Raw genomic sequence first — 144,179 nt, 5'->3', positions numbered from 1 at the left:
TGGGGAACAGTCAAGCAATCAGGAGTGAACAGGGTTAGGCACAGAGTAATATTTTTCTTTATGTTTTGTGTTCTCTTAACAAATACCTTATTTATTCATGTGTTTATTTACTTTATTTTACACTTTATATATAAATAATTTGCATCTCTCCTTTGCACAGTTTGATCGCTTGGAGACTCTTTTAAAAATAAATATGATTAACATTATTTTTTCCTATAATATAAAGATTCTGATTACCTGCAAGAATGGTACAGACCTGCCTTCACTAACTTGGCGCCCCTCAAATATTTTGCCACGCTAGCTAGTGCTTATGGATAATGAGAGCTGGAATCCATGTACAGTAACTGGGGACACCAATCAAGGAAAACACCTAGATTGTGGTTCCCTTCCTCGTGTTGCAATATTAGGCCCTTCATACTCTGCCTAACAACTCACAATAATGTAGAGACTGATTAATTTCTTCTCTGGCCAAAACTGTTCTCTTTTTGAAAATTACTGCTTGCATTTTGAAGAAGCAAAAGCCAGCAGGCAGGGACAGATTGAATTTATCAGGCCATCAGTGATACTGACACTTATCAAGACCACGCCCAGAGGTCCAGTATGTCATTCCTTTTCATCATTGGTTTCAGATCAGACCCAGGAAGGAAATGAAATTTTGCTAGGTGCTGATGTTAGGCTGAGACAAGCCCATCAATGTGACTGAACTAGTTAATTTTGCTTCTTTTACTGGAATGGGGGTGACCTGTATTAATGTTACTACAACTCAAAAAAAGACACAGAAAATTGACCAAACAAAAGGCAAACCCACAACCCCTTTTCCAGCTCTTGTTCGGCCACCATAAAGGAGAGGTTTCTTACTGTGAATACAGTGACAGAATACTATTATTAGAAAAAGAGCAACTGAAAGGATGATGTGTTCTCACAACTAGGTCACTGACAAACCTGTGAATGATTTGCACAATGCACAAAGCTGAGTCAGTTTTACAGTTGCTCTGATTGGTTAATTGGGCGCAATGTATTGTGTGAACCCAGAACATTAATTCAGTAGTTAGATTAAATGTGTTTCGAGTAAGCAGTTGGTAAGTACAAATAGCTGTGCAGCCTATTCTTAAATCACATTGTCAGCTTTTTAAATATCTGGACTACTGTACTGCTTGGGTGGGGGGAGGCTTTGTATAGATTTCATATCAAAGGGACCCTATGGCTCCAGTGCAAGTATCCCTCATCATTAAGCATATTGGCTAGGGCTATTGAGAGGTTTGATTCAGCAATAGTTCGTAGCCATGAGACACCCAATGTTTTGTGCATCTTCTGCTCAGATCGGTTAAATAGGTAGAATGGCAAAAGCTTTGATTAACAATGAAAAAACTGGTACATTTTTAAACAGCCTACATTTTAAACCTTTTCATTGCTGAATCTGTTCTGTGCCATTTGCAAAATCCTCACCCTGTGATTTAAAAAAGGACACTACACAACTATTCATATAAAGTTTAGTGTTATTTGCCCATAAAATATGCAGTCTGCATATTTTAAATGAGCATTTTGTGCTCGCTTGATCCTAACTTATGAATTTTTGTACACATTTTAATCTAAAATGTGCATGCTTATATGTGTTTTTGTGTGTTTTTTGACCTGATATCACAGTGTGAAAACTGAAGGATAAATGCTACATTCTCTGTGCTGGAACAGGAAATAGAAATCAGGTCAGATTGTTTAAGAATGCACACCAAACCAAGTCCTCCCACATCCCAAAACTAAGCTGAAGGAGAAAACCCCTCCCTATCGTGCAAAATGTTATTTTGGAAATTATTGCAATACTGTCCACAGGTCATAAGTGTTACCTAGATTAAATCCTTCCTCAAGAGTCATCCTGGTCTAATCAAATACTTAAACTCCCTATTATTTTTATCCGAATAAAAGTCTTCAGGTACAAAAGCACAAAGAGATTCCTTGTAAAAAGTTGACATTTGAACCTACCTTCTTCATTCTTTTTATTAGCCTGTTTGTCTAGGACTGCCACACCTAATTGATTTAGCCATCTGAAATTTAAAATGGACATATATTTGAATGGAATGTCATGTCTAGTCTGTCTTAGAACAGATGTAAACTAATACGCATTAACTTAAACTGATAACTTACCGAACAGTGTATTAAAGTAAACTGTATCAAATCTACCAAGCAGATATAATCCCTCTTAGAGATCTTCACTCAAATGGAAATAGCAGAAGATATTTATTTGTACTTCCACAGCTGTATATCTTAAAACAAACCTTCAAGTATAGGTTACATTCAATTTCTTATTTGCCGTCATGCACAGATAGCTGTTTTCAGGATATAGCATTCTATCAGGAGGAATCTCTCTGCCAGTTGTATGCTATACAATAGGATAAAGGCAAAGATGGCCTTCAGTCAAGCACAACTCCTGGTGGCTTCAGAGATAGAACTGTGCAGTTTTCTTGACAACAGGTTTCCCACAACTTTCTTTGGGGACATTATTTAAATTCCCAGCCTAGGCTGCAGCCCTGGATTCCCTGGCAGTCTGGAATCCAGATACTATCCAAGCCCCACCCAGCTTTGCACCCAAGCTCTGCTTCCTGACAATGCTGTCCAAGTGCTGCCACCTATGGAAACATATGAAGAAAATTCAGAGGTGAAGGATACTGTATAAATGGAGTAATGCAGTGATAGCCCTTCTAGCCTGCACCTCTGATGCAGTCTAACTGGTCCTAACTCCTCCCTGAAGCCTTGTCTCTTGGGTCAGGGGAGGGGCAAGAAAAGGAGGCCCCACTGGAACATTAAGGAGTGGGTGATAGCTCTCCATCACTAGCCCCATTTCCAAGTATGGTGGGAAAATGGCTCCTTCTTCACAACTCAGATGTTTCCTGAACTGAATGGAAGACTGAAAGGTAAAGTTTAACCTTCCCTGTTTGCAATCTTCCTGCATACATATTACTCAGAAACTGTTGAGCCATAGCAAAGATGGAGTTGAATACATTTGCATGGATCAGTGAATGAGAAAGAGAAGTAATGTCTTTACTGATTTTACATTCAGCCACGAAGATATGTGATCAGGAAGTTATGGAGTGCAATGGCAGAAAAAAGATGGACATCTTTTAGACTAATGTCTTTGGCAACAGTCTACATAGAAATAATAATCAAACAACTGTTCAGTTAATCAGCTGAAAAAGATAGAAGTTGGGCATTTCCTTTTACTTACATATTCATTTCTTCCACATTTTCTGCTGCAAAATAGAATGTCTTGATATATGGATGGGTGATCTTCATAGCACTTCCGAAACAAATAAAAATATATATGGAAAATATTAGACTTTCTAAAAGTGAGGCTGAATGAAAGAATCAAAAGCATTTCAAATGCAGTGAAATATCCCTGAAACCTAGTTCCATATGGTATTCCAGAAGACTATCATGATCATGGGGAAAAAAATAACCAGTTAGTCCAAGGGGGTTAAGAACCAGCTTTCAAGATAACTCAGGCAATCTCAGTCTCATATCTCACCTTAAACCCATACTGTCAAGAGCTGAAAGCAACCACTAAACTAGGAAAAGCTTATGTATAAGCTCTAATAAATGCAGTGAAAGACAAAGCTTTGGGAAGTCTGTCATACTGCAGTATTAAGTGCCATCCTTTTTTTCTGTATGCAAAATAAAGCAATTTCATGGATTTGCAATCCTATTTAAGTAGCGTTTGATCCCAACTTCTGCTTTATACTTCATAATATATTGTATTAGTTTGAAATTTAGCTGTGTTGCAGTCCAGTGGAGGTACAACTGCTGCTTCCATCCCCTGCTGGAGAGTTTTAGAGAAACTTCTTTGGAAATAAGCTGTTTTGTTGGGTAGATGAAGCACTGATGTGATCCAGCAATGCGCTGACTCTGATTGTGAACTGTAACTTCAAAATAATTTGTAACTTTCCCGAAGACTGAGACAGCATAATAGACTTACTGTTTTTTCTTGCATTCTGTTGCTCGATCCACTGTGAAGTTTGGAAGGTTGAGGAATCCTTCTGCTTTCTCTGCCTAGTGGAAGAAACCAACAGAACATTAATGTATGCCATGTTGATCAAAACTGGACATTGGAAATGGATTGAATTTCATGTCACCATTCACATTACAGAAAGGATCATTTTAGCTACTTGAGCTAAATGGTAAACCATAGTATAATGTAAGGAACTATTACTAGCATTGTGTAACAAATAGGGGAAGAAATATTAGGGCCTTTGCTTCCTGCAATCTTACACTCAGATGTTTAGCAGTTATTTCACTGGACCACACAGTGGTTTCTTTTCTCTCACTAGCTCATAGGATTCTGGACAGCTGTAAAATCCAAACTAACAGTGTACTCTGCTTATAGAACTGCAGTAATTCAGATCAATTAATATGTAAGTAAAACAAACATGGACAAGCAAACAAATACTGTATGAAGTCACCATGGTTGTAGATGAGCACATCATTAAATAGCTGAGTTCCTAGATGTAAGACAGTGGAGCCACCCCTACTATCAGAGAGCTGCTGAGTCATCTGCTTCTAAGACATTTCTGGTGACTGTATTATTGGTGATTGATATACCATTGGTTGTGTGTCTTTCTAGTGGAAGGTGCAGGAATAATTCTCATTCCCAAATTTTACATCACAATATCCCATAAAACTCATGCCTCCAGAAATAAAACTAGTGAATTTTTGTACTTAACGAAAGTTACATTTCTCACATAGATGGCACCAAGTAAGAAGCCTGCAAGGTTTTAGAAAGATCAGTTCACTGGTTTTTATTGTCTTCAAATGCAAATGGAGTATGAGTCAGCTGCCCATTCCTTCGCCAAAAGTGTTGGCAAACAAAAGTTAAGAGAAACTGATTCAGGGGCTAATGAACTAAACACAATTTAATGTCTTTTGTGCAGTCTGTTGAACTGTCACTCTGTCACTATTGTCAATTAGGGAAGGAAGGAAGGATGGATATGGAACAAGCACTGGTAGAAACAGAAGAACTCAAACAAGTAGCACTTCTCATAATACAGATTCAATAAAACCTTTTTATTTCCCCACTTTTGTGAGAATTACTAGCAGGAAGCTAATATAACAGGCAATCCCCCAAAGCAGGACTGTTGGAGACTCTTGGTAAACCATTTACTGTGGTTAGAAAGTAGATCCATCAGTAACAAAACTATCTCCCTCCTTGTCTAATTGGGGAGTTTTTGCTGATATAAAGAGCTTTGGAGGAGATGCGCCATTGCAGATACCCTTGCTTTGGTTGCACAATCTGGTTCACCAGATCAGCTAAACGCCTATCAGATGCATAAAATAAAGTGAAAAATAAAAGTTATCCCTATCTCCATTACTTTACAAATTCTAAATCACTAACAACACTTGAGGAGGATTCAGATTCATGTTTGTGGTTTTTTTAAAAGGATCTCTTTAATTTGGGTTTCCCAACTCTCTGGAAAAGGCTCTAATGCTGGGAAAGGTGGAAGGAAAGAAGAAGAGGATGACCAGCAACAAGGTGGATGGACTCAGTTACAGTGACGATGGGTGCCCTGTTCAGAGACTTAAAAGAACAGGCTAGGGATAGATTGTCATGGAGAAAATCTATCTATGTAGTCACTAGGAGTTGAAAACAACTTGATAGCACATAATCAAGCAATCAGTCAATCTTCAAATCTGTCTGAATCTGCACAGTTCATTTCAGGATTCACTGGAATGCAAAGTAGACCCCTACTTGCTAACAAACCTGTGTGGTCCAATGAGAATTGACCCTCATATAATTGGCAAATATGCTTGGAAAGGGCAAAATGTAGGCTGAATTAATTTTAAAGCTTAATTTATATTATCTGGGAGCTTACTGATAGACTGGGAGATACACTGCACCAATCTGCTGTTGCTAAGTTACATTTTCCCAGAATCTCTGGGCAACAAAAGATATTGTTCAAAGATAAACAGCATTCTTCCTTCATAAAAGTGTAACTTCCCATCCCGCAGAAGGATGAAGTATGCATGGCAGGCCAAGCAATGGAAGGATGAACAAAGTTTCTGTGAATAAATATCTGCCTCCACAAACAGATCAGTGCCTAAAATGTCTGTTTATAACTTAAGCCATGCATTTTAATAAGAGAAGTGAGGACAGGACTGCCCTGAGCCCTCCACAAAATGGTGAAGGTCAGCACCACCATGTTCTAAAAACCTCAGAAAATAGTGGGTGCCTGGTTGCAATTACAACTTCTGCTTGCAGAGGAAGCTTTTGATCTTCAGAACTGAAGCTGAGGTCAGTAGGCAGTCATTTCAAGAGGGAGACATAAAAACAGCCTTGTGGTGTTTATATCCAGTGCACTCTTTCCAACAGAAGTTACCTGGAGTTTACAGGAAAGTCCCAAGAAAGATAACCTTGTTTGGTTCAGGGCCAGCAAATGCTGCTCAGATGCATACCCCCATCTGTACACAAAAGTTATATCTGGCCAACATGGCTAGGACACAGTGCCCAGCCTTCCTTAGCCAAGATAGCTTGGGCTCTAGCTGTCACCATCTCTGATAACTAAAAACAATGGAATCTAACACCTCTGCATGGCACTGGGTTCAGGAAAACACTCTCATCAGTGGAGCTATCTTCATTGGTCAAAGACATGTTGGAAGCATTAGAGCATTTCACCTGGCAGTGGTACAAAGGAAGTGAATGCATGCACAGGACTTGTCTTTGCTTGGCAGTTAACTGACTGTTTCCATCTGGAAGTGAAACCTGAATCATAATTTCTGTTCAAAGTACTACAAATATTTTCTTGGTCCTGAGGTATGGGGTCTTCCACTGACAACCAGCCATGGAGAAACACTTTCCTTTGCACAGATAATAAACCTCTCTCCCTTATACATAAGAGATCATCATATGATTGTAAGGTTATTTAACCCTGAGTCCTTATTTTATGCAGGGTTTAGAAAGCCACATGACAGAAGAAATCCACTGTTTTCCACTATGTGGTTGTAAGGTGGGAGAGAAGGGGATTCTGCACATGCAACTTATGGTTAAGCACCTGGAGCACCACATGTTTCAACTTATAAGAGCATTTCTTAACTACGATGGCTGATCTTTCATTTGCACCTTATCCAAAGAAAACTGCTTGTGAAGTAAAAAAGAGCAAGGCTTCAATTGCTGATCTGACCCACTGGAGGATTTCTATTTGCACAGTTCTGCCTAGCCTTCATGATCAGCCAAAATTCAGTTGTCAAGATCTCTCTTTTCTTCCTTCCTAAAAGTATATCAGTAAGGATAAGAGATGATTAAGACTGCCCTTGACTGCAGTTTTAGTCTGGTCATCCACAACACCTCCTGGGGGAAATGTTAAATAATCCATTCTTCGGTTCCAAACTTTCAGAGATTGTAGAGGAGACATAATGGGATAAAAATAAATAAATATAAATATAAATATAAATATAAATATGGCCTTCTGGAGGAATCTGAAGACCTGGCTCTGCCACCTAGCTTGGGTTGGGGAGGGGAGTCATCTTGTTTGGGGATGGTTAGTGCCCTAGAGTGCTCGTCACATACAAGGACTGAGTTACCACCTGCCATCTGGATTCTATTTTTATCTATAATTATTGTTTACTTGTCACTGTCTTTTTAGATACTGTATTTTTAGATATTGTAATTTTATTGTATATTTATTGTTTTATTGATTATTGCTGTAAACCGCCCAGAGTCCCTCTGGTGGGAGGAGATGGGCGGTGACAAATTTGATAAATAAATAAATGTTAGCCAGAAAGAGAACACACAGCTTTCATTTATTTATTGATTTAATCACATTTGTATAGCCGCCCATCCCACATAGTAACTCTGGGCGGTATACATAATAATAAACTGAATATATAAAAACCATTAAAGCAACCGCTTTGAATTTCAAAAAATAAAAAAGATAAAAACAAATAAAAAACAAAATGGTGGCAAAATATCCCGAGAGTGCTTTCCATTAACTGTCATACAGTCATCTAGCAGGTTTCACTCTATCAATGGATCCCCAAGCTAGTTGACAAAACCATGTTTTAAGGGCCTTCCAGAAGGCCACGGGTTGGGACCAGCCTGATAGAGGTGTAGAGAGGGAATAATTAGGCTCTGTAGGTATTCTGATATATTCCAGTCAAAACATCCTCCCTTTCCTACCTCACAAACTGAAAACTGGGAGCATGGATAGGACTGACTGCAAAGAAGTAAGGTGCGAAAGAAATGCATGCTTCTCTTCCTACAAGTCTCAAATTTCTCTCTGGCTGTTGGCTGACAGGAGTTCAGTTTACTTACACATTTTTCATCAGAAACAGAAAACACCACTAACTCTGTCAGAAAACAGTGTCTTTCCCACCATAGTTGAACTGCCTCATACATGACACCCAAATGCACCAGATGTATATGTTGTTGAATTTTAGGCAGGACTTCATCCTAAGGAAGCAAGATTTTTATTTTGATTTATTTATAGAAATGAAGAGATTGACATTCTTACCAGTTGATTGCTGTACCAGTATAAAGATGAAGCCTTCAGGACACACCAAAACTTTTTCCATTTGTTGCCAATAAAGCCTCCTTTTTCCTTTTTTTTATACAGCCAGCCCTGACAATCAGCTAGCCCGAGATCCTTACACGAGATCCTTCGGCGACTCATGGTGTAAAAACCTGTGAAATTAGAAGTAAATGTCACTTTTTAAAAGACAAAAAAGCAGAATACTATTTTTTTCTTTTAAATGTGTCCCAGGATTTTCACAACGTGAATAGTTCACAAAGTTAAATTAGTGAAAGTAAAGCTTTTGCAAAATCCCTCAGAATGAGAAATGCATTTCCAGTGAAAATCAGCTACTAGTTATTACTCTTAGAGATATCTCCAGCAAGCATTAATATGTGGCTAAAATATCCTTCAAAGCTGATTTGACAAAGCCTCAAAATTATTTGTCACAGCAGATAAGCCATTTGTCTTGTGTCCTCTCTCTCTTTCACACACACACCAGCGCACACACATACACCATTATTGACATACCAAAGCAGTTCAGTCCAAATGAAGAGTATGTCATTGTTTTCCACTCTCAGTCAAGGCAGAAATTGAACAGAATAAGATATAGCAGCAGCCACCACCACAAAGCTGAATCTAAAAACCCTCTGTTTCCCACAGGAAAGATATCAATGTAAACAAAAAGAGGAACAAAGCAGACTCGGTACCTTGATTCTTCTTCCTTGTCTTCTGACGCAAAGGAATCTGCAAGGCACGCAGAAAGGAAAGAAAAGAGGAAATTTCAATTTGTGTTGTAACATTTGCAGAAAACAGAGGAGGAGGAGACAGAGGTAGAGCTTGCCATAGAATGCAGTCTTTCAAACAGGCTCGCCATACAGCTAATGGGAAAGCCAGGAGCTGAAGCATAAAATGCTGTAATTAAAATTGATTCATGTGGAGCTCCTGGAGAAAAGTACTGCGCTCTACTGTCTCTTTCAGTACAGCTTCCTGTTTCACACCTGCAGCAAGCTAGTCTGTGTGAGGGTAGCTCGATACAGGAACACAAACCAAAAGCAACCATCCGAAAATGAAGCTTCGCAGCTTTAGATTGGCCCCCTGATATTCAAAGGGTAAAAACAAACACAATGAGAATGCATGTCCAGGACTCAACGGTATGTAAAGGATGAAAACCTGCATACCCCACGTGGCATAACCACCACTGATGTGTGCATCACTCAGCAGCCATCCCCATGGCAGAATCTGCAAACAGCAAAGAATCAGGGGAAGGAGAGACTCAACCTATATTTTTGTCACTACTGTAGTTCATAGCTCAACATAGCCATGTTAATCCTAGTAAAATCAGTGAGACTTAAATATCAAGGTTCAACCAACAAATATCACCCAGTGAGTTCTCCCTTAAGGACTTAAACATATGAATCATCTCAAGTAGAAGTATTGTGGTTATGGTGATGGTGTTTTTGTAGTTCCTGAACTGGAATGATCTTTCACTCATTGGTGTCACACAGCTGGCCATTCACATATTTCATAAAAGTCACCACGCAAGGCTATAAGTTCTTTGTTCAACCCTGGCAATAAAGGGCCATACTTTAGTATCTCAGTTCACCACAGCAAGTTCTCCTTGTCTTAGTTAGGAGTGAACTTTTAAAAGGTCCACACAGATGGGTATTTTTTGCAAGTGATTTCCCCCTATCATAATGCATTTTATATCAGCAATTTCCTGTAATGTATGCACCATGTGTTTTAACTTGAGAAAGACTGGATACAGTATTGGCGCTCCTTGTCTCTGGGTTTAAGGTCCTGCAAATTCAGTAACATTGATAAAAATCCACAAGAACAAACTTATCATCAGTCCTTACATAAAATAATACAGTGTAGGTAAAACGTGGGGAAAGATCATGGAAAAAGTAAGGCAAAACTGTCTTCACAAAGGTAAGGGCTTCAGAAAGGACATCCAGTTGTAGTTCAATTGGGTTTGATATCCAGTGATCTTCCTATCAGAGCAGGAAAAGTGACCTTTATTCTTGGACTGCCTTCCAAAAATAATTTGCTTTCCTCCCCTATTGTCCATTCTGGGTTTCCTCCCACATCATTCATTCATAGCCAGACCACCATTTCCCATTCTTATGTGCGTACTACACCAGTTCTCACTTATATATTAGCCTGACCACAGCTTAAGATATGATGGAGAGGCCATGCTTGGTGGCGTAATTAGTGAGGAAAAGAGAAGGACCTTCTCGTTGGTCATACCTAAACTATGGAGCTTTTGCCTCAGATATAACTGGCACTCTCTCTGGTTATCTGATTTTACTGTCCTGATTAAGCCCTCAAGTATTACAAATTTTACTGGAGTTTTAAAACAGAAAGGCAATATCGACATCTTGCAGAGTTCAATTAGCATGTTTCATAAGTAAGTTAAAAGTTCAGCTGCAGTAAGTGAGACAGAAACATCAGTGGTTTGAGACAGTTCTGCCTGAACGGAAGCCTAAGAGGAAGATTTAGAATCCGTGCAGGTAAATATGTTAAACTTGAATGTATTGTTCTCACTAGCTGGACCCTAACGTACACTTCTGAGACCTTTCTTCACAGCTCCCTACCTAGTGAGGCAAGGTGAGTGGCCACAAGGGAAGAACTTGTTCAGTAGTGATTCCTCCCCACGCCTACCAACCTGTGAACCGGCCTCCCAGAGAGGATTGTTGGACACCTTTCTGATATCAGCTGAAGACCTTTTTAATCTACAAGGCATTTTAAGAAACCTTACTAAGCATAGCAACTATTATTTTCCTGGTAGTTTTATTATTATTTTATCTAATATTGTTATTACTATTGTTTTGTTTTATATTGATTTGTTTTACTTTTCTTTCTTTTCTTCTACATACTTGTATGTTATTCAGGGAACTGTAATCAACCAACCAACAAACAAATAAATAAAAGCTGAGCAGAAACGCGTAGACTTTCTGAAAGTGTAATCTTTCCTCAGAATCAAAGTGCTAGAATAGAGGCAGGAGGTGGTACTGGGCCAGTCCAGAATGGAGGTACAGAGCCAGTCCATGGCATTTCAAATGATGAATGGTCAAAAGATTTGGGCAATCTTTTTGGCCTGGGGTGCACATGGGTGATCAATCTCATGGACAGGGCCAAAATGTTCCAATCCCTTTTTGTATTTGGTGGGGATTTTAAGGGGCAAAATGAGTGTCTTAAAAAAATGTAAGGCATTCATTTTGCTCCTTAAGTGCCCCAAAAGAAGAAAAACTATTTGGAAAGGAGTCAGAGCTTTCAAGGGGTGCCTTATGTGTCAGCGAATCTTAGGTGTCCATTTTGCCCCTTAACCTTCCCACAACTTGGGGAGTTGGAAACACATATAGAGTGCTGGAGGTTGCATAAGGTTCCTGAGCCACAGGTTACTCATTTAACTTTACTGATGGGAGATTAGAAACTAGTCTAAATCAGGGTAAATCAGAATGTTTCAGATGTGGATTGATCTGTCCCCTATCTTAGGGAAATGTCACATCATCTCTGTCTCATCTATGTTGAAAGCACAATGCTCTCATCATCATCTGGCTGATGAGCAACCAACACACAGCATTGTCACAGAAGTAGCATGTATGTCAACAAGGATGAAAATTTGCAACATCATAGCCAGAAATTGTTCTTTCGCACAGTTTTAGTTGCTCCATGCAAATGTATTTGAATTTAGCCCTGACCTATGTGTATGCTTTTTTAAAAACTACATATAGAATGTTGCTTCAGCAAAGGATCGTTCCCTTGTCATGGTGCTGGAGCTTGAGCACCTCAGTGATGCCATGAGCTAAACTATTATTTTCCTGGTAGGCCACCCAAGACAGGAAGGTCATGACAGAGAGGTCAGACTAAACGCGATCCCTGGGGAAGGTAATGGCAACCCACCCCAGTATTCTTGCCGTGAAAACTAAATGGATCAGTACAACCAGAGATATGTCAGTATACCATCGGAAGATGAGACCCCCAGGTCAGAAGATGGTCAAAATGCTACTGGGGAGGAACAGAGGATGAGTTCAACTAGCCCCAGATGTGATGACGCAGCTAGCTCAGAGCCAAAAGGACGGCTAGCGGCCGGCGGTGCTGGTGGTGAACGGCAAATCCGATGTTCTAAGGATCAACACGCCATTGGAACCTGGAATGTAAGATCTATGAGCCAGGGCAAATTGGATGTGGTTATTGGTGAGATGTCAAGATTAAAGATAGACATTTTGGGCGTCAGTGAACTGAAATGGACTGGAATGGGCCACTTCACATCAAATGACCACCAGATCTACTACTGTGGACAAGAGGACCACAGAAGAAATGGAGTAGCCTTCATAATTAATAGTAAAGTGGCTAAAACAGTGCTTGGATACAATCCAAAAAATGACAGAATGATCTCAATTTGAATTCAGGGCAAGCCATCTAACATCACAGTGATCCAAATATACGCCCCAACCACAGATGCTGAAGAAGCTGAAGTAGAGCAGTTCTATGAGGATCTGCAGCACCTACTGGATGACACACCTAAAAGAGATATTATTTTCATCACGGGAGACTGGAATGCTAAGGTGGGCACTCAAATGACACCTGGAATTACAGGTAAGCATGGCCTGGGAGAACAAAACGAAGCAGGACACAGGCTGATAGAATTTTGCCAAGACAACTCACTCTGCATAACAAACACTCTCTTCCAACAACCTAAGAGACGGCTTTATACATGGACTTCACCAGATGGACAACACCGAAATCAGATTGACTACATCCTTTGCAGCCAAAGGTGGGGGACATCTGTACAGTCGGTAAAAACCAGACCTGGAGCTGACTGTAGTTCAGATCACAAACTTCTTCTTGCACAATTTAGGATCAGACTAAAGAGATTAGGGAAGACCCACAGATCAGCTAGATATGAGCTCACTAATATTCCTAAGGAATATGCAGTGGAGGTGAAGAATAGATTTAAGGGATTGGACTTAGTAGATAGGGTCCCGGAAGAACTATGGACAGAAGTCCGCAACATTGTTCAGGAGGCGGCAACAAAATACATCCCAAAGAAAGAGAAAACCAAGAAGGCAAAATGGCTGTCTGCTGAGACACTAGAAGTAGCCCAAGAAAGAAGGAAAGCAAAAGGCAACAGTGATAGGGGGAGATATGCCCAATTAAATGCAAAATTCCAGAGGTTAGCCAGAAGAGATAAGGAATTATTTTTAAACAAGCAATGCGCAGGAGTGGAAGAAGACAATAGAATAGGAAGGACAAGAGACCTCTTCCAGAAAATTAGAAACATCGGAGGTAAATTCCAGGCCAAAATGGGTATGATCAAAAACAAAGATGGCAAGGACCTAACAGAAGAAGAAGAGATCAAGAAAAGGTGGCAAGAATATACAGAAGACCTGTATAGGAAGGATAACAATATCGGGGATAGCTTTGATGGTGTGGTCAGTGAGCTAGAGCCAGACATCCTGAAGAGTGAGGTTGAATGGGCCTTAAGAAGCATTGCTAATAACAAGGCAGCAGGAGATGACGGCATCCCAGCTGAATTGTTCAAAATCTTGCATGATGATGCTGTCAAGGTAATGCATGCTATATGCCAGCAAATTTGGAAAACACAAGAATGGCCATCAAATTGGAAAAAATCAACTTATATCCCCATACCAAAAAAGGGGAACACTAAAGAATGTTCAAACTATCGAACAGTGGCACTCATTTCACATGCCAGTAAGGTAATGCTCAAGATCCTGCAAGGTAGACTTCAGCAATTCATGGAGCGAGAATTGCCAGATGTACAAGCTGGGTTTAGAAAAGGCAGAGGAACTAGGGACCAAATTGCCAATATCCGATGGATAATGGAAAAAGCCAGGGAGTTTCAGAAAAACATCTAGTTCTGTTTTATTGACTATTCTAAAGCCTTTGACTGTGTGGACCATAACAAAGTGTGACAAGTTCTTAGTGGTATGGGGATACCAAGTCATCTTGTATGCCCCCTGAAGAATCTGTATAACGACCAAGTAGCAACAGTAAGAACAGACCACGGAACAACGGACTGGTTTAAGATTGGGAAAGGAGTACGGCAGGGCTGTATACTCTCACCCTACCTATTCAACTTGTACGCAGAACACATCATGCGACATGGGCCTGAGGAATCCAAGGCTGAAGTTAAAATCGCTGGAAGAAACATTAACAATCTCAGATATGCAGATGATACCACTTTGATGGCTGAAAGCGAAGAGGAACTGAGGAGCCTTATGATGAAGGTGAAAGAAGAAAGTGCAAAAGCTGGCTTGCAGCTAAACCTCAAAAAAACCAAGATTATGGCAACCAGCTTGATTGATAACTGGCAAATAGAGGGAGAAAATGTAGAAGCAGTGAAAGACTTTGTATTTCTAGGTGCAAAGATAACTGCAGATGCTGACTGCAGTCAGGAAATCTGAAGACGCTTAATCCTTTGGAGAAGAGCAATGACTAATCTCAATAAAATAGTTAAGAGCAGAGACATCACACTGACGACAAAGGCTCGCATAGTTAAAGCAATGGTGTTCCCCGTAGTAACATATGGCTGTGAGAGCTGGACCATAAGGAAGGCTGAGAGAAGGAAGATCGATGCTTTGGAACTGTGGTGTTGGAGGAAAATTCTGAGAGTGCCTTGGACTGCAAGAAGATCCAACCAGTCCATCCTCCAGGAAATAAAGCCAGACTGCTCACTTGAGGGAATGATATTCAAGGCAAAACTGAAATACTTTGGCCACATAATGAGAGGCCAGGACACCCTGGAGAAGACGCTGATGCTAGGGAGAGTGGAAGGCAAAAGGAAGAGGGGCCGACCAAGGGCAAGGTGGATGGATGATATTCTAGAGGTGACGGACTCGTCCCTGGGGGAGCTGGGGGTGTTGACAACCGACAGGAAGCTCTGGCGTGGGCCGGTCCATGAAGTCATGAAGAGTCGGAAGCGACTGAACGAATAAACAACAACAAAATAGAATGTTGAGGTTACAGTTTCAGTGATTTCTTAAAATCTGCAATATAATTTAAAGCAAACAATTGAATTTACTTAACCTGGGGGAGATTGTTGTTACTGAAATTTATAATATATCAGCAAATAAAAGTGAGTTAGTGCCAAAAAAGTGCATCTGATGCCAACCTCCCCCCCCCCCCCCCCCCGCTTTGTTGATGCCAAATGAACTCCCTTTGGAAGACATTGGCTGCAATCACTGAGAAGATCCTTTTGCTCTTCGCAGAGACAGAATAAAAAGATGAACTTCCCCTGACAATCTCAGTGCACAGAGTTTAGTATTGAAGGAAGGACTCTTTTATACATATGCCTCATTCATTGGCTTTAAAAGTATACAAAGAGACAGCAAATGTAGCTCCTTCAGAAATAATGTAACATGGATTCCTCTAGACAGACCAGGTAAGACTTCAGTATCAGAGTTCTATGCTAGCTGAAGATTCTAGGTCACTTTCAACAAGTAGAATACATTTCAGTAATCCACCCTACAAGAATAATAATCATTACTATAGCCAGGCTATACATAGTCTATAAATGATACAGCAGATGGATTGAACCAAAGTTAATAAAAGTTCATTGAACCTAATGTATGTTGCTGTACTCTCCAATCAATGTATTTCAGTTTGGTATAGATAAAGGATGAAGATGCAGAGGTTTAGCTGAACTTTGCCTCCATCCTTTAACCACACCAGTTGAACTCAGTCTCACAGAAAATATAACGTTCTGGATTAGGGGTCTGCGCAAAGCTTCAATTTAGAAATTCCATTTGAAGGTGATTCGATCAAATCTCTGAATTGAAATGATCTCCGAAAGTGAATTGGAAGTCAAAACAAATGTCAGATTTATTTAGAAGCATTGAAATCAATTCAACAACTTGGAAGTATTTTCCATATTTGCAAAAGCCATTTTCCCTAAACAGATGCAGAAAATTGAAGCAATTTGATTTTTTTTTCTGAATATTTTCCCTGGAACTGTATCAGTATCAGGTCAGAACAACAGTGAATAACTTTATTCCCCAATGTCTAGCAAAATCATCACACCAAGCCTTCAAGGATTACAACCACTCTTTAGGAACATGATGCTCATGACACAGTCTTCTTCTCATCTTCTAACCATAGTCAAGTCCTAGTAATTTTCTGATCCATTGTGAAATGAGTATTTTCCATATCCACTCAACACAAGCCTTACTATTTGCATGACTATAGCACTTTAGCAGTGATGGAGCTGATTATGTAAAAGGGGCTGGCATCTGCCCATTTCCTGTTGGTTGCAATAGACTGGGACTGGCATGTCCCTTCCCTACCAGTCATTTTGGGTGAATAGTAGCTGACAAGCAGGTCATGCGGCAGGAAGGGAAAGTGTTACTCTCTGAAGTCATATTTACTTTCCCCTCCCAGGTCCTTGCACAACCTCCCTGCAGGTTGCACAGGGGTTGAAGCTGGCTGAAGAGGGAGGACTCTCTCCATTCAGCCAATGGCATTCCCTGGACCATCTCCCTTGCTTTGGCCAGTGCTCCCTCCACAGCCCACCCCACATGATTAGAGAGGAGCGAGTACAATTTTGTTAGATAAATTTCTGTGCCACTGAAGCCTTTCAAATTCATGCTGGCTTGCAAAATATTATATATCATAAAATGTCTTTGGTAAGAATAACCCCAGACAAAATAAATACTACAACATTCATAAAATATCAAAACAAATAAATGACTGTAATACAGAACACAAGTGAATGGCAAACAACCATTCCAAAAGGACCTCTGAAAAAGTTTGGTCTTTACCAATTTCCAAATACATACAGCATGTCCTGCCTTGACAGCCCACACCAACCCCATGGCTCATCTGCAGCAACCGATCCATGGGGGTGGGTTGAGATCATTCTCTTTCATGGTTAAAGCATTGCAGGTGATCCATGCGGTGGACAGAAGCAAGCGAGAGAACGAAGTGGCACAGAGCTGTCAACATGCCTAAAATTGCTTCTGGCAGAATTCTACCTTACCAGTAGCAAGAACAGCAATTTGTGCTTGTAAGTGGCCCTACAGCAAACTGTCAGGACAATACCATTGTAATTTTCACTACCATCAAGTACAGACATGGTCATTATGAAACAACAATTCAGCCATCAACCTGACTACTTCACCACTTCCAATTTTCCAGTAAACTAAGGAGCTGGCTGGACAGAATGGCAGAGAAGCAGCTCGGAAGCCACTCTGCCAACCACTTGATGTCTTCTATTCTGAAATTTGGTCAAGATTATTAAGCCAATTGCTTAACACATAGCCAATTGCTATGTAACTACTCACAATATCCTGTGCACAAGAGGGAATGCACAACCACATTCTTTGAGAAGAAAGAAACGGAGAAACTGAGAAATATTTCATAGGCTGGTGAGTTATGAAAACCAAGGAGAGGCATATTGGAATGGACCATCTAGAATTCTGAACAGAACAATTCTATATTCCAACTCCTTGTTGCAAGGAAGGCTTGCTGCTTTAAATTCACCCTGGAAAGGCTGGGAAGAGAAATATACACAGTTATACAGCCCAACACTTAAGATTTTTTTTTCATCCAGAAATGAAGCTTCTGATCTGCCCCATCTGCATTAGAACAATTGGTTTATATATATATTTCTAATTTCAGCATGATTTTTTCAGCAGCATAACACAATAACGCATCTAGTTACCTGAAGAGCAAGACCCACACACAATGCATCATGTCATTGAAAAGAAGTCGGTTGATACCAGATTGATAACCCTAATTTCTAAGAGACAAGAGAGCTGAAGAAGTTTTTTGGGGGACGAATACCGAATTCAAGAAGGTGTCATTAGTCCACATCTTGTTTCAGAACTACAAATAAATAGGTGACCTATGCAGCCATTTCAGAATAAAAATCATCAGACATTCATTCTTACCCATTTCTCTGCACAGATGCCTATCACATCAGGGAGAAAACATCCAGTTAACCATTCTCCCATAGCTGTTGACATTTTATGGCAGTGTCTGGGGGAGGTGTGTGTGTGTGTGTCAAAAAAGGCAAAATGGCAGCTGTGACTGTGAGATTGAAGCCCAACTCCTTTTACATGTGTTGCACATAATGCATGTTAAAATGGGGTGGGGCTTCAATCTCATGGACATAGCCACCATCTTGACTTTTTTTTTTGCTACCTTCCTGCAGATACTGTTGGTGATTTTGCAAGGAGAATGCACCCCACTATTAGGAAGTCAACAACTGTACAATGACATTTTTCTGTATATTATAAAACTGCTGTATCTCTTTTGGCACTAAAAAGTGCCAAATGCTGGCTGCAAATACCCTCATCATATGGTCAGACCCTGGAATGTCATCCATGATGCATTTTTTAACTAAGTACTGTATCTAAACATCCTCAGGCAGGGGCACTTTGGAAAAACACTCATCTGAAAAAAAATTCAGATTTTTTACAACTCATACTGTTCTTGCCAATGTCTGTATCCCCTTTAGGTTTTCTGAGAGCTTACTGGATGATTCAGTGGGCAAAAAGAACACAGAAAAGCTTTTATACCTTCACCAAGTAACTTTCTCTTCAAATAAATAATATTAATTTCTTTTCTCTCACTAAAGTTAACATTGTGTACTCACGGTGGCTCTGCCATCAGCTGCCATACAAGTATTGAAATAGATGGAGAAGCTGGAAGAGAAAGGACAGGATTAAATTTTAAATACTAATAACACTAGGAAAATTGTCGTTAGCAATCCTGTATACTGGACATGCTGGAGTATTGCTTGTTACACTGCATTGTATCTCATGCAACACAGCTCAAAATAGCTCCCTGAACAGCAGGCCTGCAGAAGGAGTACACCCAAGCCTCTGAGACAAGGGTTTAGGATTGAGCCAAGGCACCAAGGAAGTCTTTTGACGAACAGCCAAAGAAAGGCCCCAGAGAGGAAAGAAAGGGGCTCCTTTCATACATAGCCCTAAACTTGAATACTTTAAATCATATTTTGTTGAGCAATTTAGAAATGACCTGGTTCATACACAATGCTAAGCCCCAAGTGGGTTCATAAAATGAGTAAACCCCATCCACTGGCTCCAGAAACTTCCAGTAACTGACTACACAAGACATGACTTGGGGAAGCAGGATATGGGGTACCAATCAAAGTGAATATTTATAGCTCAGGGTTGAACTGTGGAGTCCTTGGTGCTCTCTGAGCCATGTTGTTTTCTTGCAGACGTTTCATTGCCAGACTAGGCAACATCTTCAGAGATGGGGGCTGAAACCCATGAGGAGAAAAGACAAGTGGGTAAATAGTGAGAGAAAGGGAAAAAGTTCTCCTGGGATTCACACCTACACCACCAGCCTTACAATGCAGCTCCCTGATTGTTCAGACAAGAATCAAATATTTCATGAGACACTTTCCTCTCTTCTTCACCCAAAGGCCCAGGATTGCAAAGCAGGAAACCCTTTGATGTGCGGGGCACTGCTGCGGGAATATTTGTTCTGAGCATAGTCTTTGCTCTGCGGGCAATAACAATGAATATTGTTCATATCCATTGTGCTTAACATAGGAGTACAAGGCACGCACCAGTGCACACTGTGATGTTAGAAAACGTGTATGTGTTTTTTCATCTATAGCACTGCAAAGGCAGGCTCCAATTTCTAAACTTTAGACATTAACTCTCTGATTGCCACTATCACCCTGGATAAAGAAATGTCTTTGTTTTTAATTTTCTTCTTTAGATAGTCTGCCATTCTCCCATGGCACTGAAAGGAGGCATACAAAAACTGATGCAGCATCTATGTAGCAACACAGGCTCTGACTCTCCACCCATCAACACAACCAGATTTTGAACTATTCCCAATAGTAAAGTATGGTATTATAGACCGAAGCACATCTTCTTGATAGCTCACAAAGATGCTTCATAAAAGCAGTCCCCTGTGCCCCACAAATATGTTGTGGGAAGGAATGGGAAGTTAAGTAAACAAAAATTAAAATTATACATGGACACACATATACACAGACACACAGGCACAAACCTCAAAAACCTCAAACCTCAAAAACCTGGACTTGAACAAGTCATATTCATGAGAATTTTAGAACTCTAAACTTTGATGCATTATTTTTAATAAGCAACACCTCTGCTAACAATAGATCAAAACACTCAGACCACCGTATTCAACTATTAGGAACTAAAAATAATAGAGATGATTCTAAAACTGGCTACAAATAAGGATATAACAACTGAAGAGGAATACCATAAAAAAACATTTTCAGTGCTATATAAAGATTGCATCACAAATATAAACAGATAGGAAACACCTTCTTTGACATATACATTATAAGGAAGAAAAAATTTAACCAGAAGACAATGAAATAATATAACAAACAATAGTTCCATAACTTAAAACTTGTAAGAAGCAGAGAAGAGAAAGGTGGACTGTAGTGAAATATTATTATTCCCATTGCAACCAAGACAGACAAGTTATGAATGCCTTATCTGGCTCCAGAGTTCTAAAGCTTCTCCCAATTCATCAATGACACACTTCCTACCTAATGTTATAATGGGGATTAGGGTAGGTCTGCTATGCTTATCTGGAATTCTAAAAAAGACTCTGCAAGAAGATTCACCAGACTCAAAGGCAGCAGATGGAAATCATATTTACAGTATTTTTTTTAACATGTAAAATATCTCAGCTTTGCTTAACCTTTAAAAACTCAGCTGTTTGCAAAGACACTTCTTCCTTTCTCCAAGTCTTCCTGGAATGACTATATGAGCTTGCAATATCAAGTACTCAAATGACCATTCCAGGAAATGCAGAGAAGATGCCTCCAGTCTGCAAAGAGATAATTGCTGCTGTAAGCACACCAGGCTTTTAAAAAGACTTAAAATGATAAAAAGATCCCTTGTCTACCTTGTGCAGTTTAGTAATTAAGTAAAACTCTGCCTCAATGCAAGTTGTTGTTGTAGTTTCCTGAAAGGAGGAGAAAAGGTGTGTAGACTTCATTTCAACTAGTATACATCCTGTGGATCTGTCAGGAAGAAAACAGCCAATTTTGCTTTCAGCAGCATTCATTCTGTTGCTTGTGACTGTATTAGATCATTGTCAGTCAGTAACTTTATCAAAGCAGGGGGTCCCATAATTTGGGGGGAGCCTGGTGTGTATAAATTGCCTTGGGGAAGGTAACATTGTATCCTGTAGGTGATTGGGATTACATAAACCCAGCTATCATGGCCAATGTCAGCTACTATGGCAGTGACAGTCCAGAACATACAGAATGCATGCAGTTGCTTGCCCGGGCTTAAAATATTTCTTTCCTTTATTTATTTATTTATTATCCAACTGGGATAAAGGGCAAAGTTCATGTTTCCTTGTGCATCATTGGGGAGATTCTCTGATCATTGCACTTTGGCTATAATAGTAATTAATTTCTAAACCTGCACAACTTAACAAAAGATTCTTCAAACTGTAAGGAAGGTTTCGGGCCTTGTTTGGATTGCGTAACTGCCTGAATTTCCAATGCCTTCACATATTCAGACAAGCGAAATCTCCAGCTGCCCACCCGGATTGTACAAAAAAGCATTGCTTCTAGAATAATCTGAAAATACCACACTGCAAAATCCAAGTATGAATTTTCAGGTAAGAACTGAAATGAGGGCTTTTTGATATAAATAAGGGAGGAGAAACTTATCTCTGTTTTGTTTTGCTTTTTTAACCTTGGTTTCATCTCTTGTAAGATCAGCTAGAAATTATTCTACCTTTCAGTCAAATAAAAAACATATTTGAACTTTTTCATTGTTCAGATTTATTATGTTTTGAGGGAGTCATATACTATAGTAGGCCCTAATACTCCAATTATGTTGCTTTTTAATCTGATTTTTAAAAATAAATATTGGGAAATTGCTTCTCTTTCAGAAAATGTGCCATCATGTGACAAATACTAGTATTTTCTCGCTTTAGAATGAAAACCTTGATTTCATTGTTGTTTAATAATATTACAGCAAAGAGAAGGACCATGAAGTTTCTTAATCTGTATGCTATTGTTAGTTGCTGTTGAGTCATTTACGACTCATGGCAACCCTATATATAACAGAACGAAATGCTGTTCGGTCTTGCGCCATGTGCCTGATTGTTCCAATGTTTGCATCCATTGTTGCAGTAATTGTATCAATCCATCACACTGCAAGTGTTCCCCTTTTCCGCTGGCCCTCAACTTTACCAAACATGATGTCCTTTTCAAGCAACCAGTCTTTCCTGACGATGTGCCCAAAGTATGAGAGTCTAAGCCTAGTTATCTTCACCTCTAGGGAACATTCTGGTTGTATTTCTTCTGAAAGTGATTTGTTTGTTCTTCTGGCAGTCCATGGTATTTTCAGTAATCTTCACCAACACCACAATTCGAATGCTTCAATTCTTCTTCTACCTTCCTCTTTTAATGTCCAACTTTCATAGGTATATGCAGCAATTAAGAAGGCCATGGCATGAGTCAGATGGACCTTTGTTTTTAAACTGACATCTTTACTTCTGAAAACTTCAGATAGGTCTTTGACGGCAGATTTTTCCCAGCGCGATATGTCATTTGATTTCTTGATTACTACTTCCCTTGGCATTGATTGTTGATCTGAGTAGACTGAAATTGTTGACAACTTCAATTTCTTCTCCATTTATTGTGACATTGTTTATTGGTCCATTTGTGAGTATCTCCGTTTCTTCTCATTAATGTGTAGTCCATATTGCTGACTATAATCTTTGATCTTCATCAGCAAGTACTTCAAGTCTTCTTCACTTCCAGCAAGCAAAGTTGTGTCATCTGCATATCGCAGGTTGTTAATGAGTCTTCCACCAATTCTGGTACCACATTCTTCTTTGTACATTCCTGCTTCTCGAATTATTTGTTCAGTGTACACATTGAATAAGTAGGGTGAAAGTATAGAACCTTGCCACACACCTTTTCCAATTTTGAACCACTCGGTATCACTGTTTTCTGTTCTAATGACTGCTTCTTGATCCGTGTATAGGTTCTGCATGACTACAATTAAGTGCTCTGGAATTCCCATTCTTCGTAATATTAACCATAACTTGTTATGGTCCATGCAGTCAAACGCCTTTGCATAATCAATGAAACAGAGGTAAACATCTTTCTGGTATTCCTTACATTCAGCCAAGATCCTTCTGACATCAGCAATGATATCTCTCATACCGCATCCTCTTCTAAATCCAGCTTGGACTTCTGGTAGTTCTCTGTAGATGTAAGGCTACAAATGTTGTTGCATTATTTTCAGCAAAATTTTGCTAGCATATGAAATTAATGAAATTGATCAGTAATTTCCACATTCTGTTTGATCTCCTTTTTTTGGAATGGGCATGAATACAGATCTCTTCCAGTCAGTTGGCCAGGTCATTGTCTTCCAAACATCTTGACCTCGAAGAGTAAGTGCTTCCACTGTTGCATCTGATTGTTGAAATATCTCAATTGGTAATCCATCAATTCCTGTGATTTTCGCCAATGCCTTCAGTGCAGCTTGAACTTCTTCCTTCAGTACTGATGGTTCTTGATCATATTCTACTTCCTTAAATAGCTGAACATCGACTAACTCTTTTTTATACAGTGATTCTGTATATTCTTTTCATCTTCTCTTAATACTACCCAGGTCATTTAATGTATTGTCCATAGAATCTTTAAGGATAGCAACTCGGAGCTTGAATTTTCTCTTCAGCTCTTTCAGCTTGAGAAATGCTGATCATGTTCTTCCTCTTTGATTTTCTAACTCTAAGTCTTTGCATATTTCATCATATTTTTCCTTATCTTTTCGAGCTGCCCTTTGAATTTTTCTATTTAGCTCTCTTCATTCTTTCTTCCATTAGCTTTAGCTACTTGGCATTTAAAAGCAAGTTCCAGAGTCTCATCTGACATCCATTTGGATCTTTTCTTTCTTTCCTGCCTTTTTAATGATCTTTCACTTTCTTCGCATATTATGTTCTTAATATCTTCCCAGAGCTCTTCTGGTCTTCGATCATCAGTGTTTAATGCATCAAATCTATTTTTGAGGTAATCTCTAAATTCAGGTGGGATGTTTTCTAGATCATACTTTGGCACTTTTGGACTTGCTTTAATTTTCTTCAGCTTCAGCTTGAACTTGCACATGAGCAGTTGATGATCTGTCCCGCGGTCAGCTCCTGACTTTATCTTAACTGATAGTATTGAGCTTCTCCATCGCCTCTTTCCGCAAACGTAATCAATTTGATTTCTGTGTAATCCATCTGGTGAGGTCCATGTATATAGTCATCAACTGTGTTGTTGGAAAAAAGTGTTGCAAATAAATAAATCATTGGTCTTACAGAATTCTATCATGCGATCTCCAGTGTCATTTCTGTCACCAAGGCCATATTTTCCAACTACTGATCCTTCTTCTTTGTTTCCAACTTTTGCATTCCAGTCACCAATAACAAACAGAGCATCTTGATTGCATGTTTGATCAATTTCAGATTGCAGCATTTCATAGAAGTTTTCACTTTCTTCATCTTCAGCATTCATGGTTGGTGCATAAATTTGAATAATAGTAGTACTAACTGGTCTTCCTTGTAGGCGTATAGATATTAGTCTATCACTGGTGGCTTTGTACTTTAGAACTGATCTTGAAATATTCTTCTTAATGATGAATGCCATGCCGTTACTCTTCAATTTTTCATTCCCAGCATAGTATACCATATGACTGTCAGAATCAAAGTGACCAATGCCAGTCCACATCAGCTCACTAATGCCTAAGATGTCAATCTTTAGGTATTCCATTTGGTTCTTGACAACTTCCAATTTTCCTTGATTCACACTTCATACATTCCATGTCCCAGTTATTAATGGATGTTTGTAGCTGTTACTTCTCGTTTTCAGTCATGCCACATCAGCAAATGAATAAAGCAAATAAAGTCCTAGAGGCTTTACTCCATCCGTGTCATTAAGGTCAGCTCTACTTTGAGAAGGCAGCTCTTCCCCAGTAGCATATTGAGTGCCTTCCAGCCTGAGGGGCTCATCTTCCAGCACTATATCACAAAATGTTCTGTTGTAATCCAGAGGGTTTCCACTGGCACGTTTTCAGTAGTAGATTGCCAGGCCTTGCTCCCTAGTCTGTTCTTTGTCTGGAAGCTCTGCTGAAACCTGTCCACCATGGGTGACCCTTTTGGTAGTAGAACTATTGGTGGCAGAGCTTCCAGCATCATAGCAACACACAAGCCACCACAGTACAACAAACTGACAGACAGGTGGTGGAAAAAATGAAAGAGTATACTGTAGTACATACAAGCCAACTCTCTCCTTAGAAAGGCAATGAATACACCCAGCAGGATGCAGAACTGAAGCCATGTTTCTTTTTTTATTTGGTTATATGTATCAAAAATCAAACATGAAGATTAGGCCTGTATTTCTCTGGAATCTGGTAATTCATGCCTGCATGACAGCAGTGTCAATTCAGAGATCTCTTTAGGCACTGAATTAGGAATTGGGCATACAACTACATATAGTAATAGCTTTCTAGGGATTTGGGGTGGGTAATTCCCTACCTTATAGACTTGTGACCTGCCGCCTGATCAGGCTGGCTTTTGCAAATCTTCACAGTCAGTAAGGTTCATAGCAAGCACAGATGGAACCAACATTCTCCAAGTAGAAATGTCCCTTCTACTATTTCACAATATTTATGTTAGTTTCATTGCATCCCTGTGAATATGCTGCAGAACAGCTGTTATATAGTGTACTCTGGGAGCATCATTCATATTCTTTGGCTCCTGCCCTCAGGTAAGCATGCATGAGATACAACTTCAAGAAAGACTCATGATTCAGATTTTCAATTGACACTAATTTTGCAAAGAGAAAGTAAAAAATGGGTTCCATTTGTGGTTAGTTTTCTGTTGAATCTAAATAAGGATCTGTGACTCAGTTTAAATAACACCTATGTTGGAGAATTTTAGATAACATATCATTCTGCCTCATCAATTGTTATTCTTTTTTTTTTTGCTAAGAAATCCAGTTATTGTTTTGCATATCTTTTCCTAATAAACACCCTTTCCATAATAAGCATTTTAAATGTATTCATACTTAGCTTTCGCAAATATATATTCCTTTGATACATGTTTCCAACTATAACATTTTTACACATTTTGGGTTGGACTGGAGAATAACAGATATTTGTATTGCCATTTACCTGTCCTGCAAAGAATTCCATTTTGGCTTGATAATGTTCCTTCTAGATCGAAGAAATCCATGTTGGATTATATAGAAATCCAACATGGATTTCTTCGATCTAGAAGGAACATTATCATTCTATATACAGCAAAGCTGACAAGATTGGGAAAGCATTTGTATTGATGACAGAAATGCAATATTATTGTGAGATGGGGGGAAATCAATTATCTGTGATATTATAGGATTTCTTGAGTAGGTACCAGAACGGACATGTACCACTGGAGTGTGATTGATACCCAACTCCCCTGCTAGCTTGGAAAGGAAGTAAAAGTAAAAGTAAAAGAGCCAGTTTGGTCTAGTGGTTAGGGGAACGGGCTAGGCGACTGAGAGTTCTAGTCCCACTTTAGGCATGAAAGCTGGCTGGGTGACCTTGGGCCAGTCCGTCTCTCTCAGCCCAACTCACCTCACAGGATTGTTGTTGTTGTGGGGGAAAATAGGAGGAGGAAGGAGTATTAGGTATGTTTGCCGCCTTGAGTTATTTATAAAAATAATAAAGGCGGGATAGTAAGTAAGTAAGTAAGTAAGTAAGTAAGTAAGTAAGTAAGTTGCTCTTTAAGTGCAGAGAAAGTATAAATTCCAGAATTAGAAAAAGGGTCCTTGAATGGAAAACGAGCCACTCAAAGATTCCCAAGCAGACCAGAGTAAGAATCAGAGTCAGTAGCAAAGAATAAATGAAATTAATAGATGGCTCACTTGTAACAAAACGAGATACGCTTTTGTTATTGCATTCTAAAATGCTTATTTGGTAAAACCCTGAAAATGTTTAGAGGAGAAGGAGAGAGTAAGAGAATGCAGCAATCATTGTAGAACGATCAGAAATAGTAACACTGGAAAGGAAGTAGCTTGTATAATGTGCTTCCTGTTAATTGCACAAATCAGCATCACAGTGAAAGAATGTTGCATACATGCTCAAGCAATACCTTGGCTAAACGAAGAGACTTAAGTTTGGGATGTACCAGTCGGACCACAGTGGTTTATTCTCGTGAATTGAAAATGAAATGCCTATATTTGATAGGTAGAATGTGCTGTAAGTACAGAGAGAGGAATTCTCCATTAAATGCAGGGAGAGAAATTATTATCTAAGAAAAAATATTGAACTCATATATTTAAAAAGTGGATTAAATTCAAAAATACATATTGCTTTTAAAACATCAGTTTGATCTCACTTATTTCCTGATTTATTTGTTCCTTCTGTCTGGTACAAAAGATGACAAGTCAATGAGGCTCACTTTCACAAGTTGCTCAATTTGTAAATACTTTTTTTTCCCCAGACATAATATGTGAAGATGACAAACACATGTGAAATTGCTGTCTATTCATTCCTTTAGTAGGCAGCTTGCTGGTGTATATCCAAGAAGATAAGCAGATGGGCTTCATTAATTGGAATAACTGTTAGAACCTCCTGATCTTTTTCTGTTTCTTGAGGAGTAATTAAGCAGTGATCAACTAAAAATAAAAAACACAAGAACATAGCAAAAAAACAGAAACTAGACAAAAGGCCATAACAAAAAACATGTATAAGAAGAGAATATATATAAGTACATTTGCAACCTTTAGCAGAAATGCAAAACATCTGTATTTCTGTCTTGAAAAAATAATATACTGTATAAAGAAGCAATCTATAAAAGATTACCTCATTAATATCAGTAAAAATAAGACCAAATTTGTATAAGACAATGTTTAATGTTAAAAAATCTTCAGGATTTTTTGTGCTAAATTTGTGTTTCATGATTTTTGCACCCTACCCTGTTTTCCACACTTTCAAATACCATGGCTGAAAAGATGTACTTTTTACTTTGTTTTATAACATATTGATATAGTAAAACTGACACATAAAAATAAATACCGAATTAACTTTTTGTACCATTGTATAAAACCTAAGGAAAATGAACAATAAAGGCCTACTAGAATTTATTAGCAAAAGTTATTGTGTACTTTTAAAAATGTCCTCATTTATTATTCCTTTACTCAAAATTTTAAATAAAATTGAGAGTGTCCCCAGAGATGGTAATATGTACTAATCTGAATTTTCTCCAATACAGACAAGAAAGACTTTGAATTTTAATGGGAAGAGCACCGTGCATGTTTTATTTTTACAGTTAATTCTTGAAAACTTGCCAAAGCAACTGAAACTTGTAACCAATTCTTCTGCAAAGTACATTAAACAGAGCTAGCTTTCCCATCAGTATCCAAGTTTTCTCCCTCCCTCCCTTGAACTGGTCATATTTAACCATGGTAAATGGGATAATCAAGAAATAGGAAACAGAGACAAACATTGTTCCCACCTTTTCCAAACTTCCAAGGTAAGTTTTATATAGAGATTTGTGACAGCTGTTATGGATGTCAGTGAAGAAGCCATACCAGGCTGCACCTACCCTTTTGAGTTCTGAATAATATCACTCCTAGCTTGAACTGAAGAGCATTGAAATAATGAGGGGTATGCTTGGAGAAAATGAAACACCTCCGGTCAAGGTCAGAGGCAAACAGTGTGAAAAACAATCCACAACTTGTAGCAGACTCCAGGAGAGATTGAGAGGCGGCCCTTGATGTGTGGGATTGCTTTTGTGCAATCCGACAGATGAGTACTGGTTTGCTGCTCATGCTGTAATTGTATGTTTATAACATGTGTATTGTCACAATGTATAGTATAACTTTATAAAGCTAATCAAAGCTGCTAGTGCACAGTACAAAATTCAGGTTGTTGGAACTTCTTCCAACCAGACAAACAGATGTCACAAAACATAAGCAACAAGTCCAAATAAATACAACTGTGATAGACAACCATCCCAAAACATGAGTGTACGCACAGCCTGAGTTTTAAAAGCAAATGACCAATAAGGCAAGTTCTATACTCATTTGCACTTGTTTTGATTGCAGTAATAAAAACCTTGATTCTGAACCTTAACAGTTCTGTTAGCATTTCCTCTACATTTCACTATGAAAGGAAGCCCCATCTGAGTCTAATGAGCAGGCGAAAACCTGAAGGAAAAAGTTTCTGTCCTTAGATTTCAATATACGCATTGAAGGCAGCAATTCAGAAATAAGCCCCCTTTCAAACAAGCTGACTTATTTAAATCTCTCTCCTTGAAATCAGTGGGAACGTAAAATGTTTAATTTTCTCTGGGCTATGCCCTATCTTCTCTCTGTTTATCTGCACTGGAGAACTAAAGGAAAAGAGGAAGTCACACTGATCTTTGAGAAAAGGAAAACAGCAACAAAACTGAGTAAATGCCTGTTCCCTATCGTTAATTCCAAACAATTATTTTACAGTTGAGGTAAACACCAGAATGGCATTTGAGTTTTAAAAGGAACAAATTACACATACCGGAGAGCTAGGGATTCTAAAGAACCTGCCAGTGGTTCCACCTTCTCTACTTTCTCAAAGGAGACAGGAAACTCTTCTTCCTCAAATGTTCTGCAATGAAAGATTACACCAGAGGAAACTGGAGGAAAAGCAAATCAAAGGCAGTAAGTTGGTTGGTATAACAACCGTAGAAAGCCATTTGACCAACAGGCTTATAGTCCCAAATGAAGACATGTCACTATACCGTCTATGAAATGATTGCAAGAATAACTTAGATAAGTCATTCTTGGTGATACATCAGTGGTGAGAAATTAAGACAAAATAGCTCTCCATAGAAGACTGGCGGCCAGTTGTATTAGCCAGTTATTTGTTTAGGATTAGAGCAGCCATCTTCCATCTGACACAATAATTTATTTAAAAATTACCCAGAGAGGCTTGTCAGTATTTGAGGTACCATCAAAACATTTGTACAAAGGAGAGATAAAAACAAACTGTCCATAGCAGAGATGGGGGATCTCTAGCCCTCCAGATGTTGTAAAGTTGGAGTTCTAGATCAACGACTAGGTTTGCAGGACTACATGCCTTTGTGCCTCGGTAGTACTTCTAATGTACCAGTTTGCTGTCTTGTTAAATATCTTAGAGATAAGTAACTTGTTAGCTGCACTATAATGATTCAAAGAATGAATCTGTCAATTGTGTGTAGAAGCAAAGGATGAGCAGAGGTCTTCCTAATGGCACTAGATTCATGCTGTGCATTAAGAGTACATTCTCATTTCTTGCTTATGTGCTGTTTGCCTACAGTACATGTGTTAGCTGTGAATGCAGGTTGGTTAAGATCACAATCCAACCCAAGAGTTTAATACATGTTCTTCATTATGTGACTTAAAGGAGGTTGTTGCTTAAGTTATTTCACTTAAACTAACAGAGATGGACATGTTAATATTACCCCCAAAGTTTCAGAAGGAGCACTTCAGATTTGAACAAGCACAGCACTTCAGTGTTATTCATTAAAACACTGTGATACTTTTCAGGATTCAGTGTGAGCCAGAAAAAAGACTTGCAGCTACTTTAAGATCGCTTCTATTTCAAACCTCTTAAGGAAACTACGGTTTATTTTCAGGCTCACAGAAGATGCATATCATTTCTTCTAAATAATTTTTATGCAGTACACCATTATTTATACTGAATTTAGTGAGTCTTCTTAAGAATTGAGAAATGTGACCGTAATGCTGTCTGTGCTAGAGCTAGGCATACATTCTGGTCTTTTATTTTTAATGACATTGCTTTCACAATGAACTCAGGAAGTGTTATCTGTTATTTATCACTTTGCTAGACCTGTGAGAAATTGCTACTGTGAGTTACAATCAAATCTAGTCCTTTTTGGTTCAAATTTAGTGGCTTAACTCATTCACTGCATGAAGGGTATAGTCTTAGCAAAACAACTTGATAATCAGTTCTTTAACTGAACAATTATTCCAAAACCCACATGCATAAATTGCAGGTTCTCATACTTATTTATCTAGATATTGGACTAAAAGTAATCAGGGTAATAAGTCCATAGCCCATGGCCAGTGACCAGGAACAACAGAAATCTTGGCCTCCCATCTGGAGAATCTAAGGCTGGGAACCATTGGTTTAGCAAACCATGCATGAGCAGACATAACTCCTTTCTTGTGTAGCATGCAAACCCTTTTCTTGTGTATCCAAGAGAAGTTAGTAAGCTGTCCTTGTTTTAACTGACCTCAGTTTCACATGTTACCCAAAAGCGAAACAGTTGTTTAATTTAACAACATTTAGTTAAGTAAGTCAGCTTCAAAATTCACTGAGACATACTAAGCTGCAAACAAACCACATCATGGCTTAGTAAGATATTTGATATTAGCTTTTTAAAAACTTAATTATAACTAATCTTAACCACAGTTTCTAGTTCCAGAAAATCTGGTATGCTGCAGGTAACAGAGCAAAAGTTCCAGATCAGCTTAGGCCCAAAATTCATAAGCCTGAGGCTAAAGGAAAGCAAACACAGACATGTTTTTGGAAATTGGAATGCTGGAAATCTGTCAATCAACCCAGCTAGCTGAGCAGTGGAAAAATGCTTCATTAACTTGACCTGAATCAGTAAGAAGCCTTCATTTCACTGGGACCTCATGATTACCATGCAAGACCAGGAAAAAGGTGAGTCTTCTTTAAGGAGCTGCTTACAGGTATACAGCCATGCCAGATCCTAAGCACTTTGGATCCAAATACTGCACAGCATACAAGAAATTCTTTCCTGGAGAAAGATCCATACTACTTTTTTTTTTTCCTGGAGAATTTTTGAAGCATTTCTTCAGCTGAGTTTTCCCTGTTTCTGTACATTCTATTAAACCACGAATGGGCAACATGTAGCAGTCCAGGCACTGTTGACCTCCAGTTTCCATTCACTCAGGACAGCATGTCCAGTGGCAAGAAGTGACATATGGTGGACCACATGCTAGTAATCACTGTCCTAGCATATCACACTTTGGGTTTTAATGTGATATGCAATATGACTAGTAAGCACCCACATTTACAAATTGATAAAGGCAACAATCTGTGTTTTGTCTGATGTATTCCCCAATAAGGTCTATATCATTCAATTTTCCAACATATTTGTTCCTTTTTTTTTTGAAAAAGTATAATTGCTTTCAGATTGAGCTCCATCCTGGTAGCTTCATGGAAGCGTCCTTGTAGTGTCCTTGTCAAGAACATGGAATTTATGTGTCATGGCTTCCTTCCAGAATGTTCTTTCAACTTCCCAGCCTAGCCTATGTGACATATACTGTGCTAAATCAATACTTGAGATTTAACTTTGAAAGGTGATGCAGAAGATGATGCTGAATGGTGAAGGATACATTTTTAAATACATTTAAAAAGACAGTAAGAGAAGAGGTAATGGAAGGCAAGACAGGGGTTGGTCTTTGCATTCCTTATATTCTAAACAGCCTTTCCAGTCTGGGGCCTCTAGATGTCATGAATCATAAATGCTCACCACCACAACTGGCACGTTACCTGGGAATGATGAACATTGCAGACTTAAATATATGGAACACACCAAGTAGGAAAGATTCTTCTGAAGCAAAATCAATAGACAGATTAAGAGGAAGTAAAACAAAAATCAAGGGATTAGGTCTATATGCTACTCTATATGCTGCCCACATTTACATCTCTTATGGTGACATATTTTTGCTCAGCTGCCTAAGCTGTATGTATTTTGTTGTTTATTCGTTTAGTCGCTTCCGACTCTTCGTGACTTCATGGACAAGCCCACGCCAGAGCTTCCTGTCGGTCGTCAACACCCCCAGCTCCCCCAGGGACGTGTCCGTCACCTCTAGAATATCATCCATCCATCTTGCCCTTGGTCGGCCCCTCTTCCTTTTGCCCTCCACTCTCCCTAGCATCAGCGTCTTCTCCAGGCTGTCCTGTCTTCTCATTATGTGGCCAAAGTATTTCAGTTTTGCCTTTAATATCATTCCCTCAAGTGAGCAGTCTGGCTTTATTTCCTGGAGGATGGACTGGTTTGATCTTCTTGCAGTCCAAGGCACTCTCAGAATTTTCCTCCAACACCACAGTTCAAAAGCATCGATCTTCCTTCTCTCAGCCTTCCTTATGGTCCAGCTCTCACAGCCATATGTTACTACGGGGAACACCATTGCTTTAACTATGCGGGCCTTTGTTGTCAGTGTGATGTCTCTGCTCTTAACTATTTTATCGAGATTTGTCATTGCTCTTCTCCCAAGGATTAAGCGTCTTCTGATTTCCTGACTGCAGTCAGCATCTGCAGTAATCTTTGCACCTAGAAATACAAAGTCTTTCACTGCTTCTACATTTTCTCCCTCTATTTGCCAGTTATCAATCAAGCTGGTTGCCATAATCTTGGTTTTTTTGAGGTTTAGCTGCAAGCCAGCTTTTGCACTTTCTTCTTTCACCTTCATCATAAGGCTCCTCAGTTCCTCTTCACTTTCAGCCATCAAAGTGGTATCATCTGCATATCTGAGATTGTTAATGTTTCTTCCAGCCATTTTAACTCCAGCCTTGGATTCCTCAAGCCCAGCTTGTCACATGATGTGTTCTGCATACAAGTTGAATAGGTAGGGTGAGAGTATACAGCCCTGCTGTACTCCTTTCCCAATCTTAAACCAGTCCGTTGTTCCATGGTGTGTTCTTACTGTTGCTACTTGGTCGTTATACAGATTCTTCAGGGGGCATACAAGATGACTTGGTATCCCCATACCACTAAGAACTTGCCACACTTTGTTATGGTCCACACAGTCAAAGGCTTTAGAATAGTCAATAAAACAGAAATAGATCTTTTTCTGAAACTCCCTGGCTTTTTCCATTATCCAGCGGATATTGGCAATTTGGTCCCTAGTTCCTCTGCCTTTTCTAAACCCAGCTTGTACATCTGGCAATTCTCGCTCCATGAACTGCTGAAGTCTACCTTGCAGGATCTTGAGCATTACCTTACTGGCATGTGAAATGAGTGCCACTGTTCGATAGTTTGAACATTCTTTAGTGTTCCCCTTTTTTGGTATGGGGATATAAGTCGATTTTTTCCAATCTGATGGCCATTCTTGTGTTTTCCAAATTTGCTGGCATATAGCATGCATTACCTTGACAGCATCATCTCGCAAGATTTTGAACAGTTCAGCTGGGATGCCGTCGTCTCCTGCTGCCTTGTTATTAGCAAGGCCCATTCAACCTCACTCTTCAGGATGTCTGGCTCTAGCTCACTGACCACACCATCAAAGCTGTCCCTGATATTGTTATCCTTCCTATGCAGGTCTTCCGTATATTCTTGCCACCTTTTCTTGATCTCTTCTTCTTCTGTTAGGTCCTTGCCATCTTTGTTTTTGATCATACCCATTTTGGCCTGGAATTTACCTCCAATGTATCTAATTTTCTGGAAGCGGTCTCTTGTCCTTCCTATTCTATTGTCTTCTTCCACTTCCGCACATTGCTTGTTTGAAAATAATTTCTTATCTCTTCTGGCTAACCTCTGGAATTTTGCATTTAATTGGGCAGATCTCCCCCTATCACTGTTGCCTTTTGCTTTCCTTCTTTCTTGGGCTACTTCTAGTTTCTCAGCAGACAGCATTTTGCCTTCTTGGTTTTCTCTTTCTTTGGGATGTATTTTGTTGCTGCCTCCTGAACAATGCTGCGAACTTCTGTCCAGAGTTCTTCCAGGACCCTATCTACTAAGTCCAGTTCCTTAAATCGATTCTTCACCTCCACTGCATATTCCTTAGGAATATTAGTGAGCTCATATCTAGCTGATCTTTGGGTCTCCCCTAATCTCTTTAGTCTGATCCTAAATTGTGCAAGAAGAAGTTTGTGATCTGAACTACAGTCAGCTCCAGGTCTTGTTTTTACCGACTGTACAGATGTCCCCCACCTTTGGCTGCAAAGGATGTAGTCAATCTGATTTCAGTGTTGTCCATCTGGTGAAGTCCATGTATAAAGCCGTCTCTTAGGTTGTTGGAAGAGAGTGTTTGTTATGCAGAGTGAGTTGTCTTGGCAAAATTCTATCAGCCTATGTCCTGCTTCGTTTTGTTCTCCCAGGTCATGCTTACCTGTAATTCCCGGTGTCATTTGACTGCCCACCTTAGCATTCCAGTCTCCTGTGATGAAAATAACATCTCTTTTAGGCGTGTTGTCCAGTAGGTGCTGCAGATCCTCATAGAACTGCTCTACTTCAGCTTCTTCAGCATTTGTGGTTGGGGCGTATATTTGGATCACTGTGATGTTAGATGGCTTGCCCTGAATTCAAATTGAGATCATTCTGTCGTTTTTTGGATTGTATCCAAGCACTGCTTTAGCCACTTTACTATTAATTATGAAGGCTACTCCGTTTCTTCTGTGGTCCTCTTGTCCACAGTAGTAGATCTGGTGGTCATTTGATGTGAAGTGGCCCATTCCAGTCCATTTCAGTTCACTGACGCCCAAAATGTCTATCTTTAATCTTGACATCTCACCAATAACCACATCCAATTTGCCCTGGCTCATAGATCTTACATTCCAGGTTCCAATGGTGTGTTGGAACATCGGATTCACCGTTCACCACCAGCACCGTCGGCTGCTAGCCATCCTTTCGGCTCTGAGCTAGCTGCATCATCACATCTGGGGCTAGTTGAACTCATCCTCTGTTCCTCCCCAGTAGCATTTTGACCATCTTCCGACCTGAGGGTCTCATCTTCCGATGGTATACCGACATATCTCTGGTTGTACTGATCCATTTAGTTTTCACGGCAAGAATACTGGGGTGGGTTGCCATTACCTTCCCCAGGGATCGCATTTAGTCTGACCTCTCTGTTACGACCTTCCCGTCTTGGGTGGCCCTTCACGGTTTAGCTCATGGCATCATTGAGGTGCTCAAGCCCCAGCACCATGACAAGGTAACGATCCTTTGCTGAAGAAGCTGTATGTATAAATATATGAAAGTAGTACAAATGTTCCCATATCCAGTAACCTTATTCAAGGAAACCAAAATCCTGGGTAAACCTTCGAATTCCTGGTGTTCTCAGGGATACAAGCTCCTAACAGTACATTTTTCAGCTGAAAATACAGCTAGCATTCCTTTAATATGGCTTTATTGCATCCATAAAAACTGACAAAGTTTCTCTTGTTTCCCCAACCGTTTGTCACTGGCAAGTGCTTACAGCCCTAGAGAGCTCCCGAGTGGGCATGTTCTCCAACCCTCCTTTTGCTGACAGAAAATTATACAGCATGAAATTGTCCTCATGGCTGATCTCTATCCTGCTTCAACAGACTCTGGTTGAAGTCATGGCAGTCACCTCACTTCCCCCTCCAGCAACAGACTTTACATACCTTGAGGCTGCCCTTGGACAGTGTCACAATAAGGAGGAAAATACTTAATACCAATATAGCTAAGCACAACTTAAGCCTGTTTCACCGATAGGCTGAAGGACAGATGAAAGCAATGTCATGGGGGGTGGAGTGGGGGAGAAGAAAGGCATGGCCCGTTGCCAAGTGGTGTTTGTGCTGTGGTTAGATGCAAGTGGGGAAAAGCCCTCCCTTCTTAGACCCAGACACCGTGGACTTGATGAATGACTCAGCCAGACCATTTGATCACAGAGAAACCTCCACTGGTGGAATGATTCAGGCAGCCCATTGCCCCCTCTTCTGACTTCCTCTCAAAGTCAACCAGTCACCCCCACCTACTGCTGGGACACAAATAGAAACTAAAGCCACCCACCAACTTCAAAAATTTGCCTATTCAAGGCAACTCAGGTCATTTCAAATGTGGGCAGTTCCAAAGTTAAACAGGTTGTTCTGTTTCAAACTCACTTTTTCCACAAGAAGATTATTAATGGCTGAAGCAGATGTAACACTTGAGCTTAGGGAACAGAGCTAACTTTTTTCTTCCCTGCTCCTAAAAGCATTCACGAGGGATGCCCCTGCCTGCTCTGTAAATAAGTGAGGAGAAAGCTGGTTATAAGTTTCATTGGAGATGCAGGAAATGCTTAATCCCCTTACTCGGGCCATTGTCCTGATGATCTATCCATGCATAAATAAATACACTATAGGGAATTTATCCAATTGCTTGAATGTGTTGCGACACTGGATGGTTCACACAGTACACAATGCTAAAATGGACTTGGCTAGTTAGCGATTCAGTGGCATAGGTGAATGCAGCATTTGAACCAGGCACTAGTAGCCTTTGTGAGGAAAAGCACAGCTACCTACTGGCATGGGATAAGTAGACTTCAGGTTCACGGTATCTACTTTTTTTTTACTTTGCATTCTCGACCCAGTGGGAAGTTTTTCAGACACTTAAAGCATACAGTGCTGTTTCTTGAATATCGGGCACAAAATGTACAGTTACGAAGTTCTGTTTCTTCATTTCTTCAATGCAACCTCTAAATATAGTATTCAGATACATTTCAGGATGGGACTTTATAGGTTTTGATCTTTTCCAAATTTAGCTTTTAAACCTTGTTTTTTACTAACGTCAATAAATCTCCTTTTCTATAAGTGGCAAAGTATAATATTCCAAAAATGTTAGACTCAATAGTACAAATTCTATTCATTGGTGCCTCCCTCAGGACTAATCTACCAGTTTTATTCCCTAATTCACAAACTACAGAGTTGCAGTTGTTCACCCCTTCCCTGTTTCATTATCAATTTCTGACAGAGATTTACCCAAACATTTTTCTCTCTCTTTTTTTTGTATTTTTCTCTTTAATAATGGGAGGCATTTTAACAGATTTTTCTCTGTGGCTGGGATTGTTCATATTGTTATGCCATTGAGCACATTTTACAAACTATATGACTAAGTCATAAAGTACCTGAGCTAAATAAACTACACCATAGTTTTGAATGTTGTATAAATCTGATTGTTAAGTCACACCATGACAGAGTACTTACATATGTTGTTTGAAATTATGTGCCTACACTAAAGAAAATATAATCACATAGTTAAAGATTTCCTTACCCAGTTGTGAAATGGGCACTGTGCTTTTAGAATTTATATTACCTTTCTGTTACTATATTAAATTCTACAGAACAAAAATAAACCATTTCCTTTTTATTTTATTTTCATCTGTCAAATCTCACAACATTAGTATTCATAACTATTCAGCTATTACTTTTTTAAAAAAGGCATGAATTAGATTTTAAGTATTTCATCTACATTTTATAGCCCTGAAACAGAGGGCTGTGGTTATTTTTTAATGTCTGTCTGCTAGTTGTATGTACCTATTCATGAGTTGTTATTAAGATGATGATGATGATGATGATGATGATTTAAATACTGCTTTTGGTTCTTCCTACATTTTCCACAAGGTGGCAGTGTCTACTTTCTGCAATCCAATAGCTTTCATAGTCAGTTGACGATATTTTTGAGTAGAAGCAGTAAAGTGATGTGCAGAAAACCGGAGCTACATGCCTGGAATAGTACTGTCAGGCTGGTTATTAGCCATATGATGCTGAATACTGAAACACTGGAAACATTTTAGATTGGAAAACTAGTGACTCAATCCAACCAAAGTTAGTAATTTGAAAAGGAAAGATTTAAGCAGGTAGAGAAATCAGAGGGAAAAGTGAAACATTTTTGTTGGATCAACCAAAGTATCTGTAATTTTGACCCAGTATCTGGCTGACCTTGTCTGGACTCAGAAGCTAAGCAGGGCCAGCTTGGTTAGTACTTGGATGGGAGACCACCAAGAACTATCAGAGCTATAGGTTAATCTGGGAGGCAGAAAAGCATCTCAGAAGAAGGCAGTGGCAGAGCATATCCATACTTAACCAAGGAAAAGGTGATTGATTTGATTTGATTTATATGGACATATCTATGAAGTTGGAAGGAAAGAGAAGAAGAGGACAACCAGCAGCAAGACGGATGGAGTCAGTTACTGTGGCGATGAGTATACCATTGGAAGATCTGAAGGACTAGGTTAGGGGGAGTTCATCATGAAGAAAATCTATCTATGTGGTCACTAAGAGTAAACACTGATTTAATGACACATGATCAGTCATCTAGAAAGTCGTCAGTTGCTGAGGACAGCTTGAAGGAAACTTTATCTTTTGTCCAGTTGGTGGGTTTTCTGCTATGAAGGAATCAGTTGTGTCACTATTTTATTTACAAACTCTCTGGCCAATTTAATTCAAATGACATTCCCACAGATGCATTGGCCTTTAAGAGAAAAATGTACAGAAGCCACCTCCATCACAGTATTCAAAGATATATGTAGAATTCTGTCCATATATCATTGGAATTAATTCATATTAACAATTGCATGACCGACTAAAGACATCCATGTTGCTTCCCAGAGGCAGCTAAATGGTTTTCCCTTCCACCTCCCACAAATTCATTACTTCTGTTGACCTATTTTCTTTGGAGGTGATTGATTAAAATGAAGGTGATTTCCATTTTCTTAAAATACAAAATTGAAATATAAAGACACAGGAAAAACTCACAATATATGTAAGTTTTAAACAGTCTTCTTCATCCTGAGGCTTTGCAGATGTGTTAGACTGAAATGTCCATAATTCATCCAATGTGGCCGAGAGTTCTGGGTGGTGTAGTCCAACATATTTCCACAGACAAAGGATGAAAAGGCTGCAACAGTGAAATCTTTCCCATCTAATTAACCATGATGTATTCAACTCTTAATGACTTTCTGGACTGTGAACCAAAAATGGTTTCTGGGCTGTGAAGAACTGAACCAAAAAGTGCATATCTATTATTTTTTATTTCTAGACCATGAGTTCTAGTCCTCCCACTGGCTGGGTGACTCTTTCAGCCCAACCTATCTCACAAGCCCAACCTTGTTTTGTGGGGAAAATAGGAGGGAGCATTATGTATATTGCCTTGAGTTGCACAAAAAAAAGGTGGAATATAACAACAACACAGCAACATCTTGTAAGGGCAGGGTCAAATTTTGGTAAGGATCTAAGGTTTTAAATTATTTGGAAACTCCAGGATTCAGTAATCTATTCCAGCAAACCAAGGTACTGTTCCAGTAAATAGGCAAAGCTAAAGCACTGGGGTTTTTTCCTTTCTTTTGTTTTGTGCTATATTTTGATCATCCATTTGATCACACTATCAACAGTATTACTAAATCATAGAAAGTATGAGTTGGAAGGGACCTGATAGGTCATTTAATATGCCAGCTTTTTAGCTTGTCCTTCTTCCATTTCCTTTTCCTTGAATAACAGCCTGATACATAGCAACTAAACAGTTGGATTTTCCTGGCTTTCAGAGATAGCAAGCCTTTGAAGCTGAGCTTGTAAAAATAGTTGGCACCCTGGGCTGAATTCTGAGGCACTTATGAACTGGCTTGTGTTAACAGACATATTAGCTAGGTAAAGTAACCATGTTATCAACTCGGTGTCCGTGAGGCAAACATCAAAGTACTGCAGGCTCTATTCAAGGGCTGGCTGGTTAAGTGTTACATTTAGGAGCCCTGCCACAACAGAACACCCAGAAAATAAGTAACTAGCCCTCGGGAGATCCATTGCGCAATGACCTATGGCAATGCTTCCCAAAACAGAGTCTAATGGTAAAGCCAAAAGGATTCCGTGAACAAGCATGCTGATGTAAAAAAAAATAATTGTTTTGTTATTAAATTTATAACCCAACTTTCTACTTCAGGGTGACTTACATAAATCATATATAAATATTGGTGCAATCTCTAACTGAAAAAAATCACTTGCAATGTGGGCACAACAACTGAAAGTGTGTGTGCGTGTTTACCTAGAACCAGGACTGCTCTCAGCGGTGTCAAGCAAAGATTTAGGCCCCAGTGCATAGGTACCAAGAACTGTTCCAGCTCCAAGTTAATTATTCTCATCTAGCAGAAAGACAGAACAGCATTCCTTGCAGGACTTTTTCTATAACCAACAGGGAAAGCAGAGAAGTGATGTTGTTTCTTTATTAGGAGTGGCATTTGGTTGTCCCTCAACTTTCCAGTGGAAAAGACCCTTGACTCTCACTCCTTTCGAGCATGCTCTGGGTAAGGATTTCAACCAGAGGTCTGGAGACAGGGAAGGACTCAAAATGGACAAACTGAAAATGAATCCAGACAAGAGAGAGCTATTCCTGATGAATTGCTCACTGAATGCGTTATGCATTTACGTTATTATTACATTAATATCCTTCCTTTCCTCTGGGATTAGATATTCAACTTGTATCGAATAAGGCTGCCTTCCCTTTAAAATTACAGGTTTGCAAGTTGGGGTGCTTTTATATAATGTGTAAGCAACCTTTCAGCCCCACCCAGCCCAGAAAAGGTGGTTCTATCCTTACATTTGAAGCAGAGACTATCTGTACTTTCCCTCAGCTTTCATATCATTACAGGTAATTCCTGAGAGCCACAGATTTGGCCACGGCAACTTGGCCCTTAGTTTACAGCACATCTGGACTATTGCAATGTGGTCTTTGTGGCATTGTCCAAACCTGCAGCCAAGGTGGTTAACTAGAGCTGCTTACTGGGAGCATGGAAATCCCTTACAGTATTGAAAGAGCCACATTGGCTCCTGAATTTGGGGCCCAATTCAACTGGGGGGTGAAAATTTTTAAAGCACTTTATGTTTTGTTCCTAGAGTTTCTGAAGGATTGCCTATATCAGGGGTAGGCAATCCCTTGCCTGCAGTTTGCCTGTAGTCTCCAGCAACACACACACACACACACACTTTTTTTTTTGAGACCAAGGCACCTGATCCCTTCCCCTTCCAAGATTGCAAGGCCAGCATTTGATGGCCAATCTGCTGCTGTCTGATGGCATGGTATCTGCTCATTCTTAAATAAAAGAAGGCACAACACAGATAAAGACCCACAGGAGAGATAATGTGGCTGACCCCGTTCCATCTCCTTACACCTCACCCCCCCCCCCCCCCAAGCCCCGGCTGTCTGGGGTAGCTGCTTCCTTCTGCCTGGTGGCAGTGCCAGGACTCAGCTGAAAGAATTCAAGATGCTCCCTCCCTCCCTCCCTCCCTCCCTCTGCTCAGAGCAGAAGCTCTTCAGCATTAGCTACTTCCCTTTTAATCCCCAGCTTTGCACATTCAGCAAGTCATGTGCCCCCATTTCCCCAACCGTGAGGCGTTCCAGGGTCAGCACGACAGAGGTTTGGTTTCCTTTATGTGAGAGAGCACGGGAAATCTGGAAACTGGCTTTATTTACAGCCTCTCAAGCATAGTGTAAGTACAGGCAAACAGGCATTCCTCCTGTACCGCAGGCAGATGATCCCTAGATAACAAGTGAGGCTCCCTGCCAAGGCTGCACCCACCCTCCCCCAACAAGTTTACACTAAATCTACAGAGGAGCTCTTCATTCTCTCTCTTGCCCTGCCCATTCCAGCTCCAAACTCTTTCTCACGCATACAGGCTGTGTCCATTCCTCCTCCACAGCCACCACGGCAACAGGACTGCCTGCGCGAGAGACCATCCATGACCATTCAGAAGCACCACTCTTATCCCTCTCATAGGAAGTGACCTCTTAGCAATAGGAAAATCCTCCATACTCGAGATCTGGCCACTGCTGAGGAATGCCTCCTCTTCTTGATAGCGTTTGGACAGCAGAGCAGCCAAGGGCATGCACTGAATTTTCTATTTAAAATGCCTTTAAGGCTGCATTTGGGGAGCTCTCAGTTTTCTCATGCCTGGTCCCATACAGAGATAACAACTCTACTTATATGCATTTCCTAACCACAGGACATGCGTGCGCAGAAAGCAATTTTTGGATTCCCCTCCCCCCCATGAAATAAGAACAACCGTGTAAAAGAACAACCTGAGATGTTGTTTGCCACAGATTTGTTCCTACAGAGACACTTGAAGCAAAGCAGCCAGGAATTAATTTTCTAATCATAACATTCTGCCTACAATTCAATGATTAAAGTCAGGAAGGAAAAAAAAAACTTGGAGTTTTCTTGGATGTGGAAGCCCCTGTTGTTGTTATAAAATGAGATGATGATGATGATGATGATGATGATGATGACTGAAATTTTGTGATGTAATGAGGTCACCAGAAGAGGCAGGCATGGCTTTAAACTTTTTTTGTAAGTATGTATCTCAAGGTGATTGTGTTGTCCATCACCCTCCATCAATTTTCAAAGAGTATTTTGGGATTGTGGACTAAAAATCTGGCTAGGTTGAGGTGCATAGAAGAAAGAGAAGACAACAGATCAAGGGAATGGTCAGGGCAAAAAGATTCCTGAAATGTTCTTGGAAGAGGTCAAGATGGTAAGCATTTACCCATAAGATCACCAGGCATTAAGAGCAACTCAGCAACACCTGACTGGCTATCAGGGCCGCAACTAGCGGGGGGCAGGCGGGGCATGTGCCCTGGGCACCACGCTGGGGGGGCACCAAAATGAGCGCTGGGGGGCACCAAAATGGGTGCAGAATCCGTGTTTGCCCCAGGCGACACAGACCCCAGTTGCAGGCCTGCTGGCTATAAAGCCCATCTCGTTATTCACTGACTCATTTTTATTTCCTGGTGGGAAATGGATGGGAAACATGGCAGTATAGTTGGACACACTGCAGCTAAATTTGATAGTACAGTCTTGGAAGGCTCTGGAAACTCCAGGCAAGCGATTTGGGCTGCATGCTACCCACATGCCAAACACAGGGTTGCTCTCTGATGTCCTGTTGGACAGAGCTGGAGATATGGCTACTTCCCCTATTCTCACTGAACTCAGCACCTACAATCCCAAATGGGATATATCAAAAGGGTTATTTACTTAACCGTTGGTAGATACCCCCCTAAATTGGTCTACCCTTTATACCCTTCTGCACAAATATAAGGCAAAACTGGGTGATGATCTCCCAGAACAGCTCCTACAGGCCACCACCTAAAAGCTTGGAAGGAGCTATGGCAGTTATCCAGGTTTACACAATCAACAGATTACGTTTGTCCATATTGCCAAGAATGACTGAGGCTGCTCACATGGAAAATAAATATTTTTGTGAGCAGGCCTAACACTTTCCAGAACATAGACTAAAGCTGGGAAGGTTGTTTATTCCCAGGCTGTGATTCCAGGTTTTAATCAGCTTTAAGTCCTCTTATCTGAGCCAAGGAGATTTTTACATCATTTTCTCTCTGATCTGCCCTTCCCCCATTTGCATTTTTCTTTCTTTCAGACTTTCCAGTTGGTTTTATTTATGTAGACATGCAAGCATGGTAAATTTCAGAGCTTTAATTTGTGGCTTCCTGTCTCCAGGATCGTTCTGAAGTAGTTCTCATGTGGCCATTCTTCCAGCTAAATATTTACACACACATATACTGCACATAACTTTTACTTAGAGGCAAACACTCAGTATAGCTTTGCTTCACTTTTCAAGTTCTACATGTGGTTCTTATCATGACAACATATTGGAAATATGTGCCTACCAAACACATTTTAGATATATTTATACAAGCTATTATGTGCTTATCTTTGAGGCATTTACTATATATAGAAAAAATGGAAGATTAGATTTCCTGTTCTCATTGCTTGCCTCAAGAGCCCCTTCTGTATATTAATCATGTCCAGCCCCTTGTTTTAGACTCAAGTCTCCTTTTAATTCTTTCTAGCTATGGCTACAGTCTTCAGGTCAGTTCAGTATGTTCCTGATTCACTGACTGTTGGTGACGTGGCCTTGTGATTTAATCAAGCAAGATAATGAAGTGGCCCTAGGAGCATAGATGATTCTTCACATATTGGACCAGCCTTGCCCAACCTGATTCCCTCCAGAGATGTTAGACTACAATTCTCCTCATCTTCATCACAATGCCAGCTGAGTTTAATGAGTTACAATCCAGCATACCCAGAGGACACCCAGATGGAGAAAGCTGAGCTTAGAAACTCAGGAACATTTCTCTCTTAGGGTATTATTCATTCATTCATTCATTCATTCATTCATTCAATTTGTATGGCTGCCTGTCTCAGCAAGAGACTTTGGGTGGTAAACAATCGTAAAATAAATTAAAAACAAATTTCCATCACAATACAAAAATTGAAATGCACACAGCAGCCAAGGAGAATGTTACAATCCATGGTTGTTAATACAACAAGGAGATGGGACCCTTCACACACTCAGGGCTCCAGGCCCAGGCACATAACTAGTTCTTTAGGGTCTTATGAAAGGCCAGCAGGGTTGGGGCCATCCTAATCTCCGGATGGCGGAAGTTCCATAGGGTGGGCATTACCGCAGAAAAGGCACACCTCCTGGGCCCCACCAGCCAGCTTTCCGTGGCCAATGGGACCCGGAGCATGCCCATCCTGCTGGAGTGAACTGGACAGATAGAAACAACTGGGAAAAGACAGTCCCTCAGGTAACCTGGTCCCAAGCCATGAAGGGCTTTAAAGGTGGCATCCTTGAATTGCACCTGGAAGCATAGCCGCAGCCAATGCAGCTTGCAGAATAGTGGGATTACATGTGCTAAGTAACCAACACCATTTACTACCCATGCAAATGCATTCTGTACCAGTTGAAGCTTCCACATGCTCTTCAAGGGCAGCCACATGTACAGCACATTGCAGTAATCCAGATTATCTTTATTTCTGGATTAGTGTAGTGGTAACACTAGGAATCAAGGAAATACATTTCTCCAAAACAACTTTGCATTTAAGTTTGCAAAGTAAAATACACTCAATATTCTCTTGGCATAAACCATGGGACGTGAAGCTGCATGTTTTGAACAGCGTCTCCAAAGCAAATGGCACAACACCGAGAGAAACTCTTTAACTCCCCATTTCTCTATTTATACATAAATGGTGTTGCATAATCAGTTGGGCAGGATCCCATTCAGACTTTAGTTTCTCTATAATCAGCTGGAAAGATCCTACATCAAAAAATATGTGCAATGTAATATATATATGCACTGAAACATAATCCTAGCAAATTGTCATTTCTCTCCTCACAAAGACTTTTAAAAGTCTTTTGTTCTTTTAAAAGCTTTACAAATAACAGTATTCCAGAATGCAGTGGGCCTTTGTTATGGAAAAAGCTACATCTGTTGGATTCCTCCCTGCCCTGTTCTGTTAGTAGAAGAGAAAAAGGTGGCAATCTTTCTCATTCTGCTACAGGGTGGAGACATGGCTCATTTTCCCATAGCTGCATATACACAAACACACTCATATAGGTGGCCATGCACCAGTAGAGGTAGCAAGTCCTCAGCAGTTATGCATCGTTGGGTGATTAAGTGGGCCAACTGCATGAGGAGATCTAAATGTCCATATCTCCTTTGTAAGCAGCTTTGGGGATTCAGCAGTGAATCATTTTACTTTGAGTAGCTTGGGGTTGTACCAAAACCTGCCTGCACAGCCTCTTTAGACAGAATAATATTACCCTCTGGAGACTTTCCTCTCTCTAAGAATACACCCATGCATTAATGTCATATAGGTAAATGCCTGAAACTCTTTCAGGGACATCTAGTGAGTTGTGAGCATTAAGCACAACTGAATGCTGGATTTCAAGAGCACCTTTTCATGAAGGACACAGAGCCACTGTTGGTAAATCAAAAGAACACTTGGATTCTTCGGTCTTCTCACAGGATTAGATATATACATGCATATACTGTACATAAAATATTTTTGACAACCAGTATAGTGTAGTGGTAGAGGTGCTAGATTAGTAACTGGGGAAACCCAGGTTCTAGTCCTCCCTGAGTCATGGAAGGCATCTAGGTGACTTTGGGCCCATCATTCTGCCTCAGTCCTGCACTGGGAACTTGAACATCTATCAACTCCCATCAGACTACCAGAGTAGATTATGGTCTGTAACCTTCAGTGAAAAGAACTTCATCCTGCAGTGGATAGTGTTGGGATGATGGTGGTGGTGGTGGTGGTGGTGGTGGTGGTGATGAGAGGAGGAGGAGGGGGAGGGGGAGGAGGGGGAAAGATCCATCTTGTAACTCTTTAGTATTTTATAACTTGAAAGGCCACTGTCCTCTTCCAGTCAGAGGCAAGGAGGTGAGATTTAGGCTGGGAGAGGAAGCTAGAAATTCTCCCCACTGCTTCACCCAGTGTTGGGTGCAGCGTCTGAGAGTACAGTAGTATGGACTGTAGAAGCTGATGTATGCCCCGGGTAGTAGGACTCAAGCCCTCTGCCTCAAGTCCCTGGGAGAACTGCAGCTAGTAGGATAAAACTGGTGGAGAAAGTACCGTATAGGCAGAATCATCTGGAGTGTTTTGTTTGCTTCATGCTGTTTTGCTCAGTTGCATGGATTAAAATAAAATTCCCTTGTCGTATTAGCGCCGTGCACTCCAAGACAGCTAAAAGAGGGAAACTGGAGCAAATTCTTTAAAAGCCTTAGTCCTGTAGAAGGGGAATCTCCAGATCTAGATCCCCAGTAAAGAGTGGGCACCTCCCAATTCAAGAACAGGTGGTAGCAGCCTAAATATCTACCCCAGGTAAAACTCTTTGAATTGAGAAAACAGCTGCACCCAGACGTCAGGTAGAGGGGATGGCAGGGCAGAAATCCCAGGGAAAGGTATGGCAAGCTTGTGTTGTGTTGTGTTGTGTTGTGTGTTTTTGCCAGAGACATGGCTACAGTGACCTTTATTCAGCAGTTTCCTACTCCTGTTGCATCTTTTTTTTCTACTGTAAAGCACCTGAAGAAGCCCCAAAGTCACACCACCTGCTGTGTGCTCCTCATGCATAAAGAAGTGTCTCTGGTTGTGTGAAGATGTCTGATGATTCATGGTAATAATGTATTAAAGCAACGAGTCCCTCCAGTCATATGCAAGGCATGCATGTCTTAAAGAGTTCAGGTGCGTGTAGGGGAATAACTGCACAGAGCAGCTCTATGTACTTCTACTCATAAGTAAACCGTTCGTTGTTCAATTGGGCTTCTGTGTGAGTGTACACAGAGGGCTGCAGAGCTGCTCACAGGTGCACTTTGCACCTTTAATTTGCATTCTTGTTTCATCTAGTTTATTCCTTTTGCACAAAGGAAAGGCCCAAAATACTAAGAGCCATATGCAGGAAAAGTAAAGAGGAGCCAAAAAAAAAAGGGAGTCCCATTTTATTCAACTACAGTGTGCGTCTGTTTTTTTTCCCCACATGAACTTTACAGAAAAACACACACACACAAATAAGGCTTTGTGCTGCCCTGAATGCAGTTCACAGTTACTGGTCCAAGTAAATATCAGCGCCATGTCTGTTTAGGAAACAGAGAAAGAGCTTGTTGAATCGGCAGCCAGTAGCCAGTTCTGGTAAAGGATGAGATCTGCAGATTTACCAGACCAAAATCCTATTCGTTTTGTTCAATTCTCTACCAGGGCAGCATAGACAGTCTGCTTCATTCCTGCTAGTAAACTTCACTGTAGCTAAGGTCCTACTGTCATCACTAGAGTCTAAGAGATGCAGTATTTGGGATTACAACCTTTATTTTCAGTGTTTTACATCCTAAAGTTTCAAAAATGAACGATGTCCAGAATTAATTCATATTGATGCAAGCTGGGGGCACAGTGAATAGTTTAAACAGAGGGAAATGCCACTTAATCAGACTTTCCCCCATCCATAACAAAACCAGATCTTGTTTACAGAGATATAACTTTCCTTCGGCTGTTTTTTAACCACTGAGAACCATCAAAGCAAATATTTTCTTTTATTTGAAACACAGTCCTATTGCACCTTCAAATTGCCAAGTAGCTGAGGAAATGTCTTTGTAATTCCATTGCACATGATATAATCCTATTCTATAAATTTGGGGAGGATCTTCTCAATTTTTTCAGCTCAGTTTTTGGTAAACCACCAGTGTATCTCCAAATCACTGTAAAGCAATTATTTTTGGTGTGAGATCTCTAGAAGATGGGGGTTTCAAGATTTAGAGCGCTTTATATTTGCGGTTTGAGTTTGTGTTGTTATACTTTTGCCTTTAAAGCTGCCATCATATACCCACTTGCCTGAAAGTAAATCCTCGCTGAAATCATAGTATGTGTTGTAGATAATCCCCATGCCTGGAAATCATATAAATGTTCCATAAGAATAATATATGTGTGCTGTATGTATGGATGTATTAGTATACTTTTTATGCTATTTCAATCTGTCTGACTCTCAGCAGCTCACAGTATCCAACAAGCAACCAATAAAAGTGGAAGAAATAAGAACAGAGGAGAACATCACATCATACAGCGTTATACCCACAGTGCCATCATCTTATCCAGGACAAACATTGCAACACTCCTTCAGTCCCCAAAACCTCTTAGGAGAAACCAGGTTTTAACAAGCCTCCAAAAGATCACCAGGGAAGGAGTCAATCTCACCACTTAGAGCAAGCTGTTGCATAGGAAGGAGGCCCCAATGGAGAACGATTGCTTCCAAGCCCTCTCCAGCTGAATTTCTCAAGCGGTGGAGACTGTCAGCAGACTTCCTTTGCTTCTTACTATTGAACTGTCAAATTTTATTTGGAGAATGGCAGCTCACCTAATGCTGCTTCCCAAAATTTGACAGTATATTACATGTGGGTTCCAGCAACAAAATCTATAGCATGGAATATTTCCAGCCAGGTGACAAACTGTTCTATTCCTTTCTCTTCCCTCCTGGTTTTCCTACTATATCCTCAACAGTCAATTATTTCTGTGCCTACCTAGTATGCCTGGATTTCATTGACAGTTTGGGGGATTCCCAAAACAGGGGTGGCAACAGCATGATGGGTACATTTGATAAGCTACATTTAAAAAAAAATTACACTGATGAAATTGGAAGTTATTTCTTCAATCTTTGGGAATAATTAAAAATAGCTTCTCAATGTGACTTGGAAGCATTCTGTCCAGGCAATAAAATTATTCATTCTGAGGCTTGTTTTCATTTTTTTAGATATATAAGTCTTTCCACCTAGATCTCTTGTTATTACATTGTTTCTCAGATGTATGTAAATTGCACACGCTTCAACTGTTTTATTTAGCAGGAAGAGATAATATTTTCTTGTAAATGGTTAACAAAATGCTGTTCTCCGAGTATGCCCTTAGGCCAAGTTAAGACTATGCACCTGATCTCACAGTTAGGAAAACAGCTGCAGAACCAAGGCTTAGATGCAAACACTGTCTTGCTTACTAAGAACAAAATACAAAAACTTGTGGAGGACTTCTGGGGAAGAAATGGCAAAATGAAGACTGTGGTGGAATGAAAAGCCAGCGAGATCAGCTCTTTGTAATTCTCTTTGGACAAGGAGAGGACTTGAGATTGCCCACAAGTGCTCAAGACAGTTGCTCCTCACCAGGAGACAAGACAGCAGTCTCCAGTGACATGACAAATATAGCAGGATTATGAAATGTATATGTCTATGTGCATATGTATGTATATGTGTTTGTATATGTGTATGTGTATTTATGTATGTGTGTAGATAGATGAGAGAGAATCAAATGTATATGAAAGCAAGAGTGACTGACATAACTTCTTTGCCTTCTTTAATTTGCTGCTAATGAACCTTCTTCTCAATGTGCTGAAATAGTAGTATTTCATTTTATTGGCAAAAAGGTTAGATCACTGAGCTGGCTTGGAAGTTGCACCAATGATTGTCCAGAATCCATTCCACCGTATAATTGGTGATCCTTCAGGTATGCACCATTTCTTGTTGCCTACCCTGGGTTCAGAAAGGCTTCATACGGTAGGAGCTGTGTGCATTTGCCAGGACTAAAATTGGGGCACTGCAGTTCCAATATATCTGGAGGATACAATGTTGGGAGGCTGTTATAAGCAACAGTTAAGTTGTTAAAAGTTAATATAACTTATTAAGTTATGAATTTACAATGGCATTTTCCAGAAATAGGAGCCATACATTTTATGTATGAGTGCATTTTACTGATGTTTAAATTCTCCTCGAGCTGCTATTCTATCAGGAGGATCAATTTTGCTGCAAGTCAACTTAACATTTGCAGCCAGAAATCCTTTATCACCCCCCACCAAAACTCCAGCAGTTCAATACAACACTGATGAAAAGAGAAACAGCCTTTAATAAGTCATTATAATCTCTTGCCAAGTTAAACAAATCCTGGTATGTGTAGCACAGCCCTCAACCTTGAAGGGACCTCTCACATGGATGATCTGTGACCTTGTTACTCTGCTCCACAAAGCTTTGTGAACCATCAGGTAATCCACAGCACACATTGTAAAAGCCACATTTTGTGCATTTCCTATGAACATGGCCTTGTATCAAAATATCCTGCTAACCATTTTGGAAAATATTGTTTGCCTAGGCCAAGGTCTGAATATACCACAACATTTTACACAGTGACTATTGTTATGCTGAATGTTTATCGTGTGGGAAATTAGTGATTTTCTTTTCTTTTTCTTGCATCAATAACTGTGGATACCATACAAAGATACAAACATGCATTCCTCTCTAATTTCTCTTGCTGAAAGTTGTAGAAATAGCAGCATGTCACATTCTACCTTTAGCTATGGAATTCTAATTCCTTTCATATCAAGCAAGCCACATCAGAGCCAAGCATCCATAGCTGTTCTGGGAATGGGGAAACAGGGGCAGCTAACCATGGCTTAATCTTGCATTTCCCCCCAGTTACAGCAAGTTACTTGGGCTCCTTTTCCTTGTTAGGCATAACAGTCTATGCAAGTGAGAGGGTACACGGTTGGACTCCATCCCAATCTTTCAAAAACGGGTTAGGGTGAAAGTAAGGCCAAGAAGCAACAAGAAAGGAAAGAACAAATATCAGGGATGAGGTTAAACAAACTGGTGAAAAGTGTATAATCATCTAACCCTAGATGGGGTGAGAAAGCTTCAGGGAAAAGCAGATGAAGAACATAGTGGAATGATGGTGAGTGAAGCCAGAGCTTGAAGTGATCAGGGCCCAAAGAGGTGTCTCTTGTTCAATAAATAGCCAGAAGAAAACAAATCATTACACAAAGACAATTTGTGCCACTGAATTCACTGAAAAGTCCCTAGTGTTCCCATCTCTTTCTAAAGTAGGCACTATGGTAGAGCTGCCAAATGTTTCTTTCTCTCTCTTCCTATCTAAACATGAAAGAATGGGTGTTTGTTATTCCTTTCAAAGTCAAGGGCTGAATTCTCAGTCTCATTCTGAAGACAACAGCGTTCTATTTTTAAGGCCGATACAGCAACCTAGGTGGCTGCCGAGTGGCATTACACTAAATATTAGGACTTCGTTTCACCTGCTTGCATTATAGCCATCACATGACTGAAATAAAGTGCCAGACTACACAAGCAAACACAAATGGGGCTCCTTGGAGAACAGGTGACTAATTTATTGACTGACTGTTAATTGCTCCAAGCAAACACCTCCCGACTATTTTCCATATAAATATTTTAATCACTGCTTGAGCTGAATAAGGAAGCAGAACACCATGTTGTGCTATAAGTTAAAGGCTACATTGAGGAAGGATAAAAATATTTCATTTATATTTAGCCATAGTAGATTTTCTATCACCTGTTTCTTTCTTCCAAAATGTTATCTCTGACATGGCTTGCAGTGTGAATATGGCAAAAAGCAGAAAGAACTGAATTAAGAACAGCTGGACCTAACTTGATTTCACACCAGTGCCCACCAGGGCACTGTGGATGTTCAGGCCTGGATAAGAAGCTCAGCGGTACAGTGATGCTTTTCTGACTTTTGACCTCTCTTCCTAGGCTGTAGTATATCCAGTGTGATGTATTATGGCATGTATATTTAATTACAGAGTGGAGCTGGGTAATGTGCGGACATTCAGGTGGGAACTGGAGTGTATCATCTGGAGGGGAATATTTCCTAACTTCGTTTTCAAGGCCTGGTTTCATGCTGATGTATAACCACAACTCAAAGAACAACAGCGGCAGAGCAAAAAATAATCTAAACTTTATCATTTAATCTCACAGGCCTGTGCCTTGTAAACTTTGTTTTAATCTTTAGAGAAGTCTTTGTATTCCAATTTGCATTTTGAAAAAGGTGCAGAGATGGAACTGAATAAATCCATTCACATGATACCATGGAAAAAGCTGTGAGCAGTCCTTCCTACATAAGTGTTGCTGGTGACATCACCAAAGGCAGCTCTTTACTGTGGACAATTGTGCTGGGAAGAAGCTGTTCAGCACTCCCAAGTGTTAAGCTCTACATATGAAGGTATTGCCTAAACTCCATAAGCCTCTGAGATGTTGCTAAGGATTTCAGAACGTAATTCCAGTCTCCCACATTATCCTACAAGAAGTGATTTTGGAAACTAGTATATGTCTGACATGTGTGGCTATCAGCTGTAGAAAAAGAGCAGGCATTCTGGGAAATTATTCAATACACTTACTACAGCAGAAAATATACAATGTCATATTCTGAAATGCAAAGTTCATGGAAATGAGAGGAATATAATGCTGGGATAAGTAGAAGGAAAGAGGACTGGATGGGTGGACTTCATTATAATGGTGATGGATACACCACTGGAAGACCTGAAGAGCTATGTCTAGGGACAGGTCATCCTGGAGATGGTCTATGTATTTACTAAAAATCATCACTGACTTAATGGTACATAATCATAATAAATCAATATATTAAATTAATAAGAGAGTTAGTTTGGTGTAGTGGTTAAGGTATCAGGCTAAAACCAGGAGATTGGAGTTCTAGTCCCACCTTAGGCACAAACCCATCTGGGTGACCTTGGGTTCTCTCTCAAGAGTCGGAAGAAGGCAATGGCAATATCAAATCTTGCCAACTGCAGGGACTAGTCCACAGGGCCGCAACTAGGGTCTATGTCACCCAGGGCAAACATGGATTCCACGCCCATTTTGGCGCCCCCCCAGCACTCATGTTGGCACACACCCCCAGCACGGCACCCAGGGCACATGCCCCGGTTGCGCCCCCCCCCCCCAGTTGCGGCCCTGCTAGTCCAGGCAGTCTCCAAGAGTCAACACTGACTCAAAGACAAATAACAATAACAATAGATCTTGGCCATCAAACAGCAAAAATGCTATAAAATCTCACATTTGCTTTATATGGATGATCTGAAGTTTTATAGAAAATCAGAAATTGAAACCCAGTCATTGACAAATATGTAAGAATTTTTAGCACAGATATAGCAATGGAATTTGGCCTAGAGAAATGTGCTACAGTAGCAATAAATCAGGGGAAAATCATGAACAGTAATAAAATTGAAATGCCAAATGGCCAAACCATCAGGAGCCATCAGGATGAAGCCTACAAGTATCTGGGCATTTTACAGTGGGACAACATCAAGCACGGACAAGTTAAAAATGTGATTAGTAAAGAATACATCCAAAGAGTGAGACAATTGCTAAAGACAAAATTGAATGGTGGAAACACCATCAAAGCCATCAATACCTGGGCCATACCTGTTATACGATACACTGCTGGAATTATTAACTGGATACAAGCAGTTTGGACTGAAAAACAAGAAAACTCATGACTATTCACTATGCATTACATCCCCATAGTGATATTGATAGATTATACCTGTCCCAAAGAAATGGAGGCAGAGATTTACTTCAGATCAGACTGTCAAAGAACAGCATGCATTGGCTGATTATGTAAAAGACAGCCAAGAACAAGCACTGATGCAAGTTAAAAATTGGAACTTACTGAATGTACAGGAAATAAAACATGAATATCGAAATAATGTAATAAAAACATGAACGGAATGCTGGCAAGGAAAAACATTACATGGTCAATTTCTACAAAAGATTGAGGGAAAAGTGGATAAAGATAAAACCTGGCAATGGCGTACAACTGGAACATTAAAAAAAGAAAGTGAAGGCTTCATTGTGGCTGCTCAAGAGCAAGCTATTTGAACTAATGCAATCAAGGCCAGAATTGAAAAATCATCAAATGATTCAAAGTGCAGATTGTGCAAAGAAGCAAAAGAAACAGTAGATCATATACTCAGCTCGTGCAAGAAGATCGCACAAACCAATTATAAACAATGACATAATGCAGTCACCAAAATGATACACTGGAACATCTGTAAAAATGATCATGTGCCAGTAATGAAACCATTGGTGGGAACATATAGTTGAAAAAGTAGCCAAAATGAGCAGGTTAAAATATTGTAGGATTTCCGATTATGAACTGATAAAGTCTTGGTGCATAATACACCAGATTTAACTGTGGTTGAAAAGAAGAAAGTGTAGATAATTGATGTGGCAATACAAGGGATAGTAGAATAGAAGACAAAAGAATTGGAGAAGATCACGAAGTATCAAGATCTGAAAATCGAAGTTGAAAGATTATGGCATAAACCAACTGTGGTGGTCCCAGTAGTTATCGGCACACTGGGTGCCATACCAAAAAACCTTGGACAGCACTTAGAAAATCTGCACGTTGACAAAATTTCCATCTGTCAATTACAGAAGGCCACACTGTTTGGATCCATGCATATACTGCACTGATGCATTACAACATCCTAGGTTCTTGGGAAGAACTTGATGTGAATGAAGGCCAACACCAGCTAAAGAACTGGCAGTTGTGATTTCACACTGTGTAAATAATAATAATAATAATAATAATAATAATAATAGGAAAAAGATAAATTTACTCTGCAGCTTCATAACTAAAAGTGTTAATATTATTTAGCGATGTAGAATTAAGATGTTTTTTTTCTAAATTAGATGTACGTAGGTTAGGAAAAATGTGAATAAGCTCTTATAGTTTAAAATAAGAAGTCTGCTTTGATTGTTTACTTTAAACTGGGGAACAAACTTTGAAGCAAACAGGAGATCCAACAGTGCCTTGACATGCTCACCTTCATTGTCCAGAAGGTGGAGGAGGGAACTAGAGGATCAGCCAAATTGGATTTAATACTTACTAAGAGGGAAGAAGTGGTTGAAGAAGTGGAAGTGGTAGGAATCTTGGGAGAGTGAGCATGTGATCCTAGAATTCACTATATTGCTGGCATGGAAAACTGCAGATAGCCAGTTCAGTATGTTAGATTTCAAGAGAGCTGACTTCAACAAACTAAGGGGAAAAAATAAGAAAGATTCCATGAACAAAAATCCTGAAGGAGAAAAAAAGTTCAGGAGAACTGGGCAATTCTGAAAAACAACTAAAGCCTGGGGAAGATGGGGGCACCTGATGAGACCAGCATGGTTGCATGAAAATCTCTCTAATAAACTAAAAAGCAAAAAGGACAAGTTTAATAAATGGAAAGAGAGGCATATAACAAAAGCAGGATATCAGGAACTAGCCCAATTCTCCAAAAGTGGGGTTAGGAAGGCTCAGCTCAGCATGAGCTGAGGTTTGTAATGAATGCCAAAAACAACAGAAAAGGGTTCTTTGGATTTGTGCAGCAGAAGAGAAATGTCAAGGAAATGGCTAGCCCACTAACTGGAGAAGATTGCAAGGTGGTGATAGACAACAGGGCAAAGACTGAATTGCTTAATTCCTACCTTGCACATGTCCTTTCACAGAAGGAAAAGCCATCCATCCTGTCAGAGGCTGCACCGTTGGGGGCAGAAGAGAAATGCAGATCAAAATAGGTAAGAAATTGGCGAGAGAACACATAGCTGCTTTGAATGAACTCAAATCTCCTGTACTGGATGGATTACACCCCAGGGCGCTAAAGGAACTGGTGGATGTTGTCTCAGAGCCACTGACTGAAATCTTTGTAAAAACTTAGAGCACAGGGCAAGTGTCAGAAGATTGGAGAAGAGCCAATATTGTTCCAGTATTTTTTTAAATAGGCAAAAATGTGGACCTAGGAAACTATAAACCAATTAGTGTGATATTAATACTTGGGAAAATCGTAGTGGTCTGAAACACTTAGAAATGAACAGCCATAACAGTATTATGGGAGTCAGCATGGATTAGTGGACCAAGGTGTACACTGCGCTGTAAGTGTAGCGTACTTAGACTTCAGTAAGGCACCTGATAAAATAGACCATAGCCACCTACTTGATAAACTGGAACAATGTGGGATGGATGGCCCTACTACCAGATGAATTGCAGTTGTCTGAACGACTGTAGGTAATGCATGGTCCTTAATGGGTCTATGGCCACATGGTGGAAAGTATGCAGTGGGATAACTTAGGATTCCATCCTGGGCCCAGCACTCTTCAATGTCTTCATAAATGACTTAGAGAAGGGGTGCTCAGAACATTGCAGGGTGTGTTGCTAACACCTCAGAAGACAGGCTCGAAGTTCAACATGATCTTGAGAGACTTTGTACATTGGCCCTATCCAACAAAGTGTTGTTCAGTGGTGAGGAATGTAAGATTCTACACTTAGGCAGGAAAAAACAGATGCCCAGGTACAAGGTACAGTAGGTGGTACATGGGTCAACAGTAATACTTGCAAGAAAAATCTGGGTGCCCTGGTAAACCATAGTTTAAGTGGAAGCAATCAGTTTGCTACAGCTGCCAAAAGAGCCAATGCAATTTTGGGCTGCAATGACAGAGAAATAATGTAAAGAACATGGGAAGTGATAATATTGCTCTACGCTGCATTGGTCAGACCACACCTGGAATACTGTGTCCAGTTCTGTTGCCACAATATAAGGAGGATGCTGAAGAACGGGAAAGAATGCAGAGAAAATGGATGAAGATGGTGAGGGGCTTGGAAGCTAAATCCTATGAAGAGGGGTTAAAGGAACTTGAAATGTTTAGGCTAAATAAGAGGAAGCTAAAGGGTGACATGACAGCAGTCTTCCAATATATGAAGGGATGTCACAGAGCAGAGGGCATGGATTTATTCCACATAGCACTCAAGGGTAAGATTAGAACTAGCTGGTGGAAGCTTTACAGAGGGAGACCCAAACATGAAGTAAGAGGAATTTTCTGACTGTGAGAGCTATTAAGCAATGGAGCAGCCTGTCTCCTGAAGTTGTGGATGCTCCATCACTGGAGATTTTCAAGAAAAGATTGGACAGCCATTTGTCTGAGATGATATGAGAATTCTTGCACTGGGCAGGTCTCTGGACTGGAAGACCTCCAAGGTCCCTTCCAACCCTTTGATTCTATGAAACTTGTTTTTTTTAAAAAGGTTCAAAGTGTAGCCCCAATGCTGGCTTTTGTCACCACTTAGCAGGACATGTTGTGTCTCTTCTGGACATCTTCATTGTACAAGTTGGTATGTAGGAATTTTTTTAAAAAACATAAACCCAATGGAATAAAGTGTTTACCTTCCAATAGGAAAGCTTTCTATTTCTACCATTTCCTCATTTGGTAGAAAATCCAGACGGTTTTTTTCCTCTATCTGAAATTGTACAGAATATAGCCTTAAAGCCTTCCTTCAAAGAAACAGAATATTAATTCATTTCCATGATTCTGAAGATGCTTATATAAATCACTGTTGCTGGCTTTTACATCTTTCTTCTGTCATGAGCTTCTCTATATTCATTAAAAGTCAATGCATCTTCCACTTTATATGCATAGTTTAATAATTCCTTTCTTCTCATTAAGCCAGATCCCAACAAATTTACCTGGCTGGCAACATTTTAATAACGGACTTGCTAGTTTATATTTGCATGTTCCTAGGTAATTAACTCAAAGGCTGTAAATACATGCACATTTAATAAAGTTTTTTAAACTTTGAACTTATGTTTTAATATTTAAAACTGACCTGTTTATAGTAATGTATGTTATTTCCAAGTTAGTTTGGAATAAGATAAACTAAGGTGTTTTATATATTTATAGGAGCCTGATACAAAGAGTCAATTAACAAGGCGAATTCAGACTTGTATTCCAAAGCAAGACATTGTTTAAAAAGATGGAGAAATGTTCATCTCCATCTATTACCTTTTGCTTGGCAGAGAAAAAAGGAAGCAAACCAAATTTAAAACAGTGATTGCTTTTGATGATTTACTCCTCAAAAGTTTGGCATGAAAATAATCTCCCCAGGAGAAGGAATAATAAGGGATGATTATGCAATTAAATTATCATTTAATGTCTTCCCTTTGGAATTTTTCACGAAAACCAGCTCATTAAGGTTCCAACTAATCAGGTTTAATGGAAAAACTCGTTTGTGTAACCATCTTGCAGACTAAGAAAGCGACGGCAGGAAAAAGTCATCCTAGTTTAGGAACCCTCATCCAAGTTCTATCAACCAAGAATTGCTGTAATTTTTGTTTTGTGGGGCACTTCAGTGGAACTTTTCCAGCATCCATTTTTGCTACTAAAAGCATCTTTGCTGCAGCTTTTCAGTCAGTGCAAAAATATATAATTTATTCTATTTAGAGTTTCACCTTGAGGATAAGGACAGACTTGTGCCATAAAGCTTGTCTCCGTAATATGCGCATTCTGAACTTCACACGTACAAATTAAGCAGTTAGGAAATTTGCTTCATCCCACATATATGATACTTTACTTATAATATATATGTTGCTTCATTGGCATAATGTACTTCAGGCAAAGCAGGAGCAAGGTCATTAGAGCTCCATGCCTTTTGAGTGGAAACATAATTTAGGATTTTTTCAGAATTCAACAAACCTTCATCTACATTTTATCAGGATCAGGCATGAGAGCTAGAAGCCCGCTATCCATATTATAAGTGGAGATTGCCAGGAATTTAAATTCTGCACTCAGTACCTTATTTTTGTACCTGCTTCGGTTCTTGTAGTTGTGAAAACGCACCCCTGCAATGGGTTGAATTGAAACAAGAGTTCTAACTAATGACAATTTTATGATGAACAATGAATTGGAGGGAAATGGTTTTCATGGCTATTCTAAGGTTCTGGAAGGGGTGAGAAATTTCCTCTCCTTGGGCAGCCTTCCCTGGGAGCAGATTTTAGGGTCCCTGGGGACTGCAGGGTGGAGCAAGCCTGCTTATACTATGATGAATTCCATTAAATTAGGTGTGAGAAATACAAAGTTTAGGATAACAAGGATTATAAGCATTGCTGGTTTCAATACTGCACAAAAATGCAAACACCCCCCACTTAAAACTGTTGATATCTATTTGAACATTATTTTGCCGATCCTGAAGTAGTCGCTTACCTTTAGACGCAGACTTCATGGCAGGGTATGTTTGTTACTCATCACTCACTTCAGCAAAATTAAACTAAAATTACTTGCTTGCTGGTTTATTTTACACACTTACAAAAGTATAGAATGATTTTGAATTCTAAATGAATCCAGAAAGACCTGTGAAATTAGGCTCAGCTACTGTATCCCAGGCAGGAATTATGCAGTTAATTATAAAGGAGGCTGGCAAACCTTAGTTTTCTAATCTTGTATTAGAGCTGCAGAAATTATGTGCCTTCCGTTTACCACAGAATTAAGTTATCTTGCTGAGAAAACTGGCTTCTCTGTAAGCATAGAATCAGCACAATAGAAGCTGCTACTCTATACTGTTGGCAAATTACTGCAACCACATACAGAAAGGCTACTTTTATGGCTCATTCCCACCAAATCGGCATCCCGCTGGGCAGGCAAATTCTGACCAACTGGGAAAGCCTCACCGTGATAAGCCCCTCTTCACTCATATGATTTGCCCTACTTCCCGCTGTGGAACTCTAGCACTGAGAAACTGCTCCCTTACTAGTGTGCACAAGCAAGTACATAGATGCTTAGGGCCATAAGCATTTGAACTTTACTACATGCATGATTATGAACCAACTCAGGCAGCAAAACCATGAATTTTGCTGGTACATTTGCTGCATTCATAAAATGTGAAAAACTATGCTATAGCTTAGATCTGAAAGAACTCATATCTAGTCACTTTCCAGGTACAAATATTCTTTGCAATGGATAATTGTGAGTTGATACATTTTCTTCTTTTCATTGATGCAAAGAAATCAGACACAGTCTGCCAGTGCAGATGATTGTTCTGCTTTCTGTACTTTCAAAAGTAAAAGAAATACAACTGAAATTTGCTTGCCTATTGCCTTCTATAGAGGTGGTACCCATTTCTAAAGCTTTCTGTTAGAGATCCTTGAAATGTACCACAGAGGACAGAACTATTACAGGCACTGAACTCACAGAAACATAGTACTGAAATTATCTCAAGAAGTTATCTAGTCCAAGAATTTTCCAACTGTGGTTCTATGAGAAGATGGAGTTCCATGAAAGATTAATGGACTTTGGATCTTCATCAGGGATTTCAAAAAATTGCTAAAAACAAAACTAGGAGGCCTGAAAAAGTTTTAAACCCCTAATTGAGTCCAACTTAATGTTTTTCTAGAGCAATTCCAATAGATGGCTCTCCAGACTGTTTGAAGACCTCCAGTGAGAGAGAACATACCATTTCATGAGGCAAGCTACTCTACTGGTTGACAACTCTTACCACCAGGAAATTCCTCCTAATATCTACCCTGACTCTATCCCATTGGTTCTGATCTTGCCCTTTGGGGCAACCAAACAATCATTCCCTCCTCTTTATGACAGCCTTTTAGACATCTAAAGGCTGCCATTTTCTCTCCTCTTGGTCTTCCCTTATGGAAGCAAAACATACCCAATTCCCTTAATTATTGACCTATTAATTACAACCCATTACTATAAATACAATAAATCAATGGTCCCAAAGAGGGAACAGTGAAAAGTAGACTTGTGTTTTATGCTGCTCTGAACCTGTACTCTAGTGCCCTGTCAAAGGAAAAGCATTGCTTGAGTGATGCAAACATCTCCCTGATAATTCTCCAGGCCTCCCCTCAGAAAGACTTTTGAATGCTTTTCAAAGCTTTTCATCTAAGAATAGCAAAATCGGGATCAGACTCTCATGCCTCTATGGCCAGCTTGCAAATTAAAAATGGCAATCGGAATTCAAGGTAAGCATGCCAAGCATTACCCCACTCTTGCAGATGGAAGGCAAAGGCTAAACAGGAACAGTTCAGTCAAGACTTCACATTCATTTATGAGTCAGTCAACATTTGAACCCAGGACTTTTTGACTCACAGCTCAGTAGCACAGTCATTTTTTCCCTCTTACAGTTTTCAACACTTACCTTCAATTCCCTGCTAGCTAAGCTGGGAAAGGTTTTAAGAAACCAGATTTCTTCTTTTGCAGAGCAGGGGTTTCTGCCTCAACTTGCAGATAAATTATTAGCTTGATTAAACAGATATATCAAAAGCATGTTATGCCCCTTGTCCAACTTGTTGAAACTCCAAGATAACTTGTTAGTCATAGAAACATCTTCCTCTGTCATTATATTTGAACTGCTTAACTTTTGCTAGGATTCTCTGTGGTAGACTTATCCAAATCTGCATAGACAGTTCTGAACTTCAGTTACACTTGAACTTCTTGGGAAGAGGTGTGTGGGGGAGGTGTCCTTCCCTATATAAAAGAAGAACTAAACATTTTTGATATAATGGGAAAGCAAACAAAATAAGGCTTGATGACTCCAGCATTACTAAAGTTTACTGAACTGATACCAGTATCAGGCTGGGTGTGAAGGAAATATTGTGGTCTCATTTTTGGCTCTTGCCTTCAAGCCCATCTGCAACTTTTAATGGTTAGAAAGAATCTAAATCAATTTGGCTTCACACGTAATGTAAGGTCTGTTTTCCAAACTAAAAAAAAAGCTGTGTAAGTTTCAAAACTAGACGTTTTAGTTGATAAATTTGTTATGAACTGCTCAGTAAAACCTGTGGAGGTCAATCCAATATTTGAAAGCAATGTAAAATCCGCCAATTTCTTTTTCATTGTAGTTAGTATACAGAGTCTTTTGGAGTGGATGGCCGTAACAAATCTAACAACAACAACACCTGCACAGCTATCCTGAAATCATCTAAATGAGTTATTTGGCTGTTAGTGAGATAAGGCAACAATAGATTCTTGCTCATTAGTAATCATCACTGAAGGAGGAAACACTGGGCAGCCTCTAAATCCAAATAAATAAACTTTAAGAGAAAAAATACAGGACAATTTCATGTTTAAATTATTTTAAAACTAAATGCTCTTTGTGAAACCGTAACAATACTCTTTTCTACATTAGAAAAACAACAACACATTCTTAGTAGTTTTGCAAATACTTCCTTCCATAAATGACCCCCACTCCAACCCAATGCTATGCAAATAATTGGGACAGACACATTTTTCTACCAGTGTTTTAAAACAGCAAACTGTTTTAACAGCATTGTCATTTATCAGAAGTCAATCATTATAACACAAACAATATCAAACAAGTTCAACCTTGAACCACCATAGATGCTCCAGAAGTCTGCAGGGTTTGTTTTTAACAACACTTTGGTTAACAGCTATTCAGTCATATTTTTTTTTCCCCAGAAGAAAGATATATTCCTTTTGTTTTTACCATCAGCACTAGAAATGCACATCCATGGCATGTTGTGCCAATCTATGTCAAGGAGATCAAGACTGCAGCAGTTAAGGGAAAGATAACTAAATGGCACTGAGGTTTTAATAACCAGGATTATACCCCAAATAGGGATATTTGTGGTGAATCAGAACCACCGAAGAAAGCTTTCTGTTTCCTCAGAGCTCAGTTGTCTGCAGTCACTTGCAGTCCCCACATAGTTTAAAAGCAGAAATGGCATCTTCTCTTTTCTTCTTCCTTGGTCAGAATTGTAGCTTGGAGGTTTTCCCCTCAGTGCTATAAAGCCCACACATCCAGTAGCTGCACAGCATCTGAGCAAACGAAAGGCCACCTGACCTTAGGTCAAGGCAGAGATTACTTCTGCCTAGAACCCACCGATTTCACATCAGCAGTGACTCCTGAAGCCCTCCAGCTGGACTGCTTTCTCTGGAGGACCATGTTCCCCTTCATAGGCAGGTTTTAAAAAGCAACATCTTGAGATCTCCACTGCCTTTCCATTAAGCCCCCCCACCCCTCCCCCAGATCCAGTGAATCTGAGACAGCAACATCAGGAAAAAGAAAGATTCTCTGAGGGAGGGAGAAAATAAACACAGTCACTAAATAACTGTTGGTAAGAGAGATCCCTCTGACTGGAGAATAAAAGGAGGCACTTAGTGAAACATTCAGTCCCCTGCCATCCAATCTATTCAATGAGTCAATAACCTCAACCTTGTGATCCAGCTAACCAGCAAAGAGGATTCTGTGGAGGAAGATTTGGTGGATGTGGTCACTGGTGGCCTTTTAGCACCTTCCTCCTGGAAAGGGATGGTTGCGCTATTGTGGAGATCCACATTAACAAAACATCTGCTTCCCCTGATGTAGTCGGCACCCTTTACTAACTGCTTTTCCACCGCTGGCCTGGAAAACTGATGCTGCAAAGGGGAGCTTTCTTCAATAATGGGTGGGATTCTTTCATTGCTGAAGTATCGGCAGAGGACATTTTCAGCTGGAAAAAGAAGCAGAAAAGCCTTATAAAAATTCAAAAAGTCTGCAAAGACTAAGGTGTGATGTGCAATAAAGCAGCTTTTAACATTATGCTTCTCTCCAGCAGACACGGCAAAAATAATTCTCTCTGTTGTTTGTGCAGGAAGAATATAATCTGAACTGGCCTTCACAGATTTTTTTTTTTTTAACATTGTCATTCTCTTTCCAAACCTACTACAACCTGAATCTTAATCATGACCAGCAACAGTCCAAATTTAAGTCAATGGGAATGGTTTCTACTCTAGGGATTAATAACCTATACATAAATACGTGCATTCTTAAAATCCCATTGTTGTTTCTTCTAGGAAAGAAAACAAATTTGGGAAGGGGCAAGTTGAAACACAAAACTTACAAGGAGAATGTTTAAACCCTCACTCTTCTTTTGGAACTCTCAGTTCCCACCACTGCTACCTCCATGTCTTTTCCTCCTAAACGAGCTTCGGAAACATAGGTGTCCAAGCAAACGGAGATTGTTTCAAAATCCACATGCACGCAGTGATGCCACAATGCAAGCTGCACCCTTACATACTTCTGAAAACCTTTGGGAATCGGCTGTTTCAGTATTTTGGCGTAGTACTTAAGATATGCTAGCTGTAAGCATTTTAAACAGGATTTCAGCAACAATGTGGTGTCCCAGCTCAGTATTCATCTCAAATGAGACATTAAAACAAGCATTTGTGCAGAAGTGCACAATTTCTGCTGGGCTAAGGGCCACAATATGGGTGACATCAAACTTTATCCTGATTTCATTTACATTTCATTAAAATTAAATATAGGTTTTGATGTGGTTACTCTCCAATCAAGTATTTCATAATTTCCTCACACTATCACATTAAAAATTACAATTTGGTAAGCACTTCCAGAGGTGTCTCGTGCACGCACCCAGGGCTTTGGGGAGCCATAGGCAGCCAGGATTGTGCACCCTTACTCTCAGTATAGTAAGAGGACATTACAGTAATGTCTAGAATAGAGGGAAAGTATCATCGAAAACACCTCTATTAGATTAACCTAATATAAACTAAGATTAAAATGTTGCTTTGACGTTTGCCAAAACAGCAATTAGTTTGCTGACCCCAGGGAGGCTATCTGATTAAATAAATACGAAGCATGTCCATCTCTGCTTTGCAAATGCACAGATGGAAATCCAGCATCTAACTGCAAAGTGGACCATGAACAGACATCCTCATTGGGAAAAGCAACTGCGCTCCAACAAGCTTCCTTACCTTTTCTCCCCATTGCTCGGGGCTTAGAGAAAGATTCTACAGCTCCCAACCAATTTCCATCAGCAGGCATAGACAGTGGGCGAGGCTTTCCTAAAGACCACACAAAAATGATAGTACAGATAGTGTTACTGTGATGCTGAGTTATTAAGTTATGTGATCTGTAGATTCTTGGTGCTTTCTGAGCTTGTTTTCATACAGATATTTAATTACTAGGCTAGGTAACACGATCAGGGTGAGAGGCAGAATTCTCACCCTGGTGATACAAGAACCCCACACTTCAACCCTGAGCTACATAAACTCTCTTCTATGTGATTGGTGTAACGGCAGTATCATGAGAAGACAACTTTATACAAGCCCATCTAAGGCCAGCAGCTCCTGTCGAGAGCCCACTGGATTCTCACAAGCAAGGCATCCCTACTTCCTAATATCTAAAGGTAGACTACTTCAGTAAATGGAAGTTTATTTTAATTAACCAAATTAACAGATATTGATTTACTAGTCATCAGTAACTGCAGATGAGCTGATATTCATTTTTTCATTTATGACACCAAATTGTATGCTACCCTCCAAGACGCCAGTTAGTTTATAGCAAATAACAATATAATAAAAATACATTAAAAACCATTATATCTACCCATTCCCTCAGGCACCACAGTTTGAAATAATTTCCAGATTGGAAAATTCTCATGCATCTCATTAGAATTTGCCAAAACAGGGTCTAGCTCAGAGTGAAATGAATGATTTTATACATACAGAAAAAATTTAGCTAATATGTCAGAGCAGCCTGCAGGAGAGTCCTCCTGTCTGTTCTTGCCCAAAAGGGTGCGGATAACCTTAAGCAGAGCCACCGGATGAGTTTCTGTGCATGCAGTAAGTGTGGAGAAGTACGACTCTTTCGCCACTCTTATCACCACAGTAGGCCCAACCATGGGCCTGAACCTGTTTTCAATCATATTCATTCTTCATCTTCTGCCATCATCACTGTTATGCATCTCCGAAGTTGTTTCATGTCCCACAACTCCTTGGTAAACCACCCCAGTGCACAGAGAAAGGCTAGTTAGGGACAAGCTCATCTCTGTCTCCATGTTCCTTGAGTTATGTGGCACTGCCATCCCTCAAGTACTAAAGGATCCAGGCACCTGGGATGGATCACCTTAACTGATCCTCTACCTCTGTCTCTTTGGCAGAGGGTATAAAGAGAACAGAACTAACTCTTGGGTTAAGCTTCAGGAGCACTAGACTTTGAAGGCCTAATAGGTCAGAAACAGCCTAATGGGTTCAATGGGAATTGTTCCTACATCAGGAAATTAAGTTACAAACTGCAGATACATTCCAGAGCCTCTCTTTTAAAAACCTTTTATTTTAAGTACTTTTCATAAAAAATATTTCCATCACTTACAGACTCTAGATAGCTAATCTTTGCCAAATGGTTCCGATTGTTGTTTTTTTTAATGCAGATCATTTTTTAAAAAGGAGGGCTCAATAGGTTTTTACTTCGACAAATGCCTCTAAGCGGTTTCATGCCTAAAATTTCACTGAATTCTGTGTTTTAGTCTTCCAAACTGGAAAAAAAAAGGGGGGGGGGTTAACTCTTGGAAGAAGAAAAAAAACATAGGTTCAGAGTTTTCTCACCATAAGATGGTGTTTTCTCCCTCATCTTTGCTAGTGGAATATTTGCTTCTCTGGGATAGGCAGGCAATGGGTCAGAATCTATCAGAGTAAACCTTCGCCTTCTACATTCCTGATCCAGGAAAGAATTGGGAGATTCTGCACCTTTGGAACCAGGGAGAGGCTGCTTCGGTTTATTGCCTCCTCCATAAACAAAGTTCCCCTTTTCGTCCCTGAAAAGATATTAGATTCAATTAGCAACGTAAACAAAGGGCCTGCAACACTGAACCCTGAACAATTCTAATCCTATTCAGTTGCTACCTGACAGACACTGAAAAACGTGAACAAAGGGGGGGGGGAGAAAAAGCAACAGTGAGTTTATATATATGCTGCAATTCTGTAAGTTGCAGAAAAAGCAGAAAAAGCGTGCAGCCCCAGAATTACATTTTCTTCTTTTCTGTTTATAAAGCGCCCAGCTTTTATGGTACAAGCAACAGCACGTTTAAAGATACATCAAGATATCATCACATAGTACTCAAGACAGGCGGCTGAATAAATCTCTGTGATCAGAAGACTGGCCTAAGTATTCTGCAATTCAATTGTTCCTCCCTATGATTGGCAGCAATTCAGTATCTCATGCAAGAGAACTGACTCACCATTTGCCAATAAATTACACAACAAGAAGCTATGTATCATTTCCTAATTCAGGAGAAAATTATCCCTCTGCGCTTTGACAGTGACTTTGGCATGGCTATTTTGGCTACTAATTCACACTTCTAGGATATAGCATTCTGCATCTCAGAGGCATCTGGGAGACAGGGAGGGAGAGAGTTAGTAAATCAAGATGGCAGGCACAACTGTGATCAAAGCTCCACCCCAGAATAGAAGTGGGGTCTTCTATTCTGCAGTCATGCCCACCATCTTGGCTTTCTGTCATGCCCCAAGGATGCCCTCCTGCATTTTCTTCACTCTGAACAGAAAAACCAAGGGTAGCTCTAAATGAGAACTACTTGGAACATTTACAAGTGAGGAGATGCACAGACAGCTGCTTTTTTATTTGAATATAAATAAATGGTACCTCCACTAACCTATCACAATCAGGCCACTGCAGATGCTCAAGTTCTTTGAGTCTTGATGAGACAACTGAAGTCATTTCAGCTGCTTAAAGTTATTTCAGCACACCAACTTGGATTCAAAAGCTTCAGAGGCACAGCCATTTAGAAGAGAGGAATAAACAAGAACCCAATCTACTGGCTAGATATGAACTTATTTTTTTTAAGAACCAAAAAGGACAATGGAGAAGGAAGCAGGAATACATAATGGGCAGAATTTAAGGGTTCCTGTTTTTGCCAAGCACTAGCCCTAACCACTAAAAGTTTTCTAGGACTTTCTGTTTGTAGCACAAAACTGTGCTATAATTCTACTGACAAAGACTTTTCAGCCAACAGACAACAACCTTGTCATACATTTAAGAGCTCAAATATATATCTAGCACAAAGTAAATCCTGATTACATCAGACTAATTCATTTAGAGAGTGAATGCAAACAGCCCAGGGAAGTTCAGAATAATGAGTGGCTCTTTTAAGTAATATGTAGCTGCTGGCGTACCGAGGTGCATAGGGAATAGCTGGCGGTGGAGGTATGTAAAGATCCAGAATGGCTGGTTTCTCTTTCTTCAGTGATGTCTCCTTGGTGCTTTCTGATGACTGAGCTGTAGCTGGGTGTAGGCTGGTCTACAATGAGAAGACAGAACAGTTCTTAAGTAACTTTAGAAATACAGTATGCAGTCAGGCCAGTTCCTCTACTGTATGGTCACATTATTCTCCATTACCTACTTACATCTGATCCACTGGAAACTGGGAGTGATGATTTCTTTAAATACCTTATTTTAGGACAATGTATCCTATCTTCGGAATTTTATCATATGCTAACTACCTAGGATTGTTGAAAATAAGGACATGTACAATATTTTAAAAATAAATACATGCCCACATAGAGGTTCCTCATGTTTTTTGTGTTCTGTCATATTGGAATTAGGTTTGGCCAAAGCCTTTAAACCAAACAGAGCTTCAGAAGCATTTCTATGATCTGCTATTTTACACAGAATTGCTAAAGAAAATGTTTAGGCAAATAACCCTAGAGAATGAAACATCAGCCAGAAGTTCTATTTCTACCCTGCTAGGGACTGATGCTATTTGTGGGTGGTTTAAGATTGTTCATCAGCACGGAAGCCATTTCCCCAATGTGTTCTCTCCCCAAACATCATCATTCTAGTGACTAGTCTCATAAGGTGGCTCAGTTGGATTCTAAGCCTTTCCTCTCCATGTGGCACAAATCCTAAATAACTTGAGAAGATCATAGATTTCATTCTAGCTATAGCGTGAATTAATATTGTAGAAGAAAGCTAACTACTGTATCTGAATCCATTTAAGACACTGCTTTCCTCAGTAGACTCTTCCTTAGAGGTATCAAATTCTTCCCTCACTTGCCATTATCTGCTCAGCACCCAAAGAAACTCTTTTAAAAGATTTTAATCCCCGTATCTTCCACATCCTCTTTCCCTCCCAGGTTTCACAATGCCCCCAATTTTGCTGATGCCAGCAACTGGTGGCACTTTCAAGGGGGAACAGCATAATTCAGACAGGCTATAAAGATTAATCTACTCTCTCTGACAAATGTAATATTTTGTCACAACTTTCCTACCCAGCAAGTATTTACTGTTACCATCTTTCCAAAGGAGTATAAATAATTCAGCTTCAAATAGCCTTTTAGATATCTGTCCCAATCAAGAGTTTCCAGGGAGTAAAGGAAAACATTATTCCTCCCCGCTCCTTTATTGGTTTCATGCAGTAAAATGAGATTACTATATGTAAAAGGAGATTTCACAAATACTCTCCAAATATTTTTTAAAATTCTGGTTGCAAAACTATTTTAATAAAATCAAGTCTTTATGATCTATCAATTATTAAATTAGTTTTCATATTATTTATTTATACACACACACAAACTTACAGACTTTCTAATATCATATCTCAGTACATTGCAGGCCCCTTCACTGGCTCCCTATTTGAGCCAGAGCCTAGTTTAAAGTTTAAAGTTTGTGTTTGGGGCCCTTTGACCATAAGCTCTCTGGATCTGTCTGCTCTTATTTCTTCCTACAATGCGATTTGTTCTTTATATTCCTTTGAGAGGGCTTTCTTTCAGTTCCTCATTCCAGGGTCAAAGTTTTCAAGTTCTAGGTCTTTAGGGACCTGGCCTCACAACTCTGTAATCTGTTCCTTTCCTTCCTCTGTCTCTGTAGATATGTGAGGGCTTTCAGAAGGCATCTAAAAACCTTTTTTATTTGATTAGTCAGTTAGGTTAAGGCTGGGCTCTTCTACCCTACTCTTACTTAGCTGACAGTTCTAGGTTAACATCTGTTTTAAATTAGTATGGATGTATATCAGATTGGCCCCAACCCTGTTGGCCTTTTGCAAGGCCCTGAAGACATGGCTGTGTTCCCAGGTTTGTGGGTCAGAGTGTCCGTTGGAGCCTGTGAATTAGTCTTACTGAAATATGTGTATTGTATTTGTATTGATGGTTGGATTTGTTACTGCTTTTATCTCAACTGCTGATTGTCTATTTTTTTATGTTTTGTTGGTTTTCTTGCTGCTTTTTAAATTGTTATTAGCCACCCAGACTCACTTGTTTGAGATGGGCAACCACATTAAATAAATGCTTTATCTTACCCCAGGAAATTGTTTTAATGCACCATTTTTGCATTGGCTATCTTAGAATTAATATCTGTTTACTGGGTTCTGAGCTAATTTGACTGGATTGATTTGTAATTACTATATTGTGTTTTCATACCGTGACTTGCTAAATGTGTGTAATAAATCTTCTTCTTAGCTCAATTGAAAAGTTCTGTTATGAACGAATGACACTCTGAAACGTTTCAGCCTCAGAGACTGCTTCATTTCCACATCCCATTACAATCTATAACAACCAAATAAGTGTACATCTTTAAGTATCCTATGAATAGAATTGACTCCTTTTTTTCTTTTCTTTATTTTCTGAGATCAAAGTCAAAGCATTTTTAAGAAGCAGTACCAAAGGAAATAGGGGAAGAGAGATATAAACTATTCAGAAAATGTCTTATACTGGCCAGTCCTTCCTGCATGGATGTATGTACTGTAGATGAGAGATCACTGGGTTAAATGCCAGTGATCAAAAGATCAAAAACCCAAACCAAAAAAATTGCATACAGGAAACTGTAATATATATAAGAAACAAAGCTAATCTAAAATCTTAGTTTCTGATACCCTAATTTTTCATGTTCTGAGAAGCTGTCATTTTGTTTTGTTTTAGTTTTTAAAGTAGAGATGATCAGATATTAAACAGCTCCAACCATCTGCAGTTTGAAGGGGGACAATCCAAGGAGGACTGTACCAAGTGCTTATTTTGCATGTTTAAATGGATCACTTTTTTGTAGCTTGGAATAAGGTAATGTGAGAAAAAGAGTATGTATTTTTTCAGTATGAGAACTATTTATTTATGTCAACATTTCTATGCCACCCTAACTTCTTACAACTCAAGGTAGTTTGCATAATAGCAAACTACAATTAAAAAAATCCGTCAAACATGTCCAATTATGGAGGCAAAACATATGCATTCAATAAAGAAATAAATGAAAAAGGGTATATGTAAAAGGGAAAGAAAAACGGTATAACTGCATGTTACCTGTACAAGTGGTGGTTTCCACCTCAGATTTTTAAGTGGTGCGGGTGTAAAGTTAAAAGAACCGGTATGGCGTTTCTTCACTAGAAGAGTAACTCCAGAAGGATTCTCACGGAGCTTCCTTACAAGATTCTTCAACTGCCATCCCACCTTTTAAATAGACAACATATACATTTATTAATTAAATCCAATTTAAAAAATGGATTTAAAAGGGTATCATCAATACATCAGAAGAAAGTCAAAATGTTTCCCATTGCTATGGTTTCTCTTGGCATGCTTTCAACAGTGTAAGTGCAAGGTTTCAATGGATACAGTCTTATCCTTTGAGATGGAACAGTCATGGACAAACAGGATGTCACTAGTCTTAGCTATATTGTCCCAGTGAATCCCTTGGATGTCAAACGTTGAATGGCGTTAGAGGAAGAACCATTGTGGAATAGTAATATTCAGTCTCCCCAAGTAGGTAGATATGATTAGTTCCTGGGGAAGAGGAAAGGTGTTACACCAATAAACACTCTCCAGCTTTCCTGAAAATATTACGTCTTTTCCTCTTAACAGGCCACTGTTAAGAAGCTCTGTAAACTCTCAAGACATTTGGACATTTCCAGAAGCAAAAAACTAGCTCTTACAAGAAAAAGTGGATTTTAATAGTCTTTTTAACCACTAGTTGTATCTCCTCCATTTTTTTTGCAAAGATTATGTTTACTGTTGCTTTTAAAATATTTTATAAGCCTCTTTGAGAACTACAGCCCAAAAGCTAGATGGTAACAAGGTTGGGAAAGGCAAATAATAAACAGGGAACAATTCCTCCTATCCTAGGGCAAAGGAGGAACAGAAAATGATGGGGATGACGAGGGTAATGAGACCTGGAATGCAATTTCAAAATGGAAATTGCCACCCAAATTCCTGTTCCTCCAAAGTCCTCTATTACTCCATGCTTAAAATGGCAAGGCACAATCCTGCTTAACTGGCCAGGGATATAATGTCCAGTGTCTGTGCTGCTCAAAATTTTGTAGGCTGGCAGACAACATCTCTAGCCTGCAACTGGCAGAAGCACAAAATAGGACAAGGCAGAGAGAAACTGTAAAGAGATGGAATAAGAATCCTTTCTTTGCAGTGGAAATATTTCCCATCACATAACGCTAATCCTCTTAAACAGATATGTATTTATGTATAAAATTCACTATCCACTATTCATAATTGTAATAATCTCAACGATGCCAGAAGCTGAACTTTTGAACATTTACAATATTCCATGCATAATGACCTTACACATTTCACTTGGATAGACTCACAAAACACCCAATAATCCATGAATGCTCTCAGCAGTCAACATTCAAGGTGAATACTATTCCTCTGAAGTGCCTTTAAACGTTTGCTAAGAATCAAACCTGTGTTTCTCTTTAACCAAAAAGGTTTGTGGCATTTCATCCCTCTTCAACAGGTGATTTTGCTACTAAATGCATTAAGGTATAAGTAACAGTCCAGTATAAAAATAAAGGAATACAACCAAAATAATAATTGGTAAATCAGGCTAAATTTTGTCTTTTGAACAATTTGTGCTGCTTGGCTAAAACAAAAAAATTTAAAAAAAACAGGACCAGGATGCATCCTCTACTTACCACTGTCTGCCGATTCACCTGAATCACTTCATCACCAGCATGGATTTTCTGAGACCGATCAGCAGGTGACTACACAGTATAAAAAGGAGAGGAACAAAATTTTCCCATTTAAACACTTTCAAATGGGACAGCCTTGGCAGAAAAGTTATATAAATGGAAACGCCTGCAATGTTTCTGGGTGAGCTACAGCTGCCTTCTCCAACAGTAGGCACCTACAACTAGCCATTAAATAACTAGCCAATTGTTTGTCATGATGAAAAACAAGGACTTTTCTTACACTGAGCCAAAGGCTAGCAATTGGGGAGGGGAAAAGGGGGGGAAGGTCATTTCAGCTTGCAGATTTCTTTTCTACTTATCTAATAAGGCACCTGAAATTTAATTAGGCACCTCTGAGTGATTGAAGTAGTTTGTCTCAATCCCTTGAACGAGAGAAGTGTTAAAAACTTGTATAGTTCAGATATCCTAAGAAGACAGATGAATTGCAGGTAGCTTTTGAGCAATTCAGTACTGAAGGAATATCCCATGGGATGGAAAATGTTTCTGCTGAAGAAACGGGGGAAATCGTTCCAGCTCCCAGAAACTCCCTATGTGCCTTTAAAACCTGCTGCAGAGAGACTCCTGTCAGGGTGTGGGATGAAAAGGAGAAAGTTCTGCTGTGTTGGCAGAAGTCCATTAGTATGATTAGTAGAATTTTGCTCAGTTCTACACTACAAGGAAAGCAGTGTGGCAGCCTTTGTTTAAAACAGCTCTGCAACTGTAACTTTGTTCCAATGGTACTCTGTCTGCATCAGGGAGAAAAAAAAGTGGTCCTAAAGTGACCTGTGTGACTCAAATCAGCTGAAACAAATGGCTCATTTCCCTTGTTCTCTTATCAGGTGCAAAGCAGGACAAGATAATCCCCCTGGGGCTACCTGAGAAGGGAAAATCTTGCCAGGAAAGAGACCCACCATCATCTGACTGATCTAACACATTCCTATCTTACACATCAGCATTAGGGGGTTTATACATGTTGCATTTTCATAAATGGAAGCTCTGGGGAAAGAAAGGAAAGACATTGGGAAACATACACACTTTATGAGAACTTCCTTTTCTGAGTAACAACATTCCTTCGCCAAACCCAGCCAATCTCTCTGAACACACAATCACAGACACCTGAGTCTAAAACATACATTGTGTATCCAAACCACACTCTTTCACAATTGAGAATTAATTTGTTAATAAACAGAACAGAAGAAACAGCCCACTCAGCTTCCTTCGCCAGTATTTAGAAGATGACTGGAAAGTTTTGTTTGGGTCAAAACATTTCCACCAAATGCAGGAAATCAAAAGTCATTAAAAACAACTTGGAAATCCTGTCACCTGACAGGAATCAGACACATCTCTCCATGGCATTAAGACCTGCTAGGTCAGAGATGCAGCTGGATAGATACCAAATGACAGGAAGCCACCAGAGGCAAGGCAGTATCATTGCACTGCTGCAAAGAAGGGAAAGGACATTTATCTTAGCGACATGATTCCTCAGCAGAGATCTGGAAACCTCAAGAAAGGAAGGTTACATATTTGTGAGTGCCAACTAAGGTTCCTAGCACTGAGTTCCTTCAAAAAGAAAATATAACAACAGTAAATCTAAAAAGCCAATTTGGCATGATTAGGGAAACTTGAGTTGAGTCTCTAGTCATCATTTCAACTGTGCACAAATTCACCCTCACTGGTTATTGCAACAGATCTGAACATCTCCATGGCTTAAGTATTTTAAAAGTTTGTGATAGGCAGCAAAACGATATTCTCAAATGGCCAATGGCCACGTTGGCCAGGGAGAATGGGAACTATAATCCAATTCCATATCTGCAGAGCAGTGGGGCAGGACTGGGTATAGAAGAGAACCACTATCTTTCTGCTCAGGCAAAAATGAAACCAGAACTCTTATCGTTAGTTTTCACACCCATGACATACATCCCCATGGCTTTTCCTTTTCAACTCTGGAGACGTTTTGCATTTAAAAAACTACCTTTCTCTTACTTCAATAAGTTCCTTTGATTCCCAGGAAGTATATGGACTCTTACCTTCTATACCCAGTCTAAATATCCTGCTGGTGCTTTCAGAAGGAACGGAATGCACTATACAAGCACGTATTTGTTGAGCCTGCATTTATTAAACCAAACAGTCTAAGCGCTTTGCTCAACAATAGTTCTGGGAATTCCAGTTAGTACAACCCCAAGTAGCATTTGGAAACATTGCTAGTGATTTGCATGTAGCAAACTAAACCAAAGGGTGGATATGAGACAGGCAGATACAGCCAAACATACACATGCTAAATTAAATTACTGCAGTCAGCAGTAAGATAATGATAAGGTTATGAAACCAAAATATATGAAAATATAACAAGTTCAGAATCTGCTTTCTATCAAGTTTTTGCCTTGGGTTCAACTTTATTTCAAATAGCTTGTGTTAATTTTCCTTTGATGAAGACATTAAAAATACTTACATTTTCTGTGGTCCCAGTAACAACATGTAATCCGTCATAAGTAGATTTTATGTACATTCCCTAAATTGGGGGGGTGGAAAGATAAAATAAGCACAAGAATAATTACAGCTCATCCACAGTTATACCACAAATGTATTCAGACAATTATTTCTGAGGAGCTGCATTGCACAGCCTTGTTGAACTGTGTAAACAAAGTACAGTCTCCTTCTGCAAAAAGAAGAAAAAAAAAGCTTCTCACCTCTGGAGGTGAGGCTCTAAGCAAAAACCACTTAACACAGAGACCCCTCCAAATCAATCAAAGAGGAAAAGTGACCATAAGTCAATTTATTTCTTAGGAGAACTTCACAAAGAGAACATTCTTGAATGGCAAAGGGGAGCAATTGTTTATCCTGGTCTTTAACATGGGGAATTAAAAGGAATCTTTTTGTTTACTCAAGGCTGCTTGATGTTATGTTAGGATGGTATTATTTTGTCCAATCTGTGCTGGTAGTACTTATTGCTACTTTTGTTATTACTGATTGGAATTGGGCAGCCTTAACCAATCTAATAAATAAATAAATAAGCATAAAATATTTACGTTGATGAATTTTGATTTATTGTAACACATTTTATGCATTGTTTGTTATGCTCGAAGCCACTTAGAATCATACAGTTGAAGCACCATACAAGCATATGTGATAAATAAATAAATAAAATAAATATATGTAAGGAGAACCTTCCCTCATATACATATCTCAGTATTTAGATGAGGGATACAAAATGAGCATGTGTCTCGTGGGAATGGCTGAAAAGCTTTACTCTGAACACAGCCTAGAAAATCTTCAACACACATGTATAATGCATGCCAGTTGTCAAATTCAGCTTTTAAAGACTTTTTTCTAAGAGTACACACCACTCTGAGGTTCGTAATAATTCAGTATGTTGCTCCTCTAAAAAGAATCTATTTTAATATAATTAGTCTTTAATATTAATAACACAGTCCTCTCTTGATATTCACATTTCTAGCAAAGGCAAAACTTAATGGGCCTCAAGATGAAATTTCAGGCCAGTACACAGATCCGTATTTTTAAGTGTTTCTCTGTTCTCTTGTATATAGAAGGATACTTTGTGAGAGAATTCCCTACTGGAAAAAATTTAAAGTCCTGGACATAAAGAATGATGGGTTTCATATTACAGATTACAAGTTCAAACTAATTAGGTGCTTGTTCTCTCTCAGCTCAGTCAAAATACCTTCACAAACAGGAGTGTCCATGAGAGGGTGTGGGTGTCAAAAATGTCAAGATGGTGGCCATGACCAAAGGCCTACACCTTTTCATATCTGCACACAGGTTGTGGACAAGATGCATGTAAAAAAGGGGCAGGACTTCACTTGTGTGATTGTGGCTTCCATCTTGACTTTTTTGACCCCTCCTGCTTGGGAAGATAAAGTAGACTTTGTTACTTTCAATAAACTTTAAAGTAATAGCTGGCAGCAATTTAGAAGAGTAAGAAAATGCAAATATTCTTACCAAACCTTCCCCAGGTTTGATGTTGTTTAAGTGAACCTCTTCGAGACAGGCACCCTGACTCATCAATGGATCAGTTGTTGACCGTATAGTCTTATCACAGATTCCATTCAAAACCTTAGACTAGAAAGGAACGAGAACATCATTTACAGCATTATTTCAGGTGGGGGGGGGGGCTTGGTCTATTGCACAGACCCTATGTCCTCCTTGAACAAAGAAAAGAAGATCTAAATTAAGTATTGTTGTTTTAGTGCTTTTCCCAGATTATAGGATACAGCAGCTGCCAGAAGTTAACTTTCATTAGCTCCACTGGGTAACAAAGCTGTGGTCCTTTGTTTCAGACTCAATATTCTACAGCCATAATTCAGGACCTTTGTAACTTTGGATCACAAATGACCCAAAAAGGCTATAATTGTTTATCATTCACAGGCTGGGGATACAGTAAATAATAGCTTCCTCCCTAATAGGAAAAGTCCACTGGGACAAACAATAACATATAGGCTGAGCCCAATTGTGAATTACCCTGAGAGCCCCCAATTAATCAGGATCCTAAGGAGATTCTCCTCTCCTGTAGCTTAAGTCAGCCTTCATGCCCTCTACATGTATTGGGAATTTCCAGCCAGCAAGGACAACAGCTAGGAATTGTTGGATTTGCAATCTCATCACATCCAGAGAAAACCAAGTAGAAGAGAACATGTTCTAAAGGCTTGGTACCAAAAACTCTGCCTTGATTTTATCACCTACTGTATGTATCAAATCCAAATGACAGAAAAAATGTTAAGTCTAATTATCTCAGTGACCACTCAATTGTAGAATTAATTTCCTAAAATAGTCAACAAAATCCAATATTAAGCATTTAATATGCATTTAAATAAAATTTACAGGTAAATGTATTTCTGTCTGAGTTGGCATTTGGCTGCAATGTTAATATTTAGGTTTTAACATTTATAGTATTTACGTATTTCAAAAAATTATATGATAAGTTGCCTTGGATACCTAAATATGGGTGCATATTTGAAATGAAAAGAACATTTTATTGCCTTGTTTGGAACCCCAAAATGTTGGGTCAGAAATGCACATTTAATGATATGGGGGGCGGGGGGGATCAGATTAGAGGAAATTGAAGCTGAGCAGGGAGAAGCTGGTTTAGAACAGGCAGGGCAGTACAAAGTCTTCCCGTGCTATAATTTTGCTATTGCGATCCCTGCTTTTCAGCTGCTATTTACTATGCTTCAGCAAGACATTTACAGCACAAGGTGGAAGAAAAGTCAACCTTCTCCCTTCCATCGAATGCACAGTCGACAATTTTTTGAAAAGATACAACCACTAGCCAAGATCACAGGGAAAATCTCCCTTCCCCTTCCCACTCTGTACATATATTGAATTGCTAAGCTATCAAATATATGGCCCTTTCCTCTAGACATAAGCCTTTCCTTCTGAATTAAGAAGAAGTCCCTCAACATAAGTTGAGAGAATATTAAGTCATAGAATGCTGAGATGAAGGATCTAAGGAGAGCTTTCCTCCTGTCAATCAACAAAAGCAGCCAACAGCATTGGAACTTGGAGGCTGCAGCTAGCAGAGAAATGGAAAGATGTGCAACACAATTGTAGAAAAAGGTACAGGAAGGCAGGAGCAAGAGGCAGTCTTCTCAAAAGAATGCATCTTTGCACAATCAACATCTACAATTTTATCACTGAATAATAAACACTCAGGATTGTTTCCACATCACATCAATTTTAGAAGTGTGCAAAGGTATATATGTATGTGCCAAAAAAGGATGAAATCAATAGAATGTCAGCAGAATGAGTCTGTAAACTATTCAATGTACTTGCAGAGAAAACAGAACTCAAGGAACAATTTGGACTTAGCACCTTCAGATGTTTCATTTCCTTTCAAAATGCAAATTAATACAAATCAAAGAAAGATGCAAATAATGTTGGGTTATGTCTCGGAGAACCATTATGCAGACATGCACAATTATATGCAAGAATGTTTATGGTCAAATCCTTTGAAAATTGAAAAATAAAATATTGCCAAACAGTCATAAAAGGAGTATTTTAATGGTGAAGTAGGAAAACAAACTTCAGATAGAATCTTCAAAAATCCTTGTGAAGCATTATTTCAGAAAATCAAGGAAAGCCAAGAACAGGAATGTGCTCTGAGATCTGCTGAGGTCAATTTAGAAATATAAACATCCCACAAGTTAAATAAAAGATACTCCTTTTATTTAACAGCCCACTGTGGCAAACCACCTTATGTGTGCAATTCCACTGTCAGCCAGAATAATCCATTAACCCAATCATCAATCATCTAAAATTCTCCAACACTATGCAACCTTGTTATTTCCAGCTTCTCCTTGCTATCAATTTTTGTCCCTTGTTCGCCAATATGTACATGTGATTTCAAATCCAATACTGTATTGTTGCAAGTTCCATTCCATAATTTATTAGAGGAACCACATTTATCTGTGTCTTGCATCTAGTACAAACAATTATAGCCCCAGTAATATTCATACCTGGCACCTCATATTGCAAAAGGCAGGAACAGTGTATACAAATGTTGGGATTTGACTAACAAGCTTGACTCTTACCGCTATTTGAAAGAATTGCCCGAAAGCCATAACCCACCACAGCATCTGCCACATGAGGAATGTTACCACTGGTACAGGAAGAGTTTCAGAAGCACTTCTAAGGCTCCAATCCAACATACATTTAGCCATTAACTAGACAATCGTGGCCACCAGAAAGGGTTATGGGGAAGTGTGAAAAGGAGCCATTGGGCTGGATGGGAACATTCATGACTAGCCATAAGCTTCTCACATTGTTAGAACACAGTTGCTGAAAGCAATTAAAACACACACACACACACACCCAAACAATGTTACTATAAAAAAGTAAGAGTACTGAAAGGACCATAATGCATAAATAGAAGGGCGTATGGATTTTTTAAAGAGGGCAATCAACAATTGTTCTGTTCTGAATTGAGGTGTGAGTATTTTTAGATTCTCTGAATTCCTCACCATCTATCTGGCAGGCGGAAGGCCTTATCAAAGAACACAGCCTGATTCGTGTCAAAAGGAGGAAGCAACGATTAACCATTACAAAATATTGAAAGCAGGTCACTGCATCCTTATCCCAGTCACAAGACTACAGCAAACGTTATTTGGAAAATTCTCCTTTCAAATCAATTCTGAGTCAAAAGAGTGTTTTTCTACTGTTGTAATGTATTGTCATGCATTCTCCTGAAAGTTCTGTCCCCAGACCAGTGAGCTCTGCTCTGTGGAAGCAAAGCCATTCACCTCATACTTCAACTGGAGGCCTCAAAACAGAGTACCTTGCTTCTCTGTATCACAACACTTTGCACCAGCAACTGTATGCGAGGCAGTGACTTAAAGAGAAACAGAACCCTTTTCCACAGATATTACATTAATGATACTATTTACTGGGATTTATATGCCACTCCAGTCCAGTGGGATTCTGAATGGCTAATATTCCCTTCCTTCAGTAAGAAGATTAAAACAGTAAAACTCTATGACAAAAGAACCACAACAGCAAAAAGAATTACGAAGACAACTACGGCCACTGAAAGAACAATAAACATCCAAACACAACCCAGGCTGGAGGCTCCTAACTTACATCAGATCCATGGCTCTCTTAAAAAGCCAAGTTTGACAGCTCTCCTGAAACTCAGCAGGGTTGAGTAGACTGAAGAAAGAGCAGAAGCAATGCAAGCTCACAAAAGTCTTTCATTTGCTTGCTCTGTGGGTCACAATACAAGCAGCCTCCATTGTCCTCCATTTCCTGTCCTGATGTTTCTCTACTCATGCAGAAAAGGAATATGAATGCAAACTCTCCATCTGATGGGCCAATATCCTCATGTTCAACCTTGGTGTATTTAGTCATAAGTCTTGCGAAGACAGGATAAGAGTCTATATGCATTTCTTTGAGAAACAAAATAAACCACCATCTGAGCTGGAACCCAGAATAATGCAGAGAGTTGTATTTGCATTTCAGAGCAGAGGAAAACCAAACTGAATCAGCAGGGTAAAGATAATAGAGAAATGCCTGAATGCACCCTCCATCTTGACCCACTTTTAGCCTTCAACTAGGCAAGCTGAATGTCAGAACAGGGCTTTTGGATCATCCAAAAATAGTTTGGACTTCCTCATTTTAGATGATTAGATAAGCCTGGAAACTATGCAATAAGAAGCCATAGATGCCTGCTGTTCCTACTGAGCGTCATAATAAGTAAAGCTGCTTTCAATCATAAAAAAAAAATCCTTAACAGAAAGGAATTCAAAAAATGAGTTTAACACAAACGTTTATACTTACTACATTGAGAACTTTATCTTCCATTTCAGCTACAAGGCAGTCCTTAAAAAGAAAGGAACATATTCTATTACTGGAAGATCCTTATATAGCATCAAACTGTAATTTTTACTTGATTGACTTGTCCGGTCAGTAAAATATGTCTGGAGTACAGAGGATAGTGTAGAGGTCTTTGACAACGATCCAGAAATCTTATTCTCTGTGCAAAAACAGATTGAATCATATAGTGCAACTATTTTTGCCATACAAGAAAATTGTGTAGAAACTTCAGCAAGAACCATAACTGCTGGTTATAAAGTGTTATTTTTTTATAAGCCCTTTAATCATAGCCTTTTCTCACATAAGACAAAATAGTTTGTTAAAGAAACAGAGTTAAACTACCGGTCCCTCAACGATCTGGCAGCAGGTTTCCAGGGTTTCAGAAACAAATATTTCCCAACCCTAACAAGAGGTGCTGAGGAATGATCAGGATGACTGAACAAGGCACTCAATCTAGCATGTAAGGCATGTGCCTTACAACTGTGATATAACCTGTCCGTCTTCTGAACACACAATGTAAAAAAACCTTATTTAAAAAACAATGATTTACATCTAAATAAGGACCTCTAATATGTGCAAATCTTCCTTCTGCTTAAAAATGGTGGGCAGCAGCTTCAGTTGATGCACTGCCAAATCCCACTCAACTTTGAAGGTTTAATGTTTGATCTTTGGGAGTTCCTAGTTGAAGGGAATGGGAAATAACAGGAAGCAAGCAAGGGGCAGGAAGACCTATTTGATAAATAGGCCTCCAGCTGAAGTACTCTGCATCCCATCCATCCAGCAGTACTTCTACTGTCTTCATCTGCACAAAGGTAACCACAGAAATGTGATTCACAATGTATTCTCATAGAAAAGTATTTGGCTTTGCAAGTATTATCTGACACGCTGCAAAGATACTGCTGAAAGGACTATATCCAGCAGAGCATAAAAGTATAGAAAGCATTATTTATTCAACAAGAGCAATGGAAGAATTAGAACTAGAAGATTACACTGTTTCTTCTAGTTTTAAGGAAGTGCGTGAGCCAAAATGGCAAAGTGGACATGCTGGCAAACACAAGACTTTAAGGTAGCATCCAGTTAGTGTTGCATCCCAGATGGAAGACTTGTTGAACCACCAGACTTCTCTCACTGGAACAGGAAAGGAGGACATTTTTGGCTGTTTTCCTTTCTCTACTGCAGCCCCCCACTTACAGCAGATTTGGGGGTTAGAGGGAAAAAATAGTCTTTCCTTCTTATTCCACTGATAAAAGTCTCACCTGGATCAATTGATGGCACTCTTGTCTGTCAGCAGAGTTACCTCGACTGGTTACAGCTTAAAATAATTTATCTTGATCCAAGCTGTAGAAAGTGACAATAAAGGCTAGGGCTGGTGGGAAAGAAACAAATGCTAATATCCACTGAATGGAGTGAAGCTACAGCTGCCCATAAGCCCTACACATCCAGAGGCAGGTTTTAGACACAGCTGTGAGTTAAAGAACTTACCGGACCTTTCTGTTACTCCAGCAAATGTTGTTATGTTTAGTCTGACTCTAAATTGTTTCTGCATTTGAATGTATCTTATATTTCCTTCTGCCTTTCTTTTTGGGTGAATATATCCCCTTTCTTATTGCCTTCTGGGTATTGCTGTTTTGTATCGCTTTTAGGTTTTATAGATCCTACAACTACAAAAAGTTGCTGCTAGGAAAAATGTGCATAAACTGCTATGTGTAAATTATTCATGACTGAAACTGCCTTGCTTCATGGCAAACTTCATACCATCCTGGCATTTAAAAAAAAATAAGATGTGTTACCAATGAAAACCTGGGAAAAATTATCATACTTGATAAACCCATATTTTTCATAAACTCATAGATGTAGACACTGCAGGGCTACTAGCAACTGATGGCTGCCACAAATGTACTGTTAGAATTCAAAGTCTAAAATGGACTTGTAAATTCTTAAGTAATCAGTAAATAAAAAATCATTGTTAAAATAATAGTATTAGCTGTGGGAGACCAAAGCAAGAATACCTGGGAACAGCTTGACCCAATAGTACAAATCCAAAACTCACATGGATCACTAAGCTGCTCATAAAATTATATTACAATTATTTCTGTACATCCAATATTTTGCATTCCTTTGGGGAAATTTAGGAAGCATAAGGGCAGAAGCAAAGAAAGGAAACACACATACACAATCTCTTAACTGACCTTCTGAACAGTGGTAGTAAGATCCAAGCACAGCTGAATGATTTTATTCTTTGTCACAGAAAAGTCAGCTATCCCAGTAAATGGAGTCCTGTGGTAAGACAAGAATGTTCCTTTAAGGAAAAGAGAGGCCACACAACAATAGTCATTATTAGAAGCTTAGTGTGTATAATGACAGGGCTACTATATGTTGTCATGCTTGATTATCATAAATTGGTTTGTGCAGGGTGATCATATCACTTTTCATGGCTACTTACAATAGGTCATAATCAGAGTTCCAATACGGGATTTTCTGAAGACTTCTACCCCTGGGGAAAGGCAGGGTCTGTTTTACTTTAGTTTTCCAAAGGCAGTATCTTGTGCAGAAACTGAGCAGTGGATTTAGGAACACGATAGGGTCATTTCTGTCAGTGGCGGAAGGAAGGAAGGAAGGAAGGAAGGAAGGAAGGAAGGAAGGAAGGAGCACAAGTTCCAATTACTGCTTCTTCTTCTCCCCAGTCTCCATATATGTGATGGAAAAGGATACATCCCACTTGGCTCCTTTTCCAGAGCCTACATTAAGGGGTTAAGATGATTTCCTTATGCCATTGTAAGCTTAAGATACCAACCCTCATATTGTGTGTGGTGGAATGGAAGGGAGTTACTCCTAGTACTATGATACACAGATCTGTGAAACACTGATCTAATATTTAGGAGGCATGACAGAGCATTTCTGTGGATAAACAGAAGTTAGCACCATCCCTACTTATTATCCAGAAGTCCCTCAAGACCTAGCTATGTCATCAGGCCTGGGGGTCCCAGGGGACTGGTGAGATCTTGAGGTGGCTCCTTTATTGCTGTTAACATCTAATCTCCTTTGTGCCTTATGATTTTTTATAATTTTTAATAATGATTGTGTGTGTGTGTGTGTGTATATATATGTATATATATATATAGTTTATATCTTGTAAGCCACCCTGAGTCACTTTTTGCACGATGGGCAGCCATATAAATTTGATATATAAATAAATATAAATAAATACAGAAAATGAAAAGCAATTTTTCTAAGTATGTAATTATTATCTAAAAGCTAAGCTTAGTTAAAATTCATAAAATTTCAGTTCAGATTGACCTCAGTGTTATTTTTAAAATTAATCTAACTGCTATTACCCAGAATGAATCAATGCCACCCATGGGAGCAGAAAAATATTTACTCACTCTGGTTAGATTCACAGTTATAATCACAGTCTCTAACAGAGTGTTTTGAGAAGCAGAGACCTCTGACTGGGAACAGGTCTCCCCATCACACTTGACCCCAGGAGCTGAATAGGGAACAGCTATTTTAGCGACATAAGACATTCAGACTCATGGTACCTGGCTAACCCTGTCTCAGGTTGGAAGCTAAGAGTACTGGGCCTTGTTAACAGCTCAATGGGAGACTACTAAGAAATTCCAGGGCTAAAGGCTACCCTGAGAAGTAATTTAAATACCGTTCCTGCCCCATCTGGACATGCCCATGAAGTCACCAAGAATTCAGCCTAAGTTAAAGAAGTCTACTCTACCCACAGCATCCATCTTGAGTCAGTATTGTCCATTCTGACTTGATTGTGGCTTTCCAATCATCAGGTAGATGGTTGGAACTGTCTGACCTGTTCCTTTCCACTGCACTCTTCCAGTGACCTATATATAGCCCCTAAATCTTACTTCAGGCCTATCAATATGTGCCCATGCTGAGTTTATATCAGCTAGTCAAAAGCATGTTAGGAAATCAATGCACTTAACTGAATAAATCAAAGACCACCATTCTTAACAGAGGTTGAAATACAAGAATCAGAAAAGATTTACTTTGGAGATAGCCCACCACAAACACAGCTATCATCATGACACAAACCTAAGTGACAGGATAGTGTTTGGAAGGGGTGACAAGCTAAATATTTATTCCTGCCTATTCTCTGATCCATATTTGCAAACAGTTTAATGCTGGTGATCATCTTGTTAATGACAGGGAACCTCATTTGTACAGCACATTTTCCTTTCATCAACTCCGGGTTCAAATATGGGATCTCTTGTTAAAACTGGGAACCCTGAAGAGGTGTTGCCAGTCAGCAGAGACACAATCCTGAATCAAGTGGACAACAATCTGATTTGATAGAATGAAGCTTCTGAAGTTTCTGCATTAGAGTTTGTTGTATAAAGTACAATTCAGCCAATGTAGGTCCAAGGGAAGGGGGAAAAAACACCCAGAAAAATGGAAAAGAAAATCTAGGGAAATCCAGCAGAAAACAGTAGCTATATCTCAACCTCAGCAACTTTAAGATGGGTAGACTTTATGCATGCTGGCTGGGGAATTCTGGGAGTTGAAGTCCACCTATCTTAAAGTTGTCAAGGTTGAGAAACACTGGTATATAATATCAATTCAACTGGATGGAATAATGGTACAATGAGCCTTACTCCACCAACAAGAGTCCTTACACCTACCATAACTGGGAATCTACAAAGCAAAAGGAGTAATCTCTCCACCCTGCAGGAATCCTTAATGTTCTAACAAATGCTTTCCTGTCGGTAACATATCCACATATCCGCTGTCGGAGGTCATTCTTTTCTCTAAGCCAAAGTAAAGGGAAGTACTTTCTAACCCCGGCCCCAGAGATGACTTGGCCCCAAATCAGGCATCAAAAGCAAATAAAAATGCTCTCACTGCCACAGCATCACCAACTGCCCCTCATTCAACTTTTCTCACAGAGGAACAAATGGCTCTGACTGAGCTGTGGGAGAAAGTAAACAAAGAAGAACACTTGGCAAGGCTAGAGACAAAAACATCACTTATCTCTTGGCCCCAAAGCCAAGTGATACAAATTAATGAACACCAAAATCCACTGTGTGTGTTTGGTTTGAAAGTCAATTTTGATAGCAATTTATGTACAGCCCACAGAATTACAAGGCCTTACATTAAAATACAAAATTACTTTTTAAAGACAATTATCTATATTTAATCTCATTCTAAAATAGAATTGGACTGGACTGGAAAACAAAAGCCTTTTATAGAAAGTCAGTCGCCTGATTCTATCGTTATCTGCAGGAAAGGTCCAGGCAAAGACAAAATCAGCTTGGGGGGTGAGGGTGGTATATAAGCTGCCTCCCATCCTGCAGAAACTTCTAGCTCTTTATAGATCCAGGGCAAACACCTGCACCAGGGAGCCTCCAAGGTTCTAAACTAGAGTGGGGCACCTGCTCTGGTGTAGTAGCCATCCCACTACAGATGTCTGTTCTGAAATCCTGAGAAAGCAGAACATGGAGTCCTTGGTGCTTTCTGAGCAGGGTTGTTTCATTACCCAACTAGGTAACATCATCAATGCAAGTGAGTGTGGACATTGTTGTTGTTTATTTGTTTAATCACTTCCGACTCTTCGTGACTTCATGGACCAGCCCACGCCAGAGCTTCCTGTCGGTCGTCAACACCGCCAGCTCCCCCAGGGACGAGTCCATCACCTCTAGAATATCATCCATCCACCTTGCCCGTGGTTGGCCCCTCTTGCTTTTGCCCTCCACTCTCCCTAGCATCAGCATCTTCGCCAGGGTGTCCTGTCTTCTCATTATGTGGCCAAAGTATTTCAGTTTTGCCTTTAATATCATTCCTCAAGTGAGTAGTCTGGCTTTATTTCCTGGAGTATGGACTGGTTTGACCTTCTTGCAGTCCAAGGCACTCTCAGAATTTTCCTCCAACACCACAGTTCAAAAGCATCGATCTTCCTTCTCTCAGCCTTCCTTATGGTCCAGCTCTCGCAGCCATATGTTACTATGGGGAACACCATTGCTTTAACTATGCGGGCCTTTGTCGTCAGTGTGATGTCTCTGCTCTTAACTATTTTATCGAGATTTGTCATTGCTCTTCTCCCAAGGATTAAGCGTCTTCGGATTTCCTGACTGCAGTCAGCATCTGCAGTAATCTTCGCACCTAGAAATACAAAGTCTTTCACTGCTTCTACACTTTCTCCCTCTATTTGCCAGTTATCAATCAAGCTGGTTGCCATAATCTTGGTTTTGTGTGGAGATTGCTCCCTGTTTATATACAGTAGCTTGCCCTGCCAGTACATACTGGTGTACGTATGGACATAAAGCAGAACATACTGTGCAGTGGCAGGGCTTGGACTACTAAAGATATTTCCCTGCAGCCCCTCTGTACTCAAACAGCAGTTTTACATGTGACAAACTGAACAGGACCCCTGCAAAGCACAAGGTTCAGATGTTGGACTACAACGAGGGAAACCCAGGATCAATTTTTCATTCACCTATGAAGTTCACTGAATGACCTGCTGCAAGACATTTTCTCTCAGCATAAATTGCTTTGGAAAGCTCTTTAGAGGACAATGTGATATGTGCAAAGTTTGGCTCTGAAGCAATCAAAATGCTTAGGATTCAGCATTGGGCCCCTTGCTGTACCTTTTGGCAGTTCCTTGAAGGAGCCATGACTTTTCTTGGCCTAGCAAGATAGCCATTTGAGCTTCAGAAAATGTTTGAGTTAAGGAGATTCCTGAACTGAAATGAGTATATTCCTAAGCCTGCATGGCTGCTGGACACGCTGAGGAAAAGAAGCAACTCCTTTAAGGAATTGCCAACAGGAAGCTGATGCCAGATCTGAAGCACCATTGCCTGGTTCACCTCCAAATACTGAACATCTCTGCTTGTATTCAATGTTAACTCTTCTGTCCTTGTTTGTTTATGTCTTATAGCGGGAAACTTAGTCTAATCTTTGAATGTAGCTTGTCTCTGCTTGCAAAAGGAAATTTCAGCCTGGTACGTAGGTAGGTAGGTGCAACGATTATGACCCATCTCTAGAAACAAAGCCCATTTGAAGGACATCTCACAATGTCTCTCCTCTACATTTCCTGCTTCACAAGCTGGCAGGATGCAAGAGGTTCTGTCCTATCTCCAAATCTCAGGCTGCGGCAGGATCTTCTCAGCTACTTGCCATCTTCCACTGCAGTTGTCACTATACTGTCATTCATAATATTACCTATAAAGTAGCTAATTTTAAAGTAGTTGACATTTCTCTCAACATTTTCTTCTTTAGGCTTCTGGCTTAATTCCTTTTATGCCCCAATGAGGAAACAGGCAATCCAGGCTGCAATCTTGCATCTTCTCACCTGGGAGCAATCCCTACTGCACTCAATGGGACTACCTGCTGAGTATTCCACTTGCCTGCTTAAGAATAAACTGCAAAATGTAACCCAGCCTAGTTACCATAACAAGGAATTTGGTCGATTTGAGATTGACCGTGCAGTCTTACAGGTGAACTGTGTAACTGGAGATGTCTCGTATAAAAAGGGAATCCAAGGGAGATACATAAATAAGGAAAAATGTATTTCTGCTGGCTCACCTCAAATATCTGCCTTGACAAAAAGATGGGCAAAGGGAAAAGAAATCCTACCACTAAGTCAGGAATAGATCACCCCCAGACCCATGAATTGCCTTCTTATTTGCTGAGTTCAACAATATACAGCCTCCTACCTGTCCAGCCATGTCAGCAGAGCTTTAGCAGCACCAATGAGTTCTACCACAGATGTGAGGAATTCATTAGGAGGTTTGCGTGAGCTATTTCCATCATAGTTTGAACTTTTTCTCCGGCTGCCAATGTAGTTTTGCAGGTTGTTGGACGCAGCTCGTAACTTAAGGATCAAGTTCTTCATGTTGTCTGTTTCAAGGCCGTAATTCTACAGAAAAGACAATAATTTGTAAAATGAGTGTTGTGGTCTCTCAAAGTGTTCACTGAGCCACCATGGGGAGCCAAAGGCAGATTGTCAGGGGTCACATGTATGGCTCCATAAACCCAAGTATATTTATTTGGTCAGGGAGGAATTAAAAGGAATTTCCACATTTAGCTAATGAGCATTTTAGAACGCTTTCCTTCTCTAGAGGAACTAACCTCAGCTGTCTTCAGTGAACACTCCAATGCAAGAAAATGTACCACCTGAGTGCAACTCCTTAAGTCAGGGTTTCTCAACCAGGGTTCCGTGGCACCCTAGGGTTCCACGAGAGGTCACTAGGGGTTCCCTGGGAGATCACAATTTATTTAAAAAATTATTTCAAATTCGGTCAACTTCACATTAAAGAGATACGTTTCATTCTTTATTTTTAGTTTAAGAACACTGTTGATGCATATGATAGGCCTACCCTGTATATATGATATAATAATTTTGTAACTTCTAGCCTATAACTGAGCCTGAATGTGCAGGGGTTCCCCGAGGCCTGAAAAATATTTCAAGGGTTCCTCCAGAGTCAAAAGGTTGAAAAAGGCTGCCTTAAGTGCTACACAACTTTTCCAAGGATCTCACTACAGCTGTGGGGAGGGGGGCACAGATGCATAATCTACAGGAAAGATGCAGATGCATCAAGGGGTTACAGACAGGTACTATGTGACCACCCCACAAACACTGCGAAATATCATTTAGCCTTTGAAACCAAAGTGCTGCACAGACTACATGCAAAACCATCTCACGAGCTGGTAGTCAAACTTAAATCATGCACAGACCTTCTAGGTGGATTGATCTGATATTTTAAAGCTGTTAATCCAATATCTATTTCCTTGGAAGTGAACTCCACTGAATTTAATGGGACTCACTGCTAAGCAATCATGCTTAGGACTGAACTGCCAAGACAACAGTTGAAAATTACCAAGGGGTGGGAGTGATACTAGTTTTATTAGCTCATTCAAAATCATATATGCTATTCCAGACATTATGGCATTAGTTCCTTTTACAAATGAATAAAAACATATTGTTGCAATTAAATAAAGTGTTTCTATTACTGCATGTCCTCATGCATATTATTATATCTGTGAATATTTCTACGCTCACATAAAAAAATGCTCACAAAGATAGTTAGCTAAACACAAGCAACCAAAGCCATTTCAGTGCTAAAATTATTCAGAAGCCGGAATGCCAATTAACTGATAAAAATATTTTGGACCGAATGCTCTTAGATTCATAGACATAAATTAATATTCATAGATTCCCTCCCCCAAAATAGATGAACTACTGTACTGTATTTTAATTCTTGCTTTTCTCTTTTACAAATAGCATAGAAAGTACACTTCTATTTAGTACCTGCTCAGAAATACAGTTTAGAGAGAAAACTAAAGAATTTATACTGTATCAGCATTATATTCAAACTTCCTTTTAAATCAAGGAAACTGATTTATATAATTTCACAAAATCCTTTTAATCAATTTTTGTCCACCTATTTAACCAGAATTAAAAAGTTGCATTTTGTGTATGATACTTGATTGACCAATGCACACTGCTTCACACACTCACACACATTTAAGTTCATCCCTGGGGTTAGTCTTAGGATGCTTAAAATACTGATTAACTCAAATTCAGCATTACAACAGATCGGTCCCAAAGATTATTTTGTCTCAAACTACAAGGTGAGCCTCCATTAAGAATGAAAGAAAATACAGCAAATGTCAAAGAGAGATGCTGTTCAGAGAAAATAATAGTCTTACATTTTTTCTATCCAACGGTGCATGTGTGCATATTCAAGTACAAAACATAAACTATAGAAGAACCCCCCTATATCCAGCTTTAAAACTGTCTGGGGCTTGTGAATGAAGCAGTAAATTAATCTACAGGGTTGCCGCTCCAACCAGCAACGATTGCACCAAGGAACAGCTAGGTACTAGGATTTAACTATATGGCCAAGCAGAAGTGGCCTCTTTCCCCCCTTGCCAGGATACCTTTACTACTAAGTTTGATCATAATTTGATTCTGGTTTATGTGTACATATACTGGCAAACTCATTTGCTGAAGACTAAGTGATAAGTAAAAAACAAACACAGATACACATGTAGAGAGCCTTAGGTCTGAGGCTCACATCTGCTTGTGCATATAATCCTCCATCATTTTTATTTCTCTTTATTACTAGTCATGATTTCTGAGGCTAGGTTCTCTTTCTTCAGGATACAGTTAAAGAGCAATAAAAGACAAAGATTCCCTTGAGTCAAGTCAGTTCCTTGTTACCTTACAGATATGTCCATGAAGTTTGCTTGGTAACAATTTGGAAGTAGAGTAGTAGTTGCTTTTGGGGGGAGGGGGGGTCCTCCTGAACCTGCAGTTACTGCTTGAGCAGCTGTGTGGGCCTTTTCTGGATGAGGACACCCTTGGGAGTGATTCATGCTCTCATCACATCAAGGTTAGATTACTGCAACACTATCTACATGAGTCTGCCCTTGAAGATGACTCAGAAGCTGCAATTGGTTCAAAATGCAGTGACTCAATTAGCAGATTCACCTATACTGAAGACACTGCACTGGTTACCAGCAGGCTTCTGAACCCAATTCAAGGAGCTGTTTTTAACTTTTAAAGCATTACGTGACTTGGCACCCATGTTTTTGCAGTCATCTCTCTTGACCAAAACCAGCTCACCCTGTGTATGTGTCCTGAGAAGGACACTCCAAGTCCCCAACCCATGTGAGTTAAAAGGCATGGAATCCAGAGACAAACCCTTATAAAACCTTACTCCCTGAGGTATGAGGAGCTCCAACTTTGCTTGTATTTCATAATGCAGTCAAGACCATCTGTTCTGATGGGCTCTTGGTATGGACCATGGAAATGAACTATATTTGTAATTGTTTGGGAACTCGTTGCTTTGTTAATGGTTTTATTTTTATGTTTTGTTTTGTAAACTACCTTGAGCTGTTTTGAAATGGGGCTATTTAACAATATTGTTATAAATAAATAAATGGTGGTTGAGAGAGGAAAGAAAAAAAAATCCACACAGGGATACTGTGTGAAACAAATGCTTAAAATATCTCGGTGCTCAGTGGAGAACTTCATGCTCACTGCTGAAAAGTCTGCAGAGTTTCAGGATGGAGTATATATGCATGTCCTCAATCCATCGTATGTGAAACGTGCAATTTCCAGAAATATTTCCCCCATTTATATAGGCGGTTGTACAGCACATCTCAGAAGCTCAATACACCTTTTCATCACACAGAGAAAAACATACACACCACTGGGAACACACGAAGGTCAAACATTCCTGTCTTGTTAATCATTAATCCAAGTAGCTGTGGATCAAGTTGCCTTTGACAAAGTTTCCTTAAAGCTTATTAGAATTTACCCAAGCATAATGCAGAGGGCTGTTTCTGATGCATCTCACAGGACAGAGCAGTGAAAAGTGAATACTGCTTTTTAGTATTCAATCTTTTAAAAGAGCAGGAAAAAGACCTGCACACAGTGCAATTATTATTATTATTTAACACTTACACAGCACTTCAAAACTGCAGGCAGGACTCAGCAGTTTGTTTTATAGTCTGCCTTACAACAGTCAACCAGTCATCAGCATATTGCTATTATTCCCAGTCTCTCCTCCCAAAGGGAATGGAACTAATTTTCCCTTAAGGCCAGCCATGGCTAAGTAGGGGTTAACCAGCTAAAATGCCAATCCTCTTAAATTTCCTGTAAAGCTTCTTAGAAAATGGAGCTGGTGGGGAGTTATGTGGCCCTGGCTTCCATCTACCTATATACTTACCCACCCACACAGTGCCTTCAAGTCAGTGTCGACTCCTATCAATTGCCTGGACAAGTCCCTGAAGTTTTGGCAAGATTTTGGAAGTGGTTTTTCATTGCCTTCTTCCTAGGGCTGAGAAAAAGTGATTGGTCCAAGGCCACCCATTTTGCTTTGTGCCTAAGGCAGGACTAGAAATTACAGTCTCCTGGTTTGTAGCTGGGTGCCTTAACCACTACACCGAACTATCTACCTTAATGTACACCCACTTTTGCATTTGTCCAGCAGGTGGGATAGCATTAATATGAGTTGAAGCTCGGCATGAGCGGCCTACACAATTTGTGGGCAGAGAAACTGGATAGATAATTACTTTGAATTTATCCAAAAGAAGATGCCCCTTTAATGAAGATAGTAGCCCTGCCACTGAAAAATCCAATGAGAAGAACTACATCTTGGTATCTTTCAAGTATGGGAAGGCAGGTAAGCCAGTCTGCTGAAAAGGTGATTATACAATGAATGACAGGACATTGACACAAGCTCTCAACCACCTCATAACTAAACCCAAGAACACCATGGGATTTTTTTCTGAAATTCGATTTCTTCAGCTTGAATGAACGTTGATACGAAAAATGCAGGAGAATTTCTCTGTTCACACTAGGCAGATTTAACCTAAGTGATACCAATTACTGAACTGACTTCAAAACAGGGGACACTGTTCTTCATCATCTCATTTGATAATATTTCTACCAGAACTGATGATGATTTCCACCAGAACTCAAAGATGCTAAGGTTGAGAAACCCTGGGTTAGCATCTCAAGAGAAGAAGCTTCATAAAAGGCTGGAAACTTTCCCTTCTGTTTTAGATTAACTGCAGGCTTCCCATCACCCAATCTTGGACAAAATGTGTTTAATTTCAATAATTCAGGAATGCAAACCCAGTTCAGACTATGGTTTATGGGGGCACTAGATGTCTTGTCACTTTCTAGCATTTCTAAAAGGAGCATTACAACAGGGTAAGGACACTGAGTAAAACAAGAGATGGCCCACTGACATTTCTTTATGTGCCCATCAGGCTCTCTACCTCTGACTTTTTAAACTTTAAATTTTCGTCATCATAAATAAATGAATGAGAAAAGGGAAATCTGACATGTCTTTGCCTCAAACATTCTCTCTTATTTAAGGAAGATCCCATATCAGCTTTACGGGCATTTCTAGAAAACAAAAATGGGGTGTGATTACAGCCTACCAACTCTGCTTTTCTTTTCAGAAAAAAAGAAGATATGAGCTAGAACAGAACAAGAGGGGAGAGTGAAAACAACCCCATCCATTTGTTTTCTGATACATGGGCATTTTGTGACTGACTGCCCGTACCAACTAGGCCAGTTCTTCTGAAAATGAGCAAGCCTCCCCTCATAGCAGCCATTTTGTGCGGGCACCCAGGACATCTCATCAATTTCAGGCACACCTCCAAATTAAAATGGCTGCTTGTTTCTGAGGTAATATAAAATGGTTAAGTTATATCACACTGGGCTATAACATGGCTTCTTCGTTTGTGGCTTAGATTGCTGTTTAAACCCAGCCTCTATAATATATAAAACATGGTTTATGGCTTGGGACACTATGGTTTGTTCAAAAACCAAAGTTAAGCAAATCATGGCTTAATATATATAATAGGACCACTTCATATGCTCTAATGTGAACCCAGATGCATATACCTCTTGCATCCTGCTTCCCACAGAAGGTAGAATGAGATTTCAACCATTCTGCCTAATATATTGAGCAAGTAAGATTATGTTCCAAGGGCCAAACTGAAGAAGGAACATTACTTTGGCAAATGTTCATCTCTTTTCATTTTATGTCCCTGTTTAAAAAATAAAACAGAAGAACGTCCTTAGATGGATGCCATGCCATATATGTTTTTAAAGCAAGATTGTATTCAGTAATTTCAGTAGTAAGCCATGCATATTTTTACTTATAAGACTCTAATCTCTCTAACTGCAGCATGGAAAGTTGTATTTATTGACTTCTGGGGAAGAAATGGCAAACTGAAGACAGCACCGCAAAAAACAGAGCTGACAACTGCGGTGGAATGAAGAGCCAGCGAGTAGACCAGCTCTTCGTAATTCCTCTCCAGACAAGGAGAGGACTTGAGATCACCCACGAAGTGCTCCTTACAGATGCTCCTCATGAGGACACTGCAAGACAACTGTCTACGGCGGGTTTACAGCTCTGAGAAACAAGGGAATAGCCATCTTGCTCAAACTGCAGTTGGCACCTTCAAAAGGACACTGGGTTCACATACTTCGTTTCCTAATCACTTTCAGAAATTGCTCGTTAACTGCTTTTCAGCTACTGGGAACCTTTGGATCAAGTTTTCAGCACCAGGTGAGTTTCCTTCTGTCAGGGTAATTGGCAAAGAAAACCATGCTGAGTCAGATTGCAACTCTAGTTCCTTTATTGTTTTCTACCATGCACAGAATCTTGCCAGACTAAAGGCTCTTTAACTGAGCTAAAGGGAAAAACACTCTTGGGAATCTAGGGCAGTTCCTTCCTCGCTCCCCCCCTCCCCCGCATTCTCCAAGCTGTGCAAGCTGAGAGCACGCTTATCAGCCTGGAAGGCGCTCTCTTCTTCCCCAGCTCCGAGCTCCATCACACTCTCAATCCTTAGTGCAAGAAGTTTTAAATACAAGTTTAAGAACTTGATTTTTTTTTCTGGAATAAACAGCAAAAAGGTGATTAAAACTTTGATTTTAGAAAGTTACAAATGGACTAAGGGTCCAGATAAATTTGAAATAAGATTTTGGAATTAACTGTAAGAATCCTTCCTGTGGGAAAATACTTTTGGTTTGAATTCTTTAAAAAAATGATAGGATGGGACTTTGAAGGTTGGACACTAGAGGGAACTAGAAGGAACTAAAGATTACAATAAAAAGAGAACACTTAAATTTGACTTACTAATACAGAATGGAGCAAAATATTTTAACATTCGACATATTGAAGAATATTTTTGAACAATGCACCCAGAAGTTAGTTTTAAGAGTGTCTGCCTCTATAGATAGACTGTGTTTAAAAGATGTTATCAAAGGGAACAAATTTTACTGGACAAGACTGAAACTGACTTGAAAGTGGATTTAAAAATGTCAGACTACAAGAATGATATGGAAATAGATGCTACACTGGACATACAAAAGAACCAGCTGATGTCTTAACAATTAAAAGGGATATACAAGTAACAAACCAAGAGAGTGACCTGGATAATCTTCCTATACTGGATTTAGAAAAGAGGTTTGTTAAAGCTTTGATGAATTTTGTGAGATGGGACAAAGAAAAAATGAAAATAAATCAAGTCTAGGACATTATTTGAAAGGACTTAAGATCAAGTTTGTTAAAAGTAAAAGGAAGGAATATAAAGTTGGTTTATTTGATCAAGATTAAAATAGATACACTGTATGTTGTTATCTCTGGTAACAGTGGACTTTTGCTGATCAGGACTGAAATGACAAGGTTTTTAAGGATTTTTTATAGGTAAGAAATATGATATAGGAAGAAGAGATCATTTGTGGTATTTAAAGAGGTGATAAGTTACTAAAATTGTTTATACTTGTTGTGATGAAGGGGGAAGTCATTTCTTTACATATTTTTCTTTTTTCTTTACTATATTCTTATTTTTTTCTTTCTTTTCTATTTCCTTTTCTTTCATGCACCATCTATTTATTTTTTTTAGTTTGTATTAGTTTTGTATCATTGTAGTTGTAATTTTTAATAAACTTACTATTAGAAAAAGAGAGTTGTATTTATTGAGAATTGCCAGGTTAAATATGCTTCCTTAGCATCCTTTAAAAGAAAATTGTTTGCCATTGTATAATTGCAAAGAAAGGGATTAATTTAAGTCAATACAGAACAGAGAGCATCTCTTTTTTCCCTCCCAGTTTACCAAGCGCAAATTATTTCTGTCCTAGCCCTCTGAATGCAATTTACACAGGGAATCCAAAGCTCTGCCCATTTTAAGAAAAATACACTCAAATGCAAGTGTTACATAATGAATGGAATGCAGCCGGTTAAGGGCAAAAGTGTGACGGAAAATTCTTTCCCACCATTCTCACTGATGAAACAGTATATGCTTTTGGCGCTGGCTCACAGGATTGAACAAGCACTTCACCCAAATGTATTCCTACCGTGAAATAAACTGTACTAATGCAACAGGAATTAATGAAAAGGGCAGGAGGGGGGAGAAAATATCCTACCTTAAATATTTAGAGACAACCATGTGTAATACATCTTTGCACAGGGGGGAGCCATCACTGTGATTTCCTTTTCAATGGACTTGCTCTGTCATATGAGTTAAAAAGCTCCATACCCTTTCCAGAAAAAAAAAAAGATCCTTCCCAATCCTCAAATACAGATTCCCCATATGAACACCTCATAGAGAAATCCTCTGGGCTCTCTCACTTGTGCAGAACTTGGAACATGGAATGCAACCTCCCACATGCCTTCAACAAGGAGAGAAGGAGACAACCCCTTTATAATAGAGATGAACAAGATGTGACAGACAAGATATGACTGAATCACAACTCCCATCCTCTCTCACTATTAGCCAAGCTGAAGAGAACTGGAGTTCAGTAATATTTGGAGGCACACATATTAGCCACCCTTGCTGTGCACCCTGTAGAAAACTGAGGACTTTCCATGATCATCTTCTTTGATTTGAATGGAAAGCATTCAGGCTGGCAGTACATATGAGTTAAGATCAGAATGACCGGATAATGCATTTGTAACAACTTCTCCCTCCAGTTAATCCACTTGCAACCAACAATACTGGTCTACATGGTTGTGCAACTTTGCCCAGGCCTTTCTTGATGTAACCAGCTGAAGAGCCTGGGAGACATAGTACAGTATGTCTCTTTTGACAAATAATCCCATTAGCCAAGGTGAGAAAAATGAGAAAAGATGTCAAGGTCAATAGTACATCTCTACATTGATTCTATAAACTGACCAGTGCACAAAGGAGATCCACAGCCTCTAAAACCAGCTCTTGGTGTCCAATCCGAGTGACACCCAATTCTTCAAGATCCTGGTGGGAAATCTGTAACAGCTGAGCACCATTTATCTTCTCTCGTTCAAATTTTGGGACATACTGCTGAAGGCAATCATCCAGACCTATATAAAAAAACAAAGCAAATGTAATCATATTTCTTTTTTAATTTAAAAACATGCACACAAATATCCAGCACATCTCTTATCAAGGTTAACATTGCCTAAATAAAACATTCCATGCACCTCTTATGCAAAATTAAAAACACTTTAAAAATAAGAGCAGGAGAGGCAGAAAAATCATAAATGCAGACAAACACAGTATCTATGAATACAAATATTTTTGGGAAAAAAATGCTTACTTGGAAGTGGGATACCACTGTTAGATAACTTTAATGCCTCTAAGTGGACTGATATTCAGATAGCCTCGCACCTTTTCTTTGCCTCCATTTTACATCACTTCTACATCTACCTCTATCACTTTCAGATATTATAATCAGATTGTACAGGTCATACTGTTGTGACTCCTCTGTCTGCCATTAGCTTTAATGCTGTGATATCATGGAGAGTAATGGTAGGGACAGAGTAAAATTTAATTTCCAATTTCCAAAGTTGACAAGCAACAACACTCATCATCACTATTACTACAGACTTAACTTTCAATACTTACCATCAGTACCAAGATAAGAACAGGACATCCAGATTTTCTTGTCATCCAAGTGGCCACGTGACCACAGCATTCCCACTCATTATGTAACCAGAGGGAAGCAAACTTTATGCAGTGATGGGATTAAGAAAGCGCTACTTGCTGGGATTCCCTTTCCCAAAATTGAGTATGCTAGTGAAGCGGGAAGATTTCAGTTAGGGAGCTCAACTGGGTTCTGAGTAGTTTTGTAGCTCCATCACTTCAAATGCCTATGAAACAGACTATGGATCATACAGGGTATTTTTACATGTTTCACAGCTCTGCCAAAAGTAGATTCTATACAACTTTTGGGTCCCTGGAGGTTGCATTTGTTGGCTGTGGGGGAAGGCACAGCACTGAAAACAATAGGATGCAAAGCCAGAAAGTAAAAGAGAAAGGATTTGGTCTTTGCATGAGAGCAGAACCACAAATTTTTATTCCCCCACTGGGTTCAAACAGGAGGTTTTTAAAAAGATGTTTTAGGGTTATACCACAGCTTTCATGGCTTTTCTGCCACAATAAGGTTAATTTTTTACAACTAGCGTTAGAGAAGGCTCTGGAGACCACCAAAAATATTCAAACACTCAAGGAACTATTAACTCAGTCAGTCAGTCAAGCAGCAAACAACAGCCCAATCAAGGAACTCCCAAGGAGAGAACAACACCCCCACCAACACAAGCAGGACAAACCAAGGTATATAAACAGAGAGCAAGGCCCACTCCCTCTTCGCACTGAAGATGTTGCCTAGTCTGGCAATGAAACGACTGCAAGAAAACAACAAGGCTCAGAGAGCACCAAGGACTCCACAGTTCAACCCTGAGCTACAAATATTCTCTTCGATTGATATTCAAACACTGTCTAAAGCCCTGGCCTGTCTTTTATCCATGGAGTAAAGTTCATCTTTTATTTATTTATTCATTCATTCATTTACTAGGCTTATAGACCATTCCAATCACTGAGGCAGCCACTGGTTTTGTTTGCAGCAAATATAAAGTGATTATATCCAACCCACCTCCCCCCCCCCAATCTTATCCAGAATGCTCTATAATGAAACAGGTTGAACACATACAATTTTGGCAGCCATTGCCAGCCTATTTATTACATCTTTTTTGGAGGGCACAAGGTCAAATTTGTGTGAACCTCGAATAGTTACATAAAACTTTGGGTAAGTTATCAGCCTTTAAAAGTGCAGGAGTTTGTGCCCTATCTCATTTAGCACGCTATAGATAACAAAGAAAAGGGACAGAATGAAACTCTGGAATGCCAAAGAAAACAATGCATGTGTTATTAATTCATTAGTTCAATGTGCTAAAAGCTTCTTTGTCTGGGTGAATTCTTTTGCAGGGCAACAATCAGATAATCAAAATAGGCCACCTAACAAAGAAACTCCCAACAGATTTGTTCAGCAAAAACCGTATCTAACTTTAATTCTTAGGCAAGTTATACAATATACGTGGGAGGCACGAAAATCGAAAAGAATACCAGATTTCAGTATAAGCACTGAATAGAAACTCCAGTGCATCATTATCAAATGGGTGAGAGTGGAAGAAATCACATCTCATCCCAAGTACAGAATAAAAGGGAAGTACCCTCCTCATCCTAGCTGCTTTTATTAAAATGCTGTTTGTTGTTGTTTATCATTTAGTTGCTTCCGACTCTTCATGACGTCATGGACCAGCCCACGCCAGAGCTTCCTGTTGGTCGTCAACACCCCCAGCACCCCCAGGGACGAATCCATCACCTCTAGAATATCATCTATCCATCTTGCCTTGGTCAGCCCCTCTTCCTTTTGCCCTCCACTCTCCCTAGCATCAGCATCATCTCCAGGGTGTCCTGTCTTCTCATTATGTGGCCAAAGTATTTCAGTTTTGCCTTTAATATCATTCCCCCAAGTGAGCAGTCTGGCTTTATTTCCTGGAGGATGGACTGGTTTGACCTTCTTGCAGTCCAAGGCACTCTCAGAATTTTCCTCCAACACCACAGTTCCAAAGCATCGATCTTCCTTCTCTCAGCCTTCCTTATGATCCAGCTCTCGCAGCCATATGTTACTATGGGAACACCATTGCTTTAACTATGCGGACCTTTGTTGTCAGTGTGATGTCTCTGCTCTTAACTATTTTATCGAGATTTGTCATTGCTCTTCTCCCAAGGATTAAGCGTCTTCTGATTTCCTGACTGCAGTCAGCATCTGCAGTAATCTTCGCACCTAGAAATACAAAGTCTTTCACTGCTTCTACATTTTCTCCCTCTATTTGCCAGTTATCAATCAAGCTGGTTGCCATAATCTTGGTTTTGTGTGGAGATTGCTCCCTGTTTATATACAGTAGCTTGCCCTGCCAGTACATACTGGTGTACATATGGACATAAAGCAGAACATACTGTGCAATGGCAGGGCTCGGATTTTCTCCGTCTATTTGCCAGTTATCAATCAGGCTGGTTGCCATAATCTTGGTTTTTTTGAGGTTTAGCTGCAAGCCAGCTTTTGCACTTTCTTCTTTCACCTTCATCATAAGGCTCCTCAGTTCCTCTTCGCTTTCAGCCATCAAAGTGGTATCATCTGCATATCTGAGATTGTTAATGTTTCTTCCAGCCATTTTAACTCCAGCCTTGGATTCCTCAAGCCCAGCATGTCGCATGATGTGTTCTGCGTACAAGTTGAATAGGTAGGGTGAGAGTATACAGCCCTGCCGTACTCCTTTCCCAATCTTAAACCAGTACATTGTTCCATGGTCTGTTCTTACTGTTGCTACTTGGTCATTATACAGATTCTTCAGGAGGCAGACAAGATGATTTGGTATCCCCATACCACTAAGAACTTGCCACAATTTGTTATGGTCCACACAGTCAAAGGCTTTAGAATAGTCAATAAAACAGAAATGGATCTTTTTCTGAAACTCCCTGGCTTTTTCCATTATCCAGCGGATATTGGCAATTTGATCCCTAGTTCCTCTGCCTTTTCTAAACCCAGCTTGTACATCTGGCAATTCTCGCTCCATGAATTGCTGAAGTCTACCTTGCAGGATCTTGAGCATTACCTTACTGGCATGTGAAATGAGTGCCACTGTTCGATAGTTTGAACATTCTTTAGTGTTCCCTAATTTGCCCTGGCTCATAGATCTTACTTTCCAGGTTCCAATGGCGTGTTGATCCTTAGAACATCGGATTCACCGTTCACCACCAGCACCATCGGCCGCTAGCCGTCCTTTCGGCTTTGAGCTAGCTGCATCATCACGTCTGGGGCTAGTTGAACTCATCCTCTGTTCCTCCCCAGTAGCGTTTTGACCATCTTCCGACCTGGGGGTCTCATCTTCCGAAGGTATACCGACATATCTCTGGTTGTACTGATCCATTTAGTTTTCACGGCAAGAATACTGGGGTGGGTTGCCATTACCTTCCCCAGGGATCGCATTTAGTCTGACCTCTCTGTCATGACCTTCCCGTCTTGGGTGGCCCTTCACGGTTTAGCTCATGGCATCATTGAGGTGCTCAAGCTCCAGCACCATGACAAGTTAACGATCCTTTGCTGAAGATTAAAATGCTACACATTGTAAAATGTTGGTTTTGAAAAGAACTGCAAAAACTACCTTGCTCTCTCATCGCTGGATCAAAGACACAACAAAATGCTAATGTTTTGGGTATGTAAATAATATAACCATTTCTAGGCTGTTTTAAGGAAAAATACATTCCTCACTTCTCCACCCACTCCCAAAAGAACACTTTCCAAGCCCTGCACAAGTTTCCACCTTTGCATTGTAGCTGAATTAACCAACACCACAGTCCACAATTGCTTCCAGGCCTATACAAAGAAAAAGTCACTTAAAATCACCTCTTGCCATATGAAGAAACAACAAAAGAGCGGGGGGGGGGATATATCTTTGATCACTCATTTCTAAAGTAAAACCTTGTTACAGGACTATCTTACATGAACACTAATTCAAATATGTGTTTTGAAGGAGGACATCAACGCTTGCAGAGTTGCCTCGCTTCTAATATTAGTGTACTCTTCTTGAGGATACTGAATGGATCTCTGCAAAGGGAGCTAAATTGGGATGTTCAGAATCCAGATGCACATCAAAATCATTTCTACTACATTAAGGCTGCAATCGCATGAACCTGAAGTCTCTTCAAGTCAAGCCTGATGCCTGGTAATTTCATGGATACATCCTTGTAATTTTCTTTACAATTGTCCTAACAGTCAGGAACCAAGCTGAGACAAGGAATAGATCTCTAGTGTTTTATTACCGCTACATTAGACAGAAAATCCTAACAAACTGAAGAAGCGTGGGAAAAACCCAGACAGATAAACCCCAAAAGTTAGGGCGGGTCAGATCTGTGTCTCTTTGAATGGCTGCTTAACTCCTCAGTACTACGCATGCGTTTTCCCCCCTGGATAGAGGCCCCCTCCTGCTTGCCATCAGTACTCATGACATCAATGATGTGGAAATAGTTTGTTAAAGCCTACTTCTAGTAAAGACAATTTCCCTTCAGTGGAGGGAGTGGCACGTGGAGACTACTAGAATTACACAAATTCTAGTAGCCTCCATGTGCCACTCCCTCCACTGAAGGGAAATTGTCATTCAACAATGCCAGGTTAGTTAGGTCATGCAAACTGTATTGTCAAATGACTGAAAAAAAACTTCCCATTTGTTCATTCCAATTGCCTGAAGCAGGAAAAAAAAACAGACAAAAATGTGTTTTCTAACTCAACAATTTACAGAGAGAGAAGTTTGTTGTTGTTACTGTTATTATAGTTACTGGTATGTGTAAGTACTTTGCAGCTGAAACTGGCATTAATTAGTCTTCAGATAAAAGTCAAAAGTAAGAGGCTAGCATCATATATGTTTATTTGGAAATACAATGAGGTAATTTAAAATTGTGACCCACCTGCCTTAAAGCAGGACTGAACAGGCTTGAGGTGTATTCTTTGAAAAGACCTAACTATACATCAACTCTAAGAACAAATGAAGGAGAAAGAGAAAGAACAGCAATAGCATAATATAAGGTCTTCAGCTATAGCCATTACTTTGCTTTCAATTCCTTTCAGCAAGGATGGAGCGCATACAGCCATCCAGATGTTACTATAACTCTTAGCATCCCTTATTATTGTCAGTAGTAAAGCTGCTGGGAGATGTAATTCAGTGCCAGGAGGAGGATGCATGTTCCCCATACCTGCAATGTGTTCCCAGGGTAACAAGGGACAGAAAAGGGAGCTGCATGAGGCCTCTATGTTTGGGTTATTAACTCCTGGTTTACTTAATAAAATGAGCTTTAGAAGTACAATAGTAACTACAAGATTAGGAATAGTTCACCAACCTACCCTATTTGACCAACATGTAATCTCTCGGCACAGCACACGAGCTGAATTAAGTAGAGCTGAACAAACAAAATGGAAACAAAAGCATGTTCACAGATTTCTTACAGACACCTGGCATTTCAAGTTTCAACAAAATCATACACAAAGGCTGGTGGCTTGCAACGATCAGATGCAATATCAATTGAACTAAAGAAACACCTGCCCAGAGAAGCAAGTCTAGGCAGTATTGTGCCACCACAAAACCATCTGGATGGGTATTACTGAAAGATGACACCCATTTAAAACTGAATGTTGCCTGCTCAGAGTAAGATCCCAAACTGATACCTTGCATTCTTTCAGGATTTCGTGAAAAAGGAGAACAGCCAGGTTGGGAAAAGAATACTTCAAATTCCTCATTCTACATCGTTCAGGAGAATTTGTGGTTTAATTTTAGCTCTTGCATTTTATATTTAAAGGAAGATATTTATTGAAATATTTCAAGTACAACTAGAATCTGGAGCTTCAATAAAATCAATCAAAACAACTATAAACTACCAGGTAAACCTAAGTGTAACTCAGTGTTCTGCTAAGCCATGGCTTACAAGCCACAATGGCTCAATAATAAAACACAATGTGCCGAAACCTCAGCATGCAACACTGCTGCTCGTATACTGTGGTATTGCAAAGAACCACATTACAATTTCAGTTCATAGAATTAAATGCTTGCATGAACAGCCTCATTGGCACCAGCCTCCAAGGAAAAGGCATTCCTTTACTGGGTGCCACATAATGTAGTACACTCAACAGTGGGAGGTAGAGGAGCCTCCTTGACAGATTGTGATACAGGTAGTCCTCCTTTAGCAGCCACAATTGGGACCAGCAACTCAATTAAGCAAAGTGGTCACTAAATGAAACCATGACTGTGCTTGTGATCTTACTTTAGCTTTCCTTTGCTTTACAGACCTGTGAAGGTCTTAAATGTGGTCACAAAGTTACTTTTTCATCACTGTTGTGACTGCAAATGGCCACTGTCCAAGGCAGTTGCTAAATGAGGACTACTTGTATATGGGTAGGAGGAAAGGCCATCCCTCAAACGTCATGGCCCTAAGTTGTTTTAAGCTTTTAGACATTATCACCAGCACCTGGATCCAGTCCTGATCCCATTAATCCAGTTAAAGACTAGACTCACATATTAGGCTAGGCCATAATGTTCTTTGTTTGATTTTGACTTAGTATATTATGAGAACGCATAGCCAACTGTGGATTGATTATTTATTTATCAAATTTCTCTGCCGCCCATCTCATACACGATGACTCTGGGTGGCTTATTCCAAAATCCATGGCTTAGACTGTTTTGACAACTTTCATCCAGACCATTATGTTGACTATTGAACAATCCAGCACTTATAAAGCCTCACATTATATTGATGGGTGCTGCTTATCATATGATACTGGCTTTCTATTCCAAACAGTGATACTCTCATCAAGTGGCTTCATTTATATATTAAAGAGGAAGGAGAAAAGGATAGAATCTTGTAGCACTGCACTGCTCAGCTGCTGTAGGGCCAAGCCCCAGTGAAGTCTCTTCAGAACTGACCCTAAAGATAACGTCTCTTACCCCTAAACTCCATTCAGCAAATCATTTTAATTGGCAAGCAAATTTAAATGTTCTAGAAAAAGAAACTAAAATTTGTACTGATGGCACCAATTCAATGTTTGCACACTTGCAGGATTTCAGGCACCACCACCCCCTTCAAATCAGATCAACAATCCTAACAACTGTTTGGTATTTATTGGAGAGCTCCTCCAGTACACTTTTGATTATAAACATTAATGTGGTTTGAGTTATTGCTAAGCTGGGATGATCAATGAGGAAGTTGATGACTTTTTAAACCAGAGCATTCCCACCTCTGGTGCCTATGTCACCACCATTTAAAAAAAATTGTCCTGCTCATTTGTCTGAAATGTGGAAACCTATATCCAATATTCAGATTCTAGAAGATTTGGATCTGTTATACATTGGACTAGTATAGGTCAAGATTCTGGAAATCCTGCATACAGGCACAGAGAAGTAAACATACTTAAATGTCCACACTGCATTTTTCTGTGTACATTTCTATATCCATATGTTTCTGTTTAAATCCAAATACAGAATTACAAATAGATTAATCCATGAAGGCTTATGTCATCTTTTAAAAAAAAAAATCCCAGATTTTAACATGTCATAAGGTACTTTTTGGTTGGTTTTTGCTGCAGCAGGATAAAAAAGGTCATCTCTTTCAAAATTAAGAAAAAATATTACTTTAGAAACAGGGCTTCTTTGATGTGGAAAGAAACCCAAGTAATTTAAACTTAGTTTGTTGAAAACTGTTTGAACAGATTACCAGACTGAAAAAAAGATAAAAACCAAAAAGCCAATAACTCCTTTTAAATGCTTTGTTTATCTTCAGAGCTGCCTATGAAACATTTAAGTTTCACTTGTCCCACCCAGGAAGACCAAGTTCAACCTTTCCAACCAAAGTTTATTTATACCATTCCAAGCAAACATCTGTAGGTCAACAAATGTTCTGTTTCAGCTGGTCAAGCCCAAGTTTATTTAATTTTTAAAAGCAACAGCACAGATTGCAAACTGTTTGTGTGAGGGTTGTGTATCATAAAACTCATCCTGCTTAGTGTTGAATGATCACACCCCATCTTCCAAGATCATGATATGTGGCCTGCCATTGAGAGTGCATGTTACAGTAGGTTGACACTTACTCCCATATTGAAATCAGGAAGCCATGTTGCAACGTTACTTGGAAAACATGAGGAAACACCTGGGTTGGTTTGGGATATCTCCTCCTGCCATGTGGCACAGTTTGGAAGATTGCAACAGAAAAATTGTTCAAATCGCCATAATGTCTGCCTTCCCAATCTGATGTGATTGTAGATTATGCACATATATGCAAGAGCTCACAGAAACTGTTGTAATACCGATAAACAAGTCAGAAGAGCATCATAGTGAGTGTACATTTGCACGTAATGGTTTTAAAATAAAAGAAAAAAACATGTAAAATTGATGCACTAAGTACATCTGTGATCTACTGTCTATAGATCACCAGTCTATAGCATCTTAAAGCAAATATATCTTTTTCCAGGACCACACAGAGTTCTTTTAAGGTGAAGACAGACACTATATCTGCATTTCTCCATACTCCAAAGTACCTTTTGGAGATCAAACCCATAGTGTAGCCAAGTAATAAGCATTTCCAAGCTCTGAATCCTTCAATAATACCATGCTGAGACCAAAAATAATAAGTAAATGAAATGCAGCCTCAACCAGGTAATATACTAGTTCTGCCTTAGTATGAAATATGAGTGCAAGATATGGACCAGGCCACAAAGGCTTGTTCCACAAATCATACTTAAAACAAATCAAGCTTAATGCAATATCTCAGCCCAGTCAATCTAATTTTCCTAACCTACAATAGACATATAATTTTCAATCAATTTCAACTCCATTCTTATTTTCTGCAAGGAGAATTCCTGGTTGAACTACACTCTGTATCTAAGATCATGGTCTATTAAATTGCTCACTGAAGCTTTCTTGCAGTTATGCAAGCTCCATTAATGCAAGTATAAATCATTAGGTTCTCAAGAAAATTCGTGGGAAGTGAATGAGAGGTAAATAAAAGACCTAGTGTGCCAGATAAGTGACTTTACCATGGGAAGTTAACATTCTTCCCCAATTATACTTGAGATTTATGCAAGTACAATTCCTGCTCAGCTTAAACCTGCAGGAAAATAAAGCCAGCACCCCACCATGCCCCTACTATAGCCGCCTAGATACAAAGTCAATAAGCAGCTTAGCGACGCAAGATTTGTATACCTTTGGAAGCAACTGATTAGGGAGAAAAAAACAAAGCAAGGATGGGGCTACAACCTCAGTGCACATTTTAGCCATTTTATGTGTTCGAAAATGAGCCAGTTCGGTGTAGTGGTTAAAGGCACCAGGCTATAAACCAGGAGACCGTGAGCTCTAGTCCCGCTGTGGGCACAAAGCGAGCTGGGTGACCTTGGGCCAGTCACACTTTCATGGAACCCTAGGAAGAAGGCAACAGCAGACCACTTCCAAAATCGTGCCAAGAAAACTGCAGGGATTGGCCAGGCAGTAGCTAGGAGTCAACACTGACTCAAAGTCACAAAAGGGAAAAAAAAAAGGTTGGGGGGGGGGGTTTTGAAAGGATGCAATGGCTGGGATTGCCATATTGCAATTGACCTATTTGGCCTGTACAAGGTGGCTTTGATTCAGGATGGTGCTTCACACTGTGAAAATGATGCAGTTCACCTTGTCGTGGCAACACCATTTGCCTTCTTGCACAATTGGCAGAAGAAGGTGGTTCTGCCTTCCAACTTAGGGCATCCACAGAACCTTGGCTGGATGGGCAACTGCCAGAAGATGCTGTGGAAGAGAACAAACCAAACCAAACCAAACCAAACCACCCCTTCAGCTAATTCAGAGAAGTGAAGGGCCCTCACTGCTTCACCACACCATCACAAAGCAGGTGCTTCACTCAAACCTTTGCCAAGGCAAAGTGCCCCTCTGAAGCTTGTACAGCCCCTTCGCTTATCACAATCTTATATTAAAGTCTTCCCAGCCATTGTTTGTTGTTGTTGTTTATTCGTTTAGTCGCTTCCGACTCTTCGTGACTTCATGGACCAGCCCACGCCAGAGCTTCCTGTCGGTCGTCAACACCCCCAGCTCCCCCAGGGACGAGTCCGTCACCTCTAGAATATCATCCATCCATCTTGCCCTTGGTCGGCCCCTCTTCCTTTTGCCTTCCACTCTCCCTAGCATCAGCATCTTCTCCAGGGTGTCCTGTCTTCTCATTATGTGGCCAAAGTATTTCAGTTTTGCCTTTAATATCATTCCCTCAAGTGAGCAGTCTGGCTTTATTTCCTGGAGGATGGACTGGTTGGATCTTCTTGCAGTCCAAGGCACTCTCAGAATTTTCCTCCAACACCACAGTTCAAAAGCATCGATCTTCCTTCGCTCAGCCTTCCTTATGGTCCAGCTCTCGCAGCCATATGTTACTACAGGGAACACCATTGCTTTAACTATGCGGACCTTTGTTGTCAGTGTGATGTCTCTGCTCTTAACTATTTTATTGAGATTTGTCATTGCTCTTCTCCCCAGGATTAAGCGTCTTTTGATTTCCTGACTGCAGTCAGCATCTGCAGTAATCTTTGCACCTAGGAATACAAAGTCTTTCACTGCTTCTACATTTTCTCCCTCTATTTGCCAGTTATCAATCAAGCTGGTTGCCATAATCTTGGTTTTTTTGAGGTTTAGCTGCAAACCAGCTTTTGCACTTTCTTCTTTCACCTTCATCATAAGGCTCCTCAGTTCCTCTTCGCTTTCAGCCATCAAAGTGGTATCATCTGCATATCTGAGATTGTTAATGTTTCTTCCAGAGATTTTAACTCCAGCCTTGGATTCCTCAAGGCCAGCTTGTCGCATGATGTGTTCTGCATACAAGTTGAATAGGTAGGGTGAGAGTATACAGCCCTGCCGTACTCCTTTCCCAATCTTAAACCAGTCTGTTGTTCCGTGGTCTGTTCTTACTGTTGCTACTTGGTCGTTATACAGATTCTTCAGGAGGCATACAAGATGACTTGGTATCCCCATACCGCTAAGAACTTGCCACAATTTGTTATGGTCCACACAGTCAAAGGCTTTAGAATAGTCAATAAAACAGAAATAGATGTTTTTCTGAAACTCCCTGGCTTTTTCCATTATCCAGCGGATATTGGCAATTTGGTCTCTAGTTCCTCTGCCTTTTCTAAACCCAGCTTGTACATCTGGCAATTCTCGCTCCATGAACTGCTGAATTCTACCTTGCAGGATTTTGAGCATTACCTTACTGGCATGTGAAATGAGTGCCACTGTTCGATAGTTTGAACATTCTTTAGTGTTTCCCTTTTTTGGTATGGGGATATAAGTTGATTTTTTCCAGTCTGATGGCCATTCTTGTGTTTTCCAAATTTGCTGGCATATAGCATGCATTACCTTGACAGCATCATCTTGCAAGATTTTGAACAGTTCAGCTGGGATGCCGTCGTCTCCTGTTGCCTTGTTATTAGCAATGCTTCTTAAGGCCCACTCAACCTCACTCTTCAGGATGTCTGGCTCTAGCTCACCGACCACACTGTCAAAGCTATCCCCGATATTGTTATCCTTCCTATACAGGTTTTCTGTATATTCTTGCCACCTTTTCTTGATCTCTTCTTCTTCTGTTAGGTCCTTGCCATCTTTGTTTTTGATCATACCCATTTTTGCCTGGAATTTACCTCCAATGTTTCTAATTGTCTGGAAGAGGTCTCTTGTCCTTCCTATTCTATTGTCTTCTTCCACTTCCGCGCATTGCTTGTTTAAAAATAATTCTTTATCTCTTCTGGCTAACCTCTGGAATTTTGCATTTAATTGGGCATATCTCCCCCTATCACTGTTGCCTTTTGCTTTCCTTCTTTCTTGGGCTACTTCTAGTGTCTCAGCAGACAGCCATTTTGCCTTCTTGGTTTTCTCTTTCTTTGGGATGTATTTTGTTGCCGCCTCCTGAACAATGCTGCCAACTTCTGTCCAGAGTTCTTCCGGGACCCTATCTACTAAGTCCAGTCCCTTAAATCTATTCTTCACCTCCACTGCATATTCCTTAGGAATATTAGTGAGCTCATATCTAGCTGATCTGTGGGTCTTCCCTAATCTCTTTAGTCTGATCCTAAATTGTGCAAGAAGAAGTTCGTGATCTGAACTACAGTCAGCTCCAGGCCTTGTTTTTACTGACTGTACAGATGTCCGCCACCTTTGGCTGCAAAGGATGTAATCAATCTGATTTCGGTGTTGTCCATCTGGTGAAGTCCATGTATAAAGCCGTCTCTTAGGTTGTTGGAAGAGAGTGTTTGTTATGCAGAGTGAATTGTCTTGGCAAAATTCTATCAGCCTGTGTCCTGCTTCGTTTTGTTCTCCCAGGCCATACTTACCTGTAATTCGAGGTGTCATTTGACTGCCCACCTTAGCATTCCAGTCTCCTGTGATGAAAATAACATCTCTTTTAGGCGTGTTGTCCAGTAGGTGCTGCAGATCCTCATAGAACTGCTCTACTTCAGCTTCTTCAGCATTTGTGGTTGGGGCGTATATTTGGATCACTGTGATGTTAGATGGCTTGCCCTGAATTCGAATTGAGATCATTCTGTCGTTTTTTGGGTTGTATCCAAGCACTGCTTTAGCCACTTTACTATTAATTATGAAGGCTACTCCATTTCTTCTGTGGTCCTCTTGTCCGCAGTAGTAGATCTGGTGGTCATTTGATGTGAAGTGGCCCATTCCAGTCCATTTCAGTTCACTGACGCCCAGAATGTCTATCTTTAATCTTGTCATCTCACCAATAACCACATCCAATTTGCCCTGGCTCATAGATCTTACATTCCAGGTTCCGATGGTGTGTTGATCCTTAGAACATCGGATTCGCCGTTCACCACCAGCACCGTCGGCCGCTAGCCGTCCTTTCGGCTTTGAGCTAGCTGCGTCATCACGTCTGGGGCTAGTTGAGCTCATCCTCTGTTCCTCCCCAGTAGCATTTTGACCATCTTCCGACCTGGGGGTCTCATCTTCCGATGGTATACCGACATATCTCTGGTTGTACTGATCCATTTAGTTTTCACGGCAAGAATACTGAGGTGGGTTGCCATTACCTTCCCCAGGGATCGCATTTAGTCTGACCTCTCTGTCATGACCTTCCCGTCTTGGGTGGCCCTTCACGGTTTAGCTCATGGCATCATTGAGGTGCTCAAGCTCCAGCACCACGACAAGGTAACGATCCTTTGCTGAAGTCCCAGCCATATAGACGTTTATCATATATTTATCCAACAATCTTAAAAACTGAAGAGCAGAACCAATTAATCTGACACAGAACAATAGCTTTATGCAGAATAAAAGCAGACCTTTAAACAAATTATTATTATTATTATTATTATTATTATTATATAATATATTGGGGTAGTTAACAGCTAGGGAAGGGGAGCATAAAAAGATACACTTTTAATAATCCTTACAATACATCAGCATGGGGCATGGCATAACCCGTCTATACTATGAAAACATTTGAAGTGAGCAAGGGAGAAAAATAAAATTCTGGGATTAAATTTACAACCATCAGAAAGAAAAGTATTCCGGCATGCTCCAGACTTAAAGGGGCCTGCCTTTCCACCATATTTGCTACATGTCATTCTGAATATTTTCAGCCATCAGTTTGTTGAGTATTTGCACTTAGTTCAAGGGAATGTTGTACTGCAAAGATACTCTTTAAAACAAAACACAAGCAACAAGAGTTAGTGTGGTCTAGGGGTTAAGGTGCTGGAAAAGGACTGGAAAGACCTAGGTCTAAGTCCACCCTCAGCCATGGAACTGAACTGGAGAACTGTAAGTGATTAATATTCTCTAACTTTAACAGGCAAGGCTAATGATAGTTACAGTTCAGCAAAAGAGTTCCATGCCTGCCTTAAAGCCTACTATATTTTTTTAAAAAAAACTCTCGTCAGCTTAGAAGTATGAATTAAATTTCCAAGCAGATGAATCTGAGAACCTGGAAATCACTGTGCATTCCAGGAACAGTTGCTGAGATTGCCCAGAACTTATAACTAACCCCCAAGAGAATGGCTGGAATATGCAAATTCAGAAATACTAAATACATTTGTGCAAAGTCAGTCTATTTTTCCCTTCCATGCTTTAAATCTGAATAAAGTGTGAACATAGCATGGGCCTCTAGATGTTGCTGAACAACAATCCTCAGCATCCCTAATAACTTGTCATGCCAGCCAGGGTTATTACTGGAAGTTAGAGTGAATCAACATCTGGAGGGCCACAAACTGTTCATACTTGAAAACCACCATGTAGTTTTTTAGTGCCCCACATGGTATATAAACCACCTATCTTATTATTCCAATCTCACCCTACTCCCTTCAATCAATCAATCTTTTATTCTGGATAGCGGAGGTGAGAGAGCTGCTGCTCACAGATGTTGCTGTATGACAACTCAAAGCATCCCTTATTGCTGGCCTCACTGGCTGAGCTGCTGGCAATTTCACAGAAATCCACGGACTTCATAGAAATCTAAGTGGGGATGAAGGAAGCAGCTCTTTTCTTGCTCTCTTACTTTTTCAACCCCTCAGCTTCAGAAAAACCTACTTTTGCCTTCAAGCTCTGAGGAACAATCCCAACCTCACTTCGCTTCTAGTAGGAAAACCACATTTGTCCCTGTTCTGTTCATCGCATGCAGGCTGCAAGTCTCTCAGGAAAAGTTACTTCACTGTAGTATTGTGTTTGTACAACCATCACCACCCCCACAGCAGACACTCAGCAATTATTCAATGAAGGCCACAGATGTCCTTGCACCAAACACTGAACCTTCAACTGTGTATCTCCAAGCTATTCATATTGTAGTATTTAAAAGGATTTCAACTTTCTCTTCTTATTTAGCAAGGTTCAAGCATTCATTCTTGTGAAGGAATCCTTGAATCTGTGTCAACAATAAAAACTAAATGCTTCACATCAATGGAAAAAAAATTAACAAGTATTAATCTTCAACAAACACAAACCTTTTTAGGAGAAAGGGACTCATGTTTATGAACATCTACAGATCATATGATATTCCCTGTGATTAAAACAGGTGACCATATGATTTGACGGAAATGTTCCATTTCCTTTTAAAATATTTCTGATGAAGCTAATCTAACCCCCTTGCTTTTTTTCCCCTAAGTATTTCTGTCTCTTATGAACTGTCTTCCACTGGTGAAAGATTTGTTTCCAATTTACATTCTTTAGGCATGCCTCAACCAGTTCTACTCACAACACTCTTCTGGCAAAGGAGGTAACAAACAGTGACAAAAGCTCCTACTTACACAGTTTTCATAACAGCACCACGTTGTCCAAGAATGTCATCCCCATTCAGGATCCACAGCTGCCTGCCAGTTGTTGTATTAAATTTTAAAATCTTATTAATTCCACCAAAGGTGAGACAATAGTATCTTAAGGAGAGATTAAGTTACCATATTGCATATTGCTACAGATTCCATATACTTGTTCAGGTAGACTGGAGAGTCATAATTGACTTTATTGACCTCCCCCACTTCCCAAAATCTGCTTTGTCTATGATCATTCCACTAACAGCCAAGGTTGAATATTTTTGTGGTTAGTTAACTAGAAAGTTCTACTGAGTAGTTGACAGGAGCCTTCCAATTAACTGCAATATCCATCAGGCCATTGATAGCTATAAGACTGTCTCCCAAACACATTTGCACACATATAATACATAGAGGATTCAATGAAATACAGATCAGAGATATTTGTGGTGCTTTATTTGCCCACAGCAATCATGTGCTTCTGAATTTCACAACAGCCACTCTATCCTAGGACAAAACACAATGCAACAACAATCAGAACACTGACTACTTGATTATCTGAAACTGAGCATCCATTTTTGCATCTTTCTCCTTTGCATCAGTCACATTAATAGCATGTCAAAATCTGTCTCCCAAATTCTTGAATGTTTTCTCCACTGACAAAAGAGGATTCTGTTTTTATTCATCTCAGGGTGATTTAGACTGTCTTTTGGTGGGTTTTTTTTAAATTTTCTATAAACTGACCCAGATTATCAGGGACAGGTTTTGTTGGTGGTGGCGGTTACAATTCTTTTCATCCCTCTGACATTATGGTGGCTGCATGATTCCCGATTTGAGAAAGACGTATATATGGAATTTCCTCATTATGTCTTCCTTATAATTTAGTTGAACTGTGGAAAGCCAGGAAGAGAAAGGATTATTTAATGAAGGACATTCACATACATTATGGCCACCTTATAACTAAGCCAAGAGCCTCCCATTTCACTCATGAGAATTTCACCATAATTTTCTTATCCTTGGGGTAAAAAAACCCTGAATCCTATTTCTCTTCCACCAAATTGAATTAAAATGGTCGAAGGACAAGTAGTCTTCCACTAATAAATTTAAAACCTTACAATAACGATCCAGCGAAAATATAGATAACAGGCTGGCAGCAATCTGTAATTTCAACATATGGTTAGCTTCAACACTATGCATGACAACCCTACAGCTGCAAAACTGGAAGAGAATAGTAAGCAGGACAACCACTTAGTGTTCTCTCATGATACAAACCTACCCCCAGCTAGTGGGGTCATGCTCTAAGGACTTTGCTTAGTATCCCATCCAAGTGAAGGATGGCAATTGCCCATGAAGCTATACTGAGCCACAGTACTTTACCAACACAATGACCAATGGACAGACAGCTATACTTTCTTCCACATGTGTTGGGAATTAACTCACAGCTTTCTCAGCCAGGAAAAGCTACAGTTGCTGGGATTTCTGAGAACTGCAGCCCTAGTGCATCTGGAATCTGCTGGCTTGTAGTAAGCTGCTATACATTGCCCATATTAATGCAACATGCTTAACACAGCTACTTTTCTGGATTTGCACAATATATTGAACCATAAACTCAAATGCATTGATTTAAACATGAGTGGTCACAAAAAAACAAGCTAAGTTCAAAATGAACCAGGCTTAACATGCTATACCTAGACTTTTAATGCACTTCACTAAATGTATTACATGGGTACTGCTACTATACTGTGTCTCATGTACTGTAATTAAAGGTTTGCATCTTAAAAGCATACATAAACCAAGAATGCAGATAAATTCCACTACAAACCTATACTATACAACTTCTCTTATTCTTTATTAGTAATGGAAAAACACACTTAAGTAAAGGAGAAAAGCTACCTAACACTGGAGGATATTGCTCCCACCATTTTACTCATGGACCTTCTATTTGATAGCCAACAACAACTGGATGGTCCAAGAAGCCAGACCATCCTCATTTCAGAGAGCCCAGAACAATATGCAAATTGATGTTAACTTGCCTGAAGAATCATCTATGAAGTCTCCAAGGATAAATCATTATGGATATATATCACAATACACAAGTTATTATGGATGTATCCTTTTATTTCCTTTTTTGAACCACACAACAAACTAGCCAGCCTCTAATTGACTGGCATTTCATCTAAACCAGGAAATTATGTTTATCAATTTGGGAACTAGCTTTTTTTCTAAACCAGAGGCACGCAACCTTTTCACAGCCATTATTAATATTGCTACTTCTATTATTATCACTATTAGTTTCTGAAGGCTACATGAGACATGGCACTGATATACTTGTCATTTGGATACCTGGTTTTAAAAAATAAGTAAATGGGATAACAACCAAATCATCAGAAGAGACAGGCTCATGGCTTAACTAAGTTAATCATGGCTCACCTGAAAGAGGAAACAAGGAAAATGTGGCTGGCAAGAAGAACATGATCAGCTGAACTGGACCACTGAACAGGTATTTACCAGCAAAGTAGAAGAGAATATAGATATAATTACAGATTTAGCATCCAAAACATCAGCAATCTCCCTCTTCCATTCTCTTGGGAATTTGTAGGTAGGAACAACAGAGGCCAGAGTTTGTTCTCAATTGGTAAAACATGCATCACTTTTATATCCATGGTTTCTTGGTACAGAATAATTATTTGAATATAACTACAGTAAAACTTAAATTCTCTGGACCTCCATTCAGTGGACGCCATGGACAAAAATTTACTCTGGGCTTCACCTCCAGCTAAATAAGGGACAAAGTGCATTGCTTCCAAAGCAGCCTGGGCCCCAGACATAATTTATGGTATTTGAGTCACTTTACATCATTTGCAGAATGACATATTTGACTTTATACATCATTTGCATGCATGTAAGTCTTCTGCCCAGATGATATAAAGTGTCTCAAATTACATAAATGTTGATGGTATAATTATGCAAATAAATTATATAAATTTGGGTATCACAAACATTGATTTAATTCAGACCACTGGTCTGTTACATCTGAAAACTAACCTGTTTTTTCCATTCATTCGTACTATTCTCCTCCTGCCCCAAAAATAATTACTGAGATGTAACAAACTTCTATGGAATAAAATCTAAGAATTTGAAAGATCTCATTAACAAATAAAGCAGGCTATAATTTTTCCCCTACTGTGAAAGCAAACATACAGAAAGCTGTTTTGTGACACAAAAGTCTTAAGCAACACCCGAATGGTAAGATACAATTATTCCTCTCCTGCATCACCAAAAAAAAAAAAATTACTTTATTTCAAGAATGAGAAATGGACGGTGTCTGGACAAAATAAAACTAATAGAAACAGAATGCCCAACTTCTTTCCAGGATGGTTTCATTTCAATTGTTAAAAATACCAGTCTGACTTTCATTGGTTAGTCCTTTGGAGAATAGCAGTCAATAGCTTGAAAGAATATCCATCAGTGGCATTTCCTGGTTGATGATGCAAAAACTCCTTCTATGTATTTTTAACCTCAAGAAAACAAAGGAAATTCTTCTGCAGCACAATTTAAACAGAGCTCACTTTCAGTGTCAAAGGATGAAAACAAGCTCTCGAAAAGAAAAATGTGAAAGTGCCCTCACAAATTGGGGACTGAGTTAAATGAGCATGATGCAGAACCCAAGATTTAAAGCAAGATTTTTCCTGTATCTGTCCCATATAAATTTTGCAACTTTTCTGCAGAAAAAGCTAAGATGTCATTGTCTCATACAGAGGAAGCAGTAAGTATTAACTGGCCATCTGCGCAACTTTGTACCTTTACAGTAAAATATGTTTAATTCTGGGAGTTTTTGAGTCAGTTTTTATTTGGATAACATTAAAAAGGAAGACAGGATCTTTAATAGGACTATGCAGTGCTTCAAATTCAAAGGGGAAAAGGTACACTGGAGCATACCTGCATCTCTTCTCTCTACAGCTGCAGTGCAATCCATAAAATACTTTTGGCTTAAGGAGGTGCAAATAAATACTACAAACGCACCCTTACAATGCTCCAAAGCAGTTTCTTCCCTTTGAATTCAAAGCACTGCAAAGTCCTAATCTTTAACCATTGATCTGAAGCAGCACACTAACTAAAAGTGACAGCAAAGTATTAGATTAGGGTTGAGGAGATCTGAGTTCAAATCCTTCCCTAATCCAGACCTTCACTGGATTCTTTGTGAAGAGGAGAAGAGAAAAAAGGGTCACATATGCCATAACAGCAATCCCAAGGAAGAAGCCATACAGTTCCAAAATACATATTAATTATAGTTCAGGCAAAGCAAAAAAAAAAACCCTTGTAGCTGTGTTATATTATGAGTAGTGTCATTAATAGCACAGATTAGACTGCAAGATACAATGACACTCGCTTAAACTGATCAGCCAATCCTACTATTTTTGTATGTAGCCAAAGCAACTAACTTCCATGGAGCAAATATCATTTTTTTTACAAAAATTAGCAGATGGAACTTTAATACAAGTAGAATCACCTGCAAAGGTTTCTTGTGGGTTCAACAAACCAGTTTCACAGTGCTTTCTGCGTTCTGTTTCTTTCAGTCTTCACTGTTTAACACTCATTGTTTAAACAGCTCCTGATCATGCTTCATGCATCATTTGCTTAACTATTTTTATTAAGTCACAGTTGGTTGGGTTTGTCAAAGTAAGCCATAAACTATAGTTTACAAACCACATGCTAGTTAAAACAAGCTATACTGTGGTCTAGGGCAGTGTTTCTTAAAATGTGGTCCTATGACCCCTGAGGGTCCCCCAAGTCCCTCTCAGGGGTCCATAAGATCAAAGTTATTTGCCAGCCTATGTTGAAAAATAATACAACATTAAAATCCTATCAAACAATCATGAGAAGCTCTAGCCGCAGCAAATGCATCAATTTTAATTTTTAACATGGTAAATATCAATAAATATAACCCACACAAACGAAACATTTGGGGTCCTCCATAAGTTTTAAAAGTAGAAAGGGGTCTTGAGAGAAAAAACTTTAAGAAACAATGGTCTAGGGCAGAGCTTTCCAAACTGTGTGTCGCAACGTTAGTACGTCAGCTGCAGTGTGTAGGTGTGTCACGCGGTCGAGGGATCATACAGGTACTGCGCATGCGCAGTATGCGTAACCAGGTCGAAACAGCTGATTCTGCATGACTTCCAGTGACACAGCCACTCCTGCAGTGTGTTAGTGTGTCACCAATGTGAAAAGTTTGGAAAGCTCTGGTCTAGGGCAATGTCTGAATCCAACTAGTATCAGAATAAAGGTGTAGGAACTTAAGGCAAGGATTCAGCATCTAGCTGGCCTGAGCCAATGTCAAAAAGCTAAGCAGGAGTGCACCTGATTAGCAACTGGATGGGAGACCACCAGGAAATCCCAGAGTTGTGAACTACTCTGAGATTAAAAAAGAAATCCCTTCCCCAGAAAGCAGAAATGTTGCAAAGAAAAGTACACAGATGTACCTGTGAGGTCACCAGGAGCCAAGCTTTCTCCAGAAGAGACTTTGCCTTATGGAAAGGATGGGGAACCTTTTTGGTGTCCAGGGGCTGCGCAAGGCATTTGGGAGAAAGAGCTGCCAAAGGCTGGGGGATGATGCAACGGGCAGAGCTGGGATTTTCTTAAGCTGTGGTGAGACTGAGTCTGATCTTCTTTTCTTCACTTAAAACACAGGGAGGCTTACACTGCACTTCTCATATGCTTCCCACTCAAAATGACAAGCAACCAGGGACTGGTTTTCAGCAGTGGTAGTCGGAGCAGCTTCTAGGAACTGCAAGTGATTTGGGGGCCCCATTTGCTCTGGCCCCTCAAATTATTTTTGCTAAGCCAGTCAAACAGAGTGATAAGGCTGGAAATCTCTTAAAATGCTTCAATTATAGTATCTCATAAACAGTTCATTTAAGTAAAGGTTAAAAAAATTCTTGCCCATACTTCAGATTTAAATAGACTTTTAAGGCTACCAACAGCTGATGACACATTAACATATAAGTGGTATATATGTGTAGCTGCATCAAATATGTTTCAAACCATCTTTTCCATCTTAGTTCACATGCAAAACTTCCTTTGGCAAGCACCCAAATCTCATTAATACTTTAGTTTTACCATCTTTTGTTGTTATTGAGGTTAATGTAACAAAAACACACAGATTAATGTCTTTACCCAGAAAAAATCTAGACCCACAGAACATCAGTCAGGGGAAAGGGTTGGCAGACAAGTTCAGCCAGCCTCCTAAAACACATACTGCAGATTAACTACTATGAATGCAAAATTTATTACAGAGTAATTACAGTTAATTGGTTTTCTCTAAACTGGTGCTCTCCAGATGTACTAGATTCCAATGCCCAGAAGTTTTATGGGAATTGGCTGGGAATTCTGGGAATTGGAGTCCCAATGCATCTGGAGGTCCTGCTGTTGCAAAAAGGTTGTAATGGAATATGATTTTCCATACGCATCATGAAAGGAATGCTATAGCAACTTACAATCTAAGACCATTAAGGCTTGCTTTTAAGAGGCCCACATGGACATTTTTGCAGAGTAAAGTTCTCAGGAAAACAAGCCAATATAAACTTTCTCAAAAATTAAAATTTCCAAGCCTTGGTACATTTGCTTAGAAAGCAAACAATAAGAGTCTTTTTCAAATTAGTGATTCATCTAGAGGCAATGCTTGTTTGAATACTTTTGAAAAGAACAGGTTTCAAAGGGTAGCGTGTTTTGGCACATCTTAAAAAAAAAGTTAAAAGCAGATGAGCTTTAGCGGCTCTCATTTAGTTGTTCCACAAAACAATACAAAAATGGATCTGGTCACTCCCAAGTATTTCCTTTAGCTGATGCATTCCTGAAGTATTTTCATCATGCACAACCCTAATGTAGCCGAATCTCCATCCCAGAGTTCTCAAGAGAATCCCCAGGGTGTGGAGCCTCTCTGAGGATGCTCATACAGTACAATGTTCTCACATGGTGCATCTGAATGAGTTCCTACCATTGCCTTTGGGTTGTAGAGATGTTTGGGTAAGTCTTCTCCATTATCACTTCTGAAAGACAATGCAGGAACTTTTTAATAATAGTATGGTTCTGGATATACAGGCCATGAACCTAAAAGGGCCTTCCTAATCCCAATTTTATCTGGACCTTATACTGGACATTTGTTTTGGACTCCTTCAATTCTTTGAACAACCTTCTCCAAGCCAGTGCCTTAAGAACAACGTAGATTATAATGCCGATCAGCAACAGGAGGGGAAACCATATTGAGGTTGAAGGTACAGTCCAGATTTCCATAGAGGAGACTATATCAGGGATGTCTGATAAAAGCATGGGCCAGGCGACATTTGGATTTTGACAGCATTTCATGAGAACTCTCACAAAATGATTGCCGTGGCAGGTCTGACTAATGACAAGGCAAACGGCAAACAAAGTATATGTTGCCACATGCCACTTTATTTTCTACAAATGCTACCAGTGTCTATGGGAATCTAAAGGCACTGTTAGAAATACAAGCTATGCTTCAGGCTGGGGTTTTGCTCTAAAGCAGTGTTTCTCGACTTCAGCAACTTTCAGATGTGTGGACTTCAACTCCCAGAATTCTGGAAGTTGAAGTCCACACATACTAACATTGCCAAGGCTGAGAAACACTGCTCTAAAGTATGCTAGTTTCTAGGAATGTGCAGCTTCTGAGATCCAAAGCAGGAAAGGTGCTTCAGAACTGGTGTGGATGTGCTTCCTGGGCTCACATGGCAGCTGCACGGTTCCCAGAAAATATGAATTTAAGGACATGCCACCACATGTCACTGCCTTATACCTCAACTCGGATGTGTATAGTCCTGGGTCTCTGTGGCTCCCACAGTGAGCCCAGAAAAAGACACAGATGCTGGTACATTTAACAAGTATGCTCATGCTGGATCTGAAGCACCTCCCCTGCTTCAGCTCTGAATAGTGTTCCATTCATTTTTTGAATGGAAAAAATAGTAGGGCTTCAAAAATGATCTGGAAGGAGTGCTTCTGACTTCACAGAAGCACAGCACATCTCTATTCATTAAAGCAATCCCTCTTTTTTTCAGGGAGTGTCCAAAAAAAGAGTTGCTATCTCAGGTGAGGATTAAAGTACTTCTGAATCATTTTCAGTGCATGCACAGCTCTAAAAAGAACCTAAAAAGGTAAATTTAGGTAGGACAGGGACCTTGGCAGGTGGAAAGGAGCTTGCTAGTGGACACTTTTTTCCCCATACTAGGAAGCCAAGGAATAAAGGTGTGGTCAACAACCATTAGAATTTAGGAAAAGCTCTTACAGCATAACCTGGTAAGTGCTAATCCAGGCAAGTAAAGTTTAGTAGGAACAACTCAGTTATACATTCTTCAACAGGACAGTTGTTTTCTGCTATTAGACATGTTATTGAGCATCTCTAACTGAACCCTACTCCAGATCCAGATTTTCTTCTGCAATAAGCATTGTTATGTATCCTTTATACAGCACTGTAACTGTCTGCAATTATCTAGAAAGGCTGTGAAACACCATTCATAATACTACGCTAGCATTTCTAACATAGGATGAATAAACCATTATTTGATGAACAAGCAAGGGGCTCAATCTGTCCTTCAGGTTAAGTCCTAATGGGTCACTTTGTACATCACCAAAATCCAAAACCAAACAAACCACATAATGGGTTAGCTTAATGCATTAGCCAACTGCTTCCTTCCAACCTGCGAAGTGTTTTTCTTCTTTACTCTTAAATACCATTTCAAAATATTCATTGCTTTGTACAAGGAAAGTAACAGACTGTGCAGACAATATTACCTAGGGAAAAACAAAACAGTAACAGTAATGTATAGCATTTGCTTTGGCCAAGAGAGATTTAATGCAATCAAAATGTAAACGCTGTGGACGGAAATCAAAGCTGAGAGAATAGGCATTTTTTCTTGACTACCCAATTAAAAAGGTAACTTAACTCCAATGTGATTAGCCAGCTGTTTACTTGGCTTTAAATGGCACCTGTAAATCCAAAAGCAATTAATTAAAACCATGGAGTGCAGTTAGGCCAAGCCTTGATTAATCAGGGGAAGCTCAGCTTAAATAAACAGCAGAAGAAAACAAGTCAAAGTACATATTACAACAAATATGAGGGATTTTTTTTTCTCCAGGACAGATTGATACTGCAAGATCTTGCTGGCCTTCTTGAACTTTAATTTCCATCAACCTTACCCAGTATGGCCAAAATCAGAGGGAGATGGTTGCTGCAGTCCAACAACATCATTAAGGATATATCACCTACCTTATTCTAACAATGAAGGCAGGTGAATCCTTAATTAGGAGAAATACAAACTTTGGGGCAAGTAGCTAAGCGTGCCAATGACAGAAGAAAAGTAAGGCTGCACAGAGTCATTGCATCCATAGGAGAGATCTGTAAGTGAATTCATACCTACACTACGGGTGCAAGTGAAGGCCTGCTTATAGATAAGGAAACTGCAGCTGATCTCTGAGGATACAGCATCTTTAGACACAAACTGGGTGCCATGTTTTATTCGATTGGTCTTCCTTGTGTTTTATGGACTACAATTCCCCTGGGCTCAGTCAAAGATATAGTTTTGGATCTCAAGGTATAAAGCTTAAGAAAGGATTAAGTTTCCTGTCCCTTCTTTCCTTCTGAAGAGGGGGATACAAACTGTAGTCCTCAAATTTTCTTCCTAACTCTCAAATCCCAGCTCACCTCCAAATCTTTTTTCTTTTAAATTGTACATCTTCTATGACACTTTTATCCTGCCAATAATGAATGTTCTCTGGGCTGGCTAGTGGTAACGAGAGTTGTGGGTCAATGCCCCAGGAAACACCAGACAGAGGAAGTCTGTTTTAAGAATCACCCAGGAGCCTAAAGTCCTTCAGATTGTACATCTCCCATTGTTGTTTATTCGTTTAGTCGCTTCCGACTCTTCGTGACTTCATGGACCAGCCCACGCCAGAGCTTCCTGTCGGTCGTCAACATCCCCAGCTCCCCCAGGGACGAGTCCGTCACCTCTAGAATATCATCCATCCATCTTGCCCTTGGTCGGCCCCTCTTCCTTTTGCCTTCCACTCTCCCTAGCATCAGCATCTTCTCCAGGGTGTCCTGTCTTCTCATTATGTGGCCAAAGTATTTCAGTTTTGCCTTTAATATCATTCCCTCAAGTGAGCAGTCTGGCTTTATTTCCTGGAGGATGGACTGGTTTGATCTTCTTGCAGTCCAAGGCACTCTCAGAATTTTCCTCCAACACCACAGTTCAAAAGCATCGATCTTCCTTCGCTCAGCCTTCCTTATGGTCCAGCTCTCGCAGCCATATGTTACTACAGGGAACACCATTGCTTTAACTATGCGGGCCTTTGTTGTCAGTGTGATGTCTCTGCTCTTAACTATTTTATCGAGATTTGTCATTGCTCTTCTCCCAAGGATTAAGCGTCTTCTGATTTCCTGACTGCAGTCAGCATCTGCAGTAATCTTTGCACCTAGGAATACAAAGTCTTTCACTGCTTCTACATTTTCTCCCTCTATTTGCCAGTTATCAATCAAGCTGGTTGCCATAATCTTGGTTTTTTTGAGGTTTAGCTGCAAGCCAGCTTTTGCACTTTCTTCTTTCACCTTCATCATAAGGCTCCTCAGTTCCTCTTCACTTTCAGCCATCAAAGTGGTATCATCTGCATATCTGAGATTGTTAATGTTTCTTCCAGAGATTTTAACTCCAGCCTTGGATTCCTCAAGGCCAGCTTGTCGCATGATGTGTTCTGCATACAAGTTGAATAGGTAGGGTGAGAGTATACAGCCCTGCCGTACTCCTTTCCCAATCTTAAACCAGTCTGTTGTTCCGTGGTCTGTTCTTACTGTTGCTACTTGGTCGTTATACAGATTCTTCAGGAGGCATACAAGATGACTTGGTATCCCCATACCACTAAGAACTTGCCACAATTTGTTATGGTCCACACAGTCAAAGGCTTTAGAATAGTCAATAAAACAGAAATAGATGTTTTTCTGAAACTCCCTGGCTTTTTCCATTATCCAGCGGATATTGGCAATTTGGTCTCTAGTTCCTCTGCCTTTTCTAAACCCAGCTTGTACATCTGGCAATTCTCGCTCCATGAACTGCTGAAGTCTACCTTGCAGGATCTTGAGCATTACCTTACTGGCATGTGAAATGAGTGCCACTGTTCGATAGTTTGAACATTCTTTAGTGTTTCCCTTTTTTGGTATGGGGATATAAGTTGATTTTTTCCAATCTGATGGCCATTCTTGTGTTTTCCAAATTTGCTGGCATATAGCATGCATTACCTTGACAGCATCATCTTGCAAGATTTTGAACAGTTCAGCTGGGATGCCGTCTTCTCCTGCTGCCTTGTTATTAGCAATGCTTCTTAAGGCCCACTCAACCTCACTCTTCAGGATGTCTGGCTCTAGCTCACTGACCACACCGTCAAAGCTATCCCCGATATTGTTATCCTTCCTATACAGGTCTTCTGTATATTCTTGCCACCTTTTCTTGATCTCTTCTTCTTCTGTTAGGTCCTTGCCATCTTTGTTTTTGATCATACCCATTTTTGCCTGGAATTTACCTCCAATGTTTCTAATTTTATGGAAGAGGTCTCTTGTCCTTCCTATTCTATTGTCTTCTTCCACTTCTGCGCATTGCTTGTTTAAAAATAATTCCTTATCTCTTCTGGCTAACCTCTGGAATTTTGCATTTAATTGGGCATATCTCCCCCTATCGCTGTTGCCTTTTGCTTTCCTTCTTTCTTGGGCTACTTCTAGTGTCTCAGCAGACAGCCATTTTGCCTTCTTGGTTTTCTCTTTCTTTGGGATGTATTTTGTTGCCGCCTCCTGAACAATGCTGCCAACTTCTGTCCAGAGTTCTTCCGGGACCCTATCTACTAAGTCCAGTCCCTTAAATCTATTCTTCACCTCCACTGCATATTCCTGAGGAATATTCGTGAGCTCATATCTAGCTGATCTGTGGGTCTTCCCTAATCTCTTTAGTCTGATCCTAAATTGTGCAAGAAGAAGTTCATGGTCTGAACTACAGTCAGCTCCAGGCCTAGTTTTTACCGACTGTACAGATGTCCGCCACCTTTGGCTGCAAAGGATGTAATCAATCTGATTTCGGTGTTGTCCATCTGGTGAAGTCCATGTGTAAAGCCGTCTCTTAGGTTGTTGGAAGAGAGTGTTTGTTATGCAGAGTGAATTGTCTTGGCAAAATTCTATCAGCCTATGTCCTGCTTCGTTTTGTTCTCCCAGGCCATACTTACCTGTAATTCAAGGTGTCATTTGACTGCCCACCTTAGCATTCCAGTCTCCTGTGATGAAAATAACATCTCTTTTAGGCGTGTTGTCCAGTAGGTGCTGCAGATCCTCATAGAACTGCTCTACTTCAGCTTCTTCAGCATTTGTGGTTGGGGCGTATATTTGGATCACTGTGATGTTAGATGGCTTGCCCTGAATTCGAATTGAGATCATTCTGTCATTTTTGGGGTTGTATCCAAGCACTGCTTTAGCCACTTTACTATTAATTATGAAGGCTACTCCATTTCTTCTGTGGTCCTCTTGTCCACAGTAGTAGATCTGGTGGTCATTTGATGTGAAGTGGCCCATTCCAGTCCATTTCAGTTCACTGACGCCCAGAATGTCTATCTTTAATCTTGACATCTCACCAATAACTACATCCAATTTGCCCTGGCTCATAGATCTTACATTCCAGGTTCCGATGGTGTGTTGATCCTTAGAACATCGGATTCGCCGTTCACCACCAGCACCGTCAGCCGCTAACCGTCCTTTCGGCTTTGAGCTAGCTGCGTCATCACGACTGGGGCTAGTTGAGCTCATCCTCTGTTCCTCCCCAGTAGCATTTTGACCATCTTCCGACCTGGGGGTCTCATCTTCCGATGGTATACCGACATATCTCTGGTTGTACTGATCCATTTAGTTTTCACGGCAAGAATACTGGGGTGGGTTGCCATTACCTTCCCCAGGGATCGCATTTAGTCTGACCTCTCTGTCATGACCTTCCCGTCTTGGGTGGCCCTTCACGGTTTAGCTCATGGCATCATTGAGGTGCTCAAGCTCCAGCACCACGACAAGGTAACGATCCTTTGCGGAGTCATCTCCCATAATCCTCCCCAATTTAGAATAATGGAGTTCTACTTTGGAGTAACTGGAAGACATCTGATCATGGCATGATGGAGTATAAGAAAGGTAAATAATTCCATTTTGCAGAAAGGATACCAAGGAGAAACAAGACTGTAAAAAAAGGTAGCCAGAGGTCACTTACTAAGTCTCATGACTACAGTGAAACTGAAACAGAGAATGCCTAGGCTGGAGTGCCTGAATCCTGTTATTGAATTATTCTGCATCCGGAACAGATATCTTATCTTGTTATGGTGACACTTAAATAAACCATTGAATGCAGCTCTTGCATAAACAGATTATTATCTAACTGGATCAATAACATTTGCATAATTCATGCTTATAACATGCATATCTGGTTTTCAGGTTTGTAGAAGTCAGAATGTGGACTAGAAAAAATCAAAGTTCTGTTGTAATCTTTAAACAACAGTACTTACGATGGGCATGTATAATTTCAAATGTGCCCTGAATGTATCCTGCATATAGTCCATGAAATCAGAGAAAGGTTCCTTTAAACCAGAACTTCCCAAACCTGGGTAAATTACCCAAAATTGGGTAAAAGTGGTTTTTCTTTGGGTAACGACACACAAAACCATTAAATTGACTTGAAGTGTTTTACCTTCATTGGGTTAAAAGGACTTTCTGATAAGTGGTTTTGGGTAATAAAGGAAAAAGTTTGGGAAGCACTGTTCTAAACTGACACATGTAGGACTACTAGCACACAGTGTTGGTCAGACACTGAAAATATAAAGGTAGCTACAACTGTGAATAATTATTCCACTCAAATTCTGTGTTTGCATTGTGCTAAAATATAAACTAATATAATTTGATGGGTTTCATTCATTTTGGTTTGCACCAGGGATAAATCAAGCCATAGCTGCTGTAACCTTGTAGTTAAGCAAACTACTTGTGCGGTTTGTTTAACTAGGAATGCAGGGAGAAGTCTGAAGCCCCCCTTCCATGTCCTGAGTTATCCAGATGGACTATTTTTGGGATTACAAATGAATTACCACCCTGAAAACACTGTTAAGTATGCTTTGGTGATTGTTTGTATGTTTTCTAAGTGGGTGGAAACTTTCCCAACCAGAAATGCTGATGCGATCTCTGGGGCTAAAGTACTGTTACAATAGTGTGAACTCAGCTATGGTCTGCAAATCATTGTTAATGTTACAACTGAAACATTACTATTGTTCATTTAAACTATGATTAAAACCCATCATGTTGTAACATGATACAGAACCCAGCTACTGAGAAAGCACTTGAAAATGAAATAACATTGTTATAAGTGAGTTTAATGCTATTTAAAAAAAAAAAAAAAAAACAGAATTCTCACTTTAGAGTATTCATTAACAATTGTACAGATAAAACAGCTGTGTTCACATAAGACACTTGGCCGGAGTTTGACAAACCATGGTTCACTGAATAAACTACAATTAACTAGTTATATCTAACACTCTGAAACAAATATTGATTCACATACTATGCTAAGCTGCAAGCAAACCAACCAACTTTGGCTTAGACTGTTGCATCAACCCAGCCACAGATTGACTTCACATATCGCACTAGCCCATAAGCCATTATTTATAATCCACAACAGACAGGCTGAGAAACACTGCACTAGGCCAAAATGGACCATGCCACATAATTAAAGCGTATTACATCATACAGTACAAATTTTAACCCGTCCTTCTGACATGACTTTTCTATAAAGGATCAAAGTGGTCAATGGACTTGTGACAATGCAGGCCCAGCAAACCCCAGGCATACCTGAGATCTTATTCCTCAACCGAACTGTGTAACTAATCCAAAGCTGAGGGTACCTTTTCTATGGTAGGAGCTGTTACAATAATGGCATCTGAGAAAGCCAAATTTCAGTTGGGTGCAGCTGCCTGCACTATTGTCTAGTCTGGTACAACAGGATCAGATGTGAAATGTTCAACCCCCTTTTTAAAGCAGCATGAACCTAACACCAAACACTAAATTTCCCCCATACATCCATACATACATATATATATAGAGAGAAGGATTGATTCTTTATCCAATTGCCTCTTCTCTCCCCTACTCTCCCCCCGCCACTTTTAGGGACCTCCCATAATCTCTTGAAGAGGTTTTTTTTCAAAAGAAGACACACACACAAGGACCAGGAAGCTCTAAAAGGGATCTCCCACATCTGAGACAAGGGATGAAGCCGCAAAACAAGCACCAACACTTTCAGGGCCACAGCATCCATTTTCATGCAAGCTAAGGCCATTCTTACCACTTGTCATAGCCGGTAATGATATCTAGAGAAACAGTTCCAAAACTGTTTCCAAAAACAAATGTTAAAAGTTTTCAGCAGCATTATCTATCCAGGGTGAAAGAACTGTGCCAGGTTTACATATATTATCACTTGTCTGAAAGACAATCTAAATGGAACAGGATCACTGAAAATACCATGTGTTGTTTTTTAATAGGCCAGGCATAAGTGGTGTACGTAGAGCAAGGTACGTACCTAACATTCACTTCAGCCTGAATGAAATACAAAAGCGAGCCAAGTCAAAAGATGTTTTAGTGGCCACCTCCGAGCCTGTGAGCCAAGACAAGGCAGTAAAACGGCAATAAAAAGACAGAAAGAAAGAACCACAGATAATGGTTTCTGACTGGCATACACACCCCTACTTTTTTCTTTCCAAGTTTTCAAAATAATGTTTCCATGTGATTAATTAAAACTGTAATACTTTTAACCCAGGCGTTCCTTCTACAGGTACCTTTGAGAATCCGTATTTAAAGTCACCACACTAAATGTATCATTCCTTGAAAAGGTAATGTTATTTTACAAAATGATTATCCCACTCTGCTGAAGTACCTAATTTGCATTCATGGATACTGAATTAGAGTTGGAAAAGAATGGAAGAAGAACTGTGAACACTCTATAGGCCAGCTCAAGATTCTTTATCTATTGTTAATGACTATCTTGACACAACCAAGTAGTTGCTAAATATCCTGAATCAATTATCAGAGAAGCTGGACAGGTCAAAGAAATTGACTTATCAAAAAAACAGAACTCCTCAAAAAGCATTTTTTGCAATATCTGGATTGCACTCATCCTTAACCTACAGTGGGCTGCCTAGCTAAGCCAGTCTTCCCCAAACTGATATATTTCACCCATACTAAACCACACCTCCCATTATCCCCAACCCGGCAGGGCTACTGACAGCTGGTTCAAAATTATCAGAGTGGTGTGGTTCAGCACATCCGGCCAGCACCAGCCTGATCTAAACAGATGGTACGTTATTGAGGGGGGAAAAGTGTGTTATAAACATTCAGGAACGCTGCCAACTAACTAATGCACCCTTAGGATTTACTTTTCTCTTGGAAACAAGTGCGCCTAAGATTGAAATGTTGTGGAGCACTGCATGTTTGGACAGAAGTGCGCTGGGCTGAGTTCAGACTGGCATTTTACCTAGGAGCTGGCTGCAGACTCAACCATCTCAACATTTAGCCATAGTAAGCAAGAAAACTTATTTATTTCTTTAAATACCCTCAACTACTAACAGGACATCCGTTCAAAAGGGAAGCTCCGGAATCTCGCTTATTTCTCAGGCTCCAGTGACGCACATCTTCGGTGGCCCTGGCCATTTGTAACATTGCTTCGCTCCCAGCACTAAGTGGATAGTTGTGGGGAGAGGGGATACTGACGGTTTAGCTCTTCGCCTTCAAAGGGCAGAAAGAACCGCTATCCCCCATTGTCCTTCAAGTGCGCCCAACGTGCAAAGGACGTTCGTTCTCCGTTCTTCACTAACTCTGGCCAATACTTGGCGGAGCGTGCTTTCTGTGCGAACATCAAAAGCCAGAAAGGAGTGAACTCTCGCGATCAGCAACAGAGCCCGACGCTCATCGCAAACTGCTGCAGGGCCGCGGGGAGCTGGCTTGTTTGTTTACCCGCGGGAGGAGAGCTTTCCTACTAGACAGGCGAATATGTGGGCGCGTGTGTTTTGCTCGTAGTCAAGGAACTCGCTTTTGCAAAGCCCTTTTCAGATTAAGAGCGACAAACAATTGCAGGCACGCTCCCTCCGGAGCAGGCGGGTGAACACGTCCTCAGTAGAAACGGGAATCGGGGGCAGGGGCTGGAAAGGGAGATCGGGCGACCCGAGGGAAAGAAGGAACAAAGATGGGTTAAGCCCCCCGAAGTGAGCGGAGAAAGTTTGGAGAGAAGCAGAACAGGGCTGGAAGCGTTCTAAGCAAACAGCTGCGCAGGAGAAAAAAGAGGAGTCCCTCAGATCCAGGCGCGGAGGACCAGCCGGAGTCCTATTTCTTACCCTTGGTCCACTCCACAACTTGCTTAGGGTTCCACTTGGTCACGGGCTCCATCCTCTTTCTCGATCCAGCCTTTGCTCCCCCACCACCCGGCAGATCCGGAATCCAGAATGGGACAGCAGTCCGGAGCTCCAACTAGCTCCTTCCTCTCTGTCCCCGACCACGGATTTCCCCCTCTCGGGCTCCCATCGGAGCAGGCAGCCCGCGAGCCTCCCCCGGCCGCCCAGCTCCGCCCCTTCGGCCCAGGCCGGCCTCTCCGGCGCGTTCCAACCCCTCCTCCACGTGCTTGGCGCTTCTGCCGGGAGACCCGCGCGGAGCGCTCCGTCTCTCGCCCTTTGCGGCCGCGGGGCTTCGTCTCTCCCGCGCCCCCTGCAGGAGAGAGGGGCGCGGGGTGCTCAGCTCAGGTTACGAGAGGTGGGGACTTGGTTGCAGTCGCGGGGACCCGCCTATTTCTCGCCGCGTTTCAACCTCGAGCGCAGCGCGGGGGCTGGAGCGAAACTCCTGAAAGGCAAAAAGCCCAACCCGGCGCGGCCCGGCGGCGCCCACGCAGGCTCCCTGCTCCGCTCCGGCGGGGGTGCTTTGTTTTGCAATGAAGCTGCTGGAAGTGGTTGCCAAGTGTTCACATCTGCGGGCTTGGAAAAAACAAAAAACAAGAAGGAACGGAAAACCACGAGTGGATTTCTTCTTCCCCGTACAGACCTTGGAAATGGGTGTAGAAGCGACTACAGTATTCACATAGTTTCCCATTCAAGAGTTTGCAAGGGTTGGTGAATAGCAGACCTCTTCCCATTCCCACCCCCAGATGTGCTTTCTCCAGCATAGAGTTTGGGTTCACTCATCTTGCCCAAGCATCGTTTTTAGTCATCATTAAACAAAATGCAATTGCCTGCTTCACCCAACACACTAAGCCACGCTCAAAGAACCATAGTATGGTGTGACAAAGGGTCAGCGCATGCAGCTACTGTACTCAAAGAGGTCAAAATTGAGACCTGCATAAGCGCTGCAATTTACCTCTGTCACTCACTGTAGCATTTGTGTATGGCTCCGTTGTTTTATAGGACCATAATTCCCATTATTCCTTCCAGGCTGGGGACAGCTGAGTTATATGTTGCAAAGTTAGCCTCAGCTGGTGATCCCTTTCATTTTGTTTTCTTGCTTTGTTTTATTACTACTGAATTGGCTAAATACACGGGCTTGTGTTACCTATCTGGCACTATCTGGATGGGTGTGCTCCATTGCCAAAATTCTTAGCAATGGTCAAGCTTGCTAAGGAATTCTAGGATACTTCCTAGCAATTTTGAATTCTGATCTGATGAAGAAGGCAGCTAGTGTGCTTCTTGTGTTTATTTTCTTCATAGAACCGTGAAGATCATCTAGTTCAACCTTCTGCCATGTTCAGGAAAACCAGTTAAACCATCCTGGAGTGGTGTGTCATGTTCACTGTTTCAATGTGCACTGTACCTTGTAACGTTTCACATGCCGTGCTGACGCGTGTTGCTGTTGGGAGGGAGCTGCTGGGAGACCTTGTGCCAAGCTCCATATCTATGTTCGTTTCAATGGAATGTGTTGGGTTATGTGCTCTGTTCAAGGACTTTTCCACCGCATCATCAGAAGCCGTTGGGAGCACCTGGGATTGTGAGCTTGGGAAGATTCTACGGGGGGAGGGATCTCGTTTGTACCGAGGGTTTTTTAGTTTGCATTTGGCGCGCTTTTCCCATTCTCAGCTTTCTTTGTACTTGCATACTATTCTTAAATAAACCAGATTTTATTAAGCCCTTGCTTGCGAGTCTGAGAGTGTTTTAGGATAGGCAACTATTACATAAAGCTGAGAATCTTCCAAAGTACACTGCTAGCTCCTACCAAGATCAATTCTTGTGAGGGAAGCAGTTAGCGATGGCAGAGTCGAAACTAGCGTCCTGGGAGCTTGAGGAGCCGACTAACCCATTACCTGAGTCGACAATCCGGAGTAGAGAGCCGAGCCCCCCCCCCCCCCCGAACTTTTATATTACCAGAAGGATTCGAGTTCCAGCCCTGAGCTGGGGGGATCTAGTGATGTGGGAGAACCAGAGCAACCAGCACCGAGCGGACCGCCCGAGGAGCTGATCACCTGGGATACGATGGGAGAGCCCCAGCCAGGGACATCCCAGGCATCCTGGAAGCACCAGTTCCTGCTGACCCCAGAGGTGGAATCTACCATGGTAGCAATGGGGAGACAGCCGGGTGTGCAACAGGGGGAGGAATCTCAAACCCCTGAGAGGTTGAGAGTACTGGAGGCGAAAATGGAATCGATGGAGTATCTGTTTAAAAACTTGTCTTTAGCGGTAGGCGGCCAGGAGAGGTACGATGGAAGTCCCAGCTTCACGCAACCATCCCCCATTCTCCCCCCCGAACTGCCGGCAGAGCGGGGCCGCAGACGGCTCCGGGATGGATCTATGCCCTGAAGGGAGACCACTACCGTGACCTGGGGCCCCACCACTTGAGCTGCCACCAGTTCTGCTCCAGCAGGAGGGGCGGTGAAGGACTTTTCTGTCAAATTTGATGGGGATCCCACCAAGCTATCCTTTTTTCTAACTAATGCGAAGAGCTACATGAGGCAATTCAAGCCATGCTTCCCTTCCGAGGAGACTAAGATAACGGCAGTGGCCACTAAGCTAAAAGGCAGAGCAGCGGACTGGTATGTTCAATTAACGGAGGCTGACGCCCCTGAGCTCAAGTCCTTTGAGGACTTTGTGTTAGCATTAAAGCTGCATTTTGAGGATCCTCTGGCCAAGGCAAGAGCTAAGGAGGCGCTAAAGGATCTCATCCAGGGCCCCAGGTCGGTAGCTGACTATGCCCTGGAATTTAAAGCTTTGGCAGGCAAGGTCCCCAATTGGTCTCAGTCAACCTCCATAGAAAGGTTTAAAGACGGGCTCAATTGGGACATCCTAAAATGGGTGCTATGCAGAGACGACCCAGAGTCGTTGCACAACTGGATCTGTCTGGCCGGGAAGGCAGAGCATGCCCAGCACACCTACATGCAAGCCAGACGGCACGAGAGACCACCAACCGCATTGCGAGGACCCCGAATCAGGGCAACTGCTGCCCCATCAGGCTACAGAACGTGGGATGAGGAGAGGCAATGGCGCTACATGCGGGGCCAGTGTATCCGATGTGGAAAGGTCGGACATCGAGCCGCAGACTGCCCAAAAACCAGGGCTGGAGATCGAGCGACAAAAGTGCCGACCAAATCGCCCCCCCCCTCGCGATGGATGACAGGGGCCAAGGGGGCTACTGACGTGGAAGAAGAGATTTACTTCTCAGGAGAGGCTGATGTTGCCTCTAAGGAGCCAGCAGGAAACGCCAGCCACCTGCCCTGAAAAGCGCCTGTGGGCAGGTGGAGGAGGATGGGCGTGAAGATGCTATGGTGAGTGCTGACTGCCCCACTCTAGCAGTGAAAGTGAAGTTGGGCTCCCGCCCTAAGACTACGGAAGCCTGGGCTCTCGTTGACTCTGGGTGTTCAAGGTGCCTCATCCACCCTGATCTGCATTGGTTGCTGCATTGGACTTGCCTAGCTTTCCTCTCCAGCAGCCGTTGATCTTCACCCAGCTAGACGGGTCAATGGCAGGTGGGGGTCCGGCGACTCATTTCACTGGAAATGTAGCGATGCAAATGGGCAGCCACAAGGAGGCTTTAAAATTTATTGTGGCACCTGTTGGCAATCCCATGGTAATTCTGGGAATTCCCTGGTTGACTTTGTGCAGCCCATATATTAACTGGGAGCACCGGACTGTTACTTTTAAGGATGGGTTTTACCAAGCTCCTACAGCAGAGAGACCTTTACGTGTGGTGGTGGGAAAAGCTGCGATCTCCACGCCGCACCCCAGCTTACCATACTTAGAAGGCTTGCCCGACCAATACAGAGACCTTGCAGATGTCTTTGGGGAAGTGGAAGCGGACCAGCTGCCCCCCCATCGAAAAACTGACTGTGCAATAGAGTTGGTTCCCAATGCTCAATTGCCCAAGCCAAAAATCTACCCAATGACCCAGAAAGAGCTAGAGGCATTGCAGGACTTTGTTGACAAAAATCTGTCAAGGGGGTTTATTGAACCTGAAAATTCCCCAGTTGGGGCCCCTGTCCTTTTCCGGGAAAAGAAGGATGGCACGCTTAGACTTTGTACGGACTATCGGGGGTTAAATTCCGTCTCAATCTGCAACAAATATCCCCTACCTCTAATGAAAGACATGTTAGCCCATTTGTCAATGGGTAAAATTTTCTCCAAGCTCGACCTTCACGAAGCTTATTTTCGCATCTGCATATGAGCTGGGGACAAGTAGAAAACTGCTTTTAATTGCCCATTGGGGTTGTTTCAGTACAAAGTCCTCCCTTTTGGGTTAGCCGGGGTGCCCGGAGTCTTCATGCAATTGATTAATGAAGTGTTACATGATCATTTGTTTAAAGGGGTCCTGGTTTACTTAGACGATGTTCTCATTTACACTGAAACCGAGGAGGAACACGAACGCATCCTCAAACAGGTGTTAAGCAAGCTTAGAGATGCTAAACTCTATGCAAAGCTTTCTAAATGTGAATTTCACAAAGCACGTCTTGACTATCTAGGCTATAGGGTATCTGACAAGGTCATTGAGATGGACCCTGAAAAAATTCAGGTGATTTTAAGTTGGGAACGCCCTCGCACCCAGCGGCAACTGCAAAGTTTTCTGGGGTTCAGTAACTACTACTGCCACTTTATCCAGGGGTTTGCTGAGATTGCTCTGCCCCTTACTGACTTGCTACACACCAAGGGTTTGGGAGAGACACTCAAGGTGAAAAATCCTGGGGCAGTGCTGAATTGGACACCTTAATGCCAGACAGCATTTGAGAGGTTAAAAACCCTCTTCACTGCTGAGCCTATTTTACAGCACCCTGATCCTGAACACCCCTTTGTAGTCCAAGTTGATGCTTCTGACTTTTCAATTGGGGCTATATTATTACAAAGAGATTCCAACAATCACCTAAAACCCTGCGCGTATCTGTCCAGAAAATTTTCTGAAACTGAACGCCGGTGGCATGTTTGGGAAAAGGAGGCTTTTGCTATAAAAGCCACTTTAGAAGCCTGGTGTCACCTCCTGGAAGGCGCTAAATGCCCTTTCGAGGTTTGGACAGATCACAGAAATTTGGAAGCCCTCCGTACCGCCCGGCATCTCAGTCCTAAACAAATTCATTGGGCTCAATTTTTCAGTTGCTTTAACATCCAATTAAAATTTATTCCAGGAAAGAAAAACTTTCTGGCCGATGCTTTGTCACGTTTGCCTCAGGACTCTGACCACATGGCTGATATAGTTGGGACTGTTCTCACTGAACCACAACAAGGCTTGGTTGCCGTCACCCGGAGCCAGACCCGTGCGCAGGCAACCCCACCCCCAGCCCTGTCTGGGAAACGGAAAATGCAAGTTCCTTGTCAGTTACAGAAGGACTTTCTCCAGGCACTGAAATCTGACACTTGGTTGCTAGCTAATAGAGACAATGTTTCTTTTGAAAATGGTCTCGCGTGGGTGGAACACTGCCTTTATGTGCCTGAAGCTTTGAGGGCTGATGTTTCGCAGTGTTCCCATGATGACAAACTTGCTGGACACTTTGGTTTCGTCAAGACCTTGCATTTGGTTAGGCGTCAATTTTGGTGGCCAACCTTAAGGCGAGATGTCAAAGACTATGTTGCCTCCTGTCCCATTTGTGCCATCTCAAAGCAAAAATGGGGTAAACCACAGGGGCTTCTGCAGCCGGGAGCCAGCCCATCCTGCCCCTGGGACGAGATTTCTATGGATTTTATCATAGACCTACCACCCAGTCAGAAAAAACTGTCATCTGGGTTGTAAAAGATATTTTCTCCAAACAAACCCAATTCATTCCGTGTGCTTCCATCCCGTCAGCCCCACAATTGGCCTGCCTGTTCCTCGTCCACATCTACCATCTCCATGGTTGCCCCTCCCGTTTGGTGACCGACCGCGGGACACAGTTCACTTCCCAGTTCTGGAAATCATTTTTGAAATTGATTGCACCAAACAGGCGTTGTCCACATTGTCACATCCCCAGACTGACGGATCTACAGAGGTTTTGAACTCTACCCTTGAACAATTCCTTAGAGCATACATAAATTACCATCAGGACAATTGGGTTGATTTGTTGCCCTTTGCTGAGGTGGCTTACAACAATGCTATCCATCAGAGCACTGGACAGACCCCTTTTCATGTGGTTTCTGGGCACGACTTTGTTCCCATCCCTGAGCTACCACAAACCCCTCCCCAGTCTTGTTCTGCCTCTGACTGGGCTGTTCAGCTGGCTGATTCCTGGCCGGTGATTAAGCAGGCTTTGGCTGATGCCCAGGCTGCTTACAAGTTCCAAGCCGATAAACACCGGTCTGTGCAGCACGATTTCAAACTTGGGGATCAGGTTTACCTTTCTACCAAATTCATAAAGTCCCCACAACCCTCCAAAAAACTTGCTCCCAAATTCATTGGTCCTTTCCCCATTGTTGGTCTTGTTAACCCAGTTATTGTTAAGTTGGATCTGCCTCACAATTTGAAACGCTTGCACCCTGTTTTTCATTGCAGCTTGCTCAAGCCTGTCCATCAATCTTCCCACTGGCATCCCCAACCTCCTCCTCCTGCTCCTATCATGATTGACAGGCAACAACACTTTGAAGTCAAGGAGGTTGTTGATTCTCACAAGCTTCGAGGCACCCTCCACTATCTGATCCGTTGGAAACACTTTCCTCACCCTGAGTGGGTGCCTGCTCGCCACGTTAATGCTCCTGATTTAGTTAACCGTTTCCACTTAGCTTACCCTTTGAAGCCTTCTGCTTAGAGTTTTCTTTCTTTTGGGAGGGCGGTATGTCATGTTCACTGTTTCAATGTGCACTGTACATCATAACGTTTCACATGCCATGGTGCTGATGCGCGTTGCTGTTGGGAGGGAGCTGCTGGGAGACCTTGTGCCAAGCTCTGTATCTATGTTCATTTCAATGGAATGTGTTTGGGTTATGTGCTCTGCTCAAGGACTTTTCCACCACATCATCAGAAGCTGTTGGGAGCACCTGGGATTGTGAGCTTGGGAAGATTCTACAGGGGGAGGGATCTCGTTTGTACCGAGGGTTTTTTAGTTTGCATTTGGCGTGCTTTTCCCATTCTCAGCTTTCTTTGTACTTGCATACTATTCTTAAATAAACCAGATTTTATTAAGCCCTTGCTTGTGAGTCTGAGAGTGTTTTAGGATAGGCAACTATTACATGGTGGCTGTCCAGCCTCTTCTTAAAAATCTCCAGAGATGGAGAACCTACAACCCTCACAGGTAGACTATGTTGTACAGATCTTGCTGTTGTTTGCTGCTCTCAAATTCAGGCAGGTTGCTTGCTTATTTATTTCCTGATTGTATATTGCATTATCACCTTTTTAGAAGCCATAACATCTGCTTTCTTTAACTGTTTGATCTCTTTACCCACTTGAAGTTATTTGTTAAAAACTGCAGTGGACACCTAATTATCCATCAGCAGGCTTACTTTGCTGTAGATCCACAAATGTTGGGTAGGCTTTGCTTTCTAACAGCTATCTATTTTTGAGGCTGAATCGGATTTTAAAGCACACCCCAATTCATGAATAATCAGTAGGCCCACTCCCAGAGAAGTGGACAAAGTGGGCCTAAATTTTGGGCAGCTAAACCCTTGTGCCCCGCAAGTCCTGCTCTGCTGCCTCATCGTGGCAGGATGGGTGTCCTTGGAGGGAAGGAGCAAATAACATCAGGAGCGTATGCCAAGAGTATATATTCCCAGCAGGGTCACCCAAGGCATGAAGGTCATCCCAGCTGCCCAGCTAAGCAAGCAGGCACCTATATTGGGCAGCAGCAGTATAGGAAGATGCTGGAGGCAGATGATCACTTTAGTGACTACAGCAAAGGCATCAATTCTTATTGCGTGTAAGAAGGCAATGGTAAACCACTCCTATATTTTTACCAAGAAAATCACATGGATAGAAAATGAAGCCAAAGCCAAGAAAGACAAAAGTCCCAGAAAGGAACTTAACGAAGAGTTACAGAGAGCTGTTAGAAGAGACAAGAAGCAGTATGACAACATCTGTAAAGACATTGAGAATGGAAATAGACATGGAAAAACAAGGAAAGTATTTTGAGAGATCTCTGAAATTCCAATCTCAAATTGGTATGCTAAAGGATGCCAATGGACTGATAGTAACTGATTCAAAGGAGATCAAGCAAAGATAGAAGGAGTATACTGAAATTCTGTACAGTAGGGACTTCAACATCCAAGATACCTTAGAAGAAATTCTATACTTACCTCTAGGACTAGAAGATAAAGTTAGATCAGCACTCTGGTCATTACCAAGTTGGAAGGCTACAAGAGCTGATGGAATACCCACCGAAATATGGCAAGCAACAGGAAAAGAATCAGTAAAGGTTGTAACCAAGCTATGCCAGCAAATCTGGAGAACAACACAGTGGCCAACCAATTGGAAGAAGTCAATCTACAGTATATAATGAATATATATGAAGAAAAACTGGATTGGAAGAAGATGAGCATAGGTTTAAAACTGGAGGAAGAAAGATCGGTAACCTGCGCTATGCTGATGACACTACCCTAGTAGCTGAAAATGCAAAGGACCTCCAAGCTCTAGTAAAAGTCAAGGAGCACAGAGAAAAAAAATGGGACTAAAATTAAAAGAAAGAAGACTGAACTAATGACAACATACCTGTAATTACAACCAGCCTTAAAATTGACAATGAAGATATTGAAGTGGTTGGATAGCTGCTGCCTTTTAGGATCAACTATCAACAGTAAAGAAACAAGCAGTCAAGAAATACCCTGTAGACCAGCACTTGGCAGAGCAGCCATGAAGATAGTCAAATGCCATGATGTATCTATACCTACAAATATCAGAACTGTGCAAGCCATGCTATTCCCTGTGACACTCTATGGAGGTGAAAGTTGGACTTTGAAGAAGCAAGATTGGAAGAACATTGATGTTTTTGAACTTTGGTGTTGGAGAAGACTCCTCAGAATGCTGTGGACAGCCAAGAAAGCAAACTAATGGATTGTCAAACAAATCAGTCCAGAGTTCTCACTCAAGGCACAAATGACCAGGTTCAGATTATCCTACTTCAGACACATTATGCGAAAACCCAGCTCTCTGAAGAAGACTGTAATGCTGGGAAAGGTGGAAGGAAAGAGAAGAGGACAGCCAGCAGCAAGGTGGATAGATGCAGTGACAGTAACAATGAGTGCACTGTTGGAAGAGCTGAAGGACCAGGTTAGGGACAGATCATCATGGAGAAAATCTGTCTATGTGGCCGCTAAGAGTCGACAACGACCTGATGGCACATCATCATCATTGTTGTAATCAAACCATTGTAGTCTTTCCTCTGAAAGCAGATATGCTTATATCTCTTTACTAAGATATAAGCCCCAGTTCACTTATACAGCAGTGTTTCTCAACCTTGGCAACATGGCTGGCTGGGGAATTCTGGGAGTTGAAGTCCATGCGTCTTAAAGTTGCCACGGTTGAGAAACACCATTATATAGTGTTAAGTGTAGATAGAACTGTAACTTCAGAACTAATAAAGTTTCTCAATTCCCTGAAATATTTTAGCATGTTTCTTTTGAAATGTGTTTATTGTAGTGCTTTTTTTAACATCGCTTGAAGACAGTGAGAGAGGAAAATCCGCTCAAGCTTGCTTTAATCAACCAAAGTATGTCAATCAGTACTTTCCTCAAATCTAAAACCGAAACCTGGCACAGTCTTCAAATACCTCAGGCCTCACTTTTGTTGACATATTTTCCTGCCAACTTGTGGACTTACTAACATAACTATGTTGGCAGACGTGGCAAAACTTTTCCCCACTCCCATCACCCAATGCAGATACATACAGACACACAGACGTACAGATACTACACGCTAGGAATTGTTTATTAAAGTCTTTCTGGCCTAATGCTCAAAGCATTTGGAGATTGGGAGGAGCTTTTATTTCAATGGCACATTTTACAAACTGGGCCTCAAATGTTTTTGAGGAGTAAGGGGATGAGAAATGACATTTGTAAATGCAGGACAATGGTTTGTACAGATTCTGGGTGATTTGGAATGTCTTTTGTAAAAGGGAAACTACCCGGGTTAAAGCAAGCAGTCATATTCATATACTTAGGCTGAGGTTTTATACTCACCTACCTGAGAATAAATCCCATTGAACTCACTGGGACTAACTTCTTAGCAAACATGTATAGGCTTGTATCAATTCAGGCTATTGTTGCAAAATACAGCTGTGCCAATAAATCCGCGAAGGTGAGCCATTACTGCACCTTTTGTTTTTAAAAAAACCGATGCAGCAGGAAGTAAGAGATCCTCATCTTCTGTACACATCTTTGTCCTTTCCTTGGTATGTGGCAGAACTGGAACTCTGATCAGTTACAGCAGGCTGGGAAGAAAGTGCACATGGCAAGGAACAGGCAGGGAGGAGAAATCACTGTTGTTCCCATGCTGTATGAGAAGCTGTAAAGGTGTGCTATTTATTTGTATATAAAAGTGCATCATTTATTTGGTTACAGGTATCCTCTGAGTTTGAACTGGGCAATTTCCCAGAGGATGCGTTGTGTCCTGAGAAATCTTCTAGAGCAGCATTTCTCCACTTCCAGAATTCCCCAGTCAGCATGATAGTTTTAATGCCGAACTCGTAGAGACATAGGTGCTTCCTCCAGATTCCTGAAGAGGAATCTCCCTACACCTTCCACCAAAGACAACTGAAGGAAGAACATTGTAGCCTGCCAAGTTGAAGGGAGTTATACACATAAGAGCTTGTGTTTGCCTAGAATAAAGCAAAGAGAGATTAAGAGCACTGTTGAAGCCAGATTGGCACTCAACATTCATTATTTACTGCTTTAGAAGTGACTTGGCCTGTTCACAGCCTAAGAAAGCCGGTCCAAGTCTAACCTGATAATCACAGTGGCAAGAATGACTATTTTGTAAATATGTGCAAGGATTTGTTTAGTTACAAAATGGGATCATTGTGATTTTTTTCACACAAATTAAATACTTTCAAAAGTGGAGGGGAGCTGATGCATCCATGGGGGTTCAAAGAGGACAATTGAAAGCAGTGCCATGCGATTGCAATGCAAACTCTGCTCCTTTCGCATGTAAGAAAAGGAGAGAGCTGACTGTATGACACTACTTTTCCACTTCAACAAAAGCATCAGATCCTGCAGATGCCTCTGTAGGACATTGGCCAATACTGAATTAGATAGAACATTATGTCCATTTAGTTGAAAATTCTTCGAAATGGGGCTAGTGATTATTGGACCACAACTCTCATTAATCCCAGGCTAGAGGGCCAGTGGTCAGATGACATAATCCCACGACTCTGGAAGACCACAAATTCTTCGTCCCTGATCTATACTGACTGCTGGGAATTGTTTTCCAGAGTTCCAAATAATCATGTTTCCTGGTATCTTCTTAGAGATGCCACGATGTGAACTTGGGACCTTTTGTATGCAAAGCCAAAGTAATACAGCTCTGTTTCCCTCAAGGAGGTGTGATTCATTCTACAGGACTTGGGAAACCTTGCTCTTATAAAATAATTATTACTATAACATGTTCAGTAAATCTCAGCTCAGGTCTTCTTTCATTTCTTTTTCTCCTCTTTCAGGGAACACATTCGCTATTCTGCAGAAACAGGTAAAAATCTTTACCAATTTAAGGTCAAGACCTTAACATATGCACCTCCATCTTGCTCTGTTCCTCCATGAAGTTTATTTCAGGCACATGCCATTATTTATTTGGGTCCTTGGTATGTTTTGATAGCTTAGATATTTAACACAGGGTAGGCCCCAAATTCTGTCAGAGAGAGAGAGAGAGAAGAATCAGCTGTTTGGGGGTGTGATTGCTAAAGTTTCTAGAGAACCACAACAATTAATTATTCT

General features: G+C 40.4%; 2 protein-coding genes across 3 annotated transcripts in view; both read right to left on the bottom strand.

Moving 5' to 3' along the window:
- IPCEF1 (interaction protein for cytohesin exchange factors 1) overlaps positions 1-9,423 on the bottom strand; it is a 20,923-nt gene extending 11,500 nt beyond the window's left edge. Inside the window, exons 1-5 of one of the 2 annotated variants that reach the window (XM_063308362.1) lie at positions 9,197-9,423; positions 8,490-8,659; positions 3,965-4,038; positions 3,218-3,289; positions 1,978-2,039 (exon numbers count right to left, since the gene is read on the bottom strand). In XM_063308362.1, the coding sequence (XP_063164432.1) occupies positions 1,978-2,039; positions 3,218-3,289; positions 3,965-4,038; positions 8,490-8,659; positions 9,197-9,395 (577 nt within the window). In that variant the 5' untranslated portion in view covers positions 9,396-9,423. Of the gene's footprint in view, positions 1-1,977; positions 2,040-3,217; positions 3,290-3,964; positions 4,039-8,489; positions 8,660-9,017; positions 9,134-9,196 lie in introns of those variants that run through there. The other variant, XM_063308371.1, reaches the window with a different exon arrangement.
- A 53,795-nt stretch (positions 9,424-63,218) lies between these two features.
- CNKSR3 (CNKSR family member 3) lies at positions 63,219-132,426 on the bottom strand. Its single transcript, XM_063308351.1, has 13 exons — positions 132,237-132,426; positions 98,843-99,006; positions 89,851-90,053; positions 84,367-84,454; positions 82,142-82,183; positions 77,813-77,932; positions 76,305-76,364; positions 73,820-73,888; positions 72,201-72,347; positions 69,090-69,214; positions 67,506-67,714; positions 65,874-65,963; positions 63,219-64,612 (listed from the first exon to the last, which is right to left on the bottom strand). Exons 1-13 carry the CDS (start codon positions 132,286-132,288, stop codon positions 64,314-64,316), a joined length of 1,668 nt encoding a protein of 555 aa, XP_063164421.1. The 5' UTR covers positions 132,289-132,426; the 3' UTR covers positions 63,219-64,313.
- Between the last annotated feature and the right edge of the window lie 11,753 nt (positions 132,427-144,179).

This window comes from Candoia aspera, chromosome 1 (genome assembly GCF_035149785.1).
Source record: "Candoia aspera isolate rCanAsp1 chromosome 1, rCanAsp1.hap2, whole genome shotgun sequence".
Lineage (NCBI taxonomy): Eukaryota > Metazoa > Chordata > Lepidosauria > Squamata > Boidae > Candoia > Candoia aspera.
Note: the sequence above shows the minus strand (reverse complement) of the source record. Positions and strands in the feature narration are given on the sequence as shown.

Bases quoted from the DNA above. Each gene is read 5' to 3' on its own strand.
- CNKSR3 (XM_063308351.1), bottom strand. From the start codon at position 132,288: ATGGAGCCCGTGACCAAGTGGAACCCTAAGCAAGTTGTGGAGTGGACC. The intron at 72,348-73,819 runs GTAAGTAGAGGA...TCTATTTAAAAG, and splicing joins AGGTGAATCGGCAGACAGTG to GTGGGATGGCAGTTGAAGAA. The intron at 69,215-72,200 runs GTAACATGCAGT...TTCTCATTGTAG, and splicing joins GGAAACCACCACTTGTACAG to ACCAGCCTACACCCAGCTAC.